This window comes from Phoxinus phoxinus (genome assembly GCF_949152265.1).
Source record: "Phoxinus phoxinus genome assembly, chromosome: 10".
Lineage (NCBI taxonomy): Eukaryota > Metazoa > Chordata > Actinopteri > Cypriniformes > Leuciscidae > Phoxinus > Phoxinus phoxinus.
The window spans coordinates 14,547,003-14,672,808 of record NC_136885.1 but is presented as its reverse complement, the minus strand read 5'-3'; the positions used below and the strand labels follow the sequence as shown (position 1 = coordinate 14,672,808).

General features: G+C 37.5%; 7 protein-coding genes across 12 annotated transcripts; 5 read left to right on the top strand and 2 right to left on the bottom strand.

The window, feature by feature from the left end:
• Positions 1–9,724: 9,724 nt before the first annotated feature.
• On the top strand, positions 9,725–10,802 carry c16h2orf66 (chromosome 16 C2orf66 homolog). The gene is made up of 3 exons (XM_079626029.1): positions 9,725–9,845; positions 9,944–10,046; positions 10,585–10,802. Coding segments are annotated over exons 1-3 (264 nt in total). The 5' UTR covers positions 9,725–9,843; the 3' UTR covers positions 10,744–10,802.
• A 663-nt stretch (positions 10,803–11,465) lies between these two features.
• hacl1 (2-hydroxyacyl-CoA lyase 1) lies at positions 11,466–26,514 on the top strand. 3 transcript variants are annotated; one of them, XM_079626678.1, is made up of 18 exons: positions 11,466–11,649; positions 12,506–12,610; positions 12,713–12,753; positions 12,836–12,916; positions 13,017–13,089; positions 15,108–15,185; positions 15,809–15,903; positions 16,055–16,167; positions 16,246–16,381; positions 16,475–16,580; positions 20,229–20,312; positions 20,954–21,055; positions 21,138–21,292; positions 22,313–22,471; positions 22,623–22,730; positions 23,368–23,554; positions 24,898–24,942; positions 26,195–26,514. In XM_079626678.1, exons 1-17 carry the CDS (start codon positions 11,599–11,601, stop codon positions 24,928–24,930), a joined length of 1,707 nt encoding a protein of 568 aa, XP_079482804.1. In that variant the 5' UTR covers positions 11,466–11,598; the 3' UTR covers positions 24,931–24,942; positions 26,195–26,514. The 3 variants fall into 3 exon arrangements, with proteins under 3 accessions (XP_079482804.1, XP_079482803.1, XP_079482802.1); XM_079626677.1 differs by having other exon boundaries at positions 26,094–26,514; XM_079626676.1 differs by having other exon boundaries at positions 24,898–26,514.
• A 605-nt stretch (positions 26,515–27,119) lies between these two features.
• colq (collagen-like tail subunit (single strand of homotrimer) of asymmetric acetylcholinesterase) lies at positions 27,120–44,006 on the top strand. The gene is made up of 17 exons (XM_079626679.1): positions 27,120–27,375; positions 28,604–28,713; positions 28,983–29,093; positions 31,551–31,595; positions 33,676–33,702; positions 34,783–34,854; positions 35,904–35,966; positions 36,063–36,089; positions 36,225–36,269; positions 36,365–36,400; positions 37,414–37,494; positions 37,584–37,680; positions 38,536–38,672; positions 38,824–38,943; positions 39,179–39,305; positions 40,439–40,541; positions 41,193–44,006. Exons 1-17 carry the CDS (start codon positions 27,285–27,287, stop codon positions 41,260–41,262), a joined length of 1,362 nt encoding a protein of 453 aa, XP_079482805.1. The 5' UTR covers positions 27,120–27,284; the 3' UTR covers positions 41,263–44,006.
• A 9,838-nt stretch (positions 44,007–53,844) lies between these two features.
• plekha8 (pleckstrin homology domain containing, family A (phosphoinositide binding specific) member 8) lies at positions 53,845–65,114 on the bottom strand. Its single transcript, XM_079627051.1, has 13 exons — positions 64,959–65,114; positions 64,456–64,572; positions 63,356–63,511; positions 62,748–62,878; positions 62,134–62,292; positions 61,996–62,036; positions 61,817–61,911; positions 61,432–61,720; positions 59,715–59,800; positions 58,499–58,557; positions 56,858–57,059; positions 56,682–56,743; positions 53,845–55,812 (listed from the first exon to the last, which is right to left on the bottom strand). Exons 1-13 carry the CDS (start codon positions 65,005–65,007, stop codon positions 55,615–55,617), a joined length of 1,644 nt encoding a protein of 547 aa, XP_079483177.1. The 5' UTR covers positions 65,008–65,114; the 3' UTR covers positions 53,845–55,614.
• A 1,059-nt stretch (positions 65,115–66,173) lies between these two features.
• Positions 66,174–68,827, top strand: fkbp14 (FKBP prolyl isomerase 14). Its single transcript, XM_079627061.1, has 4 exons — positions 66,174–66,563; positions 66,951–67,102; positions 67,480–67,607; positions 67,695–68,827. Exons 1-4 carry the CDS (start codon positions 66,367–66,369, stop codon positions 67,851–67,853), a joined length of 636 nt encoding a protein of 211 aa, XP_079483187.1. The 5' UTR covers positions 66,174–66,366; the 3' UTR covers positions 67,854–68,827.
• Positions 68,828–72,003: 3,176 nt separating this feature from the next.
• Positions 72,004–115,820, bottom strand: chn2 (chimerin 2). 2 transcript variants are annotated; one of them, XM_079626887.1, is made up of 14 exons: positions 115,310–115,820; positions 115,085–115,118; positions 99,883–99,921; positions 94,784–94,839; positions 94,508–94,539; positions 93,999–94,112; positions 93,574–93,844; positions 85,824–85,910; positions 81,903–81,987; positions 78,020–78,193; positions 76,592–76,669; positions 76,208–76,345; positions 75,184–75,289; positions 72,004–72,530 (listed from the first exon to the last, which is right to left on the bottom strand). In XM_079626887.1, the coding sequence occupies exons 5-14, from the start codon at positions 94,537–94,539 to the stop codon at positions 72,359–72,361; spliced, it is 1,257 nt and encodes a 418-aa protein (XP_079483013.1). In that variant the 5' UTR covers positions 94,784–94,839; positions 99,883–99,921; positions 115,085–115,118; positions 115,310–115,820; the 3' UTR covers positions 72,004–72,358. The 2 variants fall into 2 exon arrangements, with proteins under 2 accessions (XP_079483013.1, XP_079483012.1); XM_079626886.1 differs by lacking the exon at positions 115,085–115,118 and having other exon boundaries at positions 115,310–115,750.
• A 1,734-nt stretch (positions 115,821–117,554) lies between these two features.
• cpvl (carboxypeptidase vitellogenic like) lies at positions 117,555–125,538 on the top strand. 3 transcript variants are annotated; one of them, XM_079626883.1, is made up of 13 exons: positions 117,555–117,688; positions 117,941–118,152; positions 118,691–118,809; positions 119,045–119,159; positions 119,992–120,050; positions 120,374–120,453; positions 120,540–120,606; positions 120,708–120,830; positions 121,624–121,755; positions 123,005–123,103; positions 123,187–123,360; positions 124,730–124,912; positions 125,244–125,538. In XM_079626883.1, the coding sequence occupies exons 2-13, from the start codon at positions 117,972–117,974 to the stop codon at positions 125,346–125,348; spliced, it is 1,437 nt and encodes a 478-aa protein (XP_079483009.1). In that variant the 5' UTR covers positions 117,555–117,688; positions 117,941–117,971; the 3' UTR covers positions 125,349–125,538. The 3 variants fall into 3 exon arrangements, with proteins under 3 accessions (XP_079483009.1, XP_079483010.1, XP_079483011.1); XM_079626884.1 differs by lacking the exon at positions 117,555–117,688 and adding an exon at positions 117,701–117,880 and having other exon boundaries at positions 117,953–118,152; XM_079626885.1 differs by lacking the exon at positions 117,555–117,688 and adding an exon at positions 117,724–117,868 and having other exon boundaries at positions 117,953–118,152.
• The last annotated feature ends 268 nt before the right edge of the window (positions 125,539–125,806 follow it).

Genomic DNA, 125,806 nt, shown 5'->3' with positions numbered 1-125,806 from the left:
TGTTTAACTTTGCTCACAACTAAATGTGTTTAATTTACTTAGATCAACATAATGATATTAAAAGTATTCTCTACACAGATTTAAAGTACAATACATTAATATTACATTAAGAACTCCTCTCATAAATTACATTTTATTGTCAAATATTATGTAGAAAACTGACACTTTTAATTGAGTTCATAGAGCAGAAGCTGGTGATAAAAATGTCAACAATAAGTTGTACTGGAGTATACTGTATAAACAAATGTATTGCAGTTTAGAGGAAAAATACATTTCAAGTGCATTAATGCACACAATATATTATAGACTAAACACATTTAAAATACATCAACAAAATAATTTTGGACAACACACTTGAGTTGAAATTAAAAACAATTATTTTCCATATTTTCCATTAAAATTATTATTTTATTTAGTATATTAGTCAATACATCAAAATAACTGTTTAAGTAAAACTTAATTAGACATTATTACAACGTGCCTTTTTAAAACATGCACTTACGTGTGTTTAGAAATATTGTCATGAAAGTGTACTTACTTTAAGTTAAACTTAATTAGACATTATAACAAAGTGCATTTGTAAAAAGTGCACTTAAGTGTGTTAAGAAATATTGTGATGAAAGTGTACTTACTTTAAGTTACACTTAATTAGACATTATTACAAAGTGCATTTGTAAAAAGTGCACTTAAGTGTGTTAAGAAATATTGTGATGAAAGTGTACTTACTTTAAGTTACACTTAATTAGACATTATTACAAAGTGCATTTGTAAAAAGTGCACTTAAGTGTGTTAAGAAATATTGTGATGAAAGTGTACTTACTTTAAGTTACACTTAATTAGACATTATTACAAAGTGCATTTGTAAAAAATGCACTTACTGTAAGTGTGTTAAGAAATATTGTGATGAAAGTGTACTTACTTTAAGTTAAACTTAATTAGACATTATTACAAAGTGCATTTGTAAAAAGTGCACTTAAGTGTGTTAAGAAATATTGTGATGAAAGTGTACTTACTTTAAGTTAAGCTTAATTAGACATTATTACAAAGTGCATTTGTAAAAAGTGCACTTAAGTGTGTTAAGAAATATTGTCATTAAAGTGCATTCCCTTTAAGTACACTTAAGTGGTATTTAATTTGAACTATATTATATTATCTGCAAGTGCACTTTTCAAAAAGTATACTTTTATGATATTAAGCACAAAAAAAGTACGCTTTCAATACAATTAAGCACACTTCTTTTTCACAAGGGTAAGTTCATGCCTGTGTTAAAAAAGTCATTCTCTTTCAAGGAAAACGTCAAATATCTGCCTCTTGCAGAAGGCAGATTTTTGTCACTGGTCTAATCAAACAGTTTGTCTTGGTCTTAAGTCTCACTTGGCGAACAAAGCCTTGATTATCTGGAAATGTCTGAATCACTTTTCCAGTTATCCATGAATTACGTGGTGCTGAGTCATCAACCAAAATCACAATATCACCTGGAACGAAGTTGCGAGATGGAGCTGACCATTTTTGCCGCTCTTGCAGTTGAGGCAAGTACTCCTTTGTCCATCGTTTCCAGAACAGGTCTGATATATATTGCACCTGTTTCCATCGACGACGAGCATATACATCCTCCTTTTGAAAGATCCCTGGTGCCAATGATGGGGTAGTCTTTAACAGCAGCAAATGATTGGGTGTCAGTGCTTCCAAATCATTGATGTCGGCAGATTCCTTAGTGATGGGACGTCCATTTATAATTGCTTCAGCTTCACATAGAACTGTATGAAGACCTTCTTCATCAAGGTTTTGTGTTCTTAAGGTGGCATTAAGTACTTTTCTTACAGACCTTATCATTCTTTCCCATATGCCTCCGTGATGTGAGCCAGTTGGGGGATTAAAAATCCACTTTATTCCCTTCTGCAGAAGCATGTTGTTGATCTGAGATTGGTTCCAGCATTCGATAGCTTGCCTTAACTCGCGTTCCGCTCCATGAAAATTTGTACCATTGTCAGATCGCATTTCCAAGACTTGTCCACGTCTTGCGATAAATCGTCGCAGTGCATTAATAAAGGAATCAGTATTCAATGATTGTACCACTTCAATATGAATAGCACGAATGGCTAAACATGTGAAGAGAACTCCGTATCTCTTCACAATACTTCTCCTGCTCTTAATTTCAAAGGGTCCAAAACAGTCAACTCTGACGTACGTAAATGGAGGTTTATCTGGAGAAACTCTATTCAGGGGTAGGTTTGCCATCTGTTGATGCCCTGGAGCGGCTTGCAAACGCTTGCAAATCACACACTTTGACAAGATCTTCCTTATAGCTATACTGGCGCCCGGTATCCAGTACCTCTGATGCAACCTTGATAGCATATAGTTTCGACCACCATGACCCACCTCTTGATGTATACGTTTAAGAATGATGTCTGAGATGTGAAAATCCTTAGCAAGTATAGCGGGATGTTTTGTCTCTTCAGGCATAACTGCCCTACTCAAACGTCCGCCGACTCTTAAAACACCATCTTCAAGGATAGGATTGAGCTTATAAATGTGACTGGTCTTTTTCACATTTTCTCCCTTTTGCAAACTTGAGAGTTCATCAGAGTATCTTTTTCTTTGGCAGTAACGAATTACCCCTAATTCAGCTTTCTTTAGCTCTACCACAGAAAGCTCGCTTCTGTCACATTGTGCCTTGATTTTCTCCATTTCCTCTTTCAAATGTTGTTTTTGTTGGTTTTCATCCATGCTAGATTAAATTAATGACATTCTCAGTGATTTCCTCTCCTGACTTAGATTGAAGAGTAATTGCTTAAACCTGAGGATCCAAGCCACTGACCTCTTCAAACGGGTCCAAGAGGAGAAATACTGGATGAAGTATGTTGTAACGTCCATATTTTCTTCTATTTGTACAGCACTGACTGTGACACTTGCTTTTATCTCTGGATCATCTGGTGAACATTCCCCCAGGTCAATAGGATTAACGGGCCACTCCTGTTCAGGCAAAAGAAGAAACTGAGGTCCAAGCACCCAATTCTTGTCCTTCAGGAATGATTCCACTTTTAACCCTCTAGAAGCTATATCTGCTGGATTTATTGCTGTGTTCACGTACCGCCATTGTGATGATCGAGACACCTTAAGGATTTCCGAAACTCTGTTGGCAACAAAAGTTCGGTACCTAGAGACCTCGTTTTTGATATATAGAAGTACAGAAGTACTGTCAGTCCAGAAGACGGAGTCTTGAAGGTCCATGCACAGTTCTAATCGCCACAATGAATCCATTCGACTTGCCAATGTTGCAGCAGTTAGTTCCATTCGAGGGATAGACACTAGCTTCAAAGGAGCTACTCTAGCTTTCCCCATTACAAAGGCGATGTGCGCTTGGGAGTCAACATTATGCAAAACCAGATAAGAAACTACTCCATAACCGTCTTCACTTGCGTCGGAAAAGTGGTGTAATTGTGCTGTGCTCACCTCTCCGAAACCCATTGGTTTGAAGCATCTATCGATTTTGAAGCTTTCCAATTCACGCAATCCGTCCAACCACTTGATCCACTCCTGAGCGTTTGAAGCGGGAATAATTTCGTCCCAGCCTAGTTTCTTCCTGCACAGGTCTTGCAAGATCTTTTTTGCATACAAAATCACAGGAGACAGGATTCCTAAAGGATCATAGACAGAACTCATGGTAGCCAGGATCCCTCTTTTGGTCAGAGGTCTTTGCTGCAACACAATCTTAAACTTGAAGGCATCAGATTGTATGCAACATTGTACTCCCAGCACTCTTTCCACTGGAAGTAAATCTTGGTCCAAATCCAAGTCCTTCAAATTTTTTGCTCTGAATTCCTCTGGAATTTTTGCCAGAACATCTCGGTTGTTACTGATCCATTTTGTCAGTGAAAAACCTCCTTTCGCGCAAATAGCAACAAGGTCGTGATACAGAGAAACAGCCTTTTCCTCTGAATTTACTGACAACAGACAGTCATCCACATAAAAACAATGCAAGACTGCATCAATTACTTCCTTGGTGAAGTCTTTGTTGTCTTCAGCACACCTTCTAAGGGCAAAATTTGCGCAACTGGGTGATGAAGTAGCTCCGAAGAGATGCACAACCATACGATACTCAACCATATCTCGAGTAAGGTCACCATCAGGCCACCAAAGAAATCTCAGCATATCTGCATCATCTTTTGGCACCCTCACCTGATGAAACATGGCTTCGACATCTGCTGTGATCACAACTCTTTCCTTCCTGAATCTGGATATCACTCCGATCAATGAACTGGTGAGATCTGGACCCTGTAACAGTTGGGTATTCAAAGATATCCCTCGAAATGTAGCACCACAATCGAATACAACCCGCAGTTTTTCTTTTCGTGGGTGATAGACGCCGTGATGGGGTATGTACCATACCTTCCCGTCGTTACGTCTTAAGTCCTCACTTGGCACTCTTTCTGCATAACCTTTAGAAATAAGGTCTTTCATGAAAACAGAATATTCAGAATGAAATGAAACATCCCTTCTCAACCTTTTCTTTAGGTTCAGAGCACGCTGTTCAGCAATTGTCCTGTTGTCTGGCATACGAACATTTTTCTTCCTCAAAGGTAAGCCAATAGAATAATGACCATCTACAAGCTGTAATGAGTCTGTTACCATCTCAATGAACTTGTGATCTTCTCTTGAAAACCCGGCTTGTTCGTTTTTATTACACTCAGGAAAATCAACCTTGAATTGTTGTTGCCAAAGCTCTCCCAAGTTTGAAACTGAAATCCTGTTGACTGTAACGTCAGGATACCCAAAGGCAGACTGGTGACCACCATCTCCTCTTAGTGGACCATTTACGGTCCATCCCAACCTGGTTTTAATTGCGTATGGTCCATTATTGACACTGCGGATCACTTGAATTGGCTCCATAACCCTTGGGGCGTTGATTCCTATAAGCAATTCAACCTTAGAGTCAATTTCAGGTAGAGTCACGTGTTTCAGATGTGGCCATCCCTGCAAATCCTTTTGTCTTGGGATGTTTCCACCGTGCACAGGCATAATATTTTGTGTATAGGCATCAGGCAATTCCCAAAAGTCATCTTTGTTCAAACCGGCCACCTCTAATCCAGAAACAACATGGGTAGTTGAGACTTTTTCCTGTCCCATAGTACGCAAGAGAATATTAGTCCTTTTACCTGAAAGACCAAGTCTGTTCATCAATGCAGGTGTACAAAATACTGCAGTGCTACCTTGATCCAGAAAAGCATAAGTAACCACAGTCTTATTTCCTTTTTTAGATTTCACTTGTACCGGAACTATGGAAAGTTTACAGTCAAATTCACCAGCCCCAATAAATCCACTGGACTCAACGGATTCCGGAGCACTGCCCATTACAGTGTCCATTTGTCTCCTGATGAGGTTTGAATCGGTCTCATTTTCTCGTGGGTAGAAGTGAAGTATACTTGGGTGCTTAAGATTACACACTTTACATGAAAGGCGATTTCTACAATCTCTACTGATGTGCCCTGTGTGGCACATCTACAAAACAAACAACTCTTGGTGCTGGGCGAAACAATTTCCCTTTTGTTGGTTCCAATTTCTGATTTATTTTCCATTGCTGTGACGTTAGTAGCAAAACTGCTTCTTTTAAATTTAAGGGAAGACTGAGACTTGCCTTTGTTGAAAAATGTACTTCCTGTTAATGCTGGACCATCTTGTATGTCTCCGAAAACTGGATCCGTCATTATTTTTACTTGTCTTTCAACAAAGTTAACAATGTCGCTGAAAGTAGCCCGTTGATTGACAGCTTCCTGCAATTCACAGACTTCAGATCTCCATTTTTCCCTCAATTTGTATGGTAATTTCTTCACTACCGTCAACATATTGGAGGGAGTATCCAACTCATGAAAATACTGAATATCTTCCATGGAGTTACAACAGCTTCTTAGGAACAGACTATAATCCTGTAAAGCTCTGACGTCTTCGCTTTTGATATTTGCCCATGAAAGAGCCTTTTCCATATAGGTAGATGCAATTATATACTGGTCACCGAAATGCTCTTGTAGTAAAGCTTTGGCCCTTAAATACCCACGGTCGGCAGGCATATGTTGGCAACTCTTTATAATCTCTTTTGGATGACCCCGGGTATACTGTTCAAGAAAATATAAGCGATCGCTAGGGCTTTCAGTTTTACGCTCCACACCACTTTCAAAGGATTTCATGAAGGCATGATAATGCAGAGGGTTTCCATCAAACACTTGAATTTCCCTTTTAGGCAAAGATGACAAACACTGTTGTTGAATCAGTAAAGATGTGATTTCATTTTGTTTATCCATAATATGGAGAACTTGATCAGTAGGCCTATTTCCTGGACCGGCATTCACATAACCGCTCGGAGTTGTTCTACTTAACTTTGAGATGTTCTGGGAATAAATCGCGTGAGAAATGTTCCCCTTGCTCACCTTGGCACCTGCATTGCCACCATCCTTAGAAGAAACAATTTGATGAGTCTCAGCTCTTGGAGTAAAAGAATTTGCATCAGCGTTGAGTGTCTGTGTTGCCTGTTGTCCTTTATCGAAGTAGGAATTCATTCCATCGGACCGATGGGTCACATCACTTTTGACACGATGCACACTAGAACCTTTAAGCACTTTCACTTTTGCCGCAGTTGCAGCAATTTCCATTCGCAACTCAAAATCCTCTTTCTGTTTCCTTAAGTTCTGTTCCTTTTCTTCAATTGCATGTTTTTCCTTCATTAAATTTTGACGAACCAACAAAGATGCAATATCGGCCTCTGCCTTAATGCGGGCCGAAGAAGTTGTTGATGTAGTTGAACGTCTTGAGGAAGAACTACGTTGACTTGATCCTTTACTTCCAACATTAGAAATACTGTCGCTTTTCTCAAAATAGGGTCAACAAAATACAGCGAATAATCCCTTTGCTTCGTTCGGTTGACCCAAAACAGCGTGCGTTGAAAAGTTCCACACAGGTAGACTCACACAACCTAATGAAAAAAATGATTAAGAACATAATAGAAATTTTAATAATTACACAATACCATAAAAAGCTATTTAAACAGTTCTGGATCAATTAAAAACAATCAAGCAAAATAGAAATAATAATCGGATGGCTAGCAGATATGAGATTCTAATGTTGACAAATCTGAGTAGGCCTACTGATTAACCAATTTTTCAATTGAACCCTAAATAAAGCATATGTGTCTAGATCTCTTATAGTTGTCGGAATAATATTCCATTCTTGTGCAGCTTTGACAGAAAAGGCAGACTGACTAAATTTACTTCGTCTAAGCGGTATGATACAGTCTTGTCTTAATGTTGCATTTGGCTTGCTCAGTTGGGGATATTCAATTTAATTAATCAATGAATAATACTATTGATTAGCATTACCAAACATGGACGTTTTATTATTATTTTAATTTAATACTGTGAAGACTGTTTGATACAATCTGTATTGTGAAAAGCGCTATACAAATATTCTTGATTTGACTTAACTTGACTAATGCACCTCTTGTAAAGCGATAATCAGTTGTTCTAATACAAACTAGCTGACCAAGAGGGGGAGAAGATAAACCATGAATAATTTTATACATCAGGCATATATTTGCATACTTAATCATGTTTTCCCATCTTAAGAATTTATATTTTTTCAGTATTGGACAATGATGAGAATACCGATTTCTTATCAAAGACTTTAAGTGTACGTTTGTATAAGGACTCTAATGGTTTTAGAGTCACTGAACTCGCCTGAGACCAGGTGGTTAAACAGAAAGTCATGTGAGAAATAACCATAGAATACATAAACATCTTAGCTGCTTCTAATGACATGTCAGGTCATTAATTAACACTGGTGTTATATAAATGTGCCACTTTTTATATATAGCCTATGGAGAGTTTTTACTAGACCAAAACGTTAACCAGAAAACCAGACCAGAAAACTTAACCAGAAAACTTAACCAGTTTAAGTTTCAGCAAAGTAATTGAATTGGATTTTTTACAACTATTTTACATAGATTCTTCCTCAGTCAGTTCTGTTGTCACAACACAAGGATTTTTTTAAATAAACCTTTAATGAATGAAGTTGGTTGTGTGGAACCACTTAGGCACCACTTAGTGTAATAACATAGTAATAGAGTTATTACATGGTCTGGACATGTAATGTACGTTACATGGATACGTTACAACGTAGCTTGTTTTGACGTAAATGGAAACTAACTTACACACTACTAAATATTTTTGTGTTACACAATTAAATTTAGTTGAAACCTTATACATAAACTAAATGAAGCCTCCGATCAGGAGTAATCTAACGGTTGGAAAAATAGCAGACTGACTGAACTGCATCAATAATTTACCCGACACACTACAATTCTGCAGACATATGATAATGCTGACATTTACACTCGCTTACATTTTAAGAGAGAGAACATTATGTGAATAGATTACTTTTTTGTTAGCAGCTCATCAACCGGAAACTGTCTTAAACCGCACGCAACTGCGTGCATCGGTCCGTGTTGTGCATGTAAAATCAGTATTTATTTATTCATTAATCCTTAATTTCAACTTTCTGAATATTATATGATGCATGTAAAAATACCAATTATGATCACGATTGAGTAGTATCATATTTAATTTAACTTATTTTCAACAATAGTTACGTAAGGCAAAAGTTAGAATGAAGGATAATCTAAAATTCATCGCTTTTCAACACAACTTCTGCTCACGTATTTGAAGGCTGCTATTGGAATATTGAGGATAAACATCATATTATGCGACTATGCATTACTTTACGGAGAGCTTACGTTCTGCCTTAAGAACAAATTGTGCAGTCGAATAGTTAGTTACAAACTAGCACGTAGTTAGTTTTTATTTGCAATGCTGTTGTGGGACACAACACCACAAGTGACCATAGACATTCTGAGTGTCCTTTGAGTTAATGCTACTGTTTCAAAGGGTTCTTGAAAGGTCAATGCAAAGGTCAATACGATCACTAACATGTCAACTAACTCTCATTAGAGTATTAGCAGAATGTCAGGTTAGGGTTCAGGTTAGTATAAATGACATGTAGTTGCAAAGGTACTTATGAGTAGAATGTCTAAAGTGGACCACCGAAATAAAGTGTTACCAAAGATTTTAAATTGTACAGACCAAGATTGCAACTCTCCCAACAACAATGATGAAAATGAGCTCTAGAAATATTTAGACCAAACTTACACCACTACAAGTGACAACCTTGTGTCATTTTAATATCAGAAAAAGTGATAATTGTCCAGGAAAGATAGAGAAGCAAAAGAGCACATGTCGTGTATCAAGGACACAGCATCAGAATTTACTTTTTTTTTTTTTTTTATAAAAAATGACTCAGAAGAACTAGAAGTTGCTCTGGCTGTTCTATAATCATTCTCAGTGGGATATAAAAACTCAAAAAAATTGCTTCCAGAACGGAAGTCTTCCTTTGAGCCTTCACACCACTGGCTGTTAGAGCATAATAATAATTGGTTGTCAACATTCGTCCTCAACCATATTCATTAAAATATTTCCCATAATTTCCATTTCACTCATAAGTCCGGTAGTCTTTTACATTCGTCGTGCCCCTTTAAAGGTTAAACCCATAAATACCACCATCATTATAAGAGGCTATTCTGAGTTGTATGTCTCTGGAGCCATGATGACGCTATAAGGTAAGTTAATTATATCAATTATGGCACTCAAGGTCCATCCAGATATTCTTTGAGTAAAAAAGAAATGCCAATTTGCCAGAAGGTGCGAATTGTTCATGTATGGCTGTGTATAAAAGCAAGGTCGGTAAGCTTTTTGAGCAACAGAGGCAAGCTAACAGCAAACTGCACTCACGGGCACTGCAAACATGTGAGTTCTTTTGGTTAGATGTTGAAGATGTGGTTGACTGATTCATGCTGGGATTGTGACGTCTCTGCATGTCGTGTGTGTGTGTGTTTTGCGTCTAGGTTGAAAGCGTTGGCTCTGATGACACTACTGATGATCTCTGTGGAGTCGGACCTCTCAAACGAAGAGTGGAAGTCTCTGAGCAACCCACAGACCAGGACCCTGGTGAGTCAAACGGCTCTGGTCTTCATCCCTCACGCAAACACTCTCGCTGAGGTTCAAAATAAGCAAATGTGGGAGTTATGTGTGATTTTTTTTCATATAGGAATATTTTTCATGTGCTTAAAAGGCCGTTGAAGTCTTAAAAAACGTTTTTTGTGATAAAAATTCAAACTTGGCACAAAAGGTAAAAATTACTCATCTAATTTTTTTCATTTGTATTTTTATTTAATTTTTTATTGCAAAGGGATGCAATTCACATCTGTTCACATTTGTCACTTTTACAGCTTTACCGGTTTACAAAAATTTACTTAATTTTAAAGAACCCTTAAAGGTTCAATGTCTTAAATTATTAAATAATACTTTTTTCCTAAGAGTGTCCTTATGGACACATCTGTATAATATGTGTATTATTATTTGTTTTTACAGTCAGACAGTCTGTTTTTTTTCTCTTAACTTTTTTTTTAGCTAATTTATTCTTGTAAAAATTTTGAAAGGACATTTACTGCATTTTAAATTCATGTTCTCGTTAATATGTTGTCAGTTTTTCCGGATCCTGCAGTCGTATCTTGAAGGCAGAGAGAGTGAAGCTCAAGCGATGGGCAGGAAAACAGACGTGAAGCTCAACAAAAACAGCAATAGGGAAAATACTGGTTACGACAAGTACAACCTCTATCTTCACAATGACATTTATGATGTTTAGCCTGAAGATTTCATTTTTAGTTTCTCAATGTCTATCATGTAAATCATTAGGTCTAATAGTTTGAGGAATGTCCAAGTCATTGTGCCTGTAATGATGTTTTGCACAGTAAAATTTGAACTGTTGCTTAACCAATCTTCGCTACATGTTTCATTTCTCATAAACCCTACCACATAAATAATCAATTAAATATTTGTTATGTTATAAATGTTTTAAAAAGTTGTTGATAAAAGTTGATTAAAGCAAAGCATGTCATATATTGTGTTTATAATAAAGATGTATGTAAGTAGTAATGTGTTGTTCTCTTCAAATTATCATTCCATAGTTTAAATCTTCCCAGTTTATTTGTTTACTAAATTAGTATGAGAATGGAACCTAGCAACTGTGGAATATGAGATTTTATTCAGGAGTGCAGATTCTCAACATAATTAAATCATATTATAGCTATATATTCATTTTTATTAAATATTGAGGATCACTGTGAATATTGAAAGATGTAGCCTAACATGTAGCCTAAGGCCTACAATTTGAAAGAAAGCTAAATGAGTTACCATTAAAGAAAAACATTGGGAGAACACACACACACACACACACACACACACACTCTCTCTCTCTCTCTCTCTCTCTCTCTCTCTCTCTCTCTCTCTCTTCTTCTGGTTTCATAAGAACGGGATAGGAGACCAGACTTTGCTACAAATGTGAGAGTGACTTCCGATTTATCCAGTAGGTGGAGACATGCTCTTTCATTTTATTGCAACTACACAGCACACAAATCACAGAAGAAGAGCAGCAGGACAGAAGAGCAGTTTGATAACTGAAATGTTATATGAGTGAAATGAGTCTGTTGTGAAGTTGATTATGGATGAAGTTACTGGAGCTCAGCTGATCGCTGAGGCGCTCAAATCTCAGGTCTGTGTTTTGTTGCCGGGATGCTTTTCAAAAATAGTTTTCTCTAAGTTTCACCTGTTTACCGTCATTTAAATGAAATAATCTTGCAGGTTATCTAATCAAAACCTTTGTCCTTAGCACCTAGTCATTAACGTGTATTTTATTTACAGTGTTGTTGTTTTTCCATTGCAATATGCGTGCAAAGAATCACCTGCTGTACTATTGAACTTGGACAGTGTGGCAAAGGTTCCGCGCATGCGCAATAGAACTGTCAATAAATGTGTGATCCAAAACATTGAGTAAGAGTATCATGAGATGTCACTGACCCTAAATATGATTATCCTCGTGCGAGAGACCCCCGTCCTAAAAATCATGTATAGAACGCCCCATTAATACTGTGAAAAATGTATTAAATATTAAAATAATTTGATAAATATCATGAGGTGTGTTAGATGTAGCATTTATTCTTTTAAATCAGTTTAATTTATTAACTTATTTATTTAAATCAGTTCATTTTTAATCAGATTTATTAAATATTAAATATTTTTATTTTATTTGAATCAATTACTTTAAATTAAATTGTATTTATTTTAATATTTGTATATTTTAATCAAGGTTAGTTAGCTAGTTAGTTGTTTGTTTGTTCATATAATCTTATTTTTATTATTTATTTTTATTTTATTTTAAAATGTACAGTTCTCTAAACTTTTCCACAGTCCCTCTTTTGTAGCTCCAGTTTGAAAACCCCTGGCATAAATGCACTGCTTCTTTTATTGTGGCTTGGATTACCAGAAATACTTTTAATATTAAAACGAATATTTAACATATTAGTATGTCTATTAGGTATGTCTTTTCTTATATTTAACTCCATCTGCAGAATGTGGAGTACATGTTTGGCATCGTTGGCGTGCCTATCATTGAGGTGGCCATGGCCGCCCAAGCAGCGGGCATCAAGTACGTGGGCATGCGCAATGAACAAGCAGTAAGACAGTCTCTCTTTCCACTTTCATTTCAAATGTGTCCTGCTTTCATTACAATGAATGAAGACGGTCTGGGTTTCCATGCATCTTCTCTCTCCTAACAGGCCTGCTATGCTGCGTCTGCTATTGGGTATTTGACAGGATGGTATGAATGTTAGTTCATTTATTTCATTTATAACTTGTTTTTTCTCATGCTGTTTTGCTGAAGTATAATTTCCTTTCCTTAGGCCAGCTGTGTGCCTGGTGGTGTCTGGACCTGGGCTGATACATGCTCTCGGAGGAATGGCCAATGCTAACACGAACTGCTGGTAGCGCACTCCCACACTGCGGAATTCACTTAAAATCAAAGTCAATTGACATCAAATGGGCCATTTTTGTATTTTGTTCTTTTCTTCTTTGAAATCACAGGCCTGTCATTGTCATCGGCGGCTCATCTGATAGGAACCAAGAAACCACAGGAGCATTTCAGGAGTTCCCTCAAGTAGGGTCGATAGGAAATGTTTGGCTTTGGTACAAAATAGCCTCTGGTATCTCAGTATTTTTACTGATTTGATACATTAAGCAACAAATAAACAGCATTTGGTGACTGATAAATGAAACATGTTCAATCAGTAGATTCAAATATTCAATAATTAGTGATTTATCTCGTATACAGGTGAAACTCGAAAAATTTGAATATCGTGCAAAAGTTAATTTATTTCAGTAATTCATCTTAAAAGGTTAAACTAATATATTATATCGACTCATTACATACAAAGTGAGATATTTCAAGCCTTTATTTGTTGTAATTTTGATTATGGCTTACAGCTTATGAAACCCCCAAATTCAAAATTAGAATATTGTGAAAAGGTTTTCATTAGTGTTGGGTCCGAGTCCACCTTTGTCGAGTCCGAGTCGAGTCCAAGTCCTTAACAACCGAGTACAAGTCCAAGTCCGAGTCCAAAGAGGGCCGAGTCGGACTTGAGTCCGAGTCCTTAACATCCGAGTCCGAGTCGAGTCCGGCCGAGTCCACAAAGATTTAAATTATTTGAAATTGTCCTTTCACAAAGACCCTTTATCCTCTGAAGGGTTGGACTAAATTAATGAATGCATTTTTAAACAAATAAGAACAATTTACACCAATGATCCAGTTCAAAAGTTTACACCCCTTGGCTCTTAACAGATGCTTCCTTCTTGTGCATCACTAAATGTTTGCAGGGTTTGTAATAGTTGTGTATGAGTCCCTAAGTTGTCACCAGTGTGGAAATATGGATCTTACAATCATAGTCACTGCTAGCAAGGAGTCAAATATGCAGAAGATGCTGGAAAAGCAAAGAATGTAAGGAGCTGGAGGACTTTTCCTCATGAACAACCATTACAAAAAGAAAGAAAAAAAAGTTGTGGATCATTCAGGTAATGACACAATATTAGTATGTAATATGTAATCTGTCTTTATTTTGTGTTTGTATTTTATTTAGGCTATTAAACATCTGTTATGTGAAAAAAAAAATCAGTGCAGTAGGCTACTAAATAGAAACAATGTGTGTATGATCCGTCTTATTAAAAAAAGTATAAAAATAACATTTTGGAGATTCTGCAAGGTGTATGTAAACGTATGACTAAAGTGTAAATGTAACAAAAATGACAACATTATTAGACGCCAAAATGGTGCTATGGTTATCAAGTTTCTTATGTTGCTATGTGTCAAATCATCACAATTTCATGACTCAACGGACAAAAATTAAGTGGATTCAACCCCACATTTAAATGCAGTTATCACTCTTTATAATTTACAGTGTGAACGTAACCACTGGTCCTCTAGATTAGAAGTATGAAAAAAAAAAACGATTTAGATCGTCAATAGCGCTCCCTTTAAGCCATCACTTACCGCGTTCTGCACTCTCCCTAAAACTCTCGTCATAAACACTGACTGAAGTTGTCCGCACTGCACAGTGAATATCTTATTTATATTGCGTCTAGAGAGACTTTGTCTTTTATGAGGGGATTTGCGAAAGGATACAGCTCGTGCTGATTCTGAACATACATTTTGAGCGAATTCTTCGCATGCTGACTCTAAAACGCCTTTGATTTGCCACTGTGTTTATGCACTTAACTGTGATTGGCTACCATGCTCAACGCTGAAACAACGACGTTTCGTTTCGTTTTTGAATAATATTGTGTCATCCAGTGCCCGGACTCGACTGGACTCGGACATTTTTCCGAGTCTAAAATGTCTCGAGTCCGTGTCAAGTCCGAGTACAAATTCATCCGAGTGCGTGACAAGTCCGAGTTCATTCAAAATTGGACTCGAGACCGGACTCGAGTCCGAGTCCGAGTTCGAGTACCCCAACTCTAGTTTTCATAAGCTGTAAGTTGAATTACTGAAATAAATAAATAACTTTTGCACAATATTAAAATTTTTAGAGTTTCACCTGTATTTCTACGTGCTTAACATATCATTTGTATTTATTTTCTTGTGTCTCTTTAACCTGTGATATTCTTTTTCTTGTTTCTCATCAGGTTGAAGCTTGTCGTCTGTACAGCAAGTTTTCCGCTCGACCCAGCAGCCTTGAGATGATACCAGCTGTAGTTGAAAAAGTAAATTGTGTTTTAAGACCCCATGAAATCAAAAATTTAAGTTTTGTGGCTTGTGACTACATGTCTGCCAACTTTAAAGCCATCTATATGATATAAACAAAAAAGTTGATATACATTTTAGCAGATATTGAGATTTGCATTTTTAGCAATTTTACTCATTTAAAATGGAAATTTTATGTCTGTCTTCTACAGGGAAAAAAATAATATAGATGAATCCTTTTATTTAAAGATTTAGCCATTTAGCCATGATGTGATGTAAAATAAAGGACAAGCTCCTTAACATGTCAATAATGTTCACCCAACAAACAGAATACTTTGTTTCAGTGTTGCTATTAACTTTTAATCATCATTTTCGTTAATTGATAAAGCTGAAATAAAATGTAAATATAAGATGAAAAGCTTAAACGAAAATTAGAAAACTGAAATAAAATAAGTTTGAGACAAAACGCATAACTAAATTACTAAATCTTAAACTAAAATGTAAACTAAAAATAAAAGCTAATTCAAAATATCAATACATACTAAAATAGCACTGCCCTATGTTTGTCAAACATTTAATGGGTTCCTGAAATGAAATTCTCCTAATGTAAGCGAAATGTACAATGTTCTGTTTGTGTTTTTAGGCTGTAAGGAGCAGCATTTATGGCCGCCCAGGAGCTTGTTACATAGACATAGCTGGAGACATGGTGAACGCCAAAATAGACCGGACCAGTGCCAGGTGAGCTTTATGTAGACTTGAAGATTAATCATAGCAATGGGGACTAACTGTAGTTTATGATGTGATATTCACTTATTAATGTTTTTTCTTTTGCATCTTGAAATATGCACAATTGCATTGCTTGTATACACGTTCTTCATTTGTTCTTTAGGTTTGTTTCCTGTTGTCCTGCTCCTCCTGTGAGTCAGGCTGACAGCAGGGAGATCACGCAGGCTGTCAGGCTCCTCAAAGCGGCCCAGAGGCCTCTGATCATCGTGGGCAAAGGTGAACAGAATAGAACTGAATGAGCCAGATGTTTGAGCGTCTTCAAGGCATGCAGTGTTGAGCTGTGATCTGGTGCAGGTGCTGCGTATGCCAGGGCGGAGAAGGAGATCAGGGAGCTGGTGGAGGTCACTGGAATACCCTTCCTTCCCTCACCTATGGGGAAAGGAGTACTGCCGGATGACCACTCCAACTGTGTTGCTGCAGCCAGATCCAGGTATGTGTGTAAATGTGTCTAAATTATCTTTACAAAATCTCTTTTTAATGGAACCGACTGATGTGATGTGATTCCCATCTCTCTCTGTTCTAGAGCTCTATTGCAGGCTGATGTTATAGTGTTGCTGGGTGCCAGACTCAACTGGATCCTGCACTTTGGTTTTCCACCCAGATTCAGTCCTCATGTGAAGGTCATTCAGGTTAGTTGCAACCTTGACACTCAGTAAATTGCTGCAACATCAGCTTAAAGACTTTAAAGTCCACCTGTAGTCAATATTTGTATGCCTTAAAACTCTTATTTGATAATCAAAATGACATATTTAAATGTTTTTTTTCCCTGTGAAAATAATTTCATCATGCCTTAAAGGGTTAGTTCACCAATAAAGGAAAATTCTGTCATTAATTACTCACCCTCATGTCGTTCCAAACCCGTAATACATATCTTGACAATCTACTTAACTACCACTTTCAAGCCCCAGAAAGGTGGTAAAGACATTATTAAAGTAATCCATGTGACTCCAGTGGTTTAACCTTAGTTTTATGAAGCGATGCGAGTGCTTTGTAAGTGCAAAAAAAACATAATTTACCGCTTTATTTACAAGACATTAATCTCCAATGTGCGTTGCGTTCATGCAACAACGTCTGCTCTCGCGTCAACATAACACTCATACGTCGTATACACTCTTGTTCATTGCATATTAATATATTGTGAATAATTTTAATTCTATTTTTTCTAGGAAACCGTACTCGCATCACTTCATAAAACTGAGGTTAAACCACTTGGGTCACATTTTATGGGATTACTTTTATGATGTCTTTACTACCTTTCTACCTTGAATGGAGAATGGAGAGAAAGCTCTCAGATTTTATTAAAAAGATCTTCATTTGTGTTCCGAAGATGAGCGAATGTCTTACGGGTTTGGAACGACTTGATGGTGAGTAATTAAAGGTACAATATGTAAGAATTGTCACTTGTCGCCTGTCAATAACGTTACATAATATCTGCGCTATCCCTGGTCTCTGCTTGTACTGCCGTAGTAACCTTGGCGACAGATGTGGACAACTGCGTTACGTCGAGCGGCACGCTCACGCTGTTGTTGTGTCGTTCAAACATTATGTACCATGGCAAGCATACATTGGGACAAAAGGAGAAATAAAACGAGGATCAATATCGGCATGGCGTTTTCGATATGCCGAGAGCTCCACGTCCGCGACAAACTTTGACTTGACAGAGTCCTACATGCACTCTTGCATGTACTTTATTAGACAGGTGAGAAATTGTATATAAAACAAATCAATGTCAGTGGTGGGCCGTCAGGGCCAGCAAGGCCTTCTCTGCTGGCCTAAACACTATGAGAATCACTAACTTGCACTTTAATATATATTTTTTTATGAATGAGTATTAAATTATTCCCAATAGTCCGTTCTCATAATTGCATAGCTTTTCTCTTGGTTGCGCTGCTTCTAGTAGTGTATATTTATTTTAGTGCTTTTATCCAATCATATTTCAGTCATCATGTGTTGCCAGGGTCAAATATATCTGCCTCGAGGCCTTCAGAATCGATAGTGCGGGCGCCTGTAGCTTAAGATGAATGGCAATGAAACTGTTGCTTTAACCAATCAGATAATCGGTCAGATTTAATCAGCCAATCAGATATCGAGTTGATTGCACCGAGGCCATCTAGCAGGCATACAATAACGTAAGCATGTCCACGCCCTTTGATTGGATGGTCAGAGCGTGTAATAATAACCTACTATTATTACTGGTAGTCAGATCTAGCTAACCGCATCTGTTGCGAACTGTGTAAACTAAAATACCTGTAGATTTAATCGTTTTTCAACCCACAAATTAATGTTTATTTCCTTCCTCGACCACCAGCAGGTTCAAACCTACCGGAAAAAATCCCTTATCCATCTTACGCAGAGTCACAGCACTCTATCGATCTGTCCCGGGTAAAAACACAACTGACTGCAATGTAAAGTTATGCCAGGACTGATTTTGAAAGCAAAAGTCCCGCTGATCTCAATGATATCGTTCAAAAATCTGGTGTGAGAGCTTGTGTCAGCTGTAACGTTACACATCATCATGTTTTGCGGTGTTTTCCCTGTTTAACGTTACTGCTTCTGTCGAGCACACACTCTCAGCACTAAAGCGAATTAAAACTTATGACAAAAATACGACGGGACAGGCTCGACTTTCAGCACATTAACCTCCTCGATGGCGATAGAAAAGGTTGCTGGGACTGAAAAGCACAGACAACCTGTACAACCAAGTAATTCAAGTCTTTTTGAGGAAAGAAATTAGGATGGATTTTGTGTAAAAAAATCAGTTTTGGAGAGTATAATGCATTTTTTTGCCCCTGTTTTTGTCCGTGCTGAATATGATTTTCTTCCTAATTTTTCTTGTAAATTTATGATCGAAACAACTTCTTTTTTTCAAACATTAATACTATTGTAGCCATTGAAGGATAAGACAGGGAGGATCCGTTTCTGAATTTATAATCGGAACGCAAGAACCACTGTACACAAAAGCCGAACTCACTCGCTCGTTTCTCTCTACCTGGCCTTTCGCGAACTCACCGCATTAACCCTATAACTGCCGGAGCTAAATAAAAACAGGAATTTCACATTATAGAGAGTATGTGCGTGCGCTGCTACACTATTAAAAGTTATTAATTCAGGGTGGACATCACTGAAGGCCTAGGTGTGAAATGCACGGCCCGCCACTGATCAATGTATATAGCTAAACATGATGAAATGTTCGAATATGATCAGTATGGTATTCTAATGTTGATCTAGCTTACTGCCAGTCTCATATAGCCAACAAACTAACTCATAGAATAACATTATAACTTTCAACACACTCAAATGCAGTTTAGTGTGATAGTGTAACTGTTAGACCAAGTGAAACAGCGCTGCGTTACCTCACAAGTTTAATTCGTCAAATAAACTGACCTGTGTGAGTATTAATTCAGCACTTGCGGGTAGTTCGGTAGAATTAAATGTCCTTATTTCTTTATATCCACAGGACTCGCGTGTGATATCTGTCTCTTATTAGCAATCGCGGCCTGCTTCATACCACTGTAATGTAAAAAAACATAAATGTTTTCACTCATCCATAAACATTATTAGATCTATCAGCATGATAGCAAGTCCCATCATTCCGCTTATCACTTGGTCATCAACCTACGCCTTTGTTATTGTAAGGGGTTAGCAACCCCTAGCGGCGAAAAAAATTACATATTGTAGCTTTAATGACAGAATTTTCATTTTTGGGTGAACTATCCCTTTAAAATAGCTTTAATGTAATTACACCCTTGCTTCATTTAGTATACGCGGAACCATGAATATGTAAATTAGTCCCCGCCTCCACTCACTCACACCAGCTCAAAATATCTGATCCACTCAGTCAGCTGTAGTAAACACTACACAATAGCACGTGGAAATATTGCTTTAATTCAGCCATGTTTGAACCATAAACCGATTCATGAGAAGAAGAGGAAGAGCGAATTATACAGGGTCGTCTACAAGGCGATGTATCAGAATGGTAATGCATTTTATGTACCGTTTTTTTACAACGTCGGACACATAACGGTAATTGATATGATTAGCCTTTGGCTTGACTACATTATAAAACAGCTAATAATGTGTTGCTAATGTTACACAACCATGTTCCCGTTCGCCAATTCAGAGTCAGACAGTTGCGTTCTAGAAACGAGCATCTTTAGAAACGCTTCGAACATCTTAAAGCATATTAAAAACACCACATAGATATATATATATATATATATATAAACAACATTAAAAACGTAATTTTAACATCTTCAGTTTATTGTGAATTTGTTTAGGTGGATCTATGTGCGGAGGAGTTGAGTAACAATGTGAGAGCCGCATCTGCTCTGCTTGGAGACATACGGGCTGTGGTCAGCCAGGTAAATTACAGTATCACCTGAGTTATCTTACATAAATGCAATGTTTTTTGGTTTTGCACTCTTATCTGCATCATGACAATCTTCACTCAGAAAAAAAAGGTACAAAAGCTGTCACTGGGGTGGTACCCTTTCAAAATATACAGCTTTGTTTGTACCATAGCACCTCAAAGGTACATGTTGGTACTAAAAGTGTACATATTAGTACCTAAAGGGACATTTTTTCAAAGAGTATATGTTCTATAGATTCCCAATATCCATCCATCCATCCATTTTCTTCCGCTTATCCGGGGCCGGGTCGCGGGGGCAGCAGTCTAAGCAGAGATGCCCAGACTTCCCTCTCCCTAGATTCCCAATATCTCAATAAAATACAGTATGTTTTGTAGCATTTAAAACTTACGACTTACGATGCTACACAAATGTCTTTAGCAAAAATGCATCACTTAATATTAAAATGGCAGTTTTTCTATACCTTTAAGGCTTATCTATATCAATGACTTCTCTTTTTATTGGCTAATGTTTTGCCTGTGAAACAAGGAACAGTTTGTCCACTGTTTTTGCAGTTAAATATGGTGAAAAACTTATGGAAAATCATGTTTTCCATGAAATGGCCCCTTAAATTTCTTTTTCTACTTGGTTTAAAGTTGTTGGATACTGTAAGGTCAGAGTCCTGGAGATTTCCTTCTGATTCCCAATGGTGGGCGACACTGAGGGACAAAATGACTGCCAATGCTCAGATCTCAAAGGTGAGCTTGCTTTCTGTAAACATGTCAACTGTGAATTTAGCATTTATAGTATTAGATGAACCATTTTTATTTTGTCCCACAGACTCTTGCTCTCCAGTCCACTCTGCCCATGAACTACTACACAGCGTTCCACCACATTTCTGAGCTCCTGCCCAAAGACTGCATCATAGTGAGTGAGGGAGCGAACACGATGGACATCGGCCGTACCATGCTGCTCAATTACCTCCCGCGACACAGGTGAGAGACATTTTCCTGCCCCACTGTTCACAGCTGGACAAGAGATCATACTCTCCCTTTCTTATCCCTAGATCAGTATTCACTGTTTAGCTGTCCAGATCCAGACCTGGGATTGGTTCAACTTAAACAGTGAATCATTCTTTACGAATTAAAATGTTAACATACATAAACAGGGAACAGAAAAAAAAGCTGCAAATTTTAAGATAACTCTGATGTGACATTTCAAATAGGAAATTTGTGTAGGTTTGTGTGTGATGAGAGAAATGGAGGACGACATACAGATTTTGTTCTGCTGTGAGAAAGTTGAGATCACAAGAAAGCTATCTTTTTATGTTGTGGGTAAAAGAAAACCACTTTTGTTGTTTTTTTAGATTACTTATTACGTGAAAACTTGTGTACATCATGAGAAAATAACTTTTATGTTTAGATCACAAAAAAAAAAACATTTGTTATGTTTACGTTATGAGAAAACGTCATTTTTAGATAATGAGAACATTTGTTGATTTGTTGAACTGTTTAGATAACTAACATAAGAACTTTTGTTAGATTAGATCACAAAAACAACTAATGTTTAGATAACAACTAACATAAGAAAACAACTTTTGTTATTTTAGATCACAAAAACAGCATTTGTTATGTTTAGATCATAAGAACCAGATTTGTTTGGATCATAACAAACAACTTTTGATGTTTAAATCATGAGAAAAACACTGCTTTGATCACACACACACATATACAACTTTTGCTATATTTAGATAATGAGAAAATTTGTTGTTTATAAAAAAAAATCACAAAACCTTTTATTATGTTTTGATCATGAGACAACAACTTTTGTGATGTTTAGATCACAGGAATAACACAATTTTCATTTTATCTGTATGATATATTGACTCCTGTAAGTTAGGATTCTTTGGCCTTTTTCTGGGAAGGAAATTTAAAGAATGTACCGTAGAGTAGGTAGCTCTATTAAATGCTCTTCTGTAATGTTGTCCAGAGCAGTAATCTGAATGTCTTGTACAGGTTAGATGCAGGCACGTTTGGCACTATGGGGGTGGGTCCAGGCTTTGCCATTGCCGCAGCAGTTTTGGAGCAGACGCAGAAGAGCGCTCAGAGAGTGGTGTGTGTAGAGGGAGACAGCGCTTTCGGTTTCTCTGGCATGGAGGTGGAGACCATGTGCAGGTGAATTATTACACATCATGATGCATCATTCTAATCATTATTTATCTAAGACATGGAGCTCCACCTCCAGGACGTTTGTGCGGTGTGCATACTTTTATAATGGTTCTATTTGCTCTGCCTCATTATAACTATAACTTGTAATTCTGAATAGGTATAAACTGCCCATCATCATCATAGTAATCAACAACAATGGCATCTACAGTGGAGTGGATCCAGAAACATGGAAAGAGATGGAAAAGATGGGAGACATGACCACCATGTGAGTATTGAGCCTAAGGAAAGTTCTGGGTTCATTCTGAAGTAGAGCAGTGCCTGAAACTGAAATCCGTGGACCGAAAGTAAATGTTATATTATATAATATAAATTTACAGTCTCTACATTTCAGTGCAAAAATGTTTGACAACAGGTGGCGATGTAAGTTTTATGACTTTATATCTTGCCATTGCCAATTCAGACTTTATGACTCCATATTTCACACTTCTGAGAAAAAAAGGCAGAACTGTGAGATACAAACTCACAATTGCTAGAAAAAAAGGTCTAAATTGTGAGATAAAATGTTGCAATTACCTTTTTATTCCATATAATAGCAGAAACAAGTCTCCATAAAAATGTGTGCAGCATTCCGACTTATGCTGGACTAAGATGGAATGAAGATAATACAAATGTGTTTGGATAGATGGCTGAAATGTGTTCAAAATGTTTGACTGCATATTTTAATATCTCACGGGGCCTATAAATTGTATAAATAAATTTAGAGTCAATAAGTTAATTGTTAAAAATGAATTTAATTTAGTGTAAAAGACAAATGCTGTCAATAGGCTTCGTTTCTATTGAAGTCTGGTATCAAACGCTGGTTATAAGACTGACCTTTGTGTGTGTGTGTGTGTATGTCTTAGTGCTCCTCCGGTGACCCTGCTACCAGAGGCCCGATACGAGCAGGTGATGACTGCGTTTAGGGGTCATGGGTATCTGGTTCGAACGGTGGAAGAACTCCGCAGTGCACTACAGGAGAGTCTGAAAAACACTGAGATGCCCAGCCTCATCAACGTACTTATAGACCCGGCCTCAGACCGCAAACAACAGGTACTGCACACACACGCAGTCTTACGTTTTCGTTAAATCAGTTGGAATATCATTAAGAACGGAACCTTCGCTGCATCCTGTATCAATGGCTGTGCCCATAGTACGGGATTGTTGTGATTTATTTATGTAAAATTCAGAACAGGTGCTTCTTCTAAAGACACCCACCTCAGTTTAGAATCATTAGTTGAGTATTGTGTGTCATAATATTCCGATTCATATTTCGTGATTTAGCGTGCAAGCCATACAGTACGTGTATGCGCAATACTTCAGAGTCTGATCACCTTATTTTATTACAAAACTGCAAAAATACAATACAAACAACATGTCACATTATAGAGCATTCGAATTAGACAAATTTTTTTTCATGCTCTTACTTTACAATGCAATTATCAATAATTAGATACATTTGAAGTTGTTTAAATAAAGGGATATTTACAGCCCGTAGACTATTTAAAAAAAATAACTAGTTTGTTCATCTTAAACAAGTCATATCCCATATTTGAGTGCAATGATTGAATAGCATTATACTGTAGACAAAAATGAGCAGTTAATCATAATAAATATAATAAATATTCCTTTGACAGTAATTTGAGATGCTGCTTGTTAATCTCACGACTGGCAACGCCGGCAGCGCTGATGACCGCTTAATCTCTCAGATGATGTTACACATTAAAGATGACATGCATGGTAGGGTATCATGCATGTCTTAATAAACAGTTGGAAATATCTATCCGTTTCCCTGAAAATAACTGCACAGCTTACAATGTTCGTCAACCAATCAGTTTCAAGCATTCAACAGCCCCGTAGTATAACAATTTATATAAAACACTTGTAACGGTTGTATATTCTTACACAGGAAAAACACTGAATCTAAGTTATTGGCAATTGGGTAGTGTGGTGTTGTTGGACCTTTAACATGTACAGCATGCCAGTTAAGTGTTCATAACATCACAAGGCCTGTGTAACATTAAATTTCAACACTAACACACTCTTTTTTTATACCTCTCCCTCTCTCATGTACACACACCTTAAACATATCTGACCTTTCTATTCTTGAAAGTTATGAGGCCCCATTATTGAAAGTTGTGACCCTCTTTGTTGTGCTGGTTGTATCCTGGCAACCACACGCAGACGTATTGAAGGATTGGGTGTCATAGCGAGCTGGAACACTGAAACTCTCTCACACCGACACTCAAAGGGCTTCCCCAACGATGAATGGAAACTTTCTAGTGTTACAAAAGCATTGAGAAGTAAACAGGATCGACTTCAATGGAGTTTATTAATGTGTAAACTTTTGTTGTCTTTAATGTTTATAGCGTAATGAGACTGTTTTTATCTCCTAGGAGTTTCCCTGGCTGACACGGTCAAATCTTTAAAAGCTGACAGAGGTATCGGATGTCGGATCACACTGCATCTTACACTACATTTTGGTCAATTTACTGATTCACTGTAGGTGGCACCGTTTCCTATAAAAATAACCAAATCTATAATTTTACATGATCTCAGTCTCTACTGACTCTACTGAATTTTCATAGATTCCATTTTTTTCTTTAAAAACTTTAAATAGTTTGCCCAAAAATGAAAAATTCTGTTATCATTTACCTCATGTCGTTCCAAATCGGTTTGATTTTATGTTTCTTGTGGAACCGTAAATTAAAAAATGTTTGTTGTTGTTGTTGCTGAAGATTTTCCAGCAGCTCTTTCTATACAATCAAAGAAAGTTCTTTCAAACTCAAGTCAAAGGGTTTATTAAATATCTGAAATAAGGTCTGTGGTTAAAACAAGCTAAAGATATTTTCACATTATATTCTACAACATATACCTCACTCGTGCCCTCACTCTATAAGCATGCTCTTGTAAACTATATTTTAACTCTACAACTTTCCAACTTGTAGATTTTAAATAGCTTTGTGCTTGGTGATGGTGACGTTGAAGTCATGTGGCTGTGGTGTAGTCCATTTAAAGCCTAAATTTAGCTTTTTATTGCTGCTGATTGTATTTTAGGCTTCAAAATGTTGATGTGTAAAACAAACTTTTGTTGTTCCCGAAGCATATTGTCTGCAATAATCCAAAAGCCAATTTGACTTGACGTTTTGTCGAGGGAACCAAGGGGACGCTACGCTACAGTACATTAAAAAATGTCATCTCTTCAGTACTTTATAGTGACCATGTCTGTCAACCCATATGATTTGTGCAAGTCTTCTAAAGTTATACTACAGCTTTATGTGAGGAATAAGTTAACTTTTAAATCATTATTCATGTCTCGTATCTAGCTCGCATTGGTTTATTCATTTTATAAGTATAAAAGAGCAGTGGGAAGATTCTTCAAAATATTAGTTTAAAGTCATACAAATTTGAAATGACATGATTTTTGGGTGAACCTCTCCTTTTAAAGAGAACATGCTAAATAACAATGTCAAACAACAAATTAAGGGACATTTCACTAGTTAATACTATGTATGTTTGATCATTTTATTTTACTGTTTCAATGAATTTAATTCCCACTGCGTATTTGGATCATTTTAACCTCTGATCTCAGGTCAGTGTTGTGTGCACTGCTCCCGAGGGCTTCTGTTCAAGCTCATCTCAGTATCTGTGTAATTGAGGTCTTCCTGGCCTCGTCTTCTGCTCTTTCGTAAGGTATCATTACTGTGGTGCTTTATCACGAAGTGAGAGAGCTTCTCCTCGTTGGCCTTGGCAGATCACACCATTTTCACCAAACAGTTTTACAGCATATAAAATAAAAAATTAAAAGTAAAGGTGAGAATGCTCACATTATAAAAGCCTTATAATTGTGTTAATTATTGTGCACTAACAAAAATGCCCTTTTGTACATTGTTATTGTATAAAAGTAAAACTATTTTTCTAATAACAGCTTGTGATAAGAAACTGAATGTACTGTAATTTGATATTCTTTGAAATATTTAGTTGTAAAATTAAAATGCGATTCATAAGAAGCCATCTCTGCCTGTCTTTCTCTCCACCTCCCTGCCTGTCTGTCTCCTTGGTTCTGCACTTTGTCTGATTGCAGGCGTTTACAGACTGCATCTCCCATCAGGCTTTTAAACGGCCCTCTTCATAATTGCTCCGTCATTAATTCTGAGGGAAAGTAAAGGCGCCAATAAATTGTGAGCAGTGGTGGTCGATAAGTCCTGAAGAGAAAGAAAAAAGAGGGAGGGCGAGGTAGACGATGGGGTCTGGAAAACATCTGTGATATTCCACTACAGAGCATGCAAGCTAATTCTGTCATTTTATGCATGTGTGTGTGTGTGTATCACATGCCAGTGGTAGCCCGTCTCAGATTAAGTTATAGATGCCCAGCAGGTTTGACTTTCTATCGTTCTATACAAACTGAGATCATCTATAAATGAATGCCGGTAGTTCAACTTCACCACTTGCATGACACCTTGTCACTTCAATGTCATTTCTATCCATACTGTTTTGTTTTCTCTGTCCATTTGAGGCAGGGGAAACAAAAGCAGTGCTGGCAGTAGTAACAGGCTAATATTGGCTACAGAGGGCAGCTGACCGGCTGCCTCCTGTATATTTAGCTCAGGGCCAATACATGGGAGAGGTGTAACAGACATTGGCTGGCATTCACTTCTCCTAAAGGCGTGGATCTAGTGTGTGTGTGTGTGTGAGAGAGAGAGTGGCAGGGAGAGAGAGGAGTAGTGCGGGACTGCCTCAGATCACTCCTCGGTGCTATTGGAGGTAGACGGCAGCCGGCAGAATGATTCTGTTCTCGCTTGGACTATATTTTCAACTCCTCTGCTATGTGTCGTCATTCTCTTACGTGGAGAACATATTCCCTCTCCCAACAGGTAAGACACCACTCTTGTTTGCACATGTTTGGTAGGTGCTGATATTAGGGGTTTTCTCTTACAGAGGGAAGTTTGTTTGCACAATATGCAAATCCGACTATTTGCAGCAACATAAGCTTGTTTGACTAACTTGGTATTTTCATGAATCATGCAAATTAAATAAATGCAGTTGCAGAATATTCATAACTTGACTTGGGTTGCACAGGTCGTTATTAGATGTTGCCCTGATTTTGCAATAAATTTCCCCAATGAAATATCTCTGGTTATTATCTCTAATGGCAAAATGGCAGTGTTTCAGTTTTAGTCGGCCAATACTGCAGTGAAAAGTTTAATTAGGCAAGTGCTTGTTTTTTTGCAAAGTTAACACATTTTTTTGTGATACATGTGTATTTATGGTCACTTTTTTTTCTCCTGCACAGCAATAACAAATATATATATATACATATATAACACATAAAAAATGTGGGAAAGTATTTCGACACTGAAGTCACACTTAATGTATGAATATCATTGCATTATATACAACATATGAAAGCAAGTACCATTTATTTTAAATAAAGACAGATTATACATAACCACAAATATTCAAAAGGTTGATAAAACAATACAGTGTTCAATATGACAAGAAAAAGTAATTTTCAGATGTTAGTGGATCTTTTTTATAGTAAATGCAATGAACTGCATTTATTTAGTACACATCTTTTTCGTCAGCACCTGACCAATTAATACTAGCACTTACCTTTTCTATTCTATACTATTCTATTTGTTATACAAATAAAATAACCTTGCTATGTGTACTGTGTTAGACTAACTGAGACTTGTTTCAGCACTTACTGTTTCCCTCTTGTTGGTCTGATTGTTTCCATTGTTCTCCTCATTTGTAAGTCGCTTTGGATAAAAGCGTCTGCTAAACGATTCAATGTAAATGTAACTGTGTGAACTTGAGGTGAACTGACTTCATAGAATCTTTAAAAAACACCTTGACACCAGTTTAAGTCATCATAAATGCCTTATTTCTTAGAAAAGCTCTAGTGTCATGTGTTTGCAGATAAATCTTTAAATATCCAGTAGTTTCAGGAATGAATGTTACACTCTTATCCACATGATAACTATCATAGCTGTCATGTGTTCCAGTCTCTCTTTTCCAAAACAGTGGCGTGAGACACTGTGCCGCTGGCCCACGTGTCTGTTGACATGTTCCTCATGAACCTCATTTCCCCACATCTAGATCTCCAGTTGCTGGAAACCAGAAAGAAATTCAACCCCTGCTGTTTACTGAGTCCACCTCCGCCCCCTTTCTTCCCTCCACCCCCCTCACTGTGGCGGCAGGGGTCTCTGGTGAGTCCTGACACATGACCGCTGATCCAGCACCTGGATTTTATGTAGGTTCCCGGTCAAGGGTTACATCAACTGTTCAGGGTGTGAATAAATACATTACGTTTGTCCCCATGACCACAACAGCACTTTGATAAATAAATGCAAATAAAAGTCAAAAGAGGTGTGTGATTACCACTGAAGCTGCAAGGACTGTAACTATTTATTTCACATTTTCTCATTTCCATCATATTTCTCAGATGTTATGTTACGTGACTTGTCTTGTCTTATAGACTGAGACTGGTGTTACACCAAATAAGGGGAACTCAGATGAGAAGCACAATCCCACAACCCAGACATGTTCCCCAGGGCCTCCAGGACCAGCAGGACCTCCTGGCCCTCAGGTATGTGCTTCAAATGTGATATAATGTTGAGGACAGAACCATAGGCTTAAAGGGGTGGTATAATGCCCTTTTCACAAGATGTAAAATAAGTCTTTAATGTCCCCAGAGTGTGTATGTGAAGGTTTAGCTCAAAATACCCCACAGATATTTTTATATGGCATGTTAAAATGTCACTTTTTGAGGGTGAGCAAAAACCTACCGTTTTGTGTCTGTTCCTTTAAATGCAAATGAGCTGCTGCTCCCGGAACAGTGGGCAGAGCTTCAAGAGCTCGTGTCCTTTTTCCTCACACAGACATGCAGTGAACATTTTAAAAACTTTTAGCCTTTTATGTTAAAACCGGAGTCAGATGATGATGGAAAGACTCAAGAAGAAGTGACTGTAGAAGCAACTGGACATTTCTGAATGGTTAGTTGATGAATTTATGTAGCTTATGTGTAGTTATCTTCTAGTCATTGATTAGCATATCCTGTCTGGCTAATCTATAAATCGTGTTCCGGGGGCGGGGTTTATGTAAATTCTAGGGTTGGTGATGTCACTAACCCGGGAGGCATTGTCATCATGTAGTCGTTACCAGCCGTTTGTTGTAGTCCTTAAAAATGAATTTCTACAAAGACGTGAAACTCACCGAGTGGTCAGGGGTGTTCACTGATATGCTCACACAAAAATCGCTGCAAAAGATGCTTTCCAACAGGTTTTATCATAGTTTTCCAGCTCTCAACGGAAGAATGGGTTTGATGCGTTTGAAAAAAAATAGGTCCACAGTTTTACAACGAATGGTAAAACAACTGTTGGAAAGCATCTTTTGCAGCTATTTTTGTGTGAGCATATCAGTGAACACCCCTGACCACTCAGTGAGTTTCACGTCTTTGTAAATGAAAGTTTAATGCGTTTTAGGAAGGATTATCCCTGTGCACCTATGCAGCCATTGTGGAGGTGGGGGGGAAAGCGAAAGAAAACGAAAATTCTCGGGACAGCAGTATCTGTCCAAATTTTAAACTTAACTGTTCTATTTCATCAGAAACGATCTGAAAACGGCTTTAAGTGTAAAATACAGAACTTGTCCTGTAAGCTTTTGCAGTCATGAAAACAGTCCACAGGAGAAAACCAAAGCAAAGATAATACTGGACGATGAGTAAAACTAAACTGAGGGCTTATAAAACACAAGGTAAAACAAACTGAACAAGAAACGGGTGCACAATGCAATCAGTAACCATGACAACAAATATTGAATGAGAACTCAGGCAAACAGGAACAGGGAAAACAAACTTAGGGGCTATTTACACACTGTTTTCAACAGAAAAACTTTTTATGCATTTTGGCCGTTCATTTACACATCAATGGCACTTTGGGGGCCTCAAAATGCAGACTTTTTAAAAGGGATTTCAAAACGATACCGTTATCATCTCTGTGTAAAGTACAAAAACGCGAATCTGTGGAAACAGTGACGGCATGCACGTGTATTACGTGTTTAGTCTATAGGCACATGCATTTGGTGCGAGTGTCCTGTAAAAGAATGTGTATGTGCGCAAGTGCGGTCTTTATTTACAAAATTGACAAAGTGACTGCCAACTTACTGGCCTGGCAGTATAATACAGCTTTTTTAGACCTGTTTTAACAGGGATTGTTGTAACAATGTCGTAATTTGTACCAAGAAAAAACGTTTCCGTTTTTAGTACATTGCTGTCATGTAAACTTACCATAAAACACACTGAAACTAAATAAAACCCTTACAGATACTCAGTTGTATCAGTGTGACATTTGTTTCTTCATTAATTTTAATTAAAAAAATTTAAGATAGATAAATAGATAAATTGTATTCGAGTCAATGTCATTTTTATTTATTTCTGAATAAATTAATAGATCTGAATATTTTTTTTAGCATCATGTCATTGACACATAAGCTATGTTTACCAGTACAGACTCTGTCAAACTCAAATGTTAAGTATTTATTCATAAGTATTAACAGCAGTCATGTGGAAATTAGTTGAGGGTTGCGTAGTTGGTGTAGGTGCTTCAAGGAAGCTGAGTATTGGGTTTTCACAATGGTCAGTTCCAGCTCTGTAATTAGCCTTCATAACCCTCTCAGCAAGTGAGACCCGTGTGAGTTCCCCAGACGTCTTTCTGTAGTGACACGGATGTGACCAGTTTGGCCCCCCCACGACACAGCAGGCCATTAACGCTCCACATTTAGAGCAGATGGAAATAGACCTTTTTCCATTGCCAGTCTCTGCTCCATCGTGCCATTCTTAGAAACAACCCCAAGAGAGACACACAGACACTCGAAGCCCCAAGGGAGAGTTCACCCCTTCCCTGCAAGTTCACTCTGAAAACGGTTTGATCCCTGCCATAGGTTTTCAAATATGTGGTGAATATTATTGTGATTGTCGTGACTTTGATATTACCTGAAATTGCAAGAGGTTTTCTATAAGTTTTTGCAATGTCTGTGTTATGATCAGGGTCCTGCTGGACTGCCAGGACCAAAGGGACCAAAGGGAGATAAGGTACGCATCATATTTATGCAAATATACATATCTAAGTGATCCAGTGAGGTTAGGAAACAAATAAGATTGTGTAAAGATATCACTTTATTTTTCAGCAAATACATATGTATTTATTATAGTAATTATAATAACTGGCTAATAACTAGGTTCTGACCCTGAACCTACCCCAAAACCTAACCTAATTACTGTTATATTACTTCTATTACATGATGTTACTTATATTACACATACTGTCATTTCTTCTTCTAATTTTTCTCAGTTTGTAAAAACGAACAAAAATCACACATCTAGGATTACAGAATGAACATACATGACAAAGAGTTTAAAAATTGGTTAACTTTGCACAGACAATGTTTGTAAGCATATTCTCTCACAGTATTTTTATTTTAAGACCTATAATATTTAAGTTTTTTTGGCTGTTTTTTTTATACCATTAACATGTATGCCTTTCCCCATAGACTTCTATTGTAAGTACATTACCATGAACACAATTTTTGCTTGTTTTTCAAAATGAGGTATAGGTTAGAATAATTGGTAACACTTTATATTACAATGTCCTTGTTACACGTTACATGTAGTTCTTATAGTAATTAATATAAATTGAGAATTACACGCAACTGACCTAAACCACATTCTAATTCTAACCCCTAAAGTAAGTACATGTAGTTCATTATTATTTCTCAATACTTAAATGTATAATTACACTGTAACACGGACATATTAAAATAAAGTGTAACTGAATCATTTCCACAGTAATACCTGTGTAATACCACAGATGCTGTTAGTGCAACCTTGTGGATTCCTTTAATTCACATGACAACCCCTGCCGTGTGTTTAAAAGGATAGTTCATTCTTATGTACCTCATTCTCATGTTACTCCAAACATGTATTACCTTCTTCTGTGGAACACTTAAGAAGATATTTTGAAAAATGTCTCAATGTCTCAGTGTTGTTTTGGACCCCAATGACTTGCATTGTATGGGCAAAAACAGATTCTTTAACCTAATAATTCGCCCAAAAATGAAAATTCTGTCATTAATTACTCACCCTCATGTCATTCCGAACCCGTAAGACTTTCGTTCATCTTCGGAACACAAATAAAGATATTTTGGAGGAAATCTGAGAGCTTTCTGTCCCTCCATAGACAGCTACGCAACTACCACTTTTACGCTTTAAAAAGTTTAGAAAGAGATCGTAAAACTAATCCATGTGAATCGAGCGGTTTAGTCCAAATTTCCTGAAGGGACTCGATCGCTTTATATGATGAACAGATTGAATTTTCATCAACAGAAATGTCAACTCGCACATCAGTCGTGGTAAATGGAAGCTTGAGCATGTTCGCTTGTAGCGAGAGAACCAATGAGGTTCACTCTCGTGTTATGGTTCCTCACGAACCAATGAGGTTCATTCTCGTGTTACGCAGCACGTTTGAGCTTCCTCACGGACCAATGAGGTTCATTCTCGTGTTACGCAGCACATTTGAGCTTCTGCAGGAACCAATGAGGTTCATTCTCGTGTTACGCAGCATGTTTGAGCTTTTAAGAGGTTTGTTCTTGTCAAGCAGGTTAAGTTGAGCTTCTGTTTATGTTCGCTGATCATTGTTTATAAAAGACTACATTAAATCTGTTCATCATATAAAGCAATTGAGTCTCTTTATAAAATTTGGACTAAATCACTCAATTCAAATGGATTAGTTTTAAGACCTCTTAATGAACTTTTTGAAGCGTCAAAGTTGTAGTTGCGTACACTGTCAACGGAGGGACAGAAAGGTCTCCGATTTCAAAAAGATCTTTGTGTTCCGAAGATGAACGAAAGTCTCACAGGTTTGGAACGACATGAGGGTAAGTAATTATTGACAGAATCTTCATTTTTGAACTATCCCTTTTAAATATCAACGTTTGTGTTCCACAGAAGATATAAAAGTTTACAGTTGCTGAATAAATAATGACAGAATTTTTATTTTTGGATGAACAATTCCTTTAAGTCAATGACACCATCAGAACAGGACTGTATATATTGTGTAAAACACTGATGGACTGACTCTGTTCTTATTTCCTCCTCCCTTCCTCTGTGTTGCCAGGGTGAAATTGGAAGACCTGGACAAAAGGTGAGACTTAATGTCCTCTACTTTCCAATAAGTGGATTTGCTTTAAAGAACAAGGAATGAGAGATGCACACACACATACACTTTAGCAACTGCAGCTGGATGGAACTCAAAGCAAGCGCAACCTTGACACCGATACGCGGGTCACATGTTTCCACATGATCTTCTGTATGTGTAAGCAGCGGAGTGCTTAAACATCAGGGGACGCTTATGGTCACCCTCATTAGGTTCAATCCACAATGGAACATCCCCATGGCTCCTGTCCCACAATGTGATTTGTGGCTTGTGTGGTTTCCTGGAAGGCATTTGGGAGCAGAGTCAGTAATACCTACTGCGGGTAAACCGAGAAGCCACTAAACCACTGCGCAGGGTTCTGGGTGTGCTGGTGCATTGTTTTACTCCAGGCAGGCACTGAGAGTAGAGTGCCACTGCTGTAGGAAGCTTTGCAGCATTGCATAGTAATTTCGCTTAGTGCTGGGGCAGCCCAATAAATCATTCGCTCTCCCACAATCCCCGGCTCCTGCCCTTAGCACATAATTTAATTAAAGCCAGGAGACTGATGGGGTTTAGTTTACTCTCTCTCTCTCTCTCTCTCTCTCTCTCTCTCTCTCCTGATGGCTGTTTTGTCCCTCAGAGCACTCGGAAGACACGTTGTCCTCACCTTGTCCTTATTGCTCTGTGTTTGAGGAGCCAATCATCTTTAGGTGTTACATAGATTGATTAGATTATTGAAATGGAACATAGTTCATAACTACCTAGATAATACTCAATAGAATCGTAAATTTCCCATTACATTTGTGTTCTTTACATTTGGACACATGCCTGCCTCAATTACATTTCTGATCTAATGTACAGTATCAGTAGTATCAGTGTTAAAACTTAAACTGAAATGAAAATATACAAATAAAAGCAAAATATTAATAAATACTATAACGGTATATAAATAATACTTATTTATTTAATACTTATTTATACGTATATTTAACACTGTACTGTGTGGTGTATTAACTTTTTCCTGCCAGCTTTGCCAGCCACCGCCAGCATTTTTGATCACTTTAGATTCATAGCTTGTATGTGTTACAGGGGCGCACTGGCCCTTCTGGTCTCCGAGGGCGACAGGGACCAAGCGGATGGCAAGGACCAACTGGGCCTAAAGTGAGTAATTCATTCCATCGTCATGTGAACACAATCCCTGCTGATTCTCTTTACAGAAGGCGGGAGCTAACTTGAAGTAGATTCACATTTGTCAGGATGAAAAAGCAAATATTCTGTATCTCAAAATATTTTAGAATCTAAAACATTTCTTCACCTAAATACTGTATACCGGCAATATATATATATATATATATATATATATTATTATTATTATTTTTTTTTTCATAAAACTGTTTTATGTTTAACATAGCCTACTTTAAATTAACATTCAAAGATTTGGGGTCAGAATGAAACATTCTTTTATGAAAAAAAAAAAAAAAAAAGTATCTTATGCTCACCAAGGCACAAATATATTTTAAAATGCATTTTATTCCTGTGACGGTAAAGCTGAATTTTTAGCAGATAGCATCACATTATCCTTCAGAAATCATTCTAAAATGCTGATTTGCTGCTCAACATTTCTTATTATTATCAATGTTAAAAACAGTTGCGCTACATAATATTTTTGTTAATTCTTTTGACGAATAGAAATTTTAATTGCATTAAGATCATTTTAATGCATCCTTACTGAATAAACGTATTCATCCCCAAAAGTTTGAACAGTTGTGTATACTTTATCTTCAAATCAGGTATGAAATTTGAAAGCAAAAAGTTGTGTTTCTCAAGCATGAATTGTAATTGACCTCTACTGTGCAACTGTCACAGGTTTCCCTGTGTGTTTTGTGTTTCCAGACTGTTATTTTGTATTGTTTCATGGTTCCTGTTTCCAGCTTTGTGGTCCTTTTGTAGTTCTTTTGGTTCGCCTTGTTTCTCTATCATAATTTGCACCTGTGTCTTATCTAGTTCGCCTGTCTGTGTTTTTAAACCCCAGTGTTTCCTGTGTTGTATTTTCCTGTGTGATTCCTGGTTTCTGTTTCTTGTGCTTGGATTATTGTTTAACTAAATGTGTTTAGATCCTACTGTTCGAGTTTTGCCAGTGTGACCGAACCCTTGTGACACATTTGCAGTGAATGCTTTAGTGTACAGTGACTCCTATGTGTTTTTAACAGGGGGAGAAAGGTGACTCTGGGCTGATGGGCATGCCAGGGGCAAAAGGACTAATTGGACCCAAGGTCTGGACCCAGCGTCCTGAATTAGTATTGCTATAGTCATAATGCCTTGTCATATGGACACAGAATTATGTGTTAATGTTAATTTCTTTCATGCAGGGCTTCCCTGGACATAAGGGAGAAAAAGTGAGTTACCTCTCTGAACCCACTATAATTCATCATTCAATTCATTCTTTCACTTTATTCCCTGTTGTTCATCAATGACACTTTTTATCTTGTAAATGATTTAATGTCACTGGGGTTTTGATGTTGTCCTGCTAGGGGTCACATGGTTTCAGAGGTGAAATCGGCTTAAAGGGTGACAAGGTAAGTTACCAGAGTACTTGTGTTGCAATACAAGTTTGAATCGGTCTAAACCATAGTTCATTTTTGTACAAAGACTGCATCTTTCTCTGTTTCAGGGATCAATTGGTCTTCCTGGAATGCTTGGGCAAAAGGTGCTGAAAATATTACTACGTTTTTAGCCTTTCATAATATTACAGGATTATGCTAGAGGAGGTTATACTGGTTAACTGTATATGCTGTATTACATAATATATTTAATAAGTTATGGTACAGTTAGTGCTATTTATGATAATGCAGTGGTCTATTTTTATTGGTAACAATAAGGTCCCATTAGTTGTCCCGTAATGCATTTACTAACATTAACAACACTGAGCAATTAAATTGTTTCAGTATTTATTTATCTTTGTTAACGTTAATGAAAAGAAATACAACTTATTACTTTGAATAAGTATTATTACTTATTACTTTAGTAAATGTTGAAATTAACATTAACTAAAATTATTACATGCAAAAAGTACTTAGTTAAATAAACAAATGGAACCTTATTGTAAAGTGTTTGCTTTTATTTTATTTGTTAGAATAAATGTTTTTTATTAGATATTTTTTAAATGTATTATTAATTACTCACCCTCATGTCGTTCCAAACCTGTAAATAATATAAGATATCTGTAAGGTATTTTAATGAGATCTGATTTCTGTTCCTCCAATGACAGCCTATGCAATTAACACTTTGATGCCTCAAAAAGTTCATTAAGTGATAATAAAACTAATCCATGTGAATCGAGCAGTTTAATCCAAATTTTCTGAAGAGACTCGATCAGAAGCTCAAACGTGCCGCGTAACACGAGAGTGAACCTCATTGGTTCTCGCACGTCAAGCGAACATGCTTGAGCTTCTTTTTTATCATAACTGATGTGTTGATGAATGTTTATATGTGAATAAAATATAAAGCAATCGTGTCTCTTCAGAAACTTTGGACTAAACTGCTCTAATTTTATGGATTAGTTTTACAATCTCTTTATGAACTTTTTTAAGAGTCAAAGTGGTAGTTGTGTAGCTGTCAATGGAGGGAAAGAAATCGCTCAAATTAATGACAGGATTTTAATTTTTGGGTGAACTATCCCTTTAATATAGTATTATATTTAATTTTAAAATTATTTTTTAGGGTGAAATGGGCCCAAAAGGAGAACCTGGAAGCTCAGGGAACAGGGGACCCACCGGCCGCCCAGGAAAAAGGGGAAAGCAGGTGATTCATCCTTAAACACATAATGGCAACATGATAACAAAGCAAAACCCTTAGAAATAAATGACCATTATCATTGATTTCTGATGCAGGGCTCAAAAGGTGACGGTGGTGCAATTGGACCCATGGGACCTGCAGGCCCTCAGGGGGTCTCTGGTCACCCTGGCCCTCCTGGTTTGCCCGCCTCAGGTATTATATTTACATACAAGTATCAGATCTCAAATCTCTTTTGGTCTCTGAGGAAGGAAACTTCCCTAGGGAAATGCCATGAAAATTTTAGAACAATTACTGTATCGGTCAAAAGTGTGGGGTTGGTAAGGTTTTGTTGTTGTAATAATGCAATGTTTTTGAAGGCTGCATTTTATTTGATCAAAAACACATATATAAATGTAATTTGTTCCTATGATGGCAAAGTTGAATTTTGAAAACAGTTCTGTTTAATGGTGTCGAAACCGTGATACTTTTTTTTTTCTTTTTTTTTTTTGTATTCTTTGATGAATAGAAAGTTCAGAACCACAGCATTTATTTTATTTATTTTTACTAAAAGTCTTTACTGTCACTTTTGATCAATTAAATATATCCTTGCTGAGTAAAAGTATTAATTTAAAAAAAGATGTTTACTATATGCTACATCTTCTGAGTTGTTAGTTTGCGGATCACATGATGATATTGCAGCATTAGCTATTGCCATGTGCAGACGGTGAAGCACATGATCTTAAATCACCTCAGGAAATCCCACCACTGGTTTATTTAGCTTCAGAGGCAACCTGATCTCTGACTGAAACAGAAGCCCCAAAGGTGACTGAAGCCATGACATCATGTCCTTAACTGATGGCCGGAGCAGCCAAGCTTCGCGCAGAATCACAAACATTATGTCATCACTTTATTCACAGCACAGCTGCTGTCTTGTTTTGGTTTCTGTGCATATTAACTCAATTGCTTACTCTTCATGATAGATGAGGGCCAGGTTTAGTAGCTCTTAAAATCACTCACTTACTTTTGCATCACATGGAGGGACATTTATGTTGTTTACCTCTCCTCCAGGACTGTACATGGTAGGACAGAAAGGAGAGAAGGGACAATCTGGCAACCCAGGCCGCTGCGGATGCAATAGCCCGTCGAGTGTCAACCCCTCCTTTGACCAGCACTTGCACCGGGGCATCTATCCCAGAGTGCCAGCGGTAAGCCACCAGTGCAGGCACGGTTTACTGAATATTTCCAGATATGTGCGGCTCACTCCATTGTTTTTTGCATGATATTCAATTTTAGGACCATAATTCTTTTCCCCAGTCCAACGTTCAGACATCTGATGATATTTAATGTCTGTTGCAGATATTTGTGGTGAATAACGAACAGGAGCTGAACCGCCTTCAGACCAACAACGCTTTGGCGTTCCGTAAAGATCAGAGGTCGCTTTACTTCAAAGACACTGATGGCTGGATGCCAATTCAGGTGCCAGTCAATAAACAAAAGTAATAAATGGGTAGTTGGCCTATTGACACTGAGAAAAGAGATGATCCTGTAATGTATATTATGTTTTTTGACCTTGGATGCACATAAACCTATTGTAGGAGACCTTCTAAACAAAATTAGGTACCTTTAAAATAGCATAATAGGGGCACTTTAATAGTTTTACACACTTGGTGATTTTAGTCTCCAAGGTCTGTAAAAGACTCTTTCATTCCAGTTAACGCCGTTCCAGTCGATGGAGCGGGATCCCGACCAGGACGGTTTCTGTGGAGACAGCATTGTGCAAGTTGAGAACAGAGAGGAGTGTGATGACGGGAATAAGGTGGTCACAGATGGCTGTGTCAGTAAGTATCTGGTCGAGTTCAAACTGACAGCTTATTCTCAACAACATGCTGCAATGCTTTTTAATATGAGAGTGAGTTCTAAAATGGGAATGCAAGAATAATCGGGTCCTGTATAGCGAGCCGAGAATAACACCTTCATTCAGGAGTCACCCAAACAAGTGCTCTTCTAATTCATTACACGGCGCTCTGGAATACTACATTCTGATTGGTCGATCACTGCATTCTGCGGTCAAATATTTTAGTGCAATGACCTCTAAACTGCACAACTGGCTGGTGTCCCAGGCATTCGATTTCATACACAGCTGAGCTATCACTCTTATCGCTCTGTGGTCTCTGGGTTCTCATTTAATAAAAGAATCTAACTCAAATCAATATTTGATTTTCATTTATTCTGTTTATTTTGTGTGCCGTGTAAAAATATGGATAATGTGCAGTTGGTATGTGTGCGTACATGTATCTCTCACTGTGAAAAATTATCGTAATTTGTCTTTAACGCAGTTAAAAGACAAATTACATGAAAACTTAACTTAGTTCCCATACACTAAATGGTGAAAAACTGTAATAGATCTTATGGAATTTTTGTAGACATGTAAAACATGTAGTTTTACAGTAAAATACCGTTAAATATATATTTTTTGTAAGTAAAAAGAACAAATAATCTTATAATTTACTGTGAAAAAAAATATATAAATTGACATTTCTAGAAATGTTTTTCATTGAAATCATTCTTCTTAGTTTTTTTGTCATCAGTTATGGGATTTCTGTTACATTTATATGTTGTTAAATACATTTTTATTGCATTATTTTTTGTCATTTGTGTTACCATGATGGTGTTTCGTATTTGTGTGAATGACACTGTGCATCTTCTATATACTAGTATTTCCCTCAGCTTGTGGAAAAGCTACTTGTGATGAACACACATCGTGTGGTTGAATATATACCACCTTGGTTATTATGGTAGTTGTCAGTATATTTTAAAGGTAACAAACAGATTTTAGTCGTTTGGTCTACATTATTTAAGTTAAAGAAATGTTTGTTTGTATTACTGTAAATTGAAGGTCAGGCTGTTTTTTTTTCTGTTTTCTTCAGATAGTTTTTTTTACAGTATCTGTTTCTCATTCTTTCTTTCCCAGAGTGCAAGTTTGCATATTGTGGGGATGGATATCGCTATGAAGAGGCAGAGGAGTGTGACGGAAAGGATTTCGGCTTTCACACATGCAGATCCTTTTTGCCTGGGTAAGACATTTCCTCATCAATATAAAAAGTTAAAAAAAGCTAAAATCCCATTGAACATGTAAGAGTATGGACGAACAAAAAAATCTATAATTATAATTGATTTTATTGGTCCCATCGAAGGTCAGCAGCAAAGACATTGATTAATATAAAAGTATATTTGTGTTTCTTTAACATATTTAATTATTACAGGTTTGCGGTTTTATTCATTTTGAGGAATACTGAATCTGTCTTTGTGCAAGTGAGATGAGTCAATGGATGTTCACATTTAGTCTAGAACTAGAGGAGAGGTGTCAGTCAAGAAATGGGAAAACAGTAACTTTCGTTACTTATTTGAAAAAGTAACTCTTTTACAACAAATTTGTAAAAAAGTTTTTTACAACAAATTAGTTACTTTACTAGTTACTTGGAAAAATAAATCTAATTACATTACTCGCATTACTTGTAACGAAAAAGTACGGTAAGGTAACTTTTTTTTTGACTGAATATTATACTCGATCACAAAGTTATATTAAAGTAATATTTTAAAAGAATTTTGTTTAGATAAAAAACCCATACAAAAATAAAGGAACACCCCATGGTCCTTGAAAAAGTAGACTATAATATTTGACAAAATGTCCAAAACAATATTAATGTCCATCTTTCTGTCCACAGGTCTTATGGACATCTCAAATGCACAGCTGACTGTTTCATTGACTCGACAAACTGCAAGTATTTCACATGAGGACACAAGAAAGCAGTGTCTCAATTCAGCTGGCGAGATCCGTATAAACAACGACACTGAACACCGTAGATTCAGCAGATAAACTGAGAGTAGGAATCATTGAGGGGAATTATCACAAACACATTAGCTGAACTCTTTCTTGACATGATGCTCTGAGGCCACGTAGCTCACTCGGGAAAGGAAAGCCTGGCAAAGCCACGGTTCTGCTCGCGCTCTTAAGAACTCTAACAGGACTTCAGACACCAACATCCGTTCATTCAGCCTCTGCTGCCTGCTCGAGCCCTGACTCGACGTTTGGCCAGTGTGGTTGGCAAGAGGAATCAAGCGAGTTGGGTGTCCTTGGAGATGGGTAAAAGACTCCTCAATACCTCAAAGTACTGTAGTACTGTTTCAGAGGAAAGCCATTTTCTCCCTGGTCCACCCCACCTTCCCTTACACAGGGTGATCTGTATGTGGAATGCAATGTGACATTGTTACTATAGTATTTTGCATGAGGCTGAGATTGCAGTAGACGTGTCAGCAGAGATCATTACCGAGGCATGTAACTGAGAAAAAGCTCATATCTTTAAATGTAATATTATGTAGGCTTAGACCAAACTGGTGCTTGGCCCTGGAAGAATCCTAATAATTGAACTATCTTAACACTGATGTACATTAGGATCGGTACAGCTTTGCATACTGGGTCCAAAATTAACCTGTAGCCATACAGCTCAACAGCGGGTATATTAGAAAAAAATTAGGAAATTTAAGGTTCCAGGCAAAAAAAAAAAAATGTTGGCTCCCAAAAATTATATTTAGCTAAAAGCCAAATTACTTTTTAATTGACAAATGTCAGAATGGCTATAAAGATGGCGGTTCAGAAGTGCTTCAGTCCATTGCATGCATCCGACTTTGGCTTTCAAAGGCCACTGTGGGAACTTTACTGTAAGGTCTCATTTGTTAACATTAGTTAACATGAACAAATTTTGAGCAGTATACTTTGACAGAATTTGTTCTCGAATCGGACATCACAGATCACGCTGTTCGAGAAACACTGTCTCGCATCCTTACGAAATGATATCTGACAAAATCACACATTGAATCGTATCAACTAGACTTTAAATTATTGTTGAAAAAAAGGTACGTTTTTGTTGCATTTGAGACCATTTTACCCACCCTAAACACTAGTGAAACACTACCTCTCATTTACCATTTATACACTCGTTTTAGTGGTTTCTTGTAATTTCAACCATTGTTGCATTGACCCAAATGGCCAGTAAATCCATTTACTTACTAACCAAAATCACATTTTACTCCCGTGTGGCGCATGGAAGGTGTTATTTTTGGACCCTGGCCATAGAAGTGTTTTCACTGACAATTTAATCAAAAAAAAAAAAAAGGCTGCATAAATGTACTTCAGCAGTAACCACAACATACTACAATGCTACTGATTGACGATACTTTATTACAGATGTTTAAGGTTAGAATACCCTCCTTTCCAGGCTCTCAGTATGTCTTGCTGGGTTACACGTTGTCTAACATTTCCGTCATATCTCAGGAAACCACTTAAAGATATCCAGAACCTTTCCACCTCCATGTGTGGAGTAAGGTGCACATATTCCACAGTTTAGCCTAGTTCCACGCTGTTGTCTTGCGCTTCAAGAGCTTGCAGTCTTGAAGTAAAGCAAATACGGTTTATTTATTAGGGTTATGAGTCTGATCTTAAATTAGGGTGGGAAATCCAACCCAATCTCATGAGAAAAAGTAACTTTTTAATGATGTGGCGATTTATTTTGTATTAATTCGTACAAAAACACACCCTTTTAAGAAAAGTAAGCATGTGAAGCTTCACCCGTAACCTCACATTCAAACCATACCGTCAATGGAGCTCCTACGAAAATGTACGAATGGTACATACAAATTCATAGGAATTAGCTACCAATTTGCCAAAATGTAAAATAGTTATGAATTGCCATGAGATTGTGTTGGGGAAACCATACAGTATGTGAAGGCTCTACAGCTGTTATTGAACATTTTGTACTGTCTGCTACAGCATTTCGCTGCTATTCAGGCTAAAGACTGTTGGATTAAGGCTGGACTGTTTATGTCGTCCCAAAGGCTTTAAATTGACTCATACCCAGTGCCAAAGTCCAGTCTGAATATACCTCAGCATATACGGTGTGCTTTAGCCTTTGTGATTACAGGACCTGAGGTGTAGCATACAGCACTTACTTACTGTTATATTCAGTGAAACTTTGCTTAAGTACCTTTGAGTTACATGACTGTTTTTGATCAACTGTAAGCCAGTTTTCCATAAGCTATATGATGCATTTGCTACAGGAACCTCTTTGCTTACATTTATGGGGTGATATTCCTGACTTATCTGTAGATTTCATGTAAAATATTATGGATATAATATGGAAATAAGTGTCTTGAATGTGTTATTCTGGTGCAACTGCATGTTCATCGTATACTCTTGTTAAAAAGAGCAAGATTGCCACATTTCGATACATTGATGGCCTATAACAGGGAGGCGTTTTTTGGAGTTAAAGTGCATTAAGCTTGTAACTGACTGTTATCCTCAAACTGTATTTGTACAAACTGAGAAAAGATGTTATCATATATTGCACAACAAACATACAAAAGAGACTGAATGTTTTGTCCTAGTGTAATTTGAAAGATGTTCTCAATATTAAAACATGTTTGATACTGTCCTGTAACGATGTTAAAATAAAGCTTTGAAAGCTAACTTGTCACTGACTTTTATATTGGACCTATTCATTTTCTTCACTTAAATATGAGTTTTGAGAGGAAAAAATAATAGTGCTCATTGTCAATACATATGTGAACGTGGAATCAAAATTGACCCTATTACGTTCTTAATATATAGTTTGATATATTACGTTCGATATATTACGTTTGATATTTTCAGCCGATTTTAGAAAACATATTGGGTGAATTAAGGTTAATTGCGACACTTTTCCCAGTCACCTCAATGGTAAAAAGTGTCCTGAATAACCTGAATTCTGGTATGCACTACACAACTTTTAAAACCCTGAATTTTTTAATAATAGGCATCATACACATACAAAATACACTAAACAAGTTGGTCTGAACACAACCCGCACAGGAAATTGCATCTCGTTGTTAGGAGTCATGTGACAAATGAGTTAAAAATGAGTTCTAAAATCAGCTCAAAATATCAAATGTTTGACATTCTCTGACTGGATGGATTCATATTCTAAAGCAAAAACATAGTTTAAAAAAATGATGTGCCTATCATGCAATACATGATTTCCCAATCTGACCACATGGGAAAACGTAACTGTTACGAGGTGGCGATTTTGTATGAATTATTCAAAAACGTACCCCTAAACTTACCCGTCACTGGGGCGTAAGTGGATCATATGAAAATGTACAAATGAGATGGTACAAATTAGCTAACAATTCGCCAAAACTTAAAATAGTTAAGCATTGCCATAAGATTGTGTTGGACTTTCTGTGAAATTTGGCAACTTACGGCAATTTGCTCCGACTTTTTCTGACTTAGCGTTGACTCGTCAAGACTGTAAACTGGGACAAGTCTTTTAATGTATTCCACCCTTTAGATTTTAGACACAATATTGCCAGTTACAATTACAGTTGCTATTTTTGCACTGCCAAAGGAAATAGTTTCAAACGAAGCTGACTGATTGATTCATAAAGATGAACCTGCACAAACAGTCTTGCTCTCTTTTTTTGTTTGTTTGTTCATTTTTTGGTTGATGTCATATGAAGGTTGATGTCTGTAAAACTTTTATGTTGCCATGCCTTCAGAGAATGTCGAACTGCTCTCATTGCTGTAAATTTGATGAGTTGTAGCTGACTAAGCTTTGTGCTAGATCACAGCCAGACGCAGTTAGATCAGCATTTCTGTGCTGAGTCTCTGGTTCTGCTGCTCACAGACTGTGTATGTGGGCGTTTGGCCCGACAGTGATTGACAGTGTATTGATCACGGAGAAGACGGAAGGTGACAGAGAAAGATAAAAGGGATGCTGTCGACAGTTTTCAGGAAAGAAACTCTTTGTGCTGCCGAGAGAACAGACCATGGAGCCTGCAAAAGTCTTGTGCTGTGGATTTGGACTGGAATTTTTTAATTATGTGTGTGTGTGTTTGTTTTTAAAGGTTGGCAGGAACCTCGAGCTTGGCACTGAGATTTTTGAAGATGGTTGTCGTTCAGTAACCACATTATAGAGCCATATATTTACCCACTAATGTCATTACAGTAATTTGCCTGCAGATGAGCTAGGCAATATCTTACATATGCATTGCATAACAGAATCTGATTTTGAACTTTGTTGGGAACATGCCAGTATGAGACTATGAAGAGGAGGCCGCATGGAACAGGGTGTGAGGTGAGACCCTGTTGCATTTGTGGGGGCTCAAATGGGGTCTTATTTAGCTATAGCTGCCCAGGACTTTCCATTGCAGCTGAGTGGAAACTTTCTGATAATCCCATAGTCTGGACTGGAGTTTAAAATGTCTTGTTGAAATCCTAAACTGTGTCTAAAATCGCCCCCTATACACTTATATAGTGCACTATTTGAAGGTACAGCCATTGTAGTGATCCGAAACCAGAGGTGTTTCTAGCCCCAAAAAAAAAAGTGTCCTCATATTTTAAATCTTTTGTTTTGTTAATTGTTTATCCACATTATTTTTAATGTAACTTGAATGTGCGAGGCTTCCCGCGACGCGTCATTCGCTTCCACTTATTTTACCCGTACAAAATCTCTGTTATGCTGCTTGATATTCCAAACTGGTACTTATTATATTATTTTAACTCATTATCATAATCATAAACACTGGTTAGTAGCACAAATAGTTTTACAGTGGTAATCACTGCATTTTGTTATTCAAGTTATTTACCTGTAGGCGGCTAATTAATCGGAAGTCTCGCACATTAAAACAATTCCTTATTTCTGTTTCAAAATAAGATGTATAAGGATATAAATTATTTTTTTCCAGCAGAAGAGTCGTTCATAAGCTGCATGCGCAATAAAGCACTGCTTCATCACTGACAAACGGCAGAATACATTTCTGAGTTTTGTCTCCTAAAATGGTTTGTAAGTAAATATTCTCTTCTTTTTGTTTTCTCTCTTATCCTGTTTCTATTTCGATGTAATAGAGTTCAAAGGTACAGCATACACATCCAAAACAATAAAACTGGGTGCTGGGCAGACAAGTAAACAATGAGTCCGCACACCAGAAAATGCTCCTTAGCTAATTTAATGATTGCTCACCGCGTTTAACGTTTCGGGCCCAAGCCCTTCATCAGACAGAGTCATCAGTCTATTTCGATGTAAGAAATTGAGACGATTCAGTGCATGACTGAACTGTCTGTATGAATCAAACTGAATCTCAAACAATTTGAGACAGGCCAAAATTATTCTTTTTTGAGTGTGTTCTCGCTCTCGTTGCTGCAGTCTGGATCAGTTACAGAGGTTTGACAGAACATGCTAGAATGCCTGCCAAGAGAGCATTACAATAGTCCAGTCTGGATAGAACAAGAGCTTGGACAAGGAGTTGTGTAGGAAGAGCCTGATCTTCGTAATTTTGTATAAGGCAAATCTGCAGGATTGGGGAGTTAAAGTGGTCTGAAGCTGTGGTTGATTATCATTTAAACTTCACAAAGTTGTCTGGAAGGAGATATGGTTGACAACCGTAGCTGAATGGAGAAGTTGTGATGAAGTGTTGGGTTGGCCGAGACCACAAACAGTTTTGTCTCTGCAAGGTTGAGTTACAGGCGCATGGTGGTTCTTCATCCAGGCAGAAATGTACCGTATGTCTGTCAGGCAGGCTGAGATGCGAGCAGCTACCATTGGCTCATCTGTCTGGAATAAGATGAAGTGCTCATTCCAGCCACTTCATTTTGAAGTGCTTTCAACTTCCTCAAGTGGACAAGGGAAGTTTATTTGGACAGATATACGACCCCTCGATTTTGACAGAGGAAGCAAGTCTACTCAATATGTACACTTCAGACAAATCCATAGACCACAATTCACCATGATTATGACGTCATAGCAGATCACACTTAAAGGAGTAGTTCACCCAAAAATGATCCCATGATTTATTCACCCTCAAGCAATCATAGGTGTACGGTGCTCCGCACACGCACATCACGCACTGCGCGTAGGGATTGGGGGGGCACCAAAAATCTGGGTCGTGAAAAATCATCACAATAGGTTACTAGTATAAATAACAAATAAAATATGTCTAAAGCATGTTAATATACAAAAGCAATACAAAAGTAATATAGGCCTAGACCAAATTAGTCGAGAAAAAGGTGAATCTCCTGTGCCAGTCTCTCTCTGGTAATTTTGAAACTTGGGCTGTTAAAGATGCAGTTAGTTTGTTTGAGAAGGAAAGGAAGGCCAATCGTTGGGGTCCTCATCGTCATATTTGAATGACAAATAAAGCTAATTTTCCCCATAGGTAGGCAATTACGTTACAGATGTGTGCATAGCAGGCTATTAGTGCAGAACGTTCCCTATTGTAATTTATTCGCTTCAATACAATGTCTATCTGCCTCTTGGTAAGGTGAACTTTAGAAAAACCTTGCAACTGAACGTGATGTGATTTTGCCAAATTGTGCTTAGGGCACTCAAATGGCTAGCGCCGGCCCTGCTTTCAGACGAATATTGGAGTTATATTAATCAATGTCCTGGCTCTTGCAAGCTTTATAATGGCAGTGGATTGGATTGAACCAAGACGGAGAGAAGTTGCGAGGGAAGGGTATACAAAATTGGACTTAAACACAGCACTGGGCTGCGTCCAAAATCGTATACTAACCTGAGTGGGTACTCAGTTTGAATAAGTAATTACTTCTCGACCGCTAAAAAAAGTTATTTCCATATAGTATGAATGTGTGTAGCGTCACGTGTGACGTGCCAGCGTCAGTTGCGTCGTTACACTGCTATTCATAAATCCTCTCCTGTTGCCTCATGGGATAGTAAAGTGTCCATCGTAGCAATGCACACTTTTCGCCAGAAGTAGGAGGTCATGTACTTTTTGCCTACTCTTTTATGAGTAATAAAAGTACTGTAATATCAAATGTCACATAGCCTACTGTTTTTCGCCTTCAATATAGTAGCATGCGATTTCGGATGCAGCCCTGGGCTGAATACGAAATTGCCCACTAAACCTTTAATCAATACACCGTACATTAGTCCACTAATACAGTTTACTTGAAGTAGTGAATGAAAGAGCGAATGAGCGAATTTGGACAGCCGCTGAACGTACATCGGCACTCGCTTTTGCGGTGCAAAATGGTGTTGAATAAGTGCACCTATTTGAGGGTAAAGGGGATGTTTCGGATTCAGCCCTGGTTTATGCAGATTGTCTTCTTTACTTGTTTTTGGATCCAGAGATGCTGTACAATTTCAGAAGATGTATAACAGTGCCCCCTATTGCATAATAGTAGAAACATATTGCCAGAAAAGAATATCATCAATGGAAGCAAAGTGCTGTGTCGAATGACAGAAAATCTTGTCAATTGTGGGGAACTTTGAACGTATGTTTTAATAACGTTATGGAGTCCATAATATTGAGAGAAACTTACCAGAACATTTCTTAAATTTCGGAGAATGTTCCCTGTTAGCTGGGTAGACTCATGCACTGTGAGCATTACGCCGAATTAATTCATGCATTTCGTAAGAAGATGGTGTCCACAGCACTAGAGGTCTACTTTTATACCCTTCCCTCGCTAACTTCCCTCTGTCTCATTCACTCGGATGTATGTCATTGCTTACGTTGCATGAGTGCCCACTACTGGCAGAACCCTTGCAACGTGTTTAAATGGAACGCACTAAGCTCTTGGTAGCTACAGTACAAGTATTAAGTAGTTAAATGTCAAATAAACTCCAATATCATAGTTGTGTGGGGTAGGGATAAATTAAGTGTGAACTGCTGGGATGTGACAATCATGGGGAATTGTAGTCTATGAACCTGCCTGAAGTGTACATGTTGAGTAGACTCGCTCCCTTTGTCAAAATCAAGGAGTCGAAGGTCCGTCCAAATAAACTTCCCTCGTCCACTTGAGGAAGTTGAAAGCACTTTAAAATGGCGGCTGGGATTCCCCTGAGGGAAGTGCTTAAGGAAGTTCACGAGGGTTTGTCTAAAAGTAGAGTTAAACGCAGCGCTGCACACTTAGTGTTCGAATTTGCTCACTCACTTTTATTCACTCATTCAGTGTACTAGATTTGTGGAGTAATATAGGGAAATACTGAATGAGGGTATAGGGGAGATTTTGGATACAGCCCAGTAATCAGACTGTGATTAAATAGGAAAAAAGGCAGCTGCCATATTATGATGATGGATTATACTAATGCAGGTTTAGTGGTATCATGTTTCGGGTGCTGGTGTAGGACGGAGGAAGAGGGCCTCATAGGCAGGAAACAGAGAGGACCCAGCTGTCACCCAAGGCCCCAGTGAAAATCCCTGACCTACAGGAGGGAATGGCAAGCATGCAAGGTGCAAGAGAATAGCACGGAATGAACAACAAACATGAAATAGAAATAAATGCACAGATATTATCCAGGAACAAAGGAACAACAAGAACTCTTAAATCTTAGATTAGATGAGTTTTCATCAATATAAAAATCGAATTCTAAAATAGTAAACTAAATTGTATGTACAGATGAGGGCTATAAACGTTATAGGGCGCAGTGATGACAAAAACACAATAGGATTTTCCCACTGGCTTTTGAATTATTGCAGAAAATAAGCTCTGTGACCAACACAAGTTTATGATTTTTATATATTTTTTGCTGTCAAGCCACTGGCCCAAGAAGTGCAAGTATGCTTTTTCCCTGGCCACAATAATGCAGCTAGTGCTGCAGAACATCACAGAGGAGAGGTACATTCTTGCTGATAGTGCCAAAATTGCCCAACCAGTCGTGGTTTCTGGAGCTGGTGGATCTGTCGAAAACTCCTCGTGGCCGATCCCTTTGAGGAGGGACCTCCTGTCTCAGGCAAAGGGCACCATTTGGCACCCCAGACCAGAGCGATGCGACCTGCATGTATGGTGGGTCAGTCCAGAGTGAGCCCGCTGGTTGATTCGCAATGATTGCTAAACACGATAGCGGAGACAAGAGCCCCTTCAACGAGATGCCTTTACACCTTTAAGTGGAAGGTGTTCGCAAACTGGTGTGCGGGCAGAGATGAGGACCCTCTTAACTGTGACGTGACCGTAATGCTGGCTTACTGGAGCGGCTGGATGCTGGCAGCTCGCCCTGAAGGTTTATATGTCCGCTATTGCTGCTTCTCATAACACTTTAGATGGTCGCTCAGTAGGTAAAAACTCCCTAATAACGAGTTTTCTACAGACGTGAGGTGATTGAATCCTCCCCGTCCACATGTAATGCCAGTATGGGACTTATCATTAGTGCTCATTAAACTGCCAAACCCACTCTTTGAGCCAGCTGAGACAAGCGACTTGAGAGTACTCTTGTTCAAAATGACGCTGCTGCTCACATTTGCATGTAAGAAGCAAGTGGGGGATTTGCAAACTCTCTCTGTCAACATTGCTTGTATGCAGTTTGGACCAAACGATTGTATAGTGAGGCTTACGCCTTGCACTTGAGCCTTGCTTGCACTAATAGCTACTGCCTATGCAATACTAAAGCATTCATAGCATAACCTTCTGTGTTATGTGTTATTTCAGTGGTATTCATGGGCTCCAGCTGTAGCTGTCTGCCCTCTTATTGTGCTTGTGAACGTGGCTTGTCCCGCAGATTTATGCCGGACGCTGTGCATATATGTGTAACTCGCTCGTAAGAGCTGGTTTAATGCTGTATGCACTATGCACCAATACTTTATTTGTTGCTTTATTATTATCACTCTCTGCACTTCATAAGTCCAGTGTTGTTCGACTGTGTATGCCGGTGTTGAAAGCACCGGCTCCGTCTTGGCCCTCTGCCAACTAGATGTATATATTAAACCTGTCTCCCTCTATCACACATGCACAAGTGCACGTAAAATCCATCCTTCTATTCTTGGCCCTTATTATTAAGTCTATAGTGATCATCCTTGTTGTGGTGAGAGCTAGATGTCTTGGTGTTTCAACTAGGTCCAGTACTCAACCTAAGTGAGATGGGGTGCTAGAGCATTGTCGTATTCACCTGCTGCAGCATGTTTAACATTTTCCTCTGTCAACTCTGTATATATTTGGAAGATAACACTGTTTTACATGGTGGGAATTTTATACTTTCCCCAAAGTGTAAGCTATTACGCAATGTCGTCGAGAGACTGATTTAAAATGAAATGTCTCAGGTTACTTTTTTTTTACCGTGTAAAACCTCCATGAGGTGTATTCGCTCAGTCGGAAGATTCTCTGATAATTTGGCGCTCGCTGCTACCTATATTGTGACTGGGCCCGCCCACCACGCGAGCACTCAAACACCATTGGCTATAGCATTGCGCATGAAATAGCATACAGCATCATTAGTGCATAGAACATTAAACCAGCTCTTACGAGCGAGTTACACATATTCACAGCGTCCGGCATAAATCACAATTCACATTCACAAGCACAATAAGAGGGCAGACAGGTACATTCAATCAGGCTTAAGCAATTTTGGAGTTTCCCCAAAGTGTAAGCTATTTCGCAATGTCTCGTTCTCTCCTCTCAGAGAACCATGGTTACGTTGAGTATTACGTTTTGCATTCCACTGCGCTGCGCAACCACCGCTGTATTGTCCATTAGAACGAGAACATGATGGTCTCTTCCTGTGGTGACCACCTTAAGTCTGACCACCCTGCCCATACTGATTTCCTGCTTGTACTTGCAAATGTTGATTAAATGCGCACTGTTCCCGAATCGGCCCGCTTGGGAAAAAAGTGAGTCATCATTTTAGACTGTTTTTGCGCCAACTTGTCTGGAAAACGACCCTACGCAGTCACCAAAGGGGCCTTGAGGGTTTAGTGGGGCGTCGAGCAGCAGTGAATTGTCTGATTCACACATTTCTGCGAGCGTGAGCCACAAATGCTGCTGCAGAACTACCAGCTACTACCAGGCTGGCCATGCTGTGCCCGACTTCCTGGGTGACCTTTTTCGCTGCACAGGGCAAGATCCGCTGCCGTGCGCAGTTCGCAAAATGACTTCGGGCCTTCCTTGTCCGGGACTTCAGGAGTCTAGTCTGAAACACCTGGAGGACCGCCATTGTAAGAAGGGCGGATGCTGGATGTCCAGCCAAAATTTACGCCTTCTCTGCGATGTGAGCTGTAGTCCGACATGGCTTGAAAGGCAGCGAAGATGACTTCCATCAGTGGGAAGGACACAGGTGCTTCAACAGGAGGCAACTGGGCATAACCACGTTTGTCTGCGCCCTCCACCACAGAGAGGAGGTGGGTTCCTTGGGCATGGGCTTGAGCTGAATGAGGGGGGCGCCAATCGTGGAGCTTATGGAAGAGAGCTGGTCTCTGCGGGTCGTCCAACTGATGGTCTGCATTGAGATAAGACCCGGCCATCCACTTCTTTACCAGCTGCTCTGGGACTGATCACTCCAGGCCCATATGGCCATATCGCTTTTCAGTTTTCACATTGTCCTCTCTTCTTCAAGTGAAATTAAGTGTAGGAGAAAAATTTGGCGCTCACCACTACCTATATGGCAACTAGACCCGCCCACTGCACAAGCGCTTGAACGCCATTGGCTATTGCAAGTGCAATGGCGTGATTCAATCAGGTTTCAGCAATTTCGGAGAAAGGAGTTTCCCCAAAGCGTAAGCTATTACGCAATTTCGAGAGACTTACTCGACAGAGAAACTCTTTCCGTGTGAAAATGTAAGTTACTTTATAGTAACGTCTTGTTTATTGAACTGTTGTATAAACGCTTCTGTGATATTGCTTGATCAAAAATATTTTACGTTCTGTTTGGCTGAAATCTAATTAATATTAAACCTCTCCTTCCAGAAAGCTTGAATTCAGGTCACTGGAAAACGCTGTATGAGGGGGGCCAGATGTTGTTAAGAGGGATGGGGGCGTTGCAATTTGGCATCCAAGTGCCAATCCCTCATGCCGTCTGCCAAAGCTGTTATCCCAAATGTTTTCCCACCAGAACCCTGGAAATAGATTGAGCACTGTTGCATAGGTAAAGAGTTTCCAATGTAACGCAACATAGCTCCTCTCACAACTGTCATGATGCTCATTTAATAAATACTATATTTGTTTTCAGTACATGTAGTCACAACAGATTAGTAGTAAAACCACTGCTTAAGGTAATTTGCTATTTTGATAAAAAAATAATTATATATATTTAATATATATATATTTATAAACTTTCTCCCTCTATCACACATGCACAAGTGCACGTAAAACCATCCTTCTATTCTTGGCCCTTATTAATGAGTCTAGTGATCATCCTTGTTGTGGTGAGAGTATCCTGGCAACCACATCCAGATATTGAAGGATTGAGTGTCATAACGACGATGTAACATTACTTGTGTCTAAAACTGTCGCCTCGTGTCTAAAACGGTCATCTCATGACTATGAAATATTTACAAAATTGATCTGTTGCTAAGAATTTTGCATATTTTTGAATTAAAAGATTAAAAACACTGCAGCCAATTCAGTATAAATGACATTTAAAAAATTACAATTAGTAAATACATATAAAAAGGCATATAGACATATTTTAATACTAGTGAATGACAACATGGATACTGTGTGCTATTCCTGGGAGAAGTATAAGCAAACATTTTCCTTAATGCTGTTATGTCAAAGCTTTTCAACTGAAGTCGTATTGATTTGATAAAGATTTAAAGGGTTAGTTCAGCCAAAATTGAAAATTCTGTCATCATTTACTTGCCCTCATGTCTGCATAAATTAAAATAATAATACATTAAAAAAAAGTGTGACTAATCTCATTTTATATTCTCAGTACAACTTTTTGGTTACCAGAATTCTTTAAAAAATATTTTGTGTTCTGTAGAAGAAAGTCATACATGTTTGAAACAACATGACATAATTTTCATTTTTGGGTGAACTATCGGATAAACACATCGGATAAACTGTGACAGTTCAACCAAAACTGGAATTGAAAAGGAATGCAAAAAAAAAGAGGGCAATGTTAGGAAGGCATATTTACAAAGACAATGATTTGTGAGATTTTAGTTTAAACTCGGTGGAATGCAATTAGAATAAAATATAAACCTAGAACATTCATCCTCATATTATGTGCTAATCATTTAGTAATATAAATCTGAAATATAAAAACAAAACGCATGCAATGCAACATGCACAAATTAGTATCATTCATATGATTTGAGAGCGAGCAAAGTGATTCTTCCAATAAAATCAACTGTTAGAATTGGTATTCATATAAATAAGTCGATAAATAAAGTCACTGAGGAAATATCACAAATCTTTCCTTTTGTAAATGAAGATCCAAGATCCTCACAGTTAATTTTTTTGTGAATTTCTCCACTAAACCAGGAAAAAGAAACTTATTTGGTCCCTAACACCAAGTAGATCCTAAAAGTCCTGAATTTGAGCAATTGTGAATGTGTTTAAAGACTGTCACTACTAAAAACATATCTGCATATCTGTATACTTAATGGTTTCATGATGCATGTTCTGAATCCCCAAAGGTCTCTGAATAATTTTGTGCTAGTCTAAAATGAATGAGATGTGAGTATCTGAACAAAAGTAATGCAATATTTCAAGTGAGGAGAAAAGCACAAGTGCATTTTTGCACTTTTACTGTGAATAAGGATACTGCGATTTAATATCTGAAGAGTTCAGATGCAAAATCCTCTAAGTGCCATCTGAATTTTTTTTCTAGCATGATCATTTTTATCAAGCTCGTATATTTAAGTTCAGTAATTTCATTTAAATGACAATTAATAGGTAATTTTCATTGCCATTTAAGTGAAATTACTGAATTTTGCATCTAAACTCTTCATCTTCACTTCCAGGTAAACAATATTGTATATTACTTTCTTCACCATATCTGCAGTTTGCACTCGGATGCCCAAATGTGTATGTAAAAACATACAACCAATGTCAACAAAACACTTGATCGCTCCACTGAAGGTTTCTAAAAATACAGCTGTTCCCTGAAAACACTTGGAATCACACCCTGCCCCCCTTTTGATGCGGCTGTTTCAATTTTGCAGGGATGACTGTTACTGGAGTTTGCAGATGCCACATTAACCAACACACTCTTACTGGTCAGTCTTTGCGAGCCCTGCCCTCCTCACAGAAACCTCCCTGTCTTCCTTAACACCAACTCAGGGTTCGGTTACCACAGTGGGTGAAAGAAATACAACTCCACCACTGAAACCGATCAGCTCCTTCAGAAGCAAGCGGTGTTCGCTGCGCGGGTGCGTTTGTGTTAGTCACACGATCTCGTCTGATTCCAAGCCGTACTCCTCATAGAGAGAATCCAGGATGGACAGCTGCTTCCCCATGGCTGGAAGGTAGAAGTCCAGGTCTCGGTGCATGCCGGTCTTGAAACCCTCCTTCAGCTCATCGCCTTCATGAGAAACCATAGCAGCCATGAAGCCCTCATAGGACGGGGCGGCCCGTAGAGCCAGCTAACACATACACAAACACAAAAACAGAGTCAGAAAGGCCTAAGGGGATTTGAATGCATGTTGTCATGATTTTTCAAAACTGATTATTGTTTTGTTTTTTCAATGGAACACAAAAGGACGATTTTAAAGTCTTTATTTTCTATTGTGACGTATATCCGAGTTAAACGGCTCCTCCAACAAGAAACAATCTAGGACGGGACTTGATTGGATGGCTGTGGTTTGCTATTGCTGTGATTTTATGTGAGTGCAGGGAAAGTTATTTTGATCAAAGAGTATGAGGGCACATGAACAACTAAAACAAATAACGATGTGAACAGATAAAACAAATTATAATAAATAGTGCTACATAAAATAAAAATGGTCAATTTTGTTTTCATGGTGATATATAATGTATATATACAGCAATATTAGTACTGTCAAATCAATTAATCCTGAAACTCAAGTTTGTGTATATATATATATATAAGTTGTGGGAACGGATTCTTCAATATTTACTTTTTTTAAGTTAAAATGAGGGAACAAATTCTAAATTTTAGAACAAATTCTGAATTTGTGACCATGATATCTTGCCATGATCAACCCACCCCCACAACCCTCGGACCCATGTCGTGCAGGGCTCCATACATAAATTAATTATCAATATTTGTATTTGTTTGGACATACTTTAAACAACTTTTATTTTTTCATTTGGATTTAATTTAGTTCTTTTTGAAGCTTGACAGCCCCTGGTTGTTATTAGTCTTTAATGGTGAAAGCTGCCTATTCCTAACGATTCTTTAAAACAAAAAGTGTTCGACACTAGGGCAAGTACATTTTCAGACAAAACTATTCATTTAACATGGAGAAGCAGCTCTTAGCACAATACTTACTGCAAAGACTCCTCGAATAACCCATCCGTGATATTGCCGTAATGTTTTTCCATATGCTTTATCTGAAAGAAAAAATAAATGTTTCAACAGGAGACATTACAAAGCACTGATATCAAGGTAGGTGAAGGACATTTTGAACCATGTATCACAGTTTTACACTTGATCATGTGACTTACTAAGAGCTCCCTGGACGTCCTTCATCCCTGTATTGATTTCAGAAAGGAATTCTTTGAGGAACTTGAGTCCACGTTTAAGCCAGAGCAGCGCTTCTGTGGCCGAGTTGCGCACCTGTGACACCTCCGTCTCCACCTCGTGCAGCACGATGCTCTGTAGGGTGGGGAAACTCTCAGGATCGGACACCACCTTCTGCTGGATCTTCTGATAGAGCAAATAAAGAGGATCAACTCAGATCAAGTTATGATGCCCTCTGGTGGTTATGGAGACACTAGAGGACATCTTTGACCCAGGCTCTGGCTCTTTTGCTACCCTAGGTTAAATTTTAGATAGCACCCCACACAAACCAACCCCATAATCTCTAATCCAACCTTTGAAGACCTAATTAATATAATATGTAAGGAAACCCATCTCAAAGTCATCAAGGGCATCACTTTGAGTGGTCAAACCTATGAACTAAAATTGAATTTTTTTTTAAGACAATTTGCTAAAAAAAAAAAAAATCAGTTTGATTTGATTATATTGGCACTATTCAAAATATATTTCATAAATATGGAATCTAATTTGGAATACTGAAGGAAAAAAACAATACTCCAACTCCAAGTTTTAATTGAGTTTTTCCAGGTATTTTAATAAAGAAATAAATGGGTTACATTGGGATATATATATATATATACATATATATATATATATATATATATATATATATATATATATATATATATATATACACACACACACATACATACATACAATATATATATATATATATATATATATTATGCTGGGCAGCGATAAATTGCATCCAAAATGTAAATTTGTGTTTACATAATATGTGTATACTGTGTATAAATTTTTATATATAGATACACACATATGCATGTATATATTTAAGAAATATTTGCATGTATATACTGTATATATATACGGTATATATATACATAATTTATATTATATATAAAATATATATTTATATATTAAATATATAAATGCATATACACACATATGTATATTATGTAAACACAAACTTTTATTTTGGATGCGATTAATCACTGCCCAGCATATATATATATATATATATATATATATATATATATATATATATATATATGTGTGTGTGTGTATACAGTATATATGTGTGTGTGTATATATATACACACACACACACCTACTATATTTATTTAAATAAATCTAATAATATATACACACGTATATTATATAAACGCAAACTTTTATTTTAGAATCGATTAATCGATTTGACAGCACTAATATATATATATACAGGTGAAAATTTGGTGAAACAAAAAAAGTTATATCGTGCAAAAGTTCATTTATTTCAGTAATTCAACTTAAAAGGTGAAACTAATATATTAGACTCAATACATGCAAAGTGAGATATTTCAAGCCTTTATTTGTTATAATTTTGATGATTATGGCTTACAGCTTATGAAAACCCCAAAGTCAAAATTTGAATATTGTGAATATTGCGATATTCTAATTTCTCGAGTTTAACCTGTATATTACAGTGAATCTATAATCCATAAACCCACTGATCATGTAATTCAAATATGCCACCTATTATTTACATTTCTTGCTTTTATAAAAAAGGATGCATTGAGTATCGCTGTTCACGTTGCACTTACCTTAATGTTTCCCACAAAATCTAGTTTAACTGGAGCAAAAACCGTTGGTCCAAGCTTGTCTGAGGGGAGAAAACCTTTGTAAGTACTTTGTTGGTTTAACTTACTTTCTGCCTAAACAAAAGTTTGGGGTCAGTAAGATTCTTTTTTTTTTTTTAAAGAAATTAATACATTTATTTAGCAAGGATGGATTCATTCATTAAAAGTGACAGTAACAACTTACAATGTTACAAAAAATATAATTTTAAAATAAATTTTTTTTAAAATAAATGCTAAATAAAAATTCTATTTATCAAAGAATCCTGAAAACGCATCAGTTTTCACAAAAACATTATGCCGCAAAACTGTTTTCAATACTGATAATAAATATAAGAAATGTTTCTTGAGCACCAAATTAGCATTAGAATGGTTTCTGAAGAATCACGTGACACTGGAGACTAAAGAAAATGGGCATAAGAGACTTCTTACAAAAGCATTGAAAAATATTAACGACCCCAAACTTTTGAACGGTAGTGTGAATGTATATATATATATGTGTGTGTGTGTGTGTAGGCAGGTCACAGTATTTAATTTGTGAAGATATATATATGTTTGTGGGAAATAAAAATTCATGCCAGTTTATGTTCTATCTGTACACAGATTAATTCCTGATGCGCAAGTTAAAGCTGCCACCACCACCCACAGAGAAACTACCAATCCTAACATACTCGCTTTCAGAAGCATCATGCCCATTCAAACTATAGAAAAAAAGTGAGGTTAAAAACTGCAATATACTACCTGGTGCCCCCCCTCAAAAAAAAAAAAGAGTATGTTCTTAAGAAGAAAGTGCTGTACAAAAGCATTCATAAGTGATTGCTGCCACAGTTGGACTTTATCTTCTTGTTGTTCTGGGCCCCTGCAGACACTCACCGAACTGTCCCAGTATAAAGACATATCAGAGCATGCATGATTATGCCTGAGCGAGAATGAGGGATTAACTGTGCAGACTAATATGAGATGCAGAATAATATAATAAATAAAAAAAACTAAAATCAAGGGCACATGGCGAGCCGACACATGCACAGAGTGTCAGAAATCAAAGTCCCCACGAGCCTTTTACAACCTTTAATAAGCACAACACCAATGAGAGCAAAGACTGCGATAGCCGACAGAACTGACAGAAGGAAAAAGACAAAGCAAAGAAAGGGTGGAAAAGGGAGAGTGAAAGATAGTGTCCTACCTAAAACTGGTACTATAGCATAGCAAGAATCCAAAAAGGCCTGTGTGGGAATACCACTGTTGTCCTCCAGTATTATATCACTAAATCTACAAGAAAAAAACCACAGACATTCACACAAGGACAATACATGTGAATTAGTACACACATCAACAGGGAGCACATTTATTTGATCAAATGAAACACCAAATACAAAAGCAGGCATAGCCAAAGCAGAAGAAATCCGGTTTGGAGCATGCATTCCTTAATTGAGAACGGCACACATTTAAATACATGTTTAGTAAATGAAACATTGTACAATCTTCACACAGTGGTATAATACTGAAAAGGTTTTATATCTAAATACCAACCCAATGCTTTGATAACATTACTGGCTCAACTCAATTTAGTTTCAGCCCAATGAAGGTTGTTGAAACAGACTAGTGCTGTAGTTATGTGATGACCTCATCATTACATAAAGAAGATGAAAGAATTATGTATAGCAAAAGAATCTACAAACCCTCGTCACAGGCCGGGTCTCGTTTTGAGTGATCAAAAGAAAACATACCATGATAAACATTTAATCATGGACCACTTGTCTTTCAAATCTTTACATATTGAAACCATTATATGTGAAATTGTGAGACATTTACTTCATTGTTTTGGAACTTTCCACAAACAGGGTACAAATTACAGTCTTCAAACTTTTTCTTTTCCAGCAAGAAAGGTGCTTGTCTGTTAAATTCCAGTCATTCTAAATATTATACGAGTTGTTTTAACCCTGTTACCAGAATTTCATATTGCCTTATTTTAAAATACCAATATTTTAAACTTCATAAACAAACAAAATAGTCTGATAGCTACTTTGAGATTAAATATTGCTGTAATTTTTTTTCAGATAAAGTTATACAAAACCACAATACAAGAAGTAATAATCAATATACAAATGCGTTATTAATACATTTTAATTTATTTAGAAGGTAATTAGTTATCAAACTTGTGCTAGCTTATTAAATTGTATGGGTTTTATTTTCATAGTACTCTTGCATTAAGACATTAACAATAAACAATTACAGGAATTATTGAACAGAAATAATACAACCTCACTATATTTAATACTGGCATTTTGAGGATTTCCGCATTACGTTGCAGCCGTCAAAATTTGTTTTGTTGTTCTGACATGGTGTGAACTGTTTAGCTAACAAAAAAATGGGATTTGTACCTCTATTGCTGTAAAAAATAATAATATGGGAGACCTAAGTGTACCCTATTAGTGGGAAGTGCCTTTTTTAACCCATAATCTAATCAGGCTATCTCATAGACTTCAATTTTTAGTGCATTTCAGTCAATGCATTTTTTGTTTGTTTTTATGAACTGTCGTATGTGTCCAACTTGTTTTCTGTCTTATTTCACAGCATTCACAAAACAGATTCTTAACTTGCACTTAACCTGGACATTCCTTTAACATGAAACAGACATGATTGATAACGTCACTTTATCGCATTGCGCCTGGTTCCTTAGAACACAATGTTACTATATGGAGATTTCAAGTTCCTCAATCTAGATTTTCACAGAAAAGCTGACTCTGCATATAGCACATTTCTATAAAACAAAATTCTACGAGTAGTGTTAGTTATGACTTTACATTAACGAAGGAAAACTGGATTCTGAATTGTGTAAATGTGTGCAGTGCATTCATCTCGTTTCTTCAGAGGATCACAGCAACGGAGGCGCCTCATACCTGTGGCTCATGGTACTGAAGAATGTGTCCACCTTATCTTCCTCTTCCTGTGTGTTCTCAGACTGAGGCTTGTTCACTTCCAGGTCAGCCTGGATTTCTTCGGTGACCATTTCTTCTTTGTTCTGTGTGGGGCTATGGGAGACCTCCTGTTGTTTTTCTTGAGCACGGTCTGCTGCTTCTGGTGGTTTGTCCTTCTTCTCTCCTGCAGGTTCTTCAGGGTCATGTGTGCTTGATGAAGAGCCATTATGAGGCTCCATGGGCTCCTCTTGGTCCTCCATTAAACCACTTCCTAAACCAAACAAGACAGACAAGATAGCAAATGAGAGTTGAGGTAAGTCAAATGTAGCATCAGTTCTGAAACCGACTGGCTTCATGCTTGGCAAACCTGTAGGTATGCTTTCTTGAGGAGATGGAGATGGTTCATTTTCTGGTCCACTCTCATGTGCTGATGTTCCTGAGGTGTTTATTAAGTCCCTTTGTCTGCGTAACACACATTTTCGACATTTTAGAGACAAACAAAAGCACACCTAACCCACAAGAGTCCATTAACATTACTGAACTCACGTTTCTCCTTTGTGCTGATTTTTTGGATCAGTAGTTTTGATCTATGGAAATAAGAAATATGTTAGGTTCTGACAAACTGAATTAGAATTACAACAGCATAAACGTTTGTATTTTCCAGTTGGTAATTACGATGTATACCTTCTGAGGTTTGATGGTAGCCACAGGAGGAGAGCCTGGAGGCGTCTGACTCAGAAGTTCTGGATTGAAGGTCCGGCTAGCAATCTGCATACACTCCTCCAGGGTTTTTAAGAAGGTGCTGCATGTGGACTTCACTAGATTTCCTGTCTCATCCCCTACCTGAAACCAACACATACCAAACCTACATTTCCAGAGCCACTTGACCAGTCTGAACAATACAAGGCAGCTTCTTGACCCTTGGTTTTGTGATAAAGACAAAGCACACACATTTAGGTCCACACTTGGTAGGTTTGGTGGATTTGGACATGTCCTAAGTGAACTTGCGCCCTGCGCTTTAGACCATGCACTTAGATCGTTAAAATAGGGCCCTAAATGTATAATTTTCTTTTTTGGTCCGGACCAAAAGAACCAAGAGAACCGAACTACAAGTGTGAACACCCGTAGAATAATAAGGTATTAAAAGATAAACTTAGAACCCTGCATTATTGATGTTTGACGAGCTTGTAAATTGTTTAATGGTATACAGATGTTTGCTTAATTATGTCCTTGAAATATGCATAGTAAAGCCGAAGGCAGTCGAGGTCGACACTGAAAATCAACAAACACTCCCTTACCTCCTCAGAATCAGCCGTCATCTCCGCTAGAGGACTTTCTTGTATTTTGTTCACTTGCTGAAGGAGAAGGTCACAGTAAAGCCTTAGCTCAGACATTTTTGTTTTCAGAGCCTCTGAGCTTTCCTGGAGCTCTAAGAAAATAGAAGAGACTGGTGTTGACACTTACTTTCTTCCTAGACAGTTCTTTGAAAAATTGCAAAATGAGGAAACATCATGGTCTGAATGAGTTATGTAATTTAATTTGAATCCCACGAAATGGGTTTTGCTTCCTGTTTTGACACATTGTCTATCGAAACAGGAAGTTGGTGCCAGAACACAAAATATTTTTGGAATCATTTTTTTCCGGGAAGTGTAAGACTGTAAATATTCAATGTGTATAACTGCTAAAAGTTCATTTTGCCATATTGTAGGAGCTAAAAATTCCATAGACACGGACTAAAAACCACAACACAATATACACTGTATATTGTTCACAATACCCTATAAATTACTTAAATTATAATATATAAATGATCATACTGTATTTCACTGTCATATTAACACGAAAAGAAAAGCCAGATGATCTACAGAGAATATCTTGTCTACTTCAGCAGAAATACAACACTCACCCTTCTCTCTCTTGGTTCGGTTGTCTGTAAGACAGGCTTTTGCAGTCCCTAACGCCACAAGCCATTTCTGCCTCTCTGCTGCATTAATTGCCCTGAGATAAAAGTACTGTTCTCCTGGAATGATCAGATCAACCCTTGTGAAATCCGATGGGTGAACTACAATGGGCAGAGGGAGGACAAAGAAGATGGATTATTCATTCACAATAGTTGTTGTAATACAGTACTTGGGTGTTTCTTCAACTACGGACATTTTGGGGCCTGTGCACTGTCAAAAATAATGTCTCTTCACACACTCTTACTAGTTTGTTTCATTCGTATAATTATGTTAAACAGTGAACACACATTAATCACAAACTTTCCCCCTTATTTTATTAAGAAAAGCAATAATGATTGTAACCACAGTGTCATGTACACCACATCTCAAATTAAGTATTATGTTTAAATGCATTCTATGGTGGAAATTATGGCAGTGGATTTTTTTTGGATATTTTTCAAATAAAATAGCTGACACATTTGTCTTTTAAAGGGCTAACTTCATATCTAGCATTTCATGTATCCTAAATACAATTAAATAATATTTTTTACCCTTTTTGATTAAATAACAGGTTAAAAATGAGGTACAATAAAAAGAATCTCACGTTTTTTTTTTCTAATCATGCCTCATATTTTATCTCAAGCTTTTTCCTGTTTTATTATGTATTAAGGAAAATGTGTTTGATGTAGCAGTGGCAATAATAATACATCATTTTCACACAATAAATATCAAAACATGTTGTGTTTACTTTACAGTTATAACCATGTAATAATTAATATTTTTACAATGATTTTGTAAAGCTGGGTTTGATAGTCTGGGTCTTAGAAAAGAGTAAAATCATAAAATCATAATTTGAAAAGTATTAAAAAAATACGTTCGGATGGCATGATATACATATATATATAAAAAGTTTCCAAGACAGTAATGAAAATCAACCCCTGGGACATAAAAGTTCCCGAAGATTGCGTAAGCGTATTATGACATCCTGAAGCAAATGAAGAATAGATGCTTGTGATGTAACCATTATTAGGTTTCCTGCTCTGGTTAGGCATACACTTTCCCTTACCCTGTATTTCACACACAGATATTTTGATGCTGCCCTTGCATCCTTTCCATGCATCTTCTTGAGAGTCATAGTAGGAAAGAGTTCCTCCTTCAAGAACAAACCAACGGGGCTGCCAACCTTCAAAAGACACAAAGGAGCCATAATGACATTTTAAGCTGACACATGTAACAATGTATCTGATGACGTTTAAGATACATGAATGAACACAATATGGCTTGACTTGTTTTTCCAGTCAATGGGCTTTTAACAACCCATTGTCAAAAGTGAATAAAACACAATCCAATACATAATCTTAGGAACTTTTCTGCGAATGTTTTTCTTTTAGCAGATGAAATGTATGTGGTTGAGTTGGTCACTGCTTTGGATAAAGTATCGACACAGAGAGTTAAAGAGGATGATGGCTTAACTTCATTTATACACTAAAGCTAGCAAACAGGCTAATTGCTTTACAGACTTCCCTTATTTATATAACACATAACTTTTAACCGTCGCAGCATACATACCACTAATATAGTTGGTCCATTTATAGAGAACTCCCTCCATGGTAGACATTCTCTTGACAATTCATTACTTAGTCGTGGCAAGACTGAGCCCAACACACAGCCGCTTTGAGAAACTCGAGATAATTCTTACCTACTACAATCGTACGTTAAAGACGCAAAGTCACTGCTGGGATTTGAGATTACGCAAATGATTTTCGTAAATGCTTCGAGAATACAAATCCATGTGATCAAAGAAGGATTGGCCCATGCGCCTGACGTCTGTGGGATTTTCTCTTAGCGCATCTCTGATTGGATACAGTACGAGCATGTGGGCGTTGTTGTACTGGGGCTATGTGTTTGACATCCAATGAAAATTGAATGATGGTTGTTAAGGCGTGTCTTCAAAAGAATCTGACCAATAATAATGCAGGGTTGTATTTTAAGGAGGTAACGTTCACAGTGGGATCTGGGACTGTGATCTGACGTCCGTCTCATTTCTTCGAGTCGGTTCTTTTGAACAGGTCGTTTTAAAAGATCATACTCAACTCAACGAGTCTTTTACGCCATTGCGTTATGATGACATCTAAACGTGGCATATTACATTCTCATTCTACTGATTTATTATCAATAAAATGTTAAAAAATAACAACATACTCAGTTAAAATATAAATATTTTCTACCAATATAAATATTAGGCTACTATCATCTGTTTATCAATTTAACACATCCTTGCTGAATAAAAGTATGAATTTCTTTCACACACACACACACACACACACACACACACACACACACACACACACACACACACACACACACACACACACGCACGCACGCACGCACGCACGCACGCACACACACACACAAAGAAAGACAAAAATGACTGACCCCAAACTATTAAAATAGAAAACCATTTATTAAATTATAATAATATTTCACAATGTTTTTTTCTGTATTTTTCATCAAATAAACGCATGCTTGATGAGCAAAAGAGACTTTTTTCAAAAACTTTAAAAAATAATAATGTTTCCAAACTTTTGACCGTATTCTCATAATACTAAAATTCATGATCACTTGGCTAGTTTAACATTACAATAAGTTTCATATATTATAAAAAGTCATCAAATTTCTGCTACAACTAGATTTGACTGTGGACACTTCTCACTCCCTAATGAATTGCTCGGAATTATTTAGACAGGCTTGTGAACAGGTTCGAACAATTCATTGAAGAGAGTCGACTCAAAATAACGGTTCCCTAACGAATCGGACCAACATCGCTAGTTTTGAGAAAGACCCTGCAGAAACTTTGCTTGCCACGTAGTCGCGGCTGCACAACTTGTAGTGTAGGCTACTTTGAAAGCTTTTCATGCTTTGTTGTGTAAACGTCAGCTTAACAGTTAGAGCTTGTTAAACTGTTCTTGATATTAAAATGATTCCAGAATTGTGGACATGCATTTTTTCTGCATTCTTCTTTTACGTGCATGGAGCAAAACTTCCGGAACCAGAGGTGAAGATAGAAGTTCTATACAAACCGTTCCTTTGCCATCGTAAATCCAAATACGGGGATATTCTTCTGGTTCACTACGATGGTTTTCTGGAGAGTAATGGCACAATGTTTCATTCCAGGTGACATGAACCATCTACTGCATGCTCCGTAAGAACAGACTGCATTAACCCAAGCCTGCTTTTTTGCTCTGAGAATGCATTAGTTAACTGTCCACACATGCGTTTGTAGTTGTTGAATACACAACATTTAAACTTAAACAGCTATGTTTTGGAACATGGTAGTTTGTTTCTGATATAAGGTGAGCATTATCATGGTATATGATATTGGTCCAAAACCAGTTTGACCACCTTTATCTGTTGCTGGACCAAAATGGTCTAGTTTAGAACAGCTATGACCAACTTAGACCAGATAGAAACCACCTATCATGTTCCAAAACACAGCTGCCAGCTCAAGTATGCATGTCTCTAGAGTTTAACAGAGTTTTGCACATGTCTTGTAATCGGCAGCCGTCATCATGGAGACAAAAACCCCGTCTGGTTCACATTGGGGATCCGTGAGGTGATAAAGGGTTGGGACAAGGGTCTTCAAGGCATGTGTGCGGGAGAGAAGAGGAAACTGACTGTCCCTCCAGCTCTTGCATATGGAAAAGAGGGCAAAGGTGTGCCAGCAAGATGCATATTCATAAAGCATTATTTGAGGAACTTTGGCTTCCTACCTTCCGATACAAAAAAATAAAATTCTCTCATCATTTACTCACTCTCAAGATGTACTAAGTACAAAAGATAATTATGAAGAATGTTGGTAACCAAATAGTTGATGGCCCCCATTGACTTCCATAGTATGAAAAATAAATAGGCTACTATGGAAGTCTGATTGGTTACGAAATATCTTCTTTTGTGTTCAACAGAAGAAAGAAATTTAAACAGATGTAGGGAAAATTAATGATGACAGAATTTGTATTTGAGGGTGATCTAAAACACCCCATACAAAAAGAACTTGCATTATCTTGCCAATGGTTATGCTCTGTATACTCAGGTAAAATCCCTCCGGAGAGCAGTCTGATCTTTGACATCGAGATCATGGAGATCCGAAATGGGCCCAGGTCACATGAGTCCTTTCAGGAAATGGACCTCAATGATGACTGGAAGCTTTCCAGATCAGAGGTTTGTTCACAACTGTGAGTTTCATCAAGCATCGGCATAGTCATTTATTTCAGGGAGTTATTTGTGTTATATTTCTTTCTATTTCAGGTCAAAGAATACTTGCGCAAAGAGTTTGAAAGACATGGATACGCCCCCAATGACACCCATCATGAAGTGATGGTTGAGGACATCTTCCAAAAAGAAGATGAAGACAATGATGGATATATATCGTCCCGGGAGTTCACTTATAAACACGATGAACTATAAATACACACTCCTGCACAACCACAGCAATGTTTACCTTCAAAAGATTCCAATATTTACCTTCAGAGATTTGCAGCGTGCCAGTATCACTTCACATAATGTTACGGTAGATACATGTATACACATGGTTTTCTGTTATCTACAGGTCATGTGTGTAAATAAATGTTCTTTTTTTAAAATATACACTCAGGTGATATAAGGTTAGTTTGAGCTATTTGTAGTGTTTGAAGATTTTAGGTATTTTTCAATGGCAAGATTAAAATTAAATTCTGCTCAACGAGAATGTTTTTTCCCAAAAGTGCCTGATTCAGTGCTGTTTATTTTATTGTGTGTGTGTGTGTGTGTTACTTCAGAGCCAAATGAATTCTGCATATTGTTGTTTACAATGTTTAGCACATGTTAAAGTTAATTTGTCTGGAGTTGCCTGTAAGTATTTCTTATAAACATATTAGTTTTGTGCTGCTCATCACTGTTGACATTGTAGTTTTATACACCATCACTAGAGGGAACTCTTCTCTTAGCCTGTTATAGCCTGTCATGCCATAACTTCAGCCTTACGATCATGTCAATCAAATTAAGTTGTTTGCTTTTTGGAGTGATTATCTGCAATGGCTCATACATACTAAACATACTTTAGTGTTTAATAATGAACAAAGGGACAGAAAACTCTGAAACATGCAGTTAAAATGCAGTCAAGTGGCCTTTCATTGAAAGATGGCATTGTTATCATCACACACCTGCAGATGACTAGTTTGTGATGCGTATTATAATTTACATACAACATTTACTCAGAGCCATGTATAACAGCATTCCATGGCATTACAGTTACATAAACCTTTGCAACATTATAAGTTACATTTGCAGTGTTTAAGTATGTTTACCTGACCAGTTTGCTCCAATGGCTCTGTCTCAAATCCCTATCTGTTTAATTGACATATTGATATTTACTCTTTACTAAATATAAATTTGAACAAGCTTAATATTTAAACAATTCCATAAAAACACAAATTTAACGCATTGCATGTAGCCCATGGTCACCTCTCTGAAACAATTGTTATTTATATTTATATTGTAATGTAAACTAATATTATCAGTTCTGAAATATTTTACTACCAAATCTTTTGTAGGAAACAGAGCTATTTTGCCAAACAAATACACAATGTGGATTTATATGAAAACCGATTTGGTATTTTTTCCGAAATAAAATGGTTAGGGTAACTTCTCAAACGTGCAATATTTAGGCTAATGTAGATCAAACCGAATTTCCTCTCGACAATCAGGGGGAAAAAATACATTAAAAAAATCGAGCATAGGCTACATCATATCTTCTGTAAGCCATTTCCTTCATTAACGGTGGCCTAAAATCCCTTTTTAAAATAAATGGGCTTAGAGACTTCTTTAAAAAAAAAAAAAAAAAAAAAGCTACACAATAAATACATGAGCCTACAGAGTAAATGTCTTTCTTTTTGTAGGCTTAATCATCAATTAATGAAGCGTTCAGTGTCTCTAAGAACATCCAGCAGTAAAAAATTATAATAATAATATTCCCAGATTAGGCCAACTATTGCAGCAGAGTGTAACAGGTGTCATTGTCAGTCACTTAAATTGAAATCAATGGCTCCAGCAAATGATGGTTTTCTACATCCTCTCTACACTGCAAACGACGCAAAGCGACAAAATTACAACCCTCTTGCGACAGATGGACGGCTGAAGATTCACAAATCCCGGAAGACGCGTCGGGCGCTTGCTGTGTAAACAGCTCCATTATAAACAGGTTCTTTCTTTCTTTCTTTTTTCTTTTTTTTTTTTGCGTAAATAAACAGCGTAAATTGGTTAGCTGTGCTACTTCGCGACACCAATGTTTTTGTCATAAAAGTTGTTCTCGGGCATGGTGACCCGCACTTTTCGTTTCTCCTTGAAACGGCCAGACCGTGAAACTGTCCAATTTCTGCGGCACGTGTTTTCGTTGAAGGAGGGCTCGAGCTGAGAGTCGTCGTAAGTCTCGTCGCAGATCAGATTGTTGTTTTTGTTCTCGCTCCCAGTTTGTTTCGCCGACGTCTTGTCCGATTTTCCAAATTCCTGTTGGGCTTCTTTGAAATTGTTCTTGTTTCTTCCAGTTAAGTTTTTCCACCAGGAGTATGTGTCTGCCATTCTGTCTTATTCTTCAATTCACACTGAAATACATTATTAACGTTTAATAAAAAATAAATAAAAAAAAACATAAATTACAAACCTAAAAATTATATGATTCATAAGTTATGACAACATATGTTTTGACATTGCTTTAACTCACCAAAATAAGTTAAGCAATTTCCAACTGTTTTTTATACAAGTTACAAGATTGAACAAAAGTCAGTTTAATGTAATTTAAGTTGAAATGACTTAAACATCCACGTTGATAGTACTTAAACATTTAAGGCAGGAACTTAAGTGTTATATACTTGATATATATATATATATATATATATATATATATATATATATATAGCCTATATAAGCATGTCCTCAAGATAAAAGTTATTTCTGTATCATCCATCAGAAACACTCACCTCAGCAGCCGGTGTGTAAATGCCAGTGAGAGACTGACTGTCAAGTCTTTTGTTTCTTTTAAGAAAACATCCAGCAGAACAACCTTGTGGCTCTTTTTTTGTTGTTGTCTATATCCAACCCCAAATCATGTAGCTCTGCAGCTACAGCTAAACTATAATAAGTGATGAATTCATTCATTTATACTTCACCTGCGTCTCAAACACCCTCCTTCCTCTCTCCCATTGGTCTGTTGATCTCCTCCAGCTGCCCTCAGGAGGCTGGTTTCAGGTTCTCACTTCACCTGCGATTTGGTAAAAAAAAAAAAAAAAAAAAAAAAAATCTCTTTGGGGCATATACCGTCTCTGCTGTCTGATGCTAAAACAATGCTGCCGTTCACACCCCTGAATTTGGAACAAGAAAACCGAGCTAGAGAAAACCAACGCCTAGAGAGCTGACCGAGCAATAATTACAGCAACATATTTCACATACTGCAATTGTGAGGTGTTGCAGCTTCAAATAATGACACAAAAAATACTTTCAGAAGTTCATTTTTAAAGTCCAGAATCAAGGTCTTCACAGATTTAAAAGTAACCAGATTTACATAATTTAATAAATCAGCATTTGATAAATTACAATCATAATTACAATCATTCTTCACAGAAAATATCTTCAAAAAACAAATTGTAGAAAGGTCTTATATCAAATAAACAATTTGAAGGAAGTCAAACCAAGGTGACTGTACCGTTTATCAAAAAAAAATTTTTCGAGGTGAATAAATGATCTCGCCTCAGGAGACTAGATGAATACAATACAAACAAAACATTTTTGTTCTTGAAATGGGATCAGGTTCAGTGAGGAAGGAACAAGCACTAAATAAATGCTCTAAGAATTGTTATTTTTCCAGTCACAGAATAATCACTCTATTGTTGTCAGGGTAAACAAAACAATTTCAAAGGCATGGGTTAAACACAGAATTATTAACACTACATGAACAAAAAGAAATAGCTATTTACACTCCATGTAAAATTAAAAAGTGCTTTACATATGATCTCAATTGTCTTGCCATTATACTACATATACATTTACCAACCACATGACATGACCCAAAAATATATATATATATATATATATTTTTTTTTAATTCATATTTGACAATTTGTTAGTTTCACAATGCTAATTGACCATAAATTCATACGTAGAGCATATGTAGAGCATCGAGGTCAATGCATCATACTTGTTTGGCATCAGAGAGAAAAAAAAGATACTATAATTTGATTTGAAACAAAATGCCCATCAATAATAATTCAAACTGTATTCAGCATGCTTAACAGCATTTGTTTGAATAAAAAAAAAAACTTTTTATAAAACGTCACAATTACCTTTTTTAATTGCAAATTTATCTCACAATTCTGACTTTTTACCCCCAGAATGGTGAGTTTGTTTCACAATTCAGATTTACTCACAATTTGTTAGTTTAACAAAAAAAAAAGGTCAAATTTGTGATATAACCTCGCAATTGTGAGTAAAAAGTCAGAATTGTAAGATAAAAAGACGCAATTGCTTTCGCAAGATTATACCTTGTATTTCTCGCAATTCCGAGTTTGTAAATTAATTTACAGTTTACATTTCGAGTTAATATCGCAAGTTTGTCTCACAATTCGACTTTATAACTTACAATTCTGACAATTGTGAGATGTAAACTTGGAATTGTGAGAGAGGAAAAAATCTGAATTGACATATATAAACTCGATGTTGCAAAACTCAGGAAAAAAGGTCAAAAGTCAGAATTGTGAGATACAATTCGTAGTTTTTAAAACTTCCAAAGTTTGGGGGTTTGAAACACATTGAGTGAAATGTGCAATTACTTCCAAATTTCGGATGCAAAATCTGACGAGAACACATAATATCTTTGAAATGTGTGGCAGGCCGCTTTTTCAAATGTGCAAGCTCTTTAAAGTCTTTAAAAGATGTCTTCATTTTTAAAACAAGATGTCTTCATGCTCTATCAGGAGCTGAACAATCAGTTTCTGGTATCTCATATCGTTGAGAGTGGCAAGCGTGTTCTGGTCCGGGGGTCTCATGAGCGTCGGGCCGAAAACGATTCCTAGGTTCTCTGAGTTCATGTAATTGTCCTTCTCGTACATGGTGACCCTGAGAAACAGAGAAAAAACACCTCAGACAATATAATTTTGGTGATAAACACAGGTAAGTAAGTGATACACTTTCCATGGTTAGGGAAATGCGGCAAAGCTGGCTTGACAAGCTTTCCCTGGGGATCATTTGACAGGTTTCCTGAAGTGCACTGAGCTAAAGTGCCGTATTGGGTTTCCTGTTTCCTCCTAATCATTCTTAGAAGTTTTATATTGCAGGGTGACAGGAAGTAAACTCACTCTATAAAGCTTTAGGTAAAATGCAACAAAAACCTGAACACCCAACGGCTCAATGTGGAGTCATGAAATAAACTATGCAGGGTTGCCAACTTCGGGGCTTTGGCTGGAGTGAGACTCTGTAAAATTTCAGTGCGCGTGAGCGGAGAAATTTTTTGGTAACCCTAATTTTAAAAATGTCAGTCCTTGTTTACTTAAAATAAACCCTGATTTATGCAAAAAAAAAAAAAAAAACCCTAATAGAATGGAAACGCTTCTTCAAAATGTACCAAAAAAAAAAGTAACTAATTACCAGGGAAAGTAACTATTGCATTACTTAAAAAATAAATACCCCCAAAATTAAATATGTTAAATGAATGCAATGTACACTAAATATAACTAATTATTATTATAAAACATTATATACATGCACTAACAAAAAGTGCTCTCAATATAATACTGAACAATGTACCAACATAAATAATAATAATAAAATATAATATCTTGGGTTTTTATTTTTATAACCTACAGGTCATCATCAGAGGTTATTTAAGCCAAATTCTAGTCGTGTTTGCCGCACGTGTTCACAACCGGTCAAACAAAGATTTTATTTGAACGTTTCCTGCAAGTTATTTTAGAGTTTTATTTTATAACCATGTTAACTAATTAAAACGCTTCAGATTATACCAATAGGCTACAGAGATCATCCTAATGCGGAAATGTATATTTAATTTATAAACAAACTATATGTGACCCGATCTGGCGAAATGAGTCGGAAGTCGCAACGTTCCATTTTAAGATACGGCCGATAATGTGAAAAAACAATAAAAAATAATTTTTTTTTTTTTTTTTTTGCTAATTTCAAAGAAAATACATTCAAAAATAATCTTCCAAAGTTTAGTGGTCCAGATAATTGAGCAAATGTATTTAAATTACTATTAAACTTGACAAAGTTTTACTAAATTCGTTGGAAATTAACATTGCTTTTCTCAAATCCTCTCGTCACCTCTGAGCATTTCACGGGTATCCCCTGAAACGTCACTATCTCTGCTCTCCAAATGGTGTTGTATTGAGCCAATCAAAAAGTTTAGAAATGTACACAAAGGCTGATCATTTGTCAATGGGAAGCCCCGCGGCACGCGATTGGTCCAGCCATCCTCCTGTCAGACTCGCAGCGCTCTGTGTAAACCCAATATTTAACTGTTGGTATATCCGTTATTAATTTGTTACACTGTTATTGTCAACTAGCCTACACACACACACACACGCACATACACACGCGCGCGCGCACGCACACACACACGCGCACACACACACGCGCACACACACACACACGCGCACACACACACACAAACGCACACACACACACACGCACGCACACACACACACACACACACACACACACATGTAGCTAAAATGTAGCACTTCTGTTCAATCTTTCTGATTTTTGTAAATCTTTGTAAAAGTGCCTTTTAAAATATTTATTTAAATAAATACTTTACAATAATTTGATCTTCAGCCTGGTTTACTGTAATAGCATTTATATATATTAATATCTTTGGTCAAATTAAGCTGTAAAAAAAATTGTTTATCCCTTTAAATGCAATGGATTTTGAAAGATATCTACAAAAATACGGGCAAAAAACTTTAAAAGCTATTTTCTCAGGTTTCCAGTTGGAAAAAGAGGGCAGACGACCATAATTCAAATGTGTATATCTTTAAAACCATTCAAGGTATGACTTTGACTAGGATATCATTTGAAAGCTTATGATCTCCTCTTTCCATTGATATCAAAATGTCAATTTTGAAATTTGTGTCACTGTGACTCATTTTGCTGGATCAGGTCACATATTATGCTCGGACACACTCGATCTCACTCGCGCACTTTCGAGCGCGCTCTCGGACACACTCGATCTCACTCGCGCACTGTCGAGCGCGCTCTCGGACAACGGTACTTGGCACACAGACTGGCTACGTCTGTAGTGACAAGGCACATCATTTTATTATCTGCTTACCTTGATTGTCATCCAAACTTTCAAACGCGCATCAGCGGCTCCGACTCCGAACCTATGCTCCGAACTCTCTCTGAACTTACACGCAACTGACGTATCAGGTGCAAAGATTTTCAGCGAATCAACGATCAGAAAATACTGCAGTGAGAACGTTGTTGGCAGATGTTACAGCTGCGGGCCTAAACTCCTCTCCTGTCAATAATACACTGTGGTCTAGTCAATAGTCATCAATAGAAAATTAACGGATTGAGAGGGGAGAAAAATGGATTTTGGCGTGACATTTCTTGCGTGTGCGTGAGAGCGTGAGATTGATGCTGAAAGCGTGAGTGTCACGCCAGATGCGTGAGAGTTGGCAACCCTGCTATGGGACCGGAACCTAAGGGAGTAGTAAAGGTGTCTGGAAATTCAATACATGTGTGGTTTTACCTCTTCAGGTGTGTCATCAGGTACCGCAGGGCCTCGTAGTGGGCTGGAGGAAGTTGGAGGAGACCATCATGAACTGCCTCGAGTCTGGAGTCAGGGTCTGTTATTTCTGATCAAAAAAAAAAGAAAAAGTTTTGAAAAATACTGTTCAGAATTATGCTAAACACTGCCACTAGTCCACATACTTTACTGATGTTTAAACATATAATGTGGTCCAAAATCTGAGAACACTAGTGAAAGTGATTAATTTTTGTATTTTTGACATATATTTTCATATTTTTTCCAATTAGAAATAACACTACCATTCAAAAGATTGTGATTTTTCATTTTTAAGTACCGGTATCTAATGCTTACCAAGGCTGCAGGTATTTGATCAAAATATGATAAAATTTTGTTATTATTTATGAAGTATTTATGAAGTTTTTTTCCTGTGAATTAAAAAGTTTAATTTTCATCATCATTACTCCAGTCTTCAATGTCACATGATCCTTCAGAAATCATTCTTATATAATGATTTGCAGCTCAAGAAACATTTCTTATTATCATCATCACTGTTGAAAACGGTTTTAATATTTTGTTAACCGTCATACATTTCAGGATTCTTTGATGAATAGAAAGTTCTAAGAAATCGTTTGTAACATTATAAATGTTTTAATGTCACTTTTGATCAAATTAATGTGCCCTTGCTGAATAAAAGTATTAATAAACAACAACAACAACTTACTAACCTCAAAGGTTAGTGTATAGTAGTGGTATACGGTAGTGTACATTTTTAAATAATATTGGACCCCACTGAATAAAATATTTATTTAAATCATTTTTATTAATTTATATATTTGTTTATTAATTCATCCATTCATTGTCATAAGTTATTTCATTATTTATTGTGCCATATCAGAATCCAAAATAATTTAATGGTAAAATCAAAGTAAAAAAAATAAAATAAACATTATTAAGGATAATCAAATCACAGATTAGAAGAAAATGTCCTGGTTCAATGTCAGTGAAAGTGTCTGAAGTCTCTTACTGGCTGCCTGTATGAATTTGGAGTAGACGTCATATGTGATAACTGGAATGGGCAGATCTCGCAAATAAAGCTTCAGAGCTCCAGCGATTATATTGATGTCTGAGTAGGTATTGGCACTGATGTCCGCCTTCTCACCATCTACAGAGGAGAATTAGTTATCAGTTATGAATAACATTTGAATCACTATACTTCACCAAGAATACATTGTTTTGACTGGAAAAAGCCTGGGCTTTTCCATGCAGGTTGAATGTTGATAGAATTACAGTGACATAAATGATTGTGAGTTCATCCAAGCAGAGACCAAATATTTGTTCAACACCTATAATACACAAGATTACATCAGTGCAGATAATCTAAAGGTAGAAGAGTTATTCTACTACACACCTCTATCGAAGGATAGCCGGACATCTTCTATGTGGTCTGTGAAGCCTGACACTCTGTACAGACCTTCTGATGTCAAACCTGAAAGAAGCAGAAGCAACACCCATTTACTTCAACTATCCAGACAGAGGATTTGGAGGCGGACGTGTAAACTAGTATTGATCAAATTAGGGCTGGAACCAACAACTAATCGGATGATCAATTAATCTGTCGATAATTTCTTTAATGAACGGGATATTCTGCATATTGCCCAGTATATCTATTATCTATTCACATGTGTGTACAGGAACGTCATCCCTCACTCACTTATTTTGGAAAATGTATATGTGGAACAGTTATAAAGTCCTTCACTCACTACTATTTTTATTTGCTCAATATTTTTGTTAACCACAAGCAAGCATTGATGATACACCATCCACATGATGTAAAAGAAAACGTGATTCATCAGACCAGGCCACGTTCTTCCATTGCTCCGTGGTCCAATTCTGATGCTCACGTTGGTGCTTTCGCCAGTGGACAGGGGTCAGCATGGACACCCTGACCGGTCTGCGGCTATGCAGCCCCATTCGCAACACACTGTGATGCACTGTGTATTCTGACACCTTTCTATCAGAACCAGCATTAACTTCTTGAGCAATTTGAGCTCCAGTGGCTCGTCTGTTGGATCGGACCGCACGGGCCAGCCTTCGCTCCCCACGTGCATCAATGAGCCTTGGCCCTGTCGCCGGTTCACCACTGTTCCTTCCTTGGACCACTTTTGATAGATACTGACCACTGCAGACTGGGAACAGCCCACAAGAGCTGCAGTTTTGGTGATGCTCTGACCCAGTCGTCTAGACATCACAATTTGGCCCTTGTCAAACTCGCTCAAATCCTTACGCTCGGCCATTTTTCCTGCTTGTAACGCATCAACTTTGAGGACAAAATGTTCACTTGCTGCCTAAAATATTCCACCTGTACTCACCTCACCCACCCACACACCCTCACCCTCAACCACACCCACACACACCCACACACACACACACACACACACACACACACACACACACACACACACACACACACACACACACACACACACACACACACATTTGTATTGGATTTAAACAAAAATTTTAAAATCGTAAAATTTTATCACTTTCGGAACATTCATTGTTGTTTTTCTCTCAAATAAATACACTTTGAGAACTTCAAGAATGCTCTCTTTAATGAAAGGCGTCAACCAGTAAGTCATAAAGTGAAGAATGTTAGCTTATCTTCCTGTGGTTTTAAGTTAGGCATCTAAGGATTCTTCTTTTTACACATTTTAATATGACAGGAAGACAGTGATTAACAACCTTGCTGAAGGCCACAGAGACAGTTTGAGCCTGGGATCTCCATATTAAAATGTTCGGATTATTTATAGCACTCCATTTTAGAAGCGATCCGTACCTCTGTGCTCGATCTCTTTGATGCACATGTCCAGAACCATCGGCCGCGGCGTGTTGTGGGCCTTGACCAGCGTGGTGAGATCACAACTGAAGACCTTCTTGATCCTGCGCAGGTCCGGCTGACAGTCGCTGGGCACTAGTTTGGAGCACTGTTTGTGCACGTTCAGCCCGCAGTCTGCAAGAGCAACAGGTCAAAGGGTTAGAGGACTATGAGACAAAAAGACAGACTCCAAGAGACTGGAGAGCCGAAGAGTGAGTGTGTGTGTGTGTGTGTGTGTGTGTGTGATCGAGGGTATATCCTCAGGGGTAAAGTATACGCGCAGAGACAGGTGAGTGTCAGTCAAGCTGGGTGGTACAGTTTAACAATATCCGTCACATGCTGCCGTGTGTTCGTGGCTCTGTCAATCTGAGAACGTAACCTTGAGTGACTCCAGCGAGTTTGCCAGCAGGCCTATACATACATAACATTACACAATAAATTAATTTTTGTGGTAATCAAGCGATGTTGATCGAGCCTAACCCCGGGCACATTGCATGAACAATATTCTTAGAATGATTATTCTGTTTATTAAGTGATTGTGTTGCTTCGGAAGACTTGGAATGTACCAGTCGAGTCACATGCTACCTTTGTGCTGTTTTTGGCACTTGAAATGATTGGGTCCCATAATGCTTATATTGGAAAAAAACTGCTAAATCATTCTTTTATGCAGAAGAAAGAAACTCATAAGAATTTGGAATGATGACAGAACTTTCAGTTTTGGATAAATTTTATGTTATAAATATACCCCTGTTGTTCATGTTTGTTCATAGCATATCAACTATTATTTATTTACACTTGATACTTAATTATGGTGTAACGGTGTAAAAGTATCTTTCATTGTTATTTCATGTCAACCATTGTATGAACTAATGTTATCACATTGAACTTTACTGTTAAATATAACCTTTTTCTTTATTACTGGTGCTTGCTTATATTCAGGGTTAGATATTTGAAGAATTAAACTTCGGCATGTAATGTGCCCCGCGCCATTTGTGCTACAGACATGAATACCTCAAATGATCTGACAGGTGTTGAATCAGAATATAGTATGAATAGAATATTTAGGGAATATCATTATTATTTATGACTTAAGAGGTTTTTTTTTTTACTTGAGCTAGTAAGCAACCACCCAGAACACCCTAGGAAACCCATAGCAAAGCTCTGGAAACCGCACCCAAGCATCAGTGGCAATGTTTCGCAATTTCTTTAAAAAAAAAAAAGTATAATGTAACAAAATTCTTGGTAGCAAGAATTTTTCTACAAATAATGAGTGCAAAAAGGAGTGCCATTTAGATATTATTCACCACCATAAGAAGAGGTGAAAAAAGTAAGCAGATTTCATGTCATTTTAGGTGTAATAAACCTGGTCTGATTCTCTGCTTTGACACAGGGACAGTGGTGTGTGTGAAGTGGAATGAGGAAAAACGCTGGTCTTTCTTTCTGTGTGTCTCCAGTAGCATTTGCATGCTGTCCCACTGTTCCTCATCTTCAGCAATCCCATTAATCACCCTCTCTGTCCGTTTTACTGCCTGCTTGGACCCCTCCTTCACATCTTTACAGCATAGAGAAAATATAAGAAAAAACTCTGTTCCTCCATATGGGCCCGGGGACAAATTCAACTCTGCTCTAATTCTCAATGTGTCTGATGACACTGGCTCGCCCGGGGGCCACTGGGAAATAAGAGCTCCTGTGTGAAAAGAAAAGGCTTGAATAATGGCCCAAATGGATGAGACCATTTACAGTGAGACAAACCAACAGTAATGCCTTGTGACTGGATTGAGTTTATGTACAGTGTTTTGGGAAAGTGCTGTCAAACAATAACCAGCGCCATGTTAACATGAGATCTGACCAAAGCTGTAATCATGGCATTTGTTTATCTAGGGCACATCAAAAAACATCCTGTATCGAAGATGGTTATTGATTTCATATGTCATTTTTTTTATAGATGTTTTTTTTTTACATTTTTAATAACACAAGGCAAGACAAAGCAACAAAACCAATGCAAATCAAAACAAAACTAAACGAAACAAAGGTAGTTAGAGTTCACCATCATTTATTCACCCTGGTGTTGTTCTAATACCGTATGCCCTTCTTTCTTTTATGGACCACAAAATGAGAAGTTTCAAAACATTTCCCGCTTGTACTCATCCATATAATGGCAGTGAATATAGCGACCAGCATCAAGCTTTATAAAAAAAGATGCAAAAGTATCACAGAATGGATCAATGCTACACGTGTCTTACATCCCACATGTTCTGGGGGTATACGATAGGGTATGGGGAAAAACAAACTGAAATTCAATGTATTTTTTTAACAAAAATCCTGACCTTGGCAGTTGGTCTTCTGTGCACGGCTGCATGAGATGCACGTTTGTGAGACTATATTCACACTTCGTCTCGCTCAGAAAAAGCACACAGGTTGTGAAAAATCAAGATGAACAAAAACATGGCATGAAATACATAAAGTATCCGTGACGTGTACTTCCGTCACTGAGTCAAATATGACCAGGACTCCGTCAGAGTGACCGTCGACCGATGTGAAAGTGATTACTTCAGTTATGACAAACACAACGCATATAGCTCAAAGAAGGTACATGGATTGTATTTCATGTCGCATTTTTGTTAGTCTTGATTTTATCACAACTTTTTGGGGATTTTTGCTAAATAATACATTACATTTTCATCAAACCCTATCATATACTCCCAGAATACTATATATACGGCACGTGTCGCATCATACCAACCTGTGATACTTTTGCATCTTTTTTTTAAGCGTCCGACAGTACATTATTCCTTTATTAATGCCACAGCTAACATAAAATGTTCTGAACAATACTTAACAACATTTATTAATCTTGTTAATTAATAACAATTTCATTAATTAAGATACTGAATAATATTAAATTATATAGTTAATAGGTTACTTTTAGGTTACTTTCTATATATATAAAAAAAATGTTATTGTGCCTTTATAAATTAAAGGCATTGTTCACACAAAAATGTTTAAAACAAACAAACAAAACTTCTTTTGTGTTCCACAGTCATACAGGTTTGGACGGAACAATATGAGGGTGAGTAAATAATGACATTTTTTCCAATGTCCTCATTTTTACTATCCCGTGAACATTAGTTCATGGTTATGATCAAACATGAATGACCAATATAAAAAATAATAATAACCAATGACCAATAGGATACTCATAAATTAACCTAGATTAATAAATGCTATAAAAAAATGTTGTTCGTTGTTAGGTTATGATACATAATCCTTTAATTTGAAAGAATTTTACTAAAAATGTTAATTGTAAAGTTATTACATTAATTCATACACGTCACTTCTACAAAGTAACCAATAAAGTGTCATACTTTCTGATGTATGTTTCTTTTGTATGTGTATCTAAGCACGTGTTTATATATATGGCAAGTGTAGCCGGATTCAATTGCCATTAATACAAGAAGACTGTTCTGGTTCATCTGGGTGTGCCTCTCTCACAATAGTGTATACAGTATGTACATCTATAAATAGTCAACACTCAACAGAACGTACTCAACTGGTTTGGACCAGGTGTCATTTAGGAATTCTGAGTATTACCCATACATCAGCATTCTAGTTGAAACCCTTATTGTCCCAGGTATCACTTTCAGTATTTAGCCTCAGGTTTCCACAGCACACTGGAACATTTCTACAGGCAATTGAGCATTGTTACCAGAACGGCATGAGAAATTATCTGGATCTTGCGCGGCTATTGATTGTAACTTGATATGAATAAACCTCCTTGGCTAGTGCCATAATTCTGATGGACAGTTTATTTGTGTGGGAGAGTTTGTGATTGGTGGATGGTTACCTGAACAACGGACGCCCTGGGCGATAAGACCCCACATGAAGTTAGCACAGTATTCACACCAGTGCGGCCCTCTGAAGGTGTGCACCTACACCAAAGACAAAGTTGTCATCATGAGTCACACACAAGCTCGCAAACGCACTTTGAAAACTCATGCACACACAAAATGTCAGTGATTTGTTCATCTCTACATTTTCATTTCCAGCTAAAGCTCACGATAGAAGTTCCACAGAAACACGTGATGACATTTCCAGAGTATTTCTGACAGCTAACAATGCCAGTCTCACATTTATACCTTTAGACCTATAATGTACAAAGAACCACTGGCATTACTATTTTATAAACTTTGGTACTGATCAAAATTGTTTATGCTCAGAAGAAGAAATGAATTAACAGATTAAAACCTTTGCCCGCATTAAGGCAAAATGTTTGTACACTAACTATTTGGTCATAAATTCAATGTATTTAATGTCAATGTGTTTGATGTAGTTTAGGAAACGGTAGCCAGTGACAAGTTAAGTTGTTGTCTATAGCTGAGGGAAGTGTCAACCCCACCATCTCTGTCAAATCCTGAGACCTCAAAGCTCTCAAGGGCCAGTTTGATCATAGGAACAAACTCAGAGACAAAACTGATCCTCGTCAAAGTTCAGAGGAAATAATAAAGCCTGTAAGTAAAGACTAGAGGGTGGTACTGTATAATAAATAGAGTGGACCCTCATATAGACACAGCTCTGATTTTTTTTATTAAAATACACGCGAGTCAGATTGCAGGATTGCTAGGGAAAACAGTGTCTTGCATCTGTTACCAAGCTGCTGAAAGTCACACGCAAAGCATGTTCCCACGCACGCCCTTGTGCTGTCAAAACACAACTCAAAGATGGACAAAAGAAAAGACGTCACACACAGGGTTTTTGGAACAAAGCCCAGGTGTGTGAATGCTGAAATATAAATATCATAGTGAGAATACTCTTCATCTGTGTCCACAACTACTGGCTGTTCTCCAAAACCTAGAGAGCTGTCAATATTCTAACTGAACTACTACCCAATAAGTGACAGATTTGAACCCTAAATAAGGCAGAAACTCTGCGCATCAAACAAATAGCATTCAATATGCATAGCACACATGAAATTTGGGAAAAATTGCCAGTTTGTTTGATTTTATTAGATTTTTGGGTAATGAAGCTAGTTCTATTTTTGTTAACAATTACATTTTATTTGATTACTTCTACTTCTACGTTTTAATTAATTATTTTTAGGCCCCGTTTATGTATTAAGATGTGTTTCGGTCGATCGGATCTCAAGTAGACGAGGGAGACACATTTCCGTTTACACCTGGTGTTTTAATCCGTCTCTTTTGTCCACTTTCAACCACTTCTGTCCTGATTTCTTTAAGAGGAGGGTCTATTGGCCGGTAAATGTATAAGGTTTTCTTCAGATCTTTCGATCTAATGGACAAAATAAGCTTGTGCAATTTACATCCTGTATGACTGTGCCCGGAGGCGACGGAAAAACATTCAGAGAGCAGCAGTTTTAATTTGACCACGCTGAAGTGGTGTTAGAAATCAGGAACGGCTGAGAGAACATTGTGCTTGGTACGTTTTTCATCTTCAAACCAAAATTGGTTCTCCAGCCAACAAAGTTTCAATCCTAGCGTGCCTATAATGTTTACGCATTCGGAGAGTAGTCGGTCTTTTCCGGCTGTTTCTTTTAAACCAAAAAAAAATCTCAGGAGCCAACATAAATGACAAAAAACCCTACTGAGTGAGTGGACCCTACACTATGTTTTGGAACACAGCCTGTGTGAGAACACTTATGAGGGAAGGGGACACTGAATATTCCATGATGCTCTTATGCAGGGCTGTAGTACTCAAGTCCGGTCTTGGACTCGAGTCCGGACTCAAGACCGTTTTTCTATGGTCTCGGACTTGTTTTCGAACTCGCTGGTATTCGGACTCGGACTTGTCTCGGCCACTGGTCTTGCCAAATATGGCTTTTGATCTCGACCGAGTCCAGGTGTCTTTATTATGTTCCCAGTAACGTATTATTGTAGTACGCGTGAGTGATTTATTTTCTACTATTTGCTACTGCAATACCGGCGCATAGCTGAAATAACAGATCCGTCAATTCACTGTCGATCATAATATCAAATTGCTATATGGACTAGTGACTGTGAATATTAAAGACTGCTATCAAAGTCTGATTGTTCAGCGAGTCTCTGCAAATGAGTGCGCCGGTTCATGTACTACACATACTCAAGTACACGTTCATCTTCAGCATTTCATCGTCAGATACGCTCAGAAACCCGTCAAAATAAAAGTTTGGTTTAACGTGAAGAAATTATCACAGATATATTTTACTGGAGTGAAGCTATATTGTCATTTAGTTGCTCAAATGCTCAGTACTAGTACCTACAGTAGCAGTGGTAATAGTAGTGAGTTGGTGTTTGTATATCAGTTCTATTAACACTGCTATTATGAGGTATCACCATATGTCATCATTCTGTTTTCTTTAGATTAGAAGATTATATGATATCAAGGGGAATGTCTATACTTAAAAATCCTGGGTGTTGTGACACTGTTTTTGCGTTTAGATCAACAAATAATAACCCAAAATGATAGTCTTGATAATGTCATGCATAAGACTTTTTTTTTCCTGTCCTGGACTCGGACTCGAACCTTTTTGGACTCGGTTTTGTCTTGGACTCGACTAGTCCTGGTCTTGGAGTCGACAAAGGTGGTCTTGACTACAGCCCTACTCTATGACCCTATGACTGCAGGTGACATCATGAGGAAGATGTTATGAGAAAGCATCCAAGTGACACGTTGAAGTCACATGATTGCTTAATTTTGCTTTGTTCGAGTTTTAAAAAGTCAGATGACGATACACTGAGTTCATTCTCAGCCTCAGTCATTTTTCAGAAACTGAAAGGCATGAAATGGGAGACTCCATTCAGCAGCGAGCGGTTATTGATTTGTGCGATCAATCTTATCAGTCAATAACGCTGTTAATGGATTAAAAGCCTAGGCAATTTAGGCTCATAGGATAGATTTAGGCTTGATACGAGGCTCACAGTACCGTGCATTTAAACGCTGTCAGCACATAAACATTTGAACGAGACATTAGTAAACATTCGAACAACCTCATAGTAGCGGCATATTAAGAGTGTAATAAAAGTGAAGGATTTCATCAGGCACAAAATCAACATTTCAAGTTTAGGTAGTTTTAAAATAAATTAACCATCCAATCAGGACATTTGAGAAATCGCAAACATATATATATATATATATATATATACACACACACAGGATTTCAAAAAAACATTCAGTGTGTCCAATATCAATATTTAAAGTAATAGTTCCCTTAAAAATTAAAATTTTGTCATCATTTACTCACCCTCAATTTCTTTCTTCTGCTGAACACAAAGGAAGACATTTTGAGGAATGTCGGTAACAGGTTTGAAACAACTTGAGGGTGAGTAAATGATGACAGAATTTTAATTTTGAACTGAACTATTCCTTTAATACAAGCCGTTGACTAAAATAACTGGTACATTTTAATGTAAACAGAAATGTTTATGTCAAAATGATCGCAATTGCGAGATGACATCCTCAGTAATATTGTGAAATATTATTACAATTTAAATAATAGCCATTACTCCAGTCTTCAGTGTCACATGATCCTTCAGAAATCATTCGAATATGCTGAATTGGTGCTCAAGAAACATTTATTATTATCAATGTTGAAAACAGTTGTGCTTAGTATTTTTTTTGTTGTAAACTGTGAAACACTTTTTTCAGTATTCTTTGCCACTTCTGATCAATTTAATTTAGTTTTTTTATTATCTTACCCCAAACTCTTGAGCAGTAGTGTAGTTACCATAATTCTGACATGACGTACAGTGGTCGCAACACAACCAGCACTTACCTTAAAGTTGTGGATCTTCTCGTAGTTGCAGTGTTTCTCTGGTCCATCCTTGAGCGTGGTGCGTCTGCTCAGCGGTGACGGGGTGATCTGTGAACAAGCCAAAATCTTTAGAGGCTTCCAGAGGAGGGCACCTTTACTGCCCAGATTCACCCCCAGAGCTAACGCCAACAACTCCTGGTGCTTTCGGTCCTTCTGCTTAGCCTTGTGATGGCCTAATTCACCTTTAGCTGACCCCTTAGTGCCAACAACCAGGGCCCTGGTCCTCAGAAGATCCTGCATCTCCTCTGTAGAGGAAGATGACAATGATCTGGAATGGGGGATAACAGAGGCAACTATCGTCTTCACTCTTTGGCAATCTGGGTCGAATGAGAAGGGGGACAGCCTGGTCCTGCATGAGCAGAGCAGGGCTGGGCTTGGCTGGGGGTGGGTGGGCTGCCTGGGGGCAGGAGTGTGTCTCAAACAATAGCACACATTCAGCACTCTGAGAGAGTGGCAACACAAGAGAGGGGAGACATTGGGAGGAGGGAATGTGTCAGTCTTGTAGATACATCTCAACAGGTTTCTACAGTAGGATAAATGGAATCCAGAACACAGCAGGATTATTATTGTTAACTACTATAGAGCCCCACACATGACAGGCGGACACTATATATACGTGTCCCCCCCATTGGTGCCGACCCTGACTGGAACACAGCACTTCCAGACACGATTCCACTGCAGTTCCCTTGAGTGCGGACAATCCTACATCTCAAAGCCAAAGAGCTCAGCTTTACATGCTTTATATCAGAGATTTACACTGAGAGGAGTAGGTTCTCTCTCTCAAAAAAGGTCTTTATCAGGTCTAGTCTGTCATGCACATAGACTTTTATGGGGTTTAGCCTTCTAGTCCTCTCTCTGTCTCTTCACTTCTGCTCGTAACTTCGGTTACAAATCGGATCAGGATTTAGGCAGCTTACAGTCGTAATCCTGCATCACGGAAGAAATCCTATAGTGCCAGAACCCTTTGTTTAGGGATTCAGACTTGTTTAGACCCCATTGAAACCTAATCTTATGATCCATTTCGGGTAATCTAATCAAAAGTGGGTAGCGCAAAACAGGATTCAAAATGTTTTGTGATCTGGATCACTTAAACTACATTTGGGGGTCACTGAAAAACAACTGGTTTGCTTTAGCCTTTTCACACAAAGAGCGCACAGTGGACAGCTATTCAAAAAGCTATTTTCTTGCATATGCATGGACTTTAATGGCATTTTCACCTTTATAGTCTGTGACCTGTTTCGCAACTTTTTGCCTATTTAGATTATTGTGGCTTATACACCTAGATTTTTTTAGGTGCTGTGAATTTTTTGTGTTTTCTTCTGTAGAGAGACTGAAATAGTGCTTTCTTGTAAATAAAACAAAGATTATTGGAGTATGTTTTACAAATTCGGAATTGTATTTTTTTTACAGTGTAGTCGAAACACGATGTGGTCAATGGAAGCTTAACTGTACTTGCTTGACGCACAAGAACAAAGCTCATTGGTTCTCGCGCATTAAGCAAGCACGTTTGAGCTTCTGTGAATAAAAGCCATTAAATCTGTTCATCATGTATAAAGTTAACATCTCTTCAGATGACTAAACTGATCAATTCATAAGGATTACTTTTTATATCTTGAAGCATCAAAATTTTAATTTGTCTTTCGAAGATGAACGAAAGTCCTTTCCCTTTAAGTACTGCCTACTTACAGTACATGTCAATTATTCACTATGTTAAAACAAGCGTTTTAAACTTTTTATTTTAAACAAGTGAATAAATTTGTCTTTAAAAGAAATTAAACTTCCGATCTCAGGACCATCAACCCTTGTGACCAGACCATCTTAGATGGATGTTAAGTAGTATAGGTGTAAATAAGGACTCATGAGCTGTATTGCACTGTCAGACCACAACCGAGCGAGACTCATTTTTCAGGCTGGGGGACCGTGACCCTTCTCAGCAGGAGGCTGATGCCGAATCCAGCAACATTGTCTGGGTATTTGCTGAAACATCCTGGAGAACACACATGAGACTTGCTAACCTCACAGACACAGCACAACTTAGGGCCTAGTATGGGTGGCCGGTCATTTGCATGATTACATCAATAAACAAAATGGTGAGATTAGGAAAGAATAATGGAGATCTGATGAGTAAAAAAGAAAGAATGCTGAAGAGAAAGAGAAACGCAACCTGGCTACGTCTCACATATTCAAGATATGCCGCATTCAGGGACATGATATACTGGATTTCCCAGAAAGTGAGGTGGAGATGAAGCATGTCAGGGTTGTTCTGAGTCAAAGTATGAGCACTGCTAAAAAAGCGCTGGTGTGGTTTTTATTGCTGCTGACCTCCACAGTGACACACATGTTTGTGTGCTGGGGGTACAGGGCAGTTAACATGTGCTCTAGTGGTCGACCGATATGGGTTTTTCACAGCCGATGCCAATATCTAGGGCACAAGGCAGCTGATGGCCAATATAATGGCAATTTTATAATCGATATAGAGCTGTTCAGTTTGTAGTCCTAGAACGGATTCCCTCTGGAATCTCCTATGTTTTTTTTTTACAATATCAGTCTTTTGGTTTATGAGTAAAATAAGTTTTTTTAAAGGACATTACTTGCTTAAAAGTTGCTTAATAAGGTGTGCTGAATAAGCTAAAATTTGAATAGCTTTTTTGACCCACTTAGCACTTATGTAGTACATCTTTATGTATTTTCATAATTACTTCAATTGTCTTTAAAATATGATTAAAGTGTATTGTCGAATGTACAAACATGTTTATGGTAAACTAAAATATACTTTAATGTCTTTTCTATTAAAACTTGTATTTATTGTAATTACACATTTGTAATGATGAAGTTGCAATTAAGTACATTTAAAATACATTTACTTTAAATATAATACCAAATGATACAGTTAAAATTATAATTAAGTACTTTGCATATGCTTTTGTCTGTTAGTCAACACATACACTGTAAAAAAAATATTGTTGGTTTAACCTAAGTTATCTGGTTGCCTTTAAATTTTGAGTTAATTGAAATAAAAAAAAATTAGTTAACACAATTAAGGAGATTGGTTTAATAAATAGAAACTCTACATATTATGTTAACAGAACCAAATTAATTATCGAAGTACATTTGACAAAAGATAAAAAGTTGTGATAACAAATCATGTTTTACGGTGCAACACACAAATAAGTGTACAGTGCTTCTTTAAAAGCATAACAAAAGATTATTAAACCATGATTTAAAATGTACTTGTTTGACAAAAAAAAAGTGTACTTACTGTAAGTGTGTTGAGTCATGAACACTTTCATTCATATTATATTATCTCCAAGTACAGTTTAATAAAACTATACTTTTAAAAAGTGTACAGTATACTGTATATAATACAAGTGCAACTTTTCACAAGGTCATACATAGCTCGATGCTAGCAAATTAAATATACAACATTGCTAAACTACAACAAATTAACTATTATTTCACACTTCATTACTCAAAAAAACATTCAAAATGTGCATTTACAACATAACCTAACACAAGAGGCTAGGCCAGCACAGATATACACAGCCAATGATGATGATATCAAAAATTCAAACTGAAAACCAACATCCAGTTCAGATAGCATAAACTGAAATACCAGTAAAAACAGTATTACTGTAAACAGTAACCGTATTACTGAGGGTCAAACGTTTAAGCTATACACTAAAAGATAAAGGGATGTTGGTGAGTCACATACAGTGATACAGGGGAAGAGGGAGATGGGGCGCACAGAAAGTGTGAGTGAATAAGCAAGACTTGCACTTTTTGTCCTAAGGCAGATGGCTTCTTGTCTCCTAATGAAAGAGACTCAAAAGCGAAACACAAAAGGGAGACAATAAGGCCTAGTCTCTTTTTAGAGACTCCACAGATGAGGAGACAGACAGAACTAGGGCACATAAAGTATGTACAGTACAAAAACACATCCTATGCGATACACACAGAGGGGAATGTGCTACATTCATTTAATACACTATTCATTTCATTCAAATCTATCTATCACTGTCAGCTGTCACTGTAATATTAGGGATTTTCTCTATCAATACGTGATCTTGGAGACCAGGCTGTAAATGACATAATAGATTCTCATTTATACTCTAAGAAAATACATTTCAAATTGAAGGACAAAAAATGTATTTTGTCAAACTGGCGAAATAATGTAACCACCAATACATTGTGTCTGTAAGAGCCAGACTTATTTAGGAAATAAGGAACCGCAGGAAAGTAAAAAAAAAAAAAAAAACCCAGATATTTCCAATCCTTCATTTTAAAAGCTGCAGTGCTGAAATATAATGTAAACAACAATGATAAATCACCACAAAGCTCAGCGCTAATTCTAATAACTCTGATCCATCATCAGCGAGTGGTTTTAGGTGGAACTTGCCAGGCCAGCAAAACATTTCAGAGATTACTGTTATTAAAGGAAGAGAGCCATGTGAACTCTGAGCTGCGTAGATGACCAGACAGGCTAGGTGAACGATTCATACTGGTCATCACTCAAGAAAACTGCCGTCATAGAACGACACGCCCTGATTCTGGTCCCTAAATGAAACCGGTAAATGGTCAGGCACAGGTAAATCGAGACAGTGAAGTTAAAGGGTTTTCATGGTGTGTGAGGTCACTGTAAAATTTCTAATTTTATAATAATTTGATCATTAGGTTGATGATGATTACCATTTATCCATTGTAACAAATTGGCTAAGCCTTCCAGGGTGAGCCAGTTATCATGAAAAGCTTTAAAGGGTTAGTTCACCCAAAAATCAAGCATAGCGTCAGTTCTGGCAGGTCACGTTAGTCAAGCTCGCATCAGGTGACTCTCAGCTGATCCACGTCTACCTATAGGAATATGACGCCTATCCCTGTATACATACTGTATATAAGCTCGTCAGTGTTATCAGCAGCTATCGCGTTTCTCAGGTGCGAATTACCCTCCTCCATCCCCAGCTCCTCCTCTCGACCAGTCAGGATTCCCCTTGAATCAGAATAAATTCTCAAATTATGCTGTACTTTAAAATCTTGAATTAAATATATTTGCATACATTCATGTTGGTTCTGTTCTGTTTACCCTAAAGGGGGGTTATCGCTGCTCTCCCTGTTCTTATCCATGCTAGGCTGTATGGATGAGAGTTCTCGCCCAGGGGTGCGTTTCCCGTACAACTATATAGCTCACCGCTTAACTACCATAGTACGATGCATCGTTGGAGAAATCAACTAGCTCGCCACGACTGTTTCCCGAAACCATATGTCGCAAAGTATCGTTCAACCACGTTGGTTTATGATGTCTCGCACGTGGTGGACTAATAAATTATTTTAATTAATCTGTTTGAGATTGAATTAACACTAGATTTTGTCATATAAGTTACAGACATGGCATCTGAAGACCATTTCTCATTTTTCTCAGTTATTTTGCTTTATTACTCGTTCTTACATAGTAGAGCACGTTCGCACATGCGCAGTCTTCAAAAACGGTGTTTTAAATCTCTTGACAAACTAAAAGACGTAAATTACATTTGTATGTATTCTAAATAAATAACACGGGTTGTACTGAATGTCAGCTTGCTTATTTTGCTAAAGATAAGGATTTATTCAGTCTATATCTCATGTGAACTAGAAACTCTGCTTCTAACCACAGCTCGACAGCTGTCGCTCCAACCACACAAGTTTGCGATGTTGTTTGCGAACGTTCGTTGGAACGATGGTTTCGGGAAACACCAAATCGTTGAACTATGCTGATAACGACGGAACTTGCGACCATAGTTGGCTAACGATGCTTTCGGGAAACGCACCCCAGAATGGAACCATACCGCCAATCCAAACTGTATGCTAATTGTCAATCGTATTTGACGATAGAGGTCCTGACAGAAATGAAAATGCTGTCAGTAATTACTCACCCTCATGTTGTTCCAACCTCGTAAAACTTCTGTTCATCTTCGGAACACAAATTAAGATATTTTTTATTAAATCTGAGAGCTGTCTCACTCCTCCATAGGCTTCTATTGTAATTTAAACTTGCCGGCCAAGAAAGTTAGTAAAAACATAGTTAAAATAGTCGAAGCGACTACAGTGGCTCAACTTTAAGTTTATCAGGTGAGGAGAATACTTTTTGTGCGAAAAAAACAACAATAATAACAACTTTATTCAACTATTAATTTTCTTCTGTGTGGGCCTCTGAGTGAGTTCACGTAGTGCAACAGCGCCGCACTTCTGGGTTGAGAACGTAGTACGTTCTGACGTACAACCCAGAGTTTACACAAAATATAAAAATAAAAGCAAATCGAAAATATAAATAAATCCTATAGTAGTATATAAATAATACTAAAATAACACTGATAAAGAGACTTTTTTAATAGGAAGATTCTAGTCTGCAATAATTGTAGTCACACTGTAAAAAAGCAGCAGTATATCACAATCAACATTTAAATTATTACTGCAAAGTTATTATCATGAATCCCAGCATTATTAGTCTAAGAATACTGAAATACTGTGAATTACAAAGCTGCAACAAAGTAGATCTTTTGAAGTATACTGTATACAAATCCATATTCAGTTTGACAGCTTGTTGAGGCTGCCCTCTAGTGGACATCTGAACAAAGCTGTGAGATGAAATAACTCCACTTGTTGAAGTGTGTTGAGTTCATTTTTATGAATGCAAATCCTTAAGCCAATTAAAATTTGCTGTCTGATGTCAGTAAACAAAAACAAATGTTCTCTATGCGAACATGATTGTGGGTGATAAACACTTCCGTTGACTAATTCAAGAATGGTTTGATCATCGCTTTCATAGAGCTCTTATGAAGAGCTATTTCACCTCAATAGTGAGGCAACAGAAATCATAAAGGTAGCGGTAGACCTGACTGAGTTGATGAAACTCTCCTGTCAGTGAACCAGACAGTGTGTCTGATGAATGAGAGAGGAGACAACATCATCGTTCATCAAAGATGCACACTCTGATGCTGAAACACTCTCCCACTTTTCTAATCTTCCAAATGCACACAAAGAAATGCTCCTTCTCATTTGTCAAAATACCATTCTAACAACGATTTGTGAAAGGATGGTGCCTGACACCATGATTTGGTCAAAAGAAAATGCGTGAATACTAAATGAAATGGATGAATGAATGGATACGGTACCTGTGTTAACTCTTATCAATAAAACCTTGATGACATCTATGGGTAAATGCATAATTCAGCAGTGCCAGTGTCCTGTTATCACTACACGCAGACACAGAGATGTGTATTTCCGATTACTGTAACTCTCTCACTGAATTCTGCATGTAAATGTCATCTCAAATACCAATGATGGCTCAGATAAAGAAAACAAATTTACAGAATTACTGCAGATTAGTGTTGAGGGCTGAAATGTTCAATAACAAGCAAAAAATGCCCAATTTATCCCAAGTCTACTGATTAGTCTATAATTAACATATACACTGAAAACAATAGAGGTTCTAAAACAAAGCCCTGTGGGATTCCACAAAAAAACAGTGCACTTTTATGATTGATTTCAACAAAAATTGTCACAAATTTCCTCATCACCTTTATTTGGCACACAATGACCAATGATTTATTATAATGTCTTGTGAGATTATGCAGTATATGATATCTTTAATTAATATTTCATACATTGCTGATACACGCTATAACCTTTAGTAACATGGTAAGAACATTATAATCTATATCTGAAGAGGTTTGCACCTTACCTTGTCATCCTGTTGGAAAGTAACTTTTTTGGGCTCAGAGCGGGTCCGGTTGAGTCGGTGAGTGATTTTGTCCCTCAGAAGAGAAGTATAGCCCAGGTGCTGGTAGATGGGGTTTGTGGTCATCTTGGCAATGTACTCTGCTGCCTTGGTCTCAATATAGAGAGTGATGAGACCGTCTGTAACCAGATCATGAACCGACTCGAAACGTTTTTCTCCCACAAAGTGCTTTCCATCATAAAACAGTCGGTAATTCAGAGTCTGGCTGCCAAATCTGAATGATAGACAAGTAATACTGCGTATTATATTACTAAATATTATAAGTATAATATAATATTATGATAATATTATAATAATACTGTACATTGTAAGACAAAATGTTTTATTTATTGTTTTGGATGGATGGATAAAGAATAGATGGCATGTACCTCAAAGCAAGTGTATAAGTTCCTGGTTGTCTCTGGCTCTCTCTGATGAGATAAGCACCTTCTGTTCCCGCCAGCAGTTCATCTGCACGCTCTCTGGAAATCAGACCATGGAACCTGTACAGAGACACCATGATTTACCCTGGTGTACACAGTACTACACACACACACACACACACACACACACACACAAACGCAAGCACACACACAGCACAGATTTTTGTGATGCTTACTCACATGCACAAACACTCTTAACTTGCTTGACACGACATAAATCACAGTCTCTTCCTCATACATTCATATTAGCACCTTCACACACATCACTACACAAAATCAATGTGCACCACCACTCATAACGGTCTTAAATAATAAATTCTGCTAACTCACAGCAACTTTCACATGCATACTTGAAGGAACGGAAGGGGGTAATAAGTAACTAGTAGGAGTAATATGAGGAATAGTAATATTGATGCTTTGCTTCCAAAGCACTACCAATAAAGTTAGACACTCACTCTCTACCATAGTATTTGGGTCTGCTTTCCATCTGCAAGCCAGAGAGAAGAACGTAAGAGAGAGAAATACAGTTTTCAACACAAATCACTTGAGGTCATGAGGTGGTTAAACAAGCTATTCCAATAGTAAGTCTTTCTAACAAGATGAGCATTTTGTGAACATGGAGACAGTCTAAACATAAGCTCCAGTGTTTAGTAAAAGATATGCAGACTGAATCAATATGAGTCATGTTTGAAAAACCTTGGGAGTGTTTTCACACATTTTCCTGTACTTACCTCCTGAGGACATGTGATCCTCTTTGGTCTTGACGCTTCTTGTTGTAATTGGTACACTGATAAACAATAAAGCAAAATATTTAAACAATTTAAAAATAAATTAATATTTCTATATTTTGAAAATAAGAAAAGGTTACATTGTCTTTCGAATGAGAAGCAGCTCAACAGAAGAATTTCTACAGTTCATTTTACCTCTAATCTTTATAACGCTGTGGTGAGATGTTGGTGTATATATAGAGCGTGTCAAAACACAGCATTCTCTCTTGGACATTAATCCATTAGGTCTGAGCTTGAGGACACACACCCACTTACACTGCTGTCAGACTAAGCTACAACGCATTATAAAAGTGGATTGGGTAATATTGGTAAAGCTATTGAAAAATGAAGACTGCGCAAGAGGCAAACAGATAAATCAACACCAACAGTTGGTCAATATGGGAAAGGAGTACATGAAGGGCCAGAATTCAGCTCAAGGGGGTTTAAGAAGTACAGATGTTTTGATTGTGCCTGTTTGTTTGAAAATGTAGTACAGAGAACGGAGGTTAATACCAGGAATTCCCCAGGTTATCCTCTCCTAAATATTTAGCTTGCACAGGCAAGGTCAATTTGTGGTCAGTTCACACAACATTCCTTTGATGATGAGGTCATTCTCAATTATAATAATGGGTATTTTGAATTTCAAGCCACCACTAAAGTGAAAATACACCTGTATCTCCTATACCAATAAGCAGACATTGTATCTAAAAGGTGCTAAAGTGCACATCCAACTCTCTCTGCATTTGCAGTGGGTTTCAAAAGTCTGTCTGAGACTACATTTAATTTATTTTTTGAACCTGGAAAGAATCATAAAGTTTTAAGATTTTGAACACTGTAAATAGTGAATTGAATTAGAAATACTGTATATGGATGTGTCAAACATTCATGCGTATTCTTGAATACATCTCTTTTATGATGAACATAATTTGATGTTCTGTATTAAAATACTTTTTAAAAATTGGATTATTGCGGTGGGGGCGTAAAGTAAAAAATACTTAAGGCTGTGCAACTGTTAATCGTGATTAATCACATCCAAAATAAAAGTTTGTTTAGATGATGTATGTGAGTGTACTGTGTATAATTATTTTGTATATATAAATACACACACATGCATGTATATATTTAAGAAATTATTTATAAATATATATACAGTATTTACATACAAATATTTCTTAAATATATACATGCATGTGTGTGTATTTATATATACAAAATAATTATACACAGTACACTCACATACATTATGTAAACACAAACTTTTATTTTAAAAAAGTTGAATCGTGATTAATCGTTGCACAGCCCGACAACTAATGCAACTGTCTTGATATCATAATTAAGGGAGAAAAAAATGCAAAAAAAAATAAAAATCCAAATAAACGAAATTGCTTTACTGCTTGATAATTTTGAAAAACTTTTGTCCGCCAAAGCAAAGTATTGTGGAGCAACAAGGTCAAGACATGCTCCTGGATTAACATATTTTGTTGATCCTGGAAAACATTCCTGCCCGAAAATGTAGTCCTAAACATATCCCATATCCCTAAACCTAATCCCATAAATTATCCCTAAAATTAAAAGGGAAATGATAGGTGAATAACACTGATGTAGAAGCACCTAACCCTGGTTGGTTGTAAACATAAACGGCAAGCCTGTCCCTCAAATCTGATTGGTTGTTTGGAATGTTGTTCCAGAATCGACAAAGATGTTGATCCAGGAACATGTTGTAAGTTCACCCTCTTGGGAATATCAGATAATTTGACCTTTTAATGTCAAGGCAAGATTATTTCAAGTTGTGAAATGTCATGTGCATGGGGTGACTCCCTTAAAACGTATTAATAAATCATGATAAAAAAATAAAAATAAAAATAAAAATTCAATTTTCAATTAAACATTTTACTCAGATTGTATTACCGATTATAAAATTGGTAGTTAAAAAACATATAACATGAAAGCATAATGAATAGTGGACTCTTGGACTTTTGGCAGTATATTATCAATCTGAACCAATTAGTTCTTTACAGTGAGGAAAAAGGTTTAATAATCATTGTGAAGAAAGCAGCGGTAGTGAAATAATCAACAGTGGCTCAAAAACAGCAACAGATGTGCAGTGGTACTTCAGCTCGACATCAACGTGACCTTCTCTTGATGACTTCATTAAAAGCTGCTCATCATGCAGAGCAGCGATTGGCCGGCGCAGTTCGAGCGCAGGCAGAATCTGGATTCAGCGCTCAGATTTTTCCTCCCAGGAAGGCATCTGACAGCAATGCCAAGATCTTGTCAAAGAAGCTCAGAACGACCAGTGGGTCCTGGACGACGTCCACTAGAATGACAAGGACGGGGCCTGCTCTAAAAATACTGCACAGTGGGAGTGAATGCGAGGGAAAATGAGTTGAAATGTGGGATGGGCTATAAAAATCTGAGATAATGCTCACTGGCCAGGAAAACCTTGACAAGTGAATCACTCCTGTCAGGGTCGGAAATGTACAGGCAAAAAAATGGGGGAAAAATTCAAGATAAGGGGGAAAAAGGTAACTCTGTACAGTTACACTAAATCTATAATGGCTGTTGCGATTTAGATTTGATTTGCATTTAGATCAGCAACCACTGAAACTGAATAAACAACAAAGTTCAGATATGATGTAGAGATTCATTTTGCAGTGTAGACAGCTTGAGTGATTGTAGCAAGAGTTTTTGTGAGAGTGCAGAACTTGCGCTAGAATGAACTCATGGACCAGGGATTGGAAATGTTCTTTGCTCACTAGACTAATTCTCAGTTCGAATTACCATTTTGTTTTTCATGCTCCTAAAATAACCAATGTGAAGTTTTGATATTCTAATGCATAAAAAGCAGTAAAGTAAATCATAAACATTCTCAGCTTGTTTTGTTTGTGTAGCCAGAATATGACGTGCAACAATTTTACATGTAAAAGTCTAGAACATTTTGATTGAATTAAGTAATTGGTTAAAGGATAATTCCGGTATTTAACACCTTGGGCCCTATCTTGCACCCAGCGCAATTGACTTTGTACACCGACGCATGTATCATTCCTATTTTGCACCCGCGCACAGCGGACTTTTCCCTCCACAGACACACGTCGGTAAATTAGTGAATGAACTTGCGCTCGCGGGGGCGGTTCAGCGCAAAGAGGAGGTGTGTTCCGGCGCAAAACTGCCCTGGTGCTATTTTCCAGTTTTAGAAAGCAATTGCGCCACTGACCAGGAAAAAAACAGTCTAAAGACAGTGGCGCGTTGCGCGTTAGTGATATGGTATTTTAAGGGCGCGTGCTTGGCCATAATGTAGCGTGTTAACGCGCATACACTTTGATTCTCTAATCTCTAATATAAACAGATGCAGCAGTTTTCATTTGTGCAAATCATACATTATTACAAGGAAAAATATTAACACACGAGGGAAATCATTGTTGTGTCCGTGAAGATGTGAAAAAGATCTATCTAGATTATTTATTTTTAATCTAGATTAGGCTACACATTTACCCAAATTATACGCCTGTTTAACCGAAGCTAATTTGGGTGGGTTTCTCCCATCATCCCCAATGTCACTTCTCTGTGTTTTACGGCCCTGACGAGAACGTCGGTCTCCTCAGCTGTGTCGCTCCTGGCGTGCGCTGGCAAATTTGCCGTTATAATAGCAATCCTCCATGGAACAAGCGTGCCGGCTCTTAAAGGGAATGAATGTGAGAGGACGCTCTGATTGGTTTATTTCACGTTACGCCCAAACCACACCTATGAATAATGAAGCTACTTCAGACCAACCCCTTTTAGATTTGCGCCAGACGCAAGAGTCATTTATCAGTTAAAATAGGGCCCCTTGAGTCTATATTGTAGTTTGGTTTGGATGAACAAGAGTGGTGGATAACATTTTTTTGACAATGGTTCCTCTCTCGAGTTTTTGACTATAATAGAATTGGCCATGAACCCATTTAACATGGGAGTCAATGGGCATGTCCGAAAATGTCATTAAAACAGCCAATAATGTTTGTTTACAAAACTGTTAAACTCACCGAGTGGTTAGTGGTGTTCGTTGATGATTATAAACAATATATCGTCGCAATATATGATTCCAATCCGTTTATTTTGCTATAGTGGAACTATTTTTTCAGACACTTCACAACCGTGTAACTTCCGCTCAATATTTGAATCTGAAGCGTTGCACTGGTCAGTGGTCACGTCTTTCAATATGGTTAGAATTTGTGCGGTCAAAAACTGCGGTAAAGTTCCTAAAAAAATTATTGTTTATTTCGCTTACTCTCCCGGAGCACAGTTGCTCTGCTCGCTAGCCTTATGAGAAACGGAAGCGAGCAAAAAGACTACATCGACCAAATGTAAACAGCCCCCTTTCCGTTTCCGGTAGCTCATTTATATTAACGAGCACTCAGTCCTTCAACAGAATTCAATGGGATTTTACAAAATGACGAATAAAACACGACAGAAACTGTATTTCGCAACACTTTTTGTTTCTGGAACATCAACTAACATCACTAATCACTCGGTGAGTTGCACAGTTTTGAAAACTAATGTTAAAGGTTGTTTTAATGACATTTTCGGACATGCCCATTGACTCCAATGTTAAATGGGTCCATGGCCAATTCTTTTATAGTCAAAAACTCGAGAGAGGAACCATTGTCAAAAAAATGTTGTCCACCACTCTTGTTCATCCAAAACAAACTACAATATAGACTCAAGGTGTTAAATACCGGAATTATCCTTTAAATTGAAGTACCGATATATGATATAAAAAGACAACACAGATACATTTATTAGGGTAATTATAAAAATTGCTCTTACAAAGGTGAAAAAAGCTCCTAGTAATCAATCCAAATATTGCCCTATAATGGAAAAGTTCATTTCTGGCTCTGGTTCCTGTTCCCTTCGCCCTATGCCAAACCACATTTCCCAAGGTGCAATGTTCGCGTGTTTGAAGCACAGATTGTATTTCTTCTGTCGAGTATGTTTTATTCTGGTTGTTAGAGTCAAGTCTTTCAACTGGATCTAATTGAGACATTAAAATGATGTCTGTACATGTATAATGTTAAAAGAATACTTACAGTAGGATTTCCATATCGGTGGCTGATAATCCTCAGGATCTACAACAAAGGATGATAAAAGAATGTCAGGATGTCTTCTGTTCTCTGCTAAATGAACACGTGTCAAAATATTTTTCTTTTGTCTACATGTTCTCACTTAACACGGTCTATGAAACTTACTGTCAGGTTAGAGAGTGGCTGTAATCCAAGGTTATTATATTGTTTCCTTAATGTTAAGTTATTCTGTAAGCTGTGATGCGTAATGTGCATGGCACTGACAATATAATCTTTCCTCTACGATGCCTTTGGGTTACACATGTTTTAACACTTCTATCATTTAGTTCCCCAGCTCAAAGACAATAAATATACAAATGTGTGTTTAACACACAAACACACACACACACACACACACACACACTTTTCTAATTTAAAACACATGGGCTGTCAATCATTAATTACCTTATATGCAGATTAATTAATAAAATTAAATCACAATTAATTGCATTTTGCATATTTACATTTATTTTGCTGAGAAAAGCCCCCACACAAAGGGAATTCAAGGACGTTGACTTTATTTTGTTGCAGACAAAATCATTTAAAAAAAAAAAAAAAAAAAAAAAGGATTTAGAATTCCAATATACTGTTTGTTTTGCTTCCTCTTACATTCTGTTGCAGTTTGTTGCGTTACATCGAGTTGTTTTAGATCTTGGGCAGATCAAAAGAGAGAGCAATAATCTGTTTCACATATTAATATGGTAATTCTTGAGTGAGATGAAGGTTAACTGATTTTGGTTTGCAGCCCACCCAGGATGACTTAATATATTACAGAAATGAATAGAAATAAGGTGGAGTTGGGGTTGTGGAAGGGTGACAGAACAATTGCCACATAAATGAGATAAGAAACTATTTATACTCATCTAATGTTATTGACATGCTCCTCCCGAATAGAGCTCCACTTTATGTATCCGCCACAGAATAAATAAGAAAAAAGGTAATTGCAACTTCTTATCTCTTGAAGTCAGTTTAAGTCAGTTTATATCTCGCAATTCTGACTTTATTTCTCACAATTGTGATATATAAACTTGCATTTCTGACTCTGAGATAAATGAATGGGGAAGCAGCACCTTTAGTAAGCAAGTCATTTCTCAAAGGAACACAAGTCAGAGCCTGACATGGTTTAGTATGGCTGTCGAGCACAGACAGCCTGGATATGGAGCTTCATTTGCATACATTATAATGAGAATGTCAGTCCTGTCCGTCTAAAACAGAACACCTTAAAACAATATTTTAATTCAAATATCTCAATTAATGTTTAACATGTTAATTTAATACAGTAAATTACTTAAAAAATATATGAGAAACAAAAATTAACACATTGTAAATATGTAAATATAAAAACATTACACAAAGTATACTCTTTTTAAGTAAAAAAAAATGTGATTTAATTAATTAACTGCGATCAATTTTGATTAATTAACTGGAACATCATGCTATTCATTTGTAAATTGTCTGTCAGCCCTAAGCAATATTAATGTATAATTTATGAATTATTACAGATCATAAGGCAAACAGTATAAAATCTGCCAAATAGGTCATTAAACTAAATTATCCTCAATCTTTCTCTGATCTGATGTTTAAAGCTGCAGTCCGTCGTTTTTCCTCTTTGTCGCCATCTCTGTTAGAAATCTGCAATTGCAGTTATTCGCGGAATTATTAACTGTGCGTGGGTAGTAAATCGGCATGAAACAGCGCGGATGAACACAATGTATTGAGGAGAACATGTCTCGTCGCTGTGGATACTGTACTGTCATCAGCAATGTCAGAGTATACTTTTTGAAAGTGTCAACATTAGAATTTTCATCGGTAAATGTCATCTGAACAAGTAAGTAACATTCACTTTTGTTCTGACCAAATTCGGGGGGTGGGGGGAAGCATTGCAGTAGCTATATCATGCTGATTAAATCTAACGATTGCTTATATCACGTCAAAACGTGAAAAATATATTTTTTCTGTAGCCACTCTGAAGTCCGAAGTCTTTGGGTTTTACAACTGGTGAATCTCCAGTTGTCACTGGTGATTGTCGCTTTAAACTTTCGGGATCCGCCATACCAAGTGCTAAGCTAAATCTCCACCTCCATCATCCACACACGCTAGCCGGGGACTCCTTCTCTATGTGTACAGAAGTGACGTAATGACGCAAAGACATGCTCGAAATTCCCGCGGAAATCCACCAGTACCACTGGAATTAAAATCATTATTACAAGATTACCGTTTTGAATCGAGGTAAGGCAAGCAGATCGTTTTGAACACTGGCTGGTTACGTTTTTTTTTTCAAAAATGTCTTTTTTTATATTTTTAAACCCAAAAAAGTGCCGGACTGCAGCTTTAAATACAGAAGCCTGAAAGCATCAAAAGAGAAATAAATAAATAAACCAGGATTCTCAGGAATAAATCACAACAGCTCCTCTAAAAGTCTAGCCAGACGGGCTTCTAGATAATCAATATTAGTACGTAAAGTAGGCCTGACAGTAACTGCACAAACCCATAAACAGAAATTTGGCAATACGACAAAGACACTCATTTCACAATACATGCTTGTGTGAGAAATAAACAAAACTGTGGAGCGGATCAGCATTTCCTCATCCAGAAAAGTTCCTGAATCTCTGATCATTCATAGAAAGATTACCCAAAAAAACACACTGCATCGTAAGCAATGACACACTCAATGTCTGTGTGTCTTAGTTAAAAATTGTAATATACAGCCATGGAAAGTGTGTGAAAGTTCAGAATGACTGCGTGATCTTGTGTGTGTGAGAGAAAGTCAGAAGTAGATCGAATAAAAAAGATAGAGTGGAAAGTAGTGGCCGTTGTTTTCTTTTAGTAAAACAATCTCTTTGAACGTATAAATCAATGTGTGTTTTCTTCTCTTCCCTGAATACGTATGGTCTCTATGGATCCATGTCTTATTTCAGGCACTGTCTCTTTTAATGTCAGCACTTTACTGCGGCCAGTCAGCATTTCCTCCCTGCCTACACACTCACAACTAAACACAAGCTCAAAGTCCAAACCACAAACACACACAGCGCTCCATCCAAACCCGCAGCCAAACATACAACTGTTATACAACATGGGCTCGCTCTGTATACGTCTTGTCAAAGTTGTAAACATTTTGTCAGATTTATTTATAAAGCCACAGGTGAAAAGCACACAAAAAACTGAGCTGCCAAGCTAAGATACTCATAATGCCTTGACTTGGCAATAGCTATGCTGAGCCAGAAGGAAAGGATCGTATGGTTTGAGGCTTTGGCGTGTGCTTGCAAGGGGAACATTTAGCAAGAACATCAAGCGATTTAGTCCTTTTCTTTCTGGAAGATGATGATATAAGCGAGGTTTAAATGTTGGCTGAGGTTTAGGTTTGTGCATGTTTTTCTGGTCTGAATCCTTTGTAATTTATGATGAAGTGTGTTGCAAACCATTTTACATGCAGGCAGCAGTGCAGCACTAAATATGGAGGAAAGATGTGAACAAATTAAATAAGGATATAATTTGCCACCAAATTAAAACTCTGTCATCAATTGTACCTCACTTCCTTTGTTCTGTGGAACAAAAAAGTAGGCGGGGGGGGGGGGGGGGGGGATTAATTTATTGTTGTTATTAATTTAAAAATTACTTTTTTACAGTACAACTGCACAATTAGAATACTAATAAATATAGCCGTTATAATTTATTAATCTTCAAATGTTAAACCAAACCGCAGGGGGCCCTTAAACCTTCTCTTTTGTTGACAATTCTCATTACAATTTTGGGAAGATGGCTGGCACATGTTGCTGTTAGCCAAGTTCACGTGGAGCGGCATTTACAGTGAACTGAGCACAAAAATTGTGTTTTCACACACAAAAACAAACTCTTGTGCGATTGCTCTGTTAGTGCGGTTCATTTGAATAAGCAATGCTGCCATCCGAGCACTGATGCGCCCCAATCAAGCAGACTGAGACCCCTGAAAAGGTTGGTCTCGGTTGGGTACCAAACAAACTCTGGTGAAATATGAACGCAAATGGGACCAAAGACATTGAACAAACCGGATATGTCCCGAACAGGACATGATGTTATAAGATGCGACCCTAAAAAGGACAGAATGCTCAAGCATACATACCAAGTTCTGTCTTGCTGCTTAACATTTAAAAAGTTGGTCAAAAAGACGTCATTAAAAAAAAATCATGCCAAATCTAAGTTCTAAAATGACGTACTAGAAAAAACTGTGCTCAGAGGCTCTGCCTTCTTTGACGTGGAAATCTTCTCTGGTTCATTTCTTCTGTTCAGTCCGTTAATGTCAGACGTCCGCGAGTGAAAACATGATCACACTTGAAAGCCACTTTATAGTAGAAAATGAGGCTGTAATCCTGAAGAAATTAGACACTGGCACTGGTTTCATGTGTAAAGCTTCTTGCTTTTAAGCTATCTATTGTAAAAAGTGCTATATAAATAAACGTGACTTGATGTGAGTTTAATAATATGCAAAAATATCTACATTTCTATGATCAGATGCTTTTCTTATGCTTTATTAAAAAATGCGTGAGAGGAAAGCACGTACAGTAGCATATTTACTTACCGGTAAACGCCGCTCTCATCAGTGCGGGCGGTGTCGGGATATTCGCTAACAGTATATCGCTGCTCACGTATTCCAAACTTCTTTTTACAATATTTGAACAAATTTATCCCAGCACACAACATTGTTGTTCATGAGTAAATTAACAAAGTGCCGTGCTTCAATCTGATACAGTACATGCACGTCATGCAGTGCATATATTAATTTATTTCAATTGTAGCCTTTGCGATTTGATAATCGGACTCAGCCATTTTAAGTCATTTATTTTGATTAATTGTGCAGCACTACTTTGAAGAATGTTTCCGCTGTTTTTGTCCGTGCAAGGAAAGTAAATGGGTTTAAAAACAACACTGATTGAACCCATTATGATTAGACTTTCTTTGTATGAACAAAAAACGACATGTTTGCAACAACATGCGGGTAAGTATTTTCATTTTTGTGTGAACTATTTCTTTATTTGGGCGGCCCAGTATCCACTTTACAGTAGTCAAGTGAGATAGATTAGCTTTCAATCAGTGTTTATGTGAGCGTATGTTTGAAGCTGTATTGTCTGTTGGAACTCAGGAGTGCTGGTGTGCTGCAAAGCAAACAATACAAATAAAAAAAACAATATTCTTCAGTGGCTCATTTGGAAAATTTATGATTTCTTTTGGTGATCTGCCAGGTGCTTTCTTTCCACTATCGCTGGATCTAATAGAGAGGCTGGAGAACACTGACGGAGGAAACCTGAGGGTCAGGAGGTGCAGGCTGCCTATTCACAAAACACTCCCGACTACTTGCAGTATGTCAATTAACAATGAACAAAGGGTTCGAAAGCCTGAATAGGAAGAATATAGAAGTCAGAGCAATTAGAATGGTGAAGGTTGGGCTTTGTAAAGACTACGAAAAGAAGTGACTGAAAGATTCAGTACAAAATCAAACTATACTGCATCTTTTCATGATTAGACACCAGATTTGCTGCGCTCCTCAGGAGAAAAGGCTTTTAATTAATACAATTTCCGTCCCTGAATGCTACAGGCAATCTGTGAGGAGTGTTTGCCATTACTGAAAAAAAGAGACTAGATGAATCTGATTAAAATGTTCCAACCAAGGACAAATTGTTGGAGATATGCTGTAAAAGCTCTTATTCAACTTCTCCCGTAGCTCTAAAGCACAGGCATCCATTTGAGGTAGTACTTTACAGGCTGGGGAATGTTAAATGTCATTTGCTCTTCCAGGCTGTTGCAGAAAAGATTCCGTTGCTTAAAAGAATCCGAGAGCATGAAAGCTGCTTTGACGATGGAAAGTTGGGCGACTATCTGCAGCTCACACACACCCTCACAGCTCCCACTTTCTTGGGCAGACTCTTATCTCTCACACAAATTAAAGCTCAGCGGATGAGAGGGAACAGGCATCCTTAGGGCAGAACATAGAAATGCAGAAACAGACTAGCAGCATGTACTTCAAACGAACAGCCCGTCTGAAGTATCTGCATGTGGAGGAACACAGCCTTAGTAAAACCTGACTATCTAAACCCAACACCTTCGCATACACACACATCTTTTTTTATCATTGTGAGGACTTCGACTCGTAGGGCCCTATTTTAATGATCTGAAACGCAAGTATCAAACGCGAAACGCAAGTAACTTTGTGGGCTGATCTCGCAAATCTAAAATGGGTTGGTCTGAGGTGGTTACATTACTCATTGGTGTGGTTTGGGCGTAACGTGCAATAAACCAATCAGAGCGTCATCTCGCATTCCCTTTAAAAGCAGGCGCGCTTGTTCCATGGCGGATTGCTATTATAACGGCGGATTTGCCAGGCGCACACAACTTAAGGTGATTTCGCAGTCTTCAGAATTTGCTTCCTGGTTCTTGACGGACAACCCACTTTGTCAGATGTCCTTATATACCGATGTGTCTTGCCACTATTGGTCAAACAGGTTTGATCCGTCAGTATTACAATTAGCCTGAATAATTTGGGTAAATGTGTAAGCTAGATTTATGCATATTTTTTCACATCTTTATGGACACCACAATGATTTCCCTCGTATGGTAATATTTTTACATGTAATTATGTATGGTTTGCAAAAATGGGAACTGCTGTGTCTGTGTAGATGAGAGAAGCAAAGTGTATGCCCGTTGTGCACACGCTACATTATGGCCAAGCATGCGCCCTTAAAATAGCATCTGAACAACACGCCACTGACTTTAGACTGGGTTTTTCCTGGTTGTTATTTGACTCACAAAGATGACTTATGAAACATGTTCTGTTTAATGAATCGAAAACACAGGCTGGATTCAGAACAATATACTAGAATACTACTCTTAAAGTCTGGCATATAAACTAATTGCAGAAATCTTTCTAATTCTATGAGATTAGGAAAATCCAAACTATAACTATAATGATAACATTATTATTGAAATAACTTTCAGCAAGATTTGTTTTCCAGCTGATGAACATTAAAAATATTGACAGCCGATCAGAAACCACCTGACTTTAAAGAGCTTGCACGCTTAGAGCAGCAGACTACATAACTGTGCGCATGCTTATTATAAACAGAAAGTTATCATGCGTTGGTATTAACTAATACACAATTATCGTTATATTTACCATTATAGTTATCATTCTGGGTGTAAACGAATCAGTGTGAATCCTTCATTCACCTGAATCTATCAGAGCTGGTTACTGAATCACCATCTTACTTTTTATTATTTAACCGTATTACATGATTATTATTTTTTTCGGTTATCGAAATAAAGCAGGTTTTGTATCAATACAGTCTGCTTGTCCATATGACAATGTTGAAGGTACTCATAAAAGGCTAAAAGTACCGTCACATATAATGTTGTTCCACAATTTTTTACAAGCAAAATCAAGTAATCTCAATAGAAATCAACATGATCAGGGATTTCATGTGAGGGCAAAAGATTTTCCCCATGCGGATTTCACATCAGGTTCAGTTGGTCATACGAATTTGCCTCGTTGAAAGTGCATGTCCACTGCTTTTTCAATTAATTCCTATGGAAGCTGAGCTTCACGCCTGCATATTGGATTGTGGGGTTGACAGCGGGTCAGAGAAAGCTTTGAGAGCATCTGAGAGCAGACAAAATTTGTGAGAAGATCTACTTTATGCAAATATCAAGGGGAAAAGATCGGACAACATGACAGCCTATTCTAAGTTACTTTAGTTTTTTATCGTTATTGTTGTGTTATATTAAGTGAGGTTTGGATGTTCAAAACCTCTAAATAATTCTGAAGAAAACATTGTACACATTGTAAACATTTGGTCCAAAATGTCAGCAAAAACATATCCACACACACACAGCAGTCTGTTTCGGCCAACACACATATGTGAATATGCAATACGCACACATTTAGTGCTGATCCAGTGTTTTTGGGGACATGTTCCAGCTCCTGCGGGGAGGCCATCTGTACAGTATGCTGCTCTGTAATAGCTAGGGTACATTATACAGACTCTACGTCTCTCTGAGGCACAGAAAGCAAAGCCACACATCACTTCCACTTCACACAATGAGCCTAAAGAGTGTGGGGATCTTCAGGAACAGAACTGGCAAGAAATGGGGAGAATTTTGTGACTATGTGCGAGACAAGGCATCAAGAGTAACTGTGAGGGAAGGCAAGATGAAGTGTGTTTATCCTGTAACACTGAATGCAAGTGAGGGTGGGTTAGGGTATTTTCCTGTATGGCTGTATGCCTTTGTTTAATTGTGTGGGTGTGTGTACAGTATGTGTGTGTGTAACGCATGTACTGTTGGAAGCCCCTCACTTCTGATTGGCAAAGGAAACACACAGTCTCACATAGCCAGACATTTGACTCACAGTATACAATGTCCAGTCTACAATGCAGTTTGTATTTTACATACATATATATATATATATATATATATATATATATATATATATATATATATACATATGTTGGTGCTCATGTATCAACCTAAATACCTGTACACAAAATAATTAAATAAAAGTATTAATAAAAAATCTAGGTTGTATACACCAACACCAGAAATTTACGCGAGGCCAGCCAATCAGATTAGATCTTGCTAGTTTGAGAAAGTGATATCCAGTTTTGTATGATCAGAAGGTCAGTGAACAGACTGTTGAGGGTCCGTTGGCCTGCCATGAGCTTACACCCATATGCACACACATGCACAGTACACAAGCACACATCAATAGCAGGGAGATCCATTGTTTGGTAATGTGATTCCAGAGGGTGATAGATGACCATGGGAATATCCACAGAGGTGATTAATAATAAATGCAGAGACACAGGAAGAGGTGAGCACTAAAAAAACTCTCTGCTCTGGTTCTCAGCAACACTCTATTCAACCAATAAAACGGCAGTCTTAAATAAGCCTCTTATTTCACTCAGACTCACTGACTGTTAAACTACAGCAGGAATCACACAAGAAACCATGAAAACTATTAAGATGACCACTAATGGAGAGACCGTATTACAGTGGCTTCAGTAAGAAGTGAAAGCCTTAAAAAAAAGATTATAATAATGAGCAGCTTTCCGAAGAGCAAAGGAGAGAAAGTACCATTTTCGGGCCAGTAAGTGATGTGCACGCCTCATTTACCAGCTCTGTCATCACAGGCCGAGCTTCCATTCAATCTTTCGCCCCTTCATTCATGCTTTTTTTAGCTACGTGAAACAGCTTAGAAAAGATCTCGAAAAACCAAGGTTCTTTTATTAGACCACTGCTATGAGACATTTACCCAGACTTCAGTCTTCAGCTTAAAGGGATAGTTCACCCAAAAATGAAAATTACCACATGATTTACTCACCCTCAAGCCATCCTAGGTGTATATGACATTCTTCTTTCAGAGGAACACAATCGGAGTTATATTAAAATATTTCCTGGCTTTTCCAAGCTTTATAATGGCAGTGAATGGCCGTTTCTGTTTTGAAGTCCATAAAAGTGCACCCATCCATAATAAAAGTGCTCCACGCGGCTCTGCGGGGTTAATAAAGGCTTTCTGAAGTGAAGATCATGTAAGAAAAACATCCATATTTAAAACTTTATCGACTAAAACAACGTAATGACGAACGCGGAAGCGCAGAGGATAGAGCAAAACAAAACACCAGTCACGAATTGGAAGTCTAAAACGACGATTTTTAAAGAGAAATGTCGGAGGAGCTTGAGTTTGTTGCCCAGCCCTATTTGTTTGTACCGTGAGAGGCGTCAAAGCCTCTGCTACTCCCACGTCATACATCATCAAGTGTTACTCTTTTGGCGTAAGTCGACTTGAGTACTAGGCCGTCTGCCGGAAGCTATTTAGTTAATTTAGTTGATAAAGTTTTAAATATGGATATTGTTCTTACACGAACGAATCGCTTCGCTTCAGAAGGCCTTTATTAACCCCCCATGTGGAGCCGTGTGGAGCACTTTTATCATGGATGGATGCGCTTTGATGGACTTCAAAACCGAAACGGCCATTCACTGCCATTATAAAGCTTGGAAGAGCAAGGAATTTTTTTTTATATAACTCTGACTGTATTCGTCTGAAAGAAGAATGTCATATACACCTATGATGGCTTGAGGGTGAGTAAATAATTGGGATAATTTACATTTTTGGGTGAACTATCTCTTTAAAGGTACACTATGTAGTTTTTTTAAGTATTTTATTAGCTAAAATCAATGTCTTTTTTCATAAATATATCCTCATTGGTGAAAAATGACCTCTACCAATGATCTGACTTAGCCTATCCTCTTAAGTAAATAATTTCGTATCTTTATTTACATTGGACGGGTAAGTCCAAGGAGGCTTCCATGTCATTCCACCATTTTGAAAAACTATAATAGCAGAGAGGGACAAAAAGCACTAGCCTATCTCAATGCATTTCCACAACGCGTTTTCGTTCAGAGCCAGCGTCACGTGACTGAAACCAGCTGAAACGTCACTGTCCCGGCAAATTTGAAAGGCTGCACTGCATTGTACTTCACAATGCAGGATCATACTTATGCCGAGCCACAGGAGAAGGAATCCTCCATTCGTTTGTTCGTTGCATGTCAAGTTGCAGTTTGTTTGAAATAACAAACTTTATCACCCGAAAGAAAACTCGATGAAGTGGAAGACATGTTGTCATAGCTTATTGGTACATAACAGCTACCATAGTTGCAACACGCATTTTAAAAAGTGAGGCGCTAGAGAGCACTATTCGTTTGAATGCAAAATACAATTTCACCGCTAGATGGGAGAAATTCCTACACAGTGTACCTTTAAGAGTGATTTTATTTGCATGAATTGATTTGTAAGAGCTCTTCTATTCCCTTAGCTGTTGACTTGACTTTGATGTTAACCGACTCCAGGACAAGGAACAGAGCTTTACCTTAAACAAGCCGATGCCTCCTGCAATGCAAAGAGGCCGAGTAAAAGGACAGGCAAGCCCTGTTGAGAGTTATCTCTCTTGCTGTTTGCTTACCAGAGCTTTCAATCATGTGATCTGTTCCTGTTGTAGAACTCGCCCTTCACTTCCAGAAGAACACAGACCAGAACCACAAAAAGCAGACGTATGAAATCCAAAAGGAACATTTTTAGACCAATGACATACACATATATTAGTCTAAATCTACTAATTTATTCAAACATATATTAAAAGTATAGTTTATACAATGTCTTGAATTCATCTCTTTAAAAAAAATGTTGTCTGCAAAATCAAACTCATACAGTGCAACCAACAAAATTCAGAAATATAATCAGCAAGGACAGCTTTAATAAATCAAAAGTGACAGTTAAGTTATAAGTTTATAATGTTGCAAAAGATTTCAAATAAATGCTGTTCTTTTGAACTTTCTGTTCATCAAATAATCCTGACAGAAATGCTTCATGGTTTCCACAAAAATATTAAGCAGCACAACTGTTTTTAGCACTGATAATAATTAGAAATGTTTTTTGAGTACCTAATCAGCATATTAGAATGATTTCTGAAAGATCACGTGACACTGAAGACTGGAATTATTCTGCTTTTCCATCACAAGAATAAATAAAACATTTTAAATATTTTAGAAATTATACATTCAAATAGAAAACTGTTATTTTGTTTTTTGCATTTACAAGTAATGATTACATAATAATGTTAGTAATGAATAATTGTTCAAACTTTAGATCTCTAGATCTTTAGATTCTCACTATTAACTATGGCTTTTGCCTCAATAAACTCCCAATTATTGCTTATTAATAGATGATAAGGTACTGTAGTTGTTAAATGTAGGTATTGTGGATTAGGAGATGTAGAATATGGTCATGCAGAAAAGGCATTATGCTGTATAAGTACTAATAATCAGCCAACATCCTAGTAATATGCATGCTAATAAGCAAGTTAACAGTGAGAATTGGACCCTAAACTAAAGTGTTACCGACAATTCTTATTCTTACTTGATAAATCACACCACATAATAAGTAAAATGTCACATTACAAAAGTAAAATGGGTTGTAAATGCTGTGTAATGTTGACTTCAAAAAGAAGGGTAACACTTTAGTTTAGGGTCCAATTCTCACTATTAAAGTTGCTAATTACATGCATATTACTGGGATATTGGCTGTTTATTAGTAGCCTACTTATGAAGCACATATAAATGCCTTATTTTTCATGAACATATTCTACATCCCTTAATCCTACCCAATACCTAAACTTAACAACTACCTTACTTACCGCATGCAGATTCATAATAACGTAATTAGTAATTTAGCAGGTTATTTTATCCAAAGTCTTTCCCAAAGCGACTTACTGAAGTGCACTTATTATCAAGACAATCCGTCTAGAGCGACCTGGGGTTAAATGTCTCGCTTAAGGGTACGGTGGTCCCTCCTTACATGGGATTAAACCAGCAACCTTCTGGTCAAGTTCCCCAAGCTTAAGTCAACACAACCCCTTCAGATTAAAAGCAATCAAATCAGCGCAAACCCATGAAATCACCCATAATTTCAACATCGCAGTTCTGAGCTGCAGTCCCAGTTTTCCTTTAGGGAAACATCAAAAGCTCAAACTGCCCTTTGAAGTCAGAAGAGCTGAGCAGAGCGGCATCCATCTCGCTCTGCCCTGCATTTGTTTACAGCCCTGTCCTTGGCTAATATAAAGCAGAACGGGTGCGCATCGCACGCACACAAACTAGACGAAGCGAGTTTTCAGCCAAAAAAAGTGTTTTTCCAACATAATGATACTCCTGTGACAGGCACGGCGAGCCTGGTATTCAGCATCCAATGATTACACCGGGGGCACGGAGCTAATGACAGCTCTCCGTACCGCAGGCACAAAAAGTTCCTCCGCCTTCTCCAGGCCTCGCAGCCACAGTGCAGTTCTGCTTCTTCAGCAACACGCATGTGAGATAATCTATTCGGGAATGGATGGCGACCACGGAGAGTCATGGCTTGGCTTGATCCCTTTACTGGATCTCAAGAGCCCGTGGCTTGGCGTGGGGGAGGAATCGCGGTTCTGTGCCTCTGGATGAAGAGTTACAGCAAGAACGAATTGAATGAGACAAACTCTCTCTTTCTCTCTCCCAAGGTCACTATTGAGCTTCAATGAAACGAGTGCCTTCTCGAAAAACGGTTCTTCTTTACACGCCCATTTAACAAAGCTTGTTATTTGAACTTGCACTCCCTTGAGACGTGTACTGTATCTCAGATCATACACGTCCCTCCTTCTGTTCTTGCAAACGCAACGCCAAGCGGAGCTGCATGAGAACAGGGTGTTAATGCATTTATATGTGGGAGTGATTCTGAGTGCGCTTCCAAACTTATCTCTTCTTTTCACACTTGTGATCTGTTTATTTAAACACCTGCAAACCCTTTTGTGCTTCTCACACCTCCGGCCAACCTCACGCTAGATGTGTTTTGTGCCTTACAGGGAATTCATGGATGGTGGTTTCCAATCCTTTCCAAACAACATGCATTTCTCATCTAACCTCACAAAATGTGAATAAGTCATATACAATACATCAAGTTTGGGGTCAGTGTGATTTTTTTCTTTTTAAGAAATTAATCATTTTATTCAGCAAAGACACAATAAATGAACAAAACCGACAAAATATTAAGCAGCACAACAGTTTTCAACATTGATAATCATAATAAATGTTTCTTGAGCAGCAAACCGGCATATTTGAAAGATTTCTGAAGGATCATGTTTGTTTTTTTCATGTAAATTGTGATAATATTTGAAAATATCAATGTATTTTTGATCAAATAAAGGCAGAAAACATGGGTGTAGATTTAAATGTTTTGTTAGAAAAAGGTGTAGTTTGGTACCTGTGTGAAAATATGGCAAAAGATTTGAAAATGAACAGGTAATTGAAGATGGAAGTTAACAAATTGGCAATCAAACGTGTGTGATAATGTAGTTCAAACACCATGACACTCAGCTGGGAAGATGACAGGTAATTTTAAAAGCTAATTTTCAACATCAATAATTTCTTGCAGATAATAAGATCAGGATAATAGAAAATCTCTCAAGTGCATAAAACGGAGAGAGGAACAGCTTTTAGGGTAATTAGTTTTCATCACACACCCATGAAAACATTTGATGACTCATTTTAGATGCAAAAAGTTCCGAAATGTTGGGACTTAGGGTATATGTCTGTTCTCTAACCGTTATCCCTTGAGACAATGGGTGGGAAGTGCATTTGTGCTGGATGTGTCCAAACCAGTTTTGGGTTCCCACGTTACAACATGACCCAAACTTTCCAGTTTTTAAAGTTTAGATCATTTTGAAGTCGACTGTTGGCGTTACTGGCAGTGATATATAATTGGGATATAATAGTTGACACTGAAGATCTGAATGTGAGCTTGCAGTCGACTGAAAGAAAGGGGCAGGGTATTTATGCAAACTTAATGATCGGACAAGTCTGTCATTTCAATGAAAGAGCGTGTGTTGTTTTGATTAAAAAATGAAACAAATGCACGGATGAATCATTGACAAGGCCATAACACTATTTCCTCAATATGCTGATATTTCCACAAATATATATAAAATCATGGTAACAGAGCTGATTATTTAAGATTTTATAGTAAATCTAACAAAATATAAGATAATAAAAGTTATTATTTATGGACTTGTTATGGGGAACGGCAGACTTAAAAAGGTTCTTTTGCAGCGATGCCATAGAAGAACCATTTTGGGTTCCTCAAAAAGAACCAGTTTTTAGTGCGAAGAACATTTTAATAATCTGAAGAACTTTTTTTCCCTCTTTAAAGAACCTTTTGTGCCATGGATATTAAAGGTTATTTGTGGAACCTTTAAAGACCTTTAACCTTTAAATCCCAATAAAGAGCATTTATTTTTTTAAAGTGTATGGTTGCCACAACTATATATTGAGAAGACTAAATGCTTTTAAATCTACACAAAATGTCAGTGCATGCAGTAGCCAATGGTATTAATTACACTGAGGATGAAAAATGTGGATATTATTTGGAATTACAATGTTTATAATTCAGCACGATTTTTTTAACCTCCCACCATTATGGTTAACTGATATCGTGATCAAACCAAAGAGTCATATGCCATTTTATCAGATAGAGGTGGCCTGTAAAACTCGTGCACTGTGAGTGTGACATATTACACAATCCTCTGCCACCGTGCATTGGTTGATATTAAAAACTGCATGCTCTTACATTGGTGAAGGAAGTCAAAGGTGGGTCTCTCGTCCTGGATGAAGAAAAGGTATAATGTTTGACACACCTCTTCACCATGTTCTATCCTGTCTGCTTTAATTCCATCCAAAACCACAGAAATTAAACTGCCAACCATATTCTTTCTGCCACAATCACGTCAGGTGCTTCTTCAGATTCCCAAACAAAATATCCATGTTTCATTTCGTTTCATTAGTAGCTACTCACCCGAAGAGACGGAGGAACCCGACAGACTGGAGTTACTAGACGCTGCCATCGCGTGTAAATCACTGAATCCACAAGCTTACTGGCGTCTGTTCGGGCTTGACAGCTCTTCCATCTCAGTCTCTGCTCTCCTGACCTGTCTTCAGCTCTCCAGAGTTCCTCCTAAACAGCCGCTAATATCCAGCTGTGAGAGTCAGACGGGAGTCGCCAACGCTGCCGCATTTACAGGCGCGCGTGTGGCAGAAGAAGAACCATGTGAAACTAGTTGATATACGTACAGAAAATATGACAACTCATCTACACGTCATCGTAATGAAATGCAGAATTCAAAAAAACTTCCAAGCCGTTGCGTGTGCTGTCAAAGCCAGTAGGTTTCGCCATATTTAGAGACCGGGATTTTACTGTATCGCTTCCATGTGCCACTTCAAGGCTCGTAATAAACACACAGTGTGGCGAATCCGCCTTCTTAAAGTGGAAGAGACGCGCGTCACTAGAGCGCGCATTCCTCCTGTCTACCTGACCATGCTGTAAACCTTGGTTACATGCCTCTCGTCTGTGTGTGCTCGTGCTGTGGCCATATAAGAAAGTTGCATTCCTAGTGCTGTTCAAAAATGTTGGATGTACAAAACTTACATTGCTTACATCCTGTGCTTTGACATTAATAGGCTACAATATAACACTATAGGCTACACAGTAGAGTAATAATGATACAGAACACTTTAGTGTTCCATATTGCTTTTAAAAAGCATTAGATGCTAAACCCTTTTAGATATGCTTGATGAACTGCTATTATTACTCTAATAGCATACACCCCACCCTGCAAAACTGCAAACTTATTCTGAGACACTGCATGATTTATGGGGATTAAAAAAAGAGGAGTGGGTGGATTTTTGCCATTATAAGGTGGTTGTGTACGCTATACACACTGCCGACAAACACCATGTAAAAGTGAATTTTGCATAATAGATCCCCTTTAACCTTACCTAGCATGAAAAGTAACTAATTTTAAACACATCAAATGCCTGTAGCAGTTTATAACATGTCACTGTACACTTTAAAACATGTAATTTTGTCACACCCATTTGAAAAGCATGCAGCACTTTCCACGAATATGGGAGTAGGTCCAGAAAAGAAATTACACTTTTTATGTCTCAACAAATTGTCAGTTACCTTTAGCATGTTGATTTTCATTCGCAAAAGGTCAAACTTACATGAGCTGCTTTTTGCTACTCATTTTCTATGAGGTTTGCCGTTAGTGTATAAATGCAGTTTAAACCCCTCATTTGTGTGGTTTTCTAGCAATAACCATCAAAATGTAAGTTTATGTGCAGTCAACAACTACTGTTTGTTTAAAAATGCATTATTTACTTGTCATGCTCTAGAAGGGGCCTAAATTATGTTATTTCTTGGGTGTCGCAATTTTTAAGGAATCTTGCATGTTTATAATGCGGAGAAATCATGCAGTAAACCCACTTATGCAATGTTAGACACAGCTAAAAATTACATTTTGGCCATTACAAGTATTTAATATTTGAAATTAATTACTCCAATATTTACCACAACGTATCGGCCAAACTTATGACATTGTTGCATGATTTTAATTGTTTCATACAGTCGACAATGTCAAGACAGACAGGCCAGAATCACCCTTTTGTCTCTCATGTGTGCTGTGACATTATAAAGTTAGGCCTCGGCCCATCCCAAAGGTTAGGATTACATGCTTCTCAAGTGAGCAGTGACTTGGTACACACGGTGCTTTTTCATAAATGTCAGAGCAAGTTTTTAATGGGGCAAGTACAAGCCATGTATTTTGAATGTTGTGAATTTATACACTTTTGGCCGACAAAATGGTCAAACAGGTTTTTTTTCTGTTTAATTAATTGTTTTTTTGTTTCATAATGTTTTACGTCTGATTTTTTTTTTTTTTTTTTTTTTTTTTTTTTTTACTTGGTTAGATTCCCCACAGAAGTCCATAATAGACATTTTAATGACAGGTTCCATTCTAACAATAGTGTGACAAGACAACATGTTCTATTTTTGAGGAAAAGCTCAGCAGCAGACATGTTCAGTGACTTTTTGTGGTCAGAAAAGTACTTTTAAAAATAAAGAAACCCTGAGAAATATTCACTTGTGTGAGACTTAGCATAACAAATGCATACTGAATATTTTGGCAAAGCTGGTGTGTGTGTGTGTGTGTGTGTGTTGGGGACTGCTTCTCTCAAATGGTCCTCTAGGGGTCAATGTTCTCGACTGAAGTTCCTGGTTCACTGCGATCACATGACACAGCGCCCATATAGTCATGTGACAACAACCTGATCTCTTACTTCAGCAACTTCAGATTCATGCCGATGCAAACTAGTTTCTGGATTTCTGACTGCCAAGGTAACTATTATTATGATGATAGTATTTGAATTAGCACGTGATTTGATAGCAACTCTTAATAGCCTATCACTTAGGCCTACAGTTTCTGTTGCACATTTTCTGTTATGCTTTTATGTAACTCGTGTCGCATTTGTAAGTTGATCTGTTGGACTGTTTCTCTCGTCTGATATGTCTAGACATGTAAGGTAGCAGGTAATGTGATCCTTTTAATATCATACTTGCTTGATCATTGATCCCCGTGTCATATTTCAGTGCTGTCTGCAGTTAAACTTACATCTCTATAATGCTGAAGCAAACTCTGTGGCTGCTGTTCCTCTGGGCTGTCCTGGAGTCTGTCTGCTCCCGCGGATGTTCCTCATTCTTCTGCCGCAAATCACGCCGTGTGAGCGGGACACATTTTGGAGTTGACCCGGGCAAACCTCTGATGCTCACCCCCTATCTGGAGCAAGGCAAGATAGAAGAAGGTATGTTTGTTGTTTGCATGGAATTGTTTCAATTCCTCGTGAACTTTCATTCACCATCTGCTAAACAGAATGTTAGAAAGTTTATCATAACAGGGAAAAATAATGTTTTTTTTTCTTTCTTATGGATAAGTTAGTGAGAAATTGATAAAGTTCAGTCATGAAACCAAACCAACCAAAGTTGCGATTAGTCTTTTCTTCCATATTGAGAAATATACATTTAAGGGAATGGGCTTCACAAACCATATTTTTTTATAGGGGATTCGGGAATTTATTGGATGGTTGTTGTTTACAATAGCTGTGGCGTCATGTGAGTGACAGGTTGTGTTGTCCTGCCGTCGCGCCTGTAAATGCGTCATCAGTACAAGAGGGAGGGGAATTATTTTGATTAAAGATTATGAGGGCAAATCTTTCATCATTTTTTATAAATAATGTCTATTTTTAAAATGTATCATGGTGACTTAAAAACTGCTATCATAATTCACAGATTTTTCTGACCTGTATGCTAATATCAATTAATTTATGTTCTGTGGATATGCAGCCAAAAAACTTAGTTTGGTGGGTCCCCTTCCTGGTGCCAATGTCAAGAGTTACTCAGGATATCTCACTGTGAACAAGACCTACAACAGTAACCTTTTCTTCTGGTTCTTCCCTGCCCAGGTAATATAATGTTATACACTTAGTTTGTTACACTGCATACGAACAGCACTAAAGATAAGAGCGATCTGCTGACTGTCTCTTCTGTGTCAGTTGGCATCACTCGAGTCAGGTATTTTCAGGGGTCGTTCACAACGAATTACAGTCTATGGAATTTTTCTGATTTCGAGTGATGTTACTGATGTTGACTCACTGTCACTGCACACTCATGTATTGCTGCATGTTCTTCCCTGTTTAGGAGAGACCAGAGACGGCTCCGGTGCTGCTGTGGCTGCAGGGAGGACCTGGAGGCACCTCTATGTTCGGCTTGTTTGTGGAGCACGGCCCATATTTTGTACATAAGAACCTCACATGTGAGTACAAACATCTGTGTTGTTCCAATATGTTGGAGGTTAATGGCATGTTGTCTTATGCACATTCAATTATAGATGTTCTCAGGCCATAAAGGATTGTTTTGCTTAAATTGCCCCTTTCGTGCTATTTTAAAGGTCTCCTACAATGTTTACGTGTTCGCAAGGTCAAAAAACATGTCGATTTTCTCATAATATACATTATAGCATCGCCTCTTTTCTCACAATTTCTGAAATGGTGTCTCCTTTCCGAGAGCTTTCTCTGCTCTGATTGGTCAGATGGCCCTGTCTGTTGTAATTGGTCTACCGCTTACAGTGTGTGTTGGGAACGAAATGTTCTGAATTTCAGCTCCGGAGGTTTCCTCTGCACTATGAACAGTATGTTATGAACTATTAACAGTAACGATGCCGTCCATTTTACTGTACCGGACTTGCTAACAGCGTCTTTTTGACATGTCGACGAAACGAACTACAGTGTTTGAGGGCGGGTCAGAGTAGATGTTGTTCACAGGCAGTCAATGAAGACCATAGGCTTGCATTATGCAAATGTGTTACAAAGGAAGTAAGGCTGCAATTGCTGACTCAATTTTTTCAGGCAGTTCAGAATCAGTTCTTTCTTTTGGGAGACTCCATTTGACCTTTGATACATTGCAGACCTTTTACATTCACAAACCGTTATATATCACACTAGATGAAATGTAATATAACAAAAAAGCATTATAGGGCTACTTTAATAAATAAACCCCTTTTCCTTTTATGTTTCCACTTCTGATTTTTATATATTACATTTCCTTCTAAAGATTGCATGGTCTGACCCTTTACTGTCTTTCTGCAGTGGGTTATAGAGATTTCCCCTGGACATCACGGTACTCAGTTCTCTACATCGACAACCCGGTGAGTTCAGTGTATTCATTATATTAGACTCAAATAGATATGTCTGTTAATTAGGGCTGTCACTATATATATATGTCTGAAAGTGAGATGATTAAAGAGCATTGATGCATAAATCTGTCTTCATATAGGATACACGTTCTGTCTTGAGTGTCATCCACACAGAATCTAATTATTGCACACAATTTGTTATTTTAAGACGGAACAAATTAAAAAAAATTATCAAAGCCCTACTGCAAATATACTCATACAGTACATGTGACCAGTGTCTTTAGGTTTCGGTTGAATTATTGATCTGAAATGCTTGTTTGTGCTTTATTTCTCAGGTTGGGACAGGATGGAGTTTCACTGAGGACGACCGAGGATTTGCCCAAAACCAGGATGATGTGGGCAGAGACTTGTACAGGTACAATGGCAAAAAATGTACTTCATATCCAAGACAATGTGAGATGCATGTTATATATATTACTGTTTTTTTTTTTTCCTCCTCAGTGCCCTGACTCAGTTCTTCCAGATATTCAGTGAGTTCCAGTCTAATCCGTTCTACGCTACAGGCGAGGTGAGGAAAAGGACCTCATTTTGGATTGTAACAATTAGAATCCTACTCTCTTATACAGTCATAACAGTGTGTTTACATTATTTCACATTTTAAACCCATAGTCATATGCAGGAAAGTATGTTCCAGCGATTGGCTACTACATCCACAAGAACAATCCTTCCGCTAAAGTGCAGATCAACTTCAAAGGAGTGGCCATTGGAGACGGTCTGTGTGACCCTGAGCTGGTAAATGAAAAGGATATTTCCTGTAAAACGCATCACATTCCTGATAATTATGATGTACAGAAGAATTATTGCACTGAACTTGCTCTAAGCATTATAAACATAACAGTAGCCACGTACACGCTGTAAAGTTTCCGCGGTGACAACCGCATTTAAATATGGGAGTGTGTACCCTAAATTATCGTTCCACGTGTGTACGGAACACGACTCGCTCCCAAAATTGTGATGATTGGAAGGTTGCTTTGCATAGCGCTCTCTTGAAGTGATGCCATGTCCTCTTATTATAAGCGTTTTAGGGCTCATAAAGCAATGAAGCTTATAGGGTTATCATATGGGCAAATTTTTCCTCTTAGTCTTATTTTCAATATAAAGCATTTCAATTTAGTTCGGTTTATTATGGGCTTATTTGCTGGGGGGGGGGGGGGGGGGGGGGGGGGGGGTTCTAGCAAGATCTGGCAACACGAATAAGTCAAGCTATGTACTACTGTACCTTTTTCTCTGTGATTTTCTTGCACTGCACATAAAGAGAGATGCATCCCTAACGTACGTTTAAATGTGTCATTAACAACTACCGGTAGTTTGTTTCCATACACCGCGTCAAATTTTTGTAAATGCGGTTGTCACTACCTGAATTTTTAAGTTGGAGAACTGGCAAACAAAATCAACTGCAGTGTGTACTTGACATTCGGGAAAGCTGCTTTGAAACAGTGTGTATTGTGAAATATGCTGTACAAATACATTTTTTTTTGACTGTTGTACATGTGCAGACTTTAATCTCGTCGATCCTCTGTTTTAGATGCTGGGAGGCTATGCAGATTTCCTCTATCAGACGGGTCTCGTGGATGAACTGCAGAGGCAGCATGTGAAGATGCAGACGGATGCAGGAGTCAAACTCATCCAGGAGCAGAGATGGGTGGAGGCCTTTGAGGTGAGAGTCAGCGTTCAGGATATGACCAAAATCATATTTCACGATAAAATATTTAAAAAATATTAAGAATAAGCATTTATTTAACATATAGTAAGAAATACTACAGAAATTGAATAATCAAATGTAAAAATAAAAGTCTTCACAGTATGAATTAAATCTTATTCAGCCAAGAGCAGTGAGTGATTTTTCTCTTTCTTTTGATGTTTGATTAACATTAAAGTCACCAGGAAATCCAAGGTGACCATTCTATTTTTTTTATTTTTTTTTAAGAATTCTTGCAGTATTGATTATAAATTACGTAATCCTGCACGTCATTATTTTTCCGTGTGCGCTTGTAATCTTTAATCAAAATAACTTGATATGACATCTCTACTCTGACGTGTTTACTTGTCATGTGAGTGACATGTTGTCCCGCCCTCACACATCACAGCAATGGCAAACCATCCAATCAATTCCTGATGGACAAAATCAAGTCCCGCCCTACATTTTTGTTGTGTTCATGAAGCCATTTCACTTGGATATATGTCACAATAGGGAAGAAAAAGACTTCCCTATTATGACTTCTGTGTTATGCCAACTTTAATAACACAGATGGCAGCATGTATATTAGGTTACTGTCACTTTAAGACCTAATGCATGTATACTGCTATACATATGGTTGTCACCCAACTATTTACATTCACTTAAGATATAAACGACTGTGTTTAAGTGAATGATCCATACAATGGCCATTTTGACATAATGCTGTGTCTATTTGAATATGAATTTCTTTCTTCTGCTAAACACAAAAGATATTTTGAAGAATGTCGGTAACCAAACAGTTGATGGACTCTATTGACTTGATAGTATTTTTACATTCTTTTAAATATCTTCTTGTGTTCAGCTGAAGAAAGAAATTCATATAGGTTAGAAAAAACTTGAGGATGAGTAAATGATGACAGAATATACATTTTTAAGCGAACCATTCCTTTAACTCTTTTTAACGTCATGCGCTTCCCACTATTTATTTGATCCTTCATGCAAGTTTCTTTATCACTATACAGTGTCAATAACTAAGTAGTACTGGGCTACGCTGATAATTTACGTGCCAAGATATAAACAATATATCAAAATCTCTAATGATAGGCGCTTGAAATCCTCTCCACGATACATTTCGTCATACCGCCCAGCCCTATTCAGGACATACTGAATCTGTGGAGCTGGGGCTGCTTAATTCATCGCTTCTGAAAGCATCTCGTCTGTCCTCCAGGTGTTTGACAGCTTACTGAATGGTGATCTTGTTCCTTATCCCTCATACTTCCAAAACGTCACTGGCTGCACCAACTACTTCAACTACATGCAGTGTCAGGTACCAGCACATTTTATTGCAAGCAAACGGGTGGGAATTGAGTGGTCTGGATTTGAATGGCTATTTTTTTCTTTTCTAAATAGGAACCTCCAGATCAGGAGTATTTTTCTGCATTTGTGACTCTACCAGATGTTCGACGTTCCATCCACGTCGGGAATCTTACGTTCAATGACGGCTCAGAGGTTGAGAAGCACCTGCTTCAGGATGTCATGAAGTCCATCAAGCCCTGGTTGGGTGTCCTCATGGACAACTATAGAGTGAGCAAACAATTTGGTTTGGGAGTTTTATATTGACCTTTTAGATAATTTCTTCTTCTTTTTTTAAATTCTATTGCACAAAGTTTGCATATGCATTTTTTGTTGTATATCATATTTGATATATCAGGCTTTTATATCTCATAGTATGATATAGGATAATATGAAGATCAAAGTTATTTGGTGGCCCACAATTAGGTGAAATGTTACAAGCAATATAAAAGTTAGTCTTGCGTTTACTACAGTAGTCAACATTTGAAGTGGATCAAAAAAGTTAATCAAAGTTGTCCTAAGACAAGAACGGGTATTCTTCAAAATTCATGTATAACTTTGATGAAAGGTTTTGATCCACTTCAAATGTTGACTAGTGTATGTATAAATCAGTAAAGATTTCACTGCAAAAAGACACGTGTTCTACGACCTGTAGATTGATATTTTAGATACGCTTTTCCACCGTCGAGCCGAACGGTTCTAAGAAAGGTAAGGAACGGTTCCAGTTGTATTTCCACTTGAGCTTGGTTTGGCACGGCAAGTTTACAAACCGTTCTCAGGCCTGGAATGGAACGGTAAAGCAGTGAGAACAAGCGGCTAACGATTCTAATGACCTTGTACTTAAAAAGTACAGTTTGAACTATCAATCCGATGACAGCAGACACGTAGAAAATAGTGTACAACAGGCTTTTCAGCAAAGTGTTGATCATGTTGATAATTAGAAGCCTTTAAAATTTGATCTCACATTGTCATCAAATATGAGACAGTAGGCTTTATAGGGTAAATGGATATATATCATATTTGAAATATGCCATTTCAAAAGGTTGATTTTTGTTTTTTAATTGTTAAATGGATAATTAATCTGTTCATATTTAGATACAATTATACAGAATTTTGGTAACACTTTAGTTTAGGGTCCAATTCTCACTATTAACTAGTTGCTTATTAGCATGCATATTACTAGGATATTGGCTGATTATCAGTACTTATAAAGCACATATTAATGCATGACCATATTCTACATCCCCTAACCCACAATATCTAAACATAACAACTACCTTACTAACTATTAATAAGCAGTAATTAGGAGTTTGAGGCAAAATTCATGGTTCATAGTTAGTTAATAGTGATAATTGGACCCTAATCTAATGTGTGACCAGAATTTTAATATCGACTCAAACATGAGTATTACAATCAGATTATCGTTATTAGTCATATTTTTTATATTAGTGCATGCCTACATATTTTGATAAAGTATTTGACAAGGGGAATCATTTGTTGAAGTGGATTTAAATAGCATTGTGGTCTTCATATGTCTTCCTTTTCCGGAGTAACTCCCACTTTGGATTAAACTGTGGGACTGATTTGTTTGTGTTCCCAGGTGTTGATCTATAGTGGACAGCTTGATGTCATCGTTGCAGCCCCTCTGACTGAGCGCTTCCTGCCCACCGTGAGCTGGTCTGGAGCGGACGAGTACAAAAAAACCATGCGCTTCCCCTGGAAGGTCCAGCCCAGTGATACTGAAGTGGCAGGTTACGTACGACAAGTGAATGAGTTCTTTCAGGTGAGGTTTGCAGTATTGTTAGATCAATATAATATTATATAATTGGCTGATTAATTTTGAAATGATTGGCATCGGCTGACAGCCATACCCATTGTAAGTTTCAAAATCTGCTTTACAGCTTTGTTGGTAGATAATAAACAAATATACAGTATATTGTGTAAAATTTGTGTGGTTCAATTCGGCATATTATTTTAATAAATATTACTTGCTATAATTATATTACTGTAATTATTTGGCATCAGCTGATGTTGTAGAATTACAACATGAATGTATTTCAGAAATACAATGGAAAGCTGGCTGATAATGACTTCCTCTGTTGTCTTCTCTTCAGGTAATTGTCAGAGGAGGCGGGCACATTTTGCCTTACGACCAACCCGAGAGATCATTTGTCATGATTGACAGATTCCTTTCTACAGACGGATTCTCATTACATTGATGCACTAAGATCAACTAGAATGTAAAGTAATCACTGAATGAATCCATGTTCACTTGTGTGTAATTTTAATGCATCGTTTGTGTGCTATAATGAAGAAAGGGTTAGGGGTTATATTTTTATTGTGTAAAGTGAATGTTTTTATTGTACATGGTAATTTGTTTTGATTAAAGTATGGTTTGATAGTGTACTACTTTTTGTCTTGTCTTTTTGAACCCATATGGATGTTTTTATCTATTCTGTGTGATCAGTACTTTTAGTTGACGTTATGTACTTTTAGTTGACGTTATCTAGCTATACTTTTCTGATGCTTCATGTTCAAATTCGCCATCCATCGTATTTACAATAGCCTAACTAGTAAACATGTAATAATGGTGAGACCATTTCAGTAGCTTTATTGTAATGTTCATGTTATTTTTCTGATGATACGTGCAAAGCTGTACTGTAGAACAAAAGCCTTA

Excerpts from the sequence above, each read along its gene's own strand:
- c16h2orf66 (XM_079626029.1), top strand. Across the intron at positions 10,047-10,584 it reads ACCCACAGACCAGGACCCTG|TTTTTCCGGATCCTGCAGTC; the intron begins GTGAGTCAAACG and ends ATATGTTGTCAG.
- cpvl (XM_079626883.1), top strand. The coding sequence starts at position 117,972 with ATGCTGAAGCAAACTCTGTGGCTGCTGTTCCTCTGGGCTGTCCTGGAG. Across the intron at positions 120,454-120,539 it reads GTGGGCAGAGACTTGTACAG|TGCCCTGACTCAGTTCTTCC; the intron begins GTACAATGGCAA and ends TTTCCTCCTCAG. Across the intron at positions 123,104-123,186 it reads TCAACTACATGCAGTGTCAG|GAACCTCCAGATCAGGAGTA; the intron begins GTACCAGCACAT and ends TTTTCTAAATAG.
- hacl1 (XM_079626678.1), top strand. The coding sequence starts at position 11,599 with ATGGATGAAGTTACTGGAGCTCAGCTGATCGCTGAGGCGCTCAAATCT. Across the intron at positions 11,650-12,505 it reads CTGAGGCGCTCAAATCTCAG|AATGTGGAGTACATGTTTGG; the intron begins GTCTGTGTTTTG and ends CTCCATCTGCAG. Across the intron at positions 12,611-12,712 it reads GCATGCGCAATGAACAAGCA|GCCTGCTATGCTGCGTCTGC; the intron begins GTAAGACAGTCT and ends CTCTCCTAACAG.
- plekha8 (XM_079627051.1), bottom strand. The coding sequence starts at position 65,007 with ATGTCTACCATGGAGGGAGTTCTCTATAAATGGACCAACTATATTAGT. Across the intron at positions 64,573-64,958 it reads ATGGACCAACTATATTAGTG|GTTGGCAGCCCCGTTGGTTT; the intron begins GTATGTATGCTG and ends TGTCTTTTGAAG. Across the intron at positions 62,037-62,133 it reads CTACCATCAAACCTCAGAAG|ATCAAAACTACTGATCCAAA; the intron begins GTATACATCGTA and ends TTATTTCCATAG.
- colq (XM_079626679.1), top strand. The coding sequence starts at position 27,285 with ATGATTCTGTTCTCGCTTGGACTATATTTTCAACTCCTCTGCTATGTG. Across the intron at positions 33,703-34,782 it reads TTGGAAGACCTGGACAAAAG|GGGCGCACTGGCCCTTCTGG; the intron begins GTGAGACTTAAT and ends TATGTGTTACAG. Across the intron at positions 35,967-36,062 it reads AAGGACTAATTGGACCCAAG|GGCTTCCCTGGACATAAGGG; the intron begins GTCTGGACCCAG and ends TCTTTCATGCAG.
- fkbp14 (XM_079627061.1), top strand. The coding sequence starts at position 66,367 with ATGATTCCAGAATTGTGGACATGCATTTTTTCTGCATTCTTCTTTTAC. Across the intron at positions 66,564-66,950 it reads GGCACAATGTTTCATTCCAG|CCGTCATCATGGAGACAAAA; the intron begins GTGACATGAACC and ends TGTAATCGGCAG. Across the intron at positions 67,608-67,694 it reads GGAAGCTTTCCAGATCAGAG|GTCAAAGAATACTTGCGCAA; the intron begins GTTTGTTCACAA and ends TTTCTATTTCAG.
- chn2 (XM_079626886.1), bottom strand. The coding sequence starts at position 115,358 with ATGGCAGCGTCTAGTAACTCCAGTCTGTCGGGTTCCTCCGTCTCTTCG. Across the intron at positions 99,922-115,309 it reads GGGTTCCTCCGTCTCTTCGG|ATCCTGAGGATTATCAGCCA; the intron begins GTGAGTAGCTAC and ends CCTTTGTTGTAG. Across the intron at positions 94,540-94,783 it reads GGATCACATGTCCTCAGGAG|ATGGAAAGCAGACCCAAATA; the intron begins GTAAGTACAGGA and ends TCTGGCTTGCAG.